This window comes from Zeus faber, assembly GCF_960531495.2.
Source record: "Zeus faber genome assembly, chromosome: 12".
NCBI classification, from domain to species: domain Eukaryota; kingdom Metazoa; phylum Chordata; class Actinopteri; order Zeiformes; family Zeidae; genus Zeus; species Zeus faber.
The window spans coordinates 5,036,495-5,180,673 of NC_137196.1; the positions used below are offsets into that span (position 1 = coordinate 5,036,495).

Below are 144,179 nucleotides of genomic sequence, written 5' to 3' on the forward strand. Positions count from 1 at the left end.
AAAAAATAAGTGCAGATAAAAACACAAATGATATCAGCATATTTACAAACTTGCATTAATGTGGTAATATACTGTATATCTGAGTTCGTTGTAATCGAGCTGTGCAAATGGAATTGTAAACATGGCAGTAGTGCAAAAAGAGAGTCATTAGGGGGAGGAGGGGCCAAAGGGAGAGATCAGGTATGGGAGAACATGGAGGGGACTGTGTGTGTGTGTTGTAGGGTTCAGGGGGGGCTCACCTTGGCGGGGTGGGGGGTGGTGGGTGCGGGGGGGTAGCTCATAGATGTGCTCCTACAGTAGTAAAAACGGCAGCGACAGCAGAATAAAGACCAAACTGTGCTGGGGAATCCCTGAGGGGAACTAGGAACTGGGTAGGTCCCCCGAGAACCAAATACCTTCAAAGTCTTTTTTTCTGATTGCATTCACACTTCCAGCAGCAACGCTAAAGTGACGTCAGCCAATGGGGTTTTAGCACAAGTTCTGTGTTCCGTGTTGTATTTCTCATTTCTCTATATTTTCTTTCTTTAACCACAACAGGTTGTGATACAACATCCAGAGTGTATGGGTTAATCTCATAGGGTTATTATACATTTCAAAGAAGGAAAGGTTGGACAAAGAACTGGGTGTTTCTAGCACAATAGATGATGATAAATGACGTTGTACACTGGAAAAACGGGGGCCCATTTGGCCCTTGCTAATGGATCCATTGTGGGGTTAAGTCTGTGAACAAGGCCATCCAGGTAACTGCTATCACGGTGGTTAGGGAGCCATAGCTTGGTTCTTCAATTTTTCCTGGTTTCAAGGATTTGATCAGAAGGGATGGGTTGGGTTGTCACAAGGCATAGGAAGAGAAAGAGACACATAACCATAATTGACATTCAATGTCTTATTTAACACATCGGTATAATCACTTTTTCGTATCATAATCTTGTCCATATCTCAGAGACATGGACCACCCTTCCCTCACATCCAAGGAGTTGGAAAGGGGCGTCCCTTTAGAACCTTGAATGGTAGTAGTTTTGTGGTGGCACTTGAAGTCATTGGGATTTCAGCTGGTGCAGCGGGTAGGACATCTACCCGTGTGCGTTATTTGCCCATTGTGGCCTTGTCATTTTATCTTTCAGAGTACGATTCATACTGTAGAGGTGTGTTCTGGCCCAGGGCCAGGGAATGAGAGAGAGAGGAGGCAGGTGGAGGCGAAACAGCGCCAGTCGGCGTGTATTTATTTATAGGGTTGAAACAAAATGCGGCTCGTGGGCCAAAAGGACAACCTAAAGGCTTGCAGGCAAATAAGGAAATCGTCCGCTAGATCGGCGCTTAGGTGCGCTCCCACTGTGACGTGTCCGGCGCCTTGGGTTGAGCGCTCGTCTTGCCCGGTCCGCACTATGTCCTGCAAGCATGCCGTTCCTCACTGCAGGGCAACAAATGGATTGGAGCCATGTCTGCAGCAATGGCTTAACCACACCCCCTTGGCCTGCCACATACTCGCACCATCGTACATAGGCTGGGGTGCTGTCCGCCCGACAGCTGAGTCCCCCCCCCCATTGTGACCCGGCCCGATCATCCTGGGTGATCCATGCATTGGTGTCAAAAATATGGTGGAGCCATTGTAGTGGGGCGTGGTCTTATCAGGGTGAAGGCCCTTCCCAGGAGTTAATAGCGGAGGGTGGAAACGGCCCACTTTTTCGCATGACATTCCTTCTCTACGGTGCTGTATCTCGTCTCCCACTCTGCAAGCTTGCGGCTGAGGTACAGTACTGGCCGGTCCACACCCTCGACCTCCTGGCACAGAACGGCCCCAAGCCCCCTGTCCCCTGTGCAGACAGAAAGGAAGAGCAAAGTTCGGGCTATGCAGTACAGGCTCCACACAGAGAGGTGCATTTAATTTGACAAGCCTGCTGGAACGGCTCTGACCACTGGACCGGATCTGGAGCACCCTTTCCAATTCGGTTGGTCAAGGGGCTGGACAGTGCCGCAAATTTCGGCACAAACCTCCTATAATACCCGGCCAGCCCCAAAAACTGCTTTACCTCCCTCTTAGTCTTGGGTCTCGGCATGTTCACAGTGGTCTCCACCTGGGATCGGAGCAGCCCCCCTAAGTGGTACCCCAGATACAGTACCTCCCTCCACCCAACCGCGCACTTCTTTGGGTTTGCGGTGAGCCCCGTGCCCCTCAGGGACGCTAGCGCCGTCCACATGCTGCAGGTGCCACTCCCACGTATCGCTGTGCATAATCACATCGTCTAAGTACGCAGGGGCAAAGGCCGCAGTCCATGAATCTCTGAAAGGTCCCGGGGGCACCAAACAACCCAAACAGAAGCATGCAAAACTGGTAAAGGCTGGAGCACTATGCGGCTGGACTATTTGCTCATAGTGTCCTCTATTAAATCCATGTCCAGCATGGCCTCTAATTCCGCATGCACTATTTTGTGTTTGCGTTCAGGTAGGCGATACAGCCAGAAGCACACCTTCATCATTGTAATGACAAACTTCCGGATCATGTTTTTTAATGTTTTGTTGAAGCGTTCGACCAGGCAGTCTATCTGCAGGTGGTAAACGCTGGTCCGAATTGAGTGGACGCCCAGTAACCCGTACACTTCGTGCAGTGTACGACACATAAACCAAGTGCCCTGGTTGGTCAGGATTTCCTTTGCAATCCCGACCCGGAGGAAATGACCTGAAACAGGGCCTGCGCCACCTTTTTGGCTGTAACACTGCCCAGCGACACTGCTTCGGGGTATCGGGTCGCGTAGTCCACCAGGACTAACACAAATCAGTAGCTTCGAGCTTTGTGGTCTAATGGCCCGATGAGATCCATAGCGATTCTCTCGAATGGTGTCTCGACTAAGGGGAGGGACCTCAACGGCACTCTGGGAATAGCCGGTAGATTGACCAGCTGACACTCAGGAAAGGCAGCACAGCGCCGCCGCACATGTGCTCAGATGCCCGGCCAATAGAAATGGGCTGCTCAATTGTTTTCTCGTGTCCTAAGAGACTGGCCATCGGATTATAATGAGCTGCCTGGAAGACTAAACCCTGACGGCTTTTAGGGTCTAACAATTGGGTAACCACCGCCCCCCCCCGCTTCTCTCATTTACACATCGAAAACTGGCCAATTTGTACCCAAAATCAGGGGGTGCGACAGGCAGGAACCAACTGCAGCCTTTACCCTATGCTATTTTCCCTTATAGCAAATTTCAAGCTGCACTATTGGATATGTGTGAATATCCCCATGCACACAACAAATATCCACCCAAGGATGCATCTACCAAAGCCCTGGGTCAAACCAGGTGTTGCTGAATCATCGTCTGTGAACAGCCTGAGTTCAGCAAAGCCTGATGTCTACCCCTTTGTAAGCTTACCAGCACATGGTAGGCCCCTTCTTGACAGGGGGATCTGGCGGTCTGGGCATACCTGACCAGGCGTCCGTCCAGCTTCCAGTGGTCGGACGAGGCCACGCCATCCTGGAAGAATCGGGGGGTGGAGTGGGGTAGGAGGTGACCTCCTGCCGGTGGTTGTCCCTCCTGTGGCGGGGGAATGAGTGGGAGGTGAGCCCCTCCTGGGGCCCCGTAAGGGAGGAGGATGGTGATGGCCACAAGGTCTGCGGCGCTGGTACTGGCCGGTCCAATGATGACTCCCACGCTGCGTCCAGGCGCGGGCCCCTCGGCGGTCCCCAACGGTCAGCATACCGCGACTCCCTCATGGGCCCCTCTCTGGGCCAGCGCCGTAGGCAGAGGTGTGTGTGCGTAGGCCTCGGAGTGGTCCTCGGCGAGGGCTATGGTGGCTTGGAGGCAGGCCAGCCGGTGGCAACGCATCCAGCTAGCGCCGTGGGCCGGGAGATCGTCCACAAATTGTTAGGTGGCCGCCACTGCCACGGCGATTTGGTGTTCTCCTCCAATCGTAGCCGCTGCTGGGCCGCGTCCAGGAGCTGCTGGGCATGCAGGAATGGCTGGCCCGCGGTGTCGTAGGGGAGTGACCGGAGGCGCAGGCGGTTGCCCTCAGGTGTTGTGTGAGACCCGTTCCATCACCGCCCTCTGGACGACAGCATAGCTCATCCCCTCTCCGGGGTTAGGGCATGTGCCGCCAGCTGGGCTTCTCCTGAGAGGAGGGGAATGAGCCGCCATGCCTAAACGCAGTCAGACCAGCCGGCCACCTCGGCCATCTGTTCAAAGTTGGTAATGAACGCCTCGGGAACGTCCTCCCCCGTCATCTTCTGTAGCGGGGGGATGGGGGGACACAGCAGTTGTTCCTCGCCCTGTCTGGTGTGCTCCCAGAGAAGGACCTGGATGGCCTGCTGGCTCTCCTGGTGTGCCTCCTGGTCCCTTCCTAAACATGGTAAAGGCCAGAGAGCAACACATTACAGTAATCTAGCTGGGATGTTACAAATGCATGGACTATGGTCTCTGCATCACTCATGGATAGAATGGGGCGTATCTTAGCAATGGAAGATGATAGAATGCAGTTCTGGTAATGTTCTGTTGTTATTAATGTTAATGTTATTAATGTTGTTGATATGCAGTTGAAAAGAGAGAGTGGGATCAAATATAACTCCTAATTTCTTTGCTGAGCTACTTTGGATATTAGTAAAGCTATCAAAGTTCATAGTGGTATCCTTAAACAGGTACCTGTGCCCAGCAGCAACAATAACCAGAATCTTAGTTTTCTAAGAGTTGAGAAGCAAGAAATTACAAGACATCCATGTGGTAGATGGGGTGGCTTGAGTAGCCACACCTGATGCTCGTTGGTTGGGCTAACGAGAATCAGGGTTAAAAACCCCGTCCATACACTCAGTCAAGATTGGAGCCCTCTGTCATGACATGTTCCATCTGCTCCTGGCTAATTCCATCAAGGCTCATCTCTACAATAAACTGGTCTTCACAACCCCCCGTCGTCTGTGTCTCTGTGCCGAAGGCCCCTGAACACGCCACTTGGGTGGCGTGTGGTGGCGAAACTGCCACAGTGGTTGAGAATGCAGGCATTTGGCCCAGGGAAGGGATACAGAAGGCCGTCTGAAGATGCCCACCAATGTGGCAGTCCCGCCACCATATGCATTGCGACTGTGTGTGCGACTGCAATGCAAATCTGCATCTGCATTGCATTCTTTATATATATATGTGCAGGTTGGGTTGGGCTTACATACATAACATATCTGGCGACTTGCAGCTGACATCCAGGTGCCCTGCACTGAGCCTGGTGCTGGATGGGCCGCCTGGCCAGTTTTGGTGGGGCGGGCCTCGGCCCTTGCACGGCGGGTGGTTCGGCCAGGCTGTCAGTCTGTCGGTGCGGGACATAGCTCCGGGCCTGAGGTCTGTGCCTGGTGTGCAGGGTCCCCATCGCGCGCTCCGGGACTGGGTTATGCACCTCGGGCCGGGCGTGAGTCTTGCTCCGTGGGCTTCCAGCTTCTCTGGGGCTGGTCTTCTGTGGCTGCAGGGCAGGGAGCTTGGGGCTTTCCTGCAACCGTGGGAGCATCAGGGGTGGCTTGGGGGCCTTTTCCTCTGCTTGGAGGCGCTAGAATATAACACCGAATACACAGCAATTGGGACAAGTCCCGTACACTCACCGGTGGACACGTCACATGCACACACACACACACCCACGCACACAAGAACACACGCACGCACCCACACACACACACACCACCAGCACCTGCTTCACCACCTTCAAATGTATATTTTTGTTACCCTTTTTATGTAAAACAAACAATTCAAGAGTAATCCACAGTGTTATCTGATCATCTTTCCATTAATGCTGTACATTTATGGTTGTGTTTGTGTCCCATTATTCCAGAATAAACCTCAATCAAATAAATAATCCTGACTCCTGTGAAGTGTTTGGAATAGCAGAGAGATCAAGTAGAAAAGGTCACATTGGTGCCGGGACCTTGATATCCTTCTGTTGGACTGTGGTTTCTTCAGTGTGATCTGAGGACTATTCTGCTGCTGCTGTTTCTTTGCATAGAGTCGGGTGGATGCGTTGCTCTAACTAGCGTTAGCGGTTAGATTGAAAATTTATAAGGATATTTTTTGACGCTTATTTGTCCTTTTTTTTGTATTTATATATGTTTTCTCATCTTTTACATTTACATTTAGTCATTTAGCAGACGCTTTTTTCCAAAGCGACTTACAAGGGAGAGTAACATTCAAGCTACTTTTTCATAGTATTGCGCACTTTTCTTTTGATTATTTAAGATGAGTCATGCTCAGAGGGGATTTATTACTCCTTTTTGGCAAGGGTAGAGGTGTATAAGGACCTCCAGTAATGTTGCGGTTTGGAAGTCCTGTTGAGGGGGGTAGTATTGTGATGCTCCTAGTGCTTGTTCCAAGTTCCTAGTATTGTGTCTCCTTGTTTCCTCTTCCCCTAACCTGCTTGTCTCCGCTCGTCGACCAAGTCTGTCCGTCCCTCTCCATCCAGCCCGGTTCCCCCGTCTCTCCACCCGGATCCTGGACGCCTCCTTCCCGTCATCATCATCCCTGCCCTGCCCTGCTCCATCTCTACCTGACCGGGTCCCCCCGACCATCTCCACCATCTGGTCTAATAAACATCCTTCGTCCGCCTACCGTCTCTCTGTGTCGTGCGTTTGGGTCCCTCCTAGCTCCAGTCGTAACAGAGAGATGTGTTGTGTTGGCAAAACACCTGAACCTGAGGCAAGCGCACCCCTTGAAAGCATTCTGATATCTGCACCAGTGGAATTGGTGTGTATCGAATTTTGGTCTACCAAATTGAGTGACAAGAGGACAGTCGATGTCTAAGTAGTAAAGGATAATTTTTCCAAAATGGCAGATGCCTTCCCCTGTCGGAGTCACTCTGCAAAACACATTGCCCACACGTTGTGGGATGACTTTCTGCAAAATATGCAGGAAAAGTCATCCCTAGACTGAATGGAAAGGAAAGAGACACGATTGGAAAGAGAATCCATTGAGACCAGGGTGCTAATTTTGAGAGCAGGCTCAATAAAGATTTTCTGGAGATGGTGTGGGTGCATAAGTCACACACCACCCCATACTACCCAATGGGTAATAGTGTTGTGGAACACTTCAACAGGACTCTTGGAAATATGGTGAGAGCCCTTCCCCTGACAGCAAAAGCCAGGTGGTCACAGATGCTGCTGATGTTATCCTTCTTTTATAACTGCACGGTACACAAGACCACTGGCTTTGCCCCGTTTTTCTTGAGGTCTTTGATGATTTGAGTTTGAATGATTTTAATGAGTTTGTCACTTGCTTGAGGCAGGACTTGTGTGAAACCACATGTATTTCTCTCTTGCCTCTTGCATATTGCCTCGAAGAGCAAGCACATCACGTCAGACTTTGCAGAGCCAAGGGCTCAACTGCAGAGTCAAGGGCCCTCCATTGTCTGTGGGTGATCGAGATTTGCTGGCAAAATCGCAGTGAAAATGGCAAGAGGAAGGTCTCAGACAGATGGGACTCAACCTTTTATGATGTGTCAGTGAGGTCCGATATCAATGTGTAGAGGATAAAAAAACGTTCAAACCTGTAGGGAGAATTTTGTGTATAGGAACCTTCTTCTCTCAGTTGACTTCCTTAACTTGGATGTGGATGAAACTCCAGGCTCCCCTGTGCGCTCAGATCTCAGTGATGTTATTCCTCAAAGGAATATTTGTGGCCTAGATGACCAAGAAGTTTTTTTTTCTTTCCCCTCTTGCTGAGTTTCTTGTGTTTCTTGTGAGCCGAGTCAGTATTTTATGATTGTGTCCTTTTGTTAGATTTGTGATATGTGATGAGAGCTATGTTGGATAAGATGTTCAGGAGGTGCAAATGGCATCTTCTTTTGGTCTGTAACAAGTCGTTATATTCTATATTTATAAAACTGAGCTTTGAGATGAGAGATGCTATTTGACAATATATTTTTTGTTTTGATATAAGAAGTCCATTGTAATGTAATGGGAGTTATCATTGAATATTGTCATTGTAAATAATTTCATTTATTGTTGATGGTAACTCACTACATAGAACATACATAGATAGATACATACATACATACATAGAATCTCTTGAACCTGAACCTGATCTTAAGGGGTGGGCTTTTATTTTGAAATATCTCCTCCACTTTGCCGCACAATTTTATATAGGGGTTTTATTTTGAAATAAGAAACCGGAACTAGTTTGATATGTTCCGTTTTGATTTCCGGATCCTACCTCTGCCTTTAAGGTCGGTCAGTCACTTGTTTTATTAATTATCCATATATATATATATAAACCTATGTATATATATATATTTTTTTTATAAATAATTGATTTCTTTCTTTTGACATAATGAAACCGCGAAGCATGCATTCCAATAAAAACAAACGCCGAAAGAAGTTATCGTTTTATTGTGACATTACGTGGAGCAGGGCACAACATTTAATTACCAATTTGAGTAATTAAATGGAGAATGGAGTTACCATAACAACAACACCCCCAACAGCACTACTACTACTACTACTACTACTACTACTACTACTAATACTACTACTACTAAAGATCGATCAGACAGCTGCAGTCAGAACACTGCTGCTTGAGTCCTCACTAAGACCAAGAAAGTGGATCAAATCACTCCAGTTCTCAGATCTTTACACTGACTTCCTGTCCGTCAAATAACTGATCTTAAAATACTACTGTTGGTTTATAAAACACTGGACGGTTTAGGGCCAGAATACATTTCTGATCTTCTGCTACGTTATGAACCGTCCAGACCGCTCAGGTCGTCTGGGACAGGTCTGCTTTCTGTCCCCAGCGTCATAACTAAACATGGAGAAGCAGCGTTCAGTTTTTATGCACCTCATATCTGGAACAAACTCCCAGAAAACTGCAGGTCTGCTGCAACTCTCACCTCTTTTAAATCAAGGCTGAAGCATTTTTTTTTTATTTTCCGCTGCTTTTTACGAAACTAAAACATATTCATTGCATATTTCTTGCACTGCTTTTCACTTTTACTTGATTTTATGCTTTCTATGCATTCTGTTTCTTAACTTTATAATCTTTTCTTCCTCTAACAATGTATTTCTTTTGCATTCTATGTTCTATTTTTTTATTTTATGCATTTTATGTCCTTTAATAATGTGTTTCCTGGCACTTTGTGTATTGCTTTTTATAGTATGTTTTATGTAAAGCACTTTGAATTGCCTTACTGTTGAAATGTGCGATACAAATAAACTTGCCTTGCCTAACTACTGCTACTACTTCTGCAACTACTACTGCTACATCTACTACACCTATAAATAATAAAGACAATGAAGAAAAGTAATTTATTTAATTTTATATATTATAATTAAAATATCACACCCAATTGACTGTGTGTATGTATGTATGTATATATATATATATATATATATATACATACACACACACACACACACAATTAGTATGAATAATTGATACAGCGGAATCAATTGCAATTCAGTTGACATCTCTTAATATATTATGTTTTGACGCATCAACCTTAAGTCTAGTCAACCATGATCATTAAATTAAATAAAATATATAAAGTCTGTTGATATGATGTGAGGCATCTCCAAGGCCAATTTTTGGATGCACCCTGTACCATTAGCAGGCACACTTCCAGTCAGTTTACATCAAACTTTTAAAGAGACAAAGCCCGTGCTGTTGATTGTAACCTTTTGTTGTTGAGGTTGTTGTTTTTGTTGTTGTTGTTGTTGTTCCCAGTGAGTCATCAACAGTGCAGCGATGAGAGTGTCCACCAGTAAACTACAGCAGCTGACCATCTTCACCACTGTGCTCACTGGAGGGGGAGTGGGAACCATGTACTACTTGATGCAGAGTGAGCGCAATGCGTATGTACTGTGTGTGCGTGTATGTGTGTACATACACATTGTGCTCAGAACAGCTGGGGTTAGACGGGCAGAATGAATAAGTGGATATTGATGAATATGTGTGGAAAGAATAGTTATTTTATTGTTAATTATCATTGTATTTGAGTTAAGTTATTATAGAAAGTTGTGAAAATATACTAAAATAATCAAATTTGTTCATTAAAACAACGATGACATTAGAATATTTTTGCTAAACTGAAATATAGAAAATGAATTTAATTTAAAAATCATTAATCATTACATCTTTTCTTTCCAATTTTAAAACTGAGCTTAAAAGTGAACCGTTTCCAAAAAATAAGAAACGGGGAAAAGTTTAGATTAAAATCCAAGTTTTCCAATATCTTAAATATCAAAGCTGAACTTTGGATCAAATATCATTTTCTCTTTTCAACTGATCCATAGATGACAATGGTCATGCTTTAAGTAAAAATATTAAAATAAAAAATGTGTGTTTATTTGATCAATTTCCAAATGTCGATAAACTATAAGGAGGTTTACATCATATAACCTCTGGATTTCTTTATTATGATGGGGCTAGGACATGATATACAGTATTATACTGTATATGCTATTTGGATGCTACTATCAGAACTGTACAAATAGCTTAAGCCTGACTTTTACATAGTGTTTTGTTGTACTTTTCATTGGTGAGGTTTCTGTCTTATCTCTGTCCTATTTCTATTGACAGTTATTTTCTGCATTGCATTAGATTAAGACTGCCCTGAAAGCAAATTTTTCACAAATGGTACAATTAAAAAAATGTAAACTGAAGTTTTACAACACTGTCTGCTGTAGTTAGTTTATTTTTAATTCTTAGATTACATTTTAGAATGTTTTTATTTTTTATTTTTTTATCGCGTCTTGTCTGTCTGCTTCTAATTAGAAAACTTCACCAACGCCGAGTACTACCAGTCGGCGCTGGCGCGTCTGCAAGCATGTCCTGTGGCCATGGACGGTCTTGGGTCCCCACCCTTGAAGGTCCACAGCATCCACCTAACTGATGGGGACAACCGCATCGACCACCACACTGCCCGGGTAGGATACAGCCCAAACAAAAAGCAAATCATCCAAAAAACTGAGGTTTGATTCAAAATTTGGCAGTAATTAAATTCATAAACTATCATTTTGCAGGATTTTGTGTTTTGTTTATTGGGTTTTTCAGAACATTTGAAAATTGACAGCAAATCATCCATAATAACTGAGGTTTGATTCAAAATTTGGCACTAATTAGATTCATAAAGTATAATTTTGCGGGACTTTGGGTTTTGTTTATTGGGTTTTTCAGAACATATGGAAATTGTAGGACAGTAGGTCATAAAAATACAAAGAAATGTATATTTATTTACACAGAGGTGACACATATGTAGATACTGTACATACATACTGTATATACAGTATACTTATATATATACACACCCACATGCACTCATATGCATACCTACACAAATCTATATACCTGAACATACATATGCATACATACATATACGCATGCATATTTACATTAACTGTACCGACACCGTCATTTGTACTTTATTTTGGAATATGTTGCCCTTTTCAATGAAATAAACTGTATGTATAAGAATATATAAGAATGAGTTTATTCCACCAAGAGCATTCAAACAAGGACTAGCATTTTAAAAAAGCAGTCCGAAAAAAAAAGAGATAATAAATGAGATAGATAAGAATAATGCAAATATACACTAAAAGCCCAAAAATATATAAAAGAATATACAAATGTGATTATATGCACAGAATAGGTTACAAATGACATAGAATACAGATCCTCAAGAAACATTTATTTATTATTTCCATTTTTCTAACAGCTTAAGAACCATCCTCATATAGCTCTTTGAAAATTGGAACTTCAATACCAAAAAATAAACAAATAAATAAATAATAATAAAACTGCTTATAAGTCTGAGTACCATGTCCTACAATACCTGTACTCATAATACTCTCCTAGATAAAATAATTCTGACAATCATCTTGGCCTATTACTACGACCGGGTGGACCTTTTTAATTTAATTTTTCTCAGTGACGTAATCCCCTTTAACCTTTGTGTCTTGCAGTTAAAGATTCCAGTAACTGGCTCCAAGACTGGGGGATACCTGTACACCACCTCGACTAAAGATCCTGCGACCAACCGGTAATTCTATTGGATTTTTTTTTTTTCTTTTTTCTTTTTTACCTTTTCTGTCAGCATGCTGGGCATACAACACAGAGTATGCCATTGCATTTAGGACAGAGTTAGTCTGCAAGTGGAGTTCAACTTCTAAACCTGCAATGCAACTCTTTATTCATACTCTAATCATCAAGAACAAACTTAGAAACGTTAGATGACGACATGTGTCGACAAAACAGAGTTAATTAAGTCCAGGAAAACTGGAGCAGCAATGCGTGCGCGCAATGTGTCAACCGGTGAGTGTACAGGACTTTCCCTCCATATTGGTTCTGGTGTATGAGGTCGGTATTATATCCTAGCGCCTCCAAGCAACGGAGAAGGCCCCCGAAACAGCCCCTGAGTCCTGAAGCCATATAGACACCCCGCGACCACCGGAAAGCACCCTACCCTGCAGCCACAGAAGACCAGCCCCCAGAGAAGCCGGGAGCCCATGGTGCAACGCCTGGCTCTGAGGAGCATAAACGAGCCTCAGAGAGTGCGGGGAGACCCTGCACCCCTGAGGCGCACACATACAACCAACCAACCCACACATGCAGGCACGAGACGCAGCAGCAGGCCAGAACCCAGGCTGCGGACGCCAGGCACGGACCGCAGGCCCGGGGCCAGCTCCCGCGCCGACAGGCTGACACCCAGCCTGAACTGGCCGCCCCGCAGGCAAGCCAGCGGGGCCCCCATGCCCACCAACGCCTCGAGCAAGGGCGAGATCCACCCCACTGCAACTGGCCAGACGTCCCATCCAGCCACAGAGCCCTGAGCGCGTAGCCCAGTGTGCTCAGCCCAGGACACCCGGAAGTCGGCGGCAGACGACCCCCCCACCCACAGCCTGGCCCCCCAGCGATGAGTGCCCGGCGCACGAGAGTACCAGAGAACAGGTACCCGGATAGCCAGGTGCGATGACGGGAGTCCACCCCACACTAAAGGAGACCGCATAAGGAGCCCTTACGGAGCACTCCCGGCCAGACTAAGGTTCCGACTTGGGTCACAGGACCAGACAGAATGTCTAACCAGCCCCAGCATGACGGATGATAGCTTCTTGGTGATGTTGGTCCAGAATGTTTGGATAGTTAGGCAGAGCCAGATGGCATGAAAGTAGTCATCTCTGGTATTAAGGGAACAATGACAATAAACGTCTTTATCCACAAAACCCATTTTGAACATTTTGTGTTGGTTGGTATGAGCTCTGTGCAAAATCTTGTATTGGATGAGTTGCATTTTGATATTGATCAAGTTCAAGAGATTATTGCAGGTCATAGAAAAGGTGTTGCTTTCACAGGTTGGTATTGGTGGAAACAGTAAAGTCTCTTTCTCATTCCACGGTAGGTAAAGGAAACTGTCATCTGTTTTTAATAAAAGTTTTTATATTTTTGAGAGAGTGATTTTTTAAATGACTAATATGAGTAAGATGTTCAATCATTGGAGGTGGTTGTAGGATGTTTGTTGATTTGATGTTAACTTTTGGAGACTGCTGCAGTTAAAGGAATTACAGGAAACTGTGACCACCGATATTATACCAATGGGTTAAGGTTGAGAAAGATATCAGCACATTTTTTCAAAAGTGATTGGAGATAGTGTGACCACTGAATTTGTTGAATTTCCACCAGGCTGACAGAGTTGTTGTGGTGAATGGGTCTTTGAAGCAATTATGTTTCTTTATAGATTCAGTGAGGAGTGGAAGATCAGATATTGATAAATCCTGACATTCTGTTTGTTCAATGTCTCGCCATCCATGGCCCAATTGTTGTTCTGGTGGTAACCATTGGATTATAAATTGAAGATGGTTTGCTAAATAGTGGTGTGGGGTTGGTGTGGTTTGAGCAGCCACACCTGACCTGAATCTAGGTGATTGGGTCAGGGTGGCTGCATACCTGTTGCTTGTTGGTTGGTCTAACGGGCAACAGGTTAAAACCCACATCCCCACACACACTCAGGCTAGGAGCCCTGTCATGACATATGTCCATCTGCTCCTGGCTAATTCCAACTGGCCAACTCTCTACAATAAACTGGTGTTTACGCCCTGTCTTCTGTGTCTCTGTGCTGGAGTTCCCTGAAACGCCATTTGGGTGGTGGGTGGTAGGCGAAACTGACACTAGAATCTGGAGTTTGGGGCTTCTAGGCCTTCACAGTCTTTGTTTTTCTGTAGTGTTGCTAGTTTAGTTCTCAGTTTCTTGTATTTCCAATATAGTTTATTGGTTATTGAGTCTATAGTATTAAACCAATGTACTGTTGGTTGGACTGGGGTAATTGAAAATATATAGTTCATTTTTGGTATTATATTCATTTTCACTGCTGCTATCCTACCAATTAGTGACATGGGTAGGTTGTTCCATCGAGTGAGGTCTTCTTCAATGGATTTGAGCAATGGAGTAAAGTTAAGGTTAAACCATTCTAACAGAATGAGATATCAATACCAAGGTATCTAATGTTGCCTGTTGTGATGGTTAAGGGAAGTTTCTGGGTTACAAGCACTCCAATCTTCCCCACTGAGTGGGAAGACCACGGTTTTAGTCCAGTTTATTTAATAGTCTGAGATGTCTGAAAATTTTGGTCTAACACTTCTGGTAGGGATGATATTCGGTTCCGTAAATCTAAAGATATCGTCTGCATACAAACTGATTTTGTGAACAGTTTTGTGTTTGTATGCCAATGTTATTACTGTTTTGACGGATGGTCACAGCGAGGGGTTCAATAAAGATGACGTGAAGGGTAGAGTGGACATCCTTGTCTTGTGCCGCGTTGTAGACTGAAATGCTGTGAAGTGTAACCATTGTTGATGACAAGCAGATGGAGAGTTGTACAGAATCCTGATCCATTGAATGAGTGACTCTCCAAAGCCAAATTTGTTGAGGGTGGAAAAGAGATATGTCCAATTAACTCTGTCAAATGCTTTTTCAGCATCTAAAGAAGCAATAGCAATATTTAAGTTTTTCCTTTGAGATGTGCTGATCATACTGAATGAACGGCACATATTGCTGGATGAGTGTCTGCCTTTGACAAAGCCTGTTTGGGTGAATTCTAAACGGAATTACTTCTTCAATTCTGTTGGTTAATGTTTTACTAATCTTTAAATCACAATTAATCTGGTTTATGGGTCTAACTGGAGGTGAGTGTTGGGTCCTTTTTGGCTTTGAGCAAAACCAAAATGAGAGCAGTATTCATGTGCGGAGGCATGGTGGAGGTTGAATTAATCTGTTACCATTCTGATGAATAATTGGGATCTTAGTGGCCAGAAGTGTTTTATAGAATTCCACTGGGTAGCCATCTCATCAGGTGATTTGTTGTTGGGCATAGAAAAGAGAGCTTTCCTTTGTTCTTCTAGAGTAAATGGTTGAGCTAGTGTGGTAGCCTGCGCTGTGATACTCGCTGATACTTTAGGGAGGTTGATATCAGAGGAATGAGTAAATGTTTGATATATTTGATTCATTATTTGAGTGATATAGCTTATTATAAAAGTATCTGAATATTTTATTGATGTCTTATCCTACCCTGTGGATCTTTGATGGCTGTAATAAGTGTTTTCTCGATGGTGTTTTTAATTTATTGGCAAGAAATCAACCTGATTTGTCATTGTATTCAAAATAATTCACTCTTGTTCATTGCATGAGGAATTGTCTTTTTATGGATAATATTTTCAAGTTCAGATGTAAGTGTCCGGATGTCATTTCGGATTTGCTCAGTGGGTGAGTGGGCTTGTTGGGAGTGCAAGTCTTTTACTTGTTGTTCTAGTTTATTTTAACGTTCTTGTCCTTTCTTCTTCTTGTGAGTGGAGAATGAAATAATACTACCCCTCAGAACCCCCTTTGCCGTTTCCAAGAGTAAAGATGGTGAGATTTCTGGAGAGTCCTACAATTCAATGAAGGAAGTCCATTCTCTGGAAAAGATTCTGTCAGAAGTGATGTATTAAACCGCCACCTGCCTGAAGGGTTCCGGTTGGTTTAATATACGAGGTTGAAACTAATCAGCGTATGATCAGAGATTACAATTGGGTGGGTTTTAAGATTAGTGATTTTGGACATTACGGGTTACTTGTCAAACAAAATTCAATTCTAGAGAAGCTTTTTTGGGGCGTTGAGTAGCATGTGTATTCTCTATTATGTGGATTATTTGATCGCCAACCATCGCCAAGAGTAAGATCACTCATATGTTGTTTTATAGTGTGACGAACGCCAGGGCTTGTGATTATCTCGGGTTTGTGAACGGTCTTGGATCGGAAACTTGGATAAGTACCGTGTTGACGTCCGACTCAGAATTCTAAGAGTTTTGAAAGTATATTGTGAAAGAAATTTTGGGTTGTCCTCATCGGGGCCCCAAATATTGGCTATGGTTAATTTGGCGTTTCGTAAAATTCATATATATATACATACACACACACACACCGCCCTTCTGTGTATGATATTGTTGTTTTATTCTGGTATGGGATACTTTATTGATCAGTATAGAAACACCTATTTTCTTCTTCATGATATATGATGCAGAAAACAACTGAGGAACCCATTTAGCTTTGAGGTGCTCGGATGCAATGATGTGAGTTTCTTGCAAGAGACAGAAGCTGGGGTCCATCCTGGTGAGGTGACTTAGGATTTTGCTACCTAGAGCTGGTATGTCTAAGCCTCTGACATTCCAACAAATTCTGAACAAACTTAATGCCATTGAGATTAGTTAGGGGGTCGATGGATAAGGATTTGTAGTTTTCCCATGCTGCAGCACTGTGCATCCAAGGCAATAGCTATACAACCGTGTCCATGTTTTCTCATAGATAAACCTGTGTTTTTCTCCTTTACATTCCTTTTTACTGTCCTAGTATTGCAGAATGTTTGTAGGGCTACATATCTACACAAACAAATGACAAATAGACAATGATAAACATCGAACATTGCAGAATCAGACATACTATCCATATCGTGAGAGACTCAATAGGGAGTGAGTGATTAGAGAAGTAGGGAGGGATTAGGAAGGTGAGATGATAAAAGTAAGCAATATTTACAATCCTGACATAGATAAAATGCCCATTTCTACATCTCACATATCAAAATTATGAAAATAACTAGGGTGTGGTGGAGGAGTCTCAGAATAACAGATCATCTATGTATAGTTTATCAACAACCAGCTACACCCGTTTATCATCTGCCGATTCTCCTTCAGGATGGGGTACAGCACCTTCTCTCGATCGTTGATCTCCTGGGGTAATTGGTCGTTCATACCCAACGTGGTGCCTTTTCAGTTCCTGTACTTTGCTTTTAACCAGCTCCTTGTGCTTGACTTGTTCAAACGTGGCAATGAAGGAGCAGGGACGGTTCCCCACACGGTGTCCCAGTCAGTGAACCCAGTGGCAGGTGATTTACTTCATGGTGTCCGTGGTGAGTTTCAGGGCTGTGTCCGAAGTCTTTCACCATGTTTTCTGGGGACTTGGTGTTGTTCTCTGGGATCCCAGAAAAGATGAGGTTGTCCCGCATACTTCTGGATTGTATATCCAGGATAGTCTCTTTCATTAATTTATTTTCATTCTTTACAACCTTGTTTCAATTTTTTAACCTGTGCTGTCAGCATGCTGGACATACAACACAGAGTACTTGTATGCCATTGCATCTAGGACAGAGTTAGTCTGCAAGTGGAGTTCTCAACCTGCAATGTAACTCTTTATTAATTCTTAAATCATCAAGAAATGCTGCAATATCTCTGTCCTGTGGATGACCTGGAAGATGACAAGAGCACAGTTTTTGGTTATGGAGAGCCACCACCAAACCCCCCTCTTTGGAGAACTATTTATCATGTTTGGGTCTATAAACAACTGATCACTACTGCAAGAGGGGGAGAATCACCATGGTGAGACAAATAAACATAGAAACAAACAACATTTACACAAAAACATGAACATTGGATGACAACATGTATTGAAAAACAGTTAATTATGTCCAGAAAAACTGGAACTACAACTGGTCACGTGGCCTCTTCCTGGCATAGTTTTGGCAGTAAATGAGGGAGGAGAGGAATGCAATCTTTACAATCTCTGTTGTGAGACACTTTATAGAGGTTTTTAGATCCGCGTTGTCCTTCTGCATCTCACCGACCATGCAGTGCAGGAAATCAAGCCTGGCTTTAATCTTGGTGATGTCTTGGAGAAGCGGACCAAGCATGTCCAGCTTCTTGTTAATCTCATCCAAGACACTAACCTCTACCACGCTGGGGATTAGATCGTCTTTATGGGTAGCTGAGTATGCCTGCTTCCTCTTTGCTGGGTTGTTACGGTCCTGGTCCTCTTCCATCACATACTGTTTATGATCATAATCAATATAGTCCACGAGGTCCTTCACTTTGGATTTGCATAGTGTGTGTAGTTATTTTTTTTTTTTGCAATTCACTTTATTTGTTTACGTTGGAGCAGATTGTCTTTTAAGTTTGTGCAGCTGGGTGCCGTCATGTTGGATCTGTACTCACTACCTTGTTCTCGCAACATCACAGCATGCCTGTGTTCCTCCCTAGATTCCATTTCAAGCAGAGTGGTAAGTTTCTCCCTAGTAAAGCACTTGAGTCTGTCCCCAGAAAAGTGTCATGTAAAAAAAAAAAAAAAAAGGGGGTGTGAGAATGGAGACGTGAATATGAAAAGGATTTTGCTAACCTGAGGGAACTGCTACCACCATGACCAACAAGTCATTGGGAAGTCAGTTTTGATTTTTTTTCCGTCAGCCCCATCGCAACAACTGAAATGACTTTGTTTTATTTATTGGAAAAAGGGCCTTTTCGCAGTCATTTCTTTCTTTTTCCAACAGATGGCGGCTGAAGCTGGCAGTGCTGCAACTCCGGGAAGGGCAAACTATTGATCTTTTAAACCAGCCAAAGGCAACACCCCACACGGAGGGTCTGGATACAGGAAGCTGACGCTGACAGCATGAGCGCACAAATGATTTTAGCTAGGCAATTCTGGATGAGCATTAACGCTCCTTATAATTCTTGATGTGGTTTGTTTGTTTTTTGAGGTCAGTCCTGTAAATTTGTAATTCCATGTACAAGTGCACTGTGAATTGTAAATAAAATGACTCATTCTATTTTGTGCAATATTTCTACTTTGTTTTTAAACTCCTGGAATCAATTGTTAAAAAAATTAAGTCGTAGATATTAGCATTGCTTACCATTTCATTATTGGTTGTGAGTCATGAATTGAATGTTTACTGCTTTTCAACAGCTAAGTCATATAGTGCTGTTTGTGGGTGGGGGGTTCTCTTTTTAAACTTTTTGCGAATATTAGTTTGATCTATCTCTGCACAAGTTGTCCATGTCCTGTGATTGGTTATTCTGACCCGTAGGGGGGGGGGGGGCTATATTCAATAATAACATACCAATCCACTCCTCATCGTTGACTAACAAAAGTCTGATTACTAGAAGGGGGGGATTTTTTTTAATTGAATCCAAACCTGGAACCACTATATCCTTAACTGAATTGTGATGTTGACAAGGGCCATATAATCGATTTCTCCCCACACCAGTCGGATAAGACAAAATATCCCATTTCTGTATAATTGGGCTTTCATTTGGAAATACAGTACGTCATATTGTATTACTCTTACACATTCTGCTAAATGAACCACGTTTTTTTAATTTTATATTGCAAACCTGCATTAAAAAAAAATCTAGGCATCACTGCTTTTGTTAATAAAAAAAAATAAATTCCCATCGTTCTGTAGTATTTGTATCATGTGTTGAGGTACAGGACTTGGGTGATACAAATAAAGCCACTGGAAGCATCCTCCGGGATGCGGCTCTGGCAGGATACGGTGAGTCTTGCCAAAATGATCCTGATTGGAGGACTCGTGGCGAGCACACGGGGATGCTGCGGCGTCCGGGGCGGGGCGGAGGGGGCGGGGCGGGGGCGGGGCGGGGGCGGGGCGGGGGCGGCGTCAAGCTGCCTACGAACCCTTCCAGCGGAACCTTATTTCCTACGCGGTCGCCTTCAAAATGAAAGCATAGGGGTTGTCGAGGTTTTGGACACCGGGACCTATAGCATTCGGGTGTGTCGTCCAGGAATGAAGACGTTGCCGTGGAGCGAATTACGGTTGACAATTATGGCTTGTCCTGTTATGTGTTTAATACAAATTCCGGTAGAAATTAGACTCTCCGTTGAGGAGCCAAGCCTTTTCTGCCAAATGTGACCCTTTGGTTGCATGACCTTTTTGTTATAATATTCGATATCTAATAAACTATTTTATAAATGTTGAAATTTTGACGTTTGTTTTTGACTCTTTGACCCTTTTCAACGTCGCTTTCTCTTTTTTTGAGAAGCATTTATGTTTATTATAAGATGAATGTTTATTATTATTATTCTTATTCTTAGTGGTAGTAGTTGTAATAGTGGTGGTGGTAGTGGTATTAGTAGTAGTACAGTCGTAGCATGTCGAAATTAGTAAGCAGTTTGTTGATAAGGAGCGTAGAGGCGCTTTATTTTGAAATAAGAAGCTGGAGAGGATGTTATAAGGGACTTTTATTAATTTCCGTACGTTTGACCCTGGATCGAAGACGCTGTTGGAGCATCGTTCCGTCTACTGCCAATAGCGTGTAGGCCGAACACCCCGAGCGATACTCCAACTACCCCATACTGAAATATAACTGCGGTATTTCCACGGGATTCCGTGCGTCACAACATGAAGGGAGACACCAAAACGTGTGGTGCGGAATTTGACAGCGGAGCATAATAATCCATCGGGTTGTGGATTCCGGACAAGGTAAGTACTGCAAATGTCAACACATCGGCGTATATACAGTTAAATCCCAGGGCCCGGAGTTCACAGATAATAAGGATTACGAAATTTTCTTTGGCAGAACAAACAAATGATCTTTTGTTGTTTTATATTGAGGATCATACATGTCCTGTCTGAACTGTAGCAAGCGGAGGGATGGAGATACATGAGAACATCTCCATCACTCCGATTATTGTGTATCCAAGCCTATAAATATAACAATAATAATAATAATAATAATAACAATAATAATAATCAGATGCAGTAGCATGTATGGATTCAAGATTTTTCATTTTTTTATTATTATTAAAATATTCCTATATTTGTGCATAGCTGACTCGCTCTCCTGTTCACACAGCCCGTATTGGGAATTTAAATGGCAGCTGACTGGGACTTTTGGTTTGGGTGACGTCATCCCCAAACGTTTAGTTTTACGTCAAATGATTGGAAAGTGACGTAAGCACTGTAATTACTGGAGGCAAAAGTGAGGGACTATAAGATGATAAGAGATAAGATGAGATTATACTTGATTATTACCGCTGGCGTTGATTATTGAGAAATAAGATTATTAAGAAAAAATACATAAATAAACATACTTACAAATAGGATTATGAATATTAAGTCCTTCAGAAATGTGAGGGTTATTAACATATTATAATAATACAATACCCTTGTATTGGGCTGTCACGAAACAATTCATATATATATAGATTATTAGCAAGACAATATCTGTACATAGAAACTACCATTTTCAAACCCTCCTTTCTTTAACTTAACATAGGTTATTTTTACGCTTTGATTGTTATTTCCTTTAAACCGGATACATTGTTCTCTCTATTTTTGTGTCCTTTTTAGTCTTTCTCTTCTTTCCTATTTGTGGAATACTTCAAATGAATGTCATCCAAAATAGCTGCACAGAGAAATTCATTGTGTTGAGGAGAAAATGGTTCTCAAATAAGAAATGTTGCCAGTATTTTATTTTCTTTCTTTATTGACGTCGCCAACATTCTTTTTGCCATATTAGTGTCTAAGTGTCTAAAACAAGAACGGTAAGGAGAGGAAATATACTTGGTTGATAATGTAAAGTGAACAGAGTGAACTGAAAAGAAAAGTGTGCATTAAGCTTAAACATAGATAGATAGATAGATAGATAGATAGAACGGAACTCTGTCGTTAAGTGAGAAGTTCCTGTATGATAATTCTACCAAACCACCAGCACTAAATTTATTCCAAGGTATATTTATTTATTAATTTATTACTAACTATCTACTCCTAAACAGAATCAAACCTATCATAACTGTATAAACATGTAAAAAGAGTGCGGTACAGTACAGGTGCGTACTGGCACATAGGGATTACAAAAAAGGTGAAAAGTGATTAATTTCAATATAGTGTTCAGGACTTGGTAAATTGCTGTCCACAAATTTCCTATGCTGTTTTAAGTTTTGATATAGAAAGAACAAACATTTGCAAAACAGGGAAGCACCAGGGTTTTCATACCAGTTGACTCTAAGTGAGAAATTAATTAGATAATTTTAAATGCTTTTTAAAGATAGTATATCAAAGTTTCCAAAGATAAGGCTTTACAGGGATTTAACGGTACAATCTGTTGTATTTTATTCGCTCATGGCTATGAAGACTCTGCCTCGCAGCAGAAACTACACTGATATTTGTCAACATTGGTGTAGTTCCCCATAACTCTCCTGTAGAGGCCCACTAGTCATCACTAATTGTCACAATTGTCCAACATATTTTATTGTGCGGGGTTTCCATCATGTTGTCCGCCCTGTGAATATATACAGTGACTGTTTAGGACTCAATCAGACGGGAGGTGAATAAGTGTGAGGTCCCCACTCTTCCAGTGTGGTGTGTAGTGAGAGGGAGGCATTTTGTCCATGATTTCTAGCAGACCGTTCCGTGTAATTCTAAATATATTACACGTTGAATAGATGATCATGACTCCCAAATTGTTACCATTGATGGGGTTTGACGAGTTCCGAGTGCAGTGTAGTTCATTTTAGGTCATTTCCTTGCAAGAGAGCATTTCAAACCTTGTAGTACTGCATGATGCGCATCACATCCAATGTGGGCTTATGACTTATAAAAGTTTTTTTGGCTGTTTGAGCGTATTTGATTGTATTAATATTAAATTATTTGACGCTTGAGTGAATTCGGCTGCACTTACCGACTCCCAACTCCTGAGTAATTTGAAAGATTTGTTCAATACGAATGAACTGTTTGCAAATCTTGCATGTCTTCTCACCATCTATTTTTGTTCATATTTTTTCCATGTCTTCCTCAACTTATTTGTCAATCGCACCAGTATGGTAGTTACTGGTGTACTTACCAGTGTGCTACATATACAAGTATCATCTATACTTCGAACCACTAAAGCGTGGAAGAAACGTTTAAGTTTTTTAGGAGCCCGTAAATGAATAATAACTGCCAGTGGTGAGCGGGTCAAGGCAGCATGATCTACAATAAAATAACTCATTCTGACTTTGACTCTGAAAACTTGACCCTCAGATGTAGGGCCGGCCCCTGAAAGTCAGCAAGTCGAATCATCAGTCGGTAACCCATCAGTCAACTGAGATTTGAGCGTCGAGAGTCGAGCAGTCTTTTTGTTTTCATTCGTTTTTTTGTCAGTCAGTGTGAGCTACAATAACAGGATAAAACAGATAGAAGCCTACAAAATGCACAGGAATAAAATTTCAATGGGGAATTATAAATAAGGGGAATGCTGGGAGGGTAGGACGCGGAGCATGCTGTGAGCTTGCGAGAAAATGGAGGTGAGTACAGATCCAACATGGTGGCGCCCAACTGCACGACCACTGTCAATCTGCTCCATTTCAGACAAATAACAAAGTGAATTGCAAATAATATATACAAAAAAGCACACTTGGCAAATTCAAAGTGGAGGACCTCGAGGGTTATATCGATTATTATAATAACGAGCATGTGATGGAAGAGGACCAGGTCCGTAAAAATCCAGCGAAAAGAAAGAAGGCAGACTCAGCTACTGATACAGATGATCTAATTGAACTAATTGTTAGCGCTGTAGAGGTTAGTGTCTTGGATGATATTTACAAGAAGCTGGACGGGCATGGTCTGTTCCGCCATCACTGAGATTAAAGCCAGCCTCGATTTCCTGCACTGCATGGTCGGCGAGATGCAAAAAGACAATGCGGATCTTAAAACCTCTGTGAAGCGTCTCGCAATGGAAATGGGGGTTGTAAAGAAAGAAAATAAAATAATGAAAGAGACTATCCTGGATATTCAATCCAGAAGTATGCGGGACAACCTCATCTTTTCCGGGATCCCAGAGAACAACACGGAATCCCCAGAAAACATGGTAAAAGACTTCCTCCACACCTCCCTGAAACTCACCACAGACACCATGAAGCAGTTCACCTTCCACCGGGTTCACCGACTGGGACACCGCGTGGGGAACTGTCCCCGCTCCTTCATTGCTAAGTTTGAGCACTTCAAGCACAAGGAGCTGGTTAAAAACAAAGGACGGGAGCTGAAAGGAAGCACGCTGGGTGTGATTGCTCAATTCCCCCGGGAGATCAGCGACCGACGAGAGATGCCGGTCTGTTATTCTGAGACTCCTCCACCACACCCTGGTGATTCTGATAATTCTGATATGTGAGATGTAGAAATGGGCATTTTATCCTTGTCAACATTGTAAATATTGCTCACTCATCATCTCACCCTCCTAATCACTCCCTCCCTACTTCTCTCATCACTCTTACTCTCGATCCACTCTCTCACTGTATGTTTGTCTGACTCTGCAATTTTCTATGTTTATCTTTGTTTATTTGTCATTTGTTTGTGTAGATATGTAGTCCTACAAACATTCTGCAATACTAGGACAGTAAAAAGGAATGTAAAGGAGAAAAACTCAGACTTATCCATGGGAAAACATGGGCACGGTAATATATGCCTTGGATGCACTGTGCTGCTGTATGGGAACACAACAAATCCATATCCATCACCCCCTAAATAACCTCAATGACACCCATTAAGTTTGTTAGTTGGAATGTCAGAGGTTTGGGCAGCTAAACGTAGCAAAATTCTAAGTCACCTCACCAGGATGGTCCCAAGCTTCTGTCTACTGCAAGAAACTCACCTCACTGTATCCAAGCACCTCAAACTCAAAGCTAAATGGGTTAATCAGGTGTTTTCTGCATCATACGACTCAAAAAAATAGGTTTTTACAATATCGACAATATAGGACGACCTAAATTTCTTCCGAGAATTCTCTGACTCAATTATTATTAATAATTATTATTCTGGGAGGGGACTTCAACACAGTACTTGATGCAAGTTTAGACTGTTCACAAACCGGAGATAATCCCAAGCCCTGGCTATCGTCTGACACTATAAAACAATATTCTGTATAAGTGATCTGGCTCTTGGCGATTGTTGGCGATCAAATAATCCACATAATTGAGAATACACATATAACGTACCGCACCACAAAAGCTTCTCTAGAATTGCCTTTTTTTTGACAAGTAACTTGTCAAATGTAATATCAAAAATCACTAATCCTGAAATCCACACAATAGTAATCTCTGATCATTGGTTGATTAATTTCAACCTCGTAAATTAAACAAACCCGAACCTTCCTGGCAGGTGGCAGTTTAACACCTTATTTCTGACAGAAAGAATTTAACCATTTGATTTCCAGAGAATGGACTTCTTTCATTGAACTGAATGACTCTCCAGAATTATCACCATCCTTACTCTGGGAAATGGCAAAGGGGGCTCTGAGAGGTAGTAGTATTTTTTCTCTACTCACAAGAAGAAGAAAAGACAAGAACGCCAAAATAAACTAGAACAACAAGTAAAACACTTGCACTCCCAACAAGCCTACTCACCCACTGAGCAAATTGGAAATGAATTACATCTGAACTTATAATAATAAGTTAATATCATCCATCAAAAGACACAATTCCTCATGCAACGAATAAGAGTGAATTATTTTGAATTCAATGACAAATCAGGTAAATTTCCTGACAATCAATAGAAACGCGATAGAGAAAAAACACTTATCACAGCCATCAAAGATCCACAGAGTAGGATAACATACTTTTATAGACTTTTATAATAATAAGAGCAGGCTACCACATTAGCTCAGCCACTTACTCTAGAAGAAGTCAAGAAAGCTCTCTTCTCTATGCACAACAATAAATCACCTGAATCAGATAGCTATCCAGTTGAATTCTATAAACACTTCTGGCGACTTACAGTATGTCCCCAGTATAAATCAGAATAGTAACAGAGATTAAGTCATCCTCCACCATACCTCCGCACATCAATACTGCTCCCATTTTGGTTTTGGTCAAACCCAATAAGGACCCAACCCTCACCTCCAGTTATAGACCCATAGGTTTAATTAATTGCGATTTATTATTATTATTATTATTATCATCATCATCATCATCATCATCATCATCATCATCATCATCATCATTATTATTATTATTATTATTATTATTATTAATAATAATAATAATAATAATAATAATAAAGATTATAAGTAAAACACTAACCAATAGAATTGAAAAAGTAATTCCATTTATTATTTATGCAGACCAAACAGGCTTTGTCAAGGGTGTTTATTCAGTCTGATCAGCATATCTCAAAGGAGCAACTTAAATACTGCCATTGCATCTTTAGATGCCGAAAAAGCATTTGACAGTTAATTGAGCATATCTATTTTCCACCCTCAACAAATTTGGCTTTGGAGAGTCACTCATTCAATGGATCAGAATTCTGAGCTCACCATCTGCTTTTTTCACCACCAATGGTTACACTTCACAGCGTTTAACTCTATAACATGGCACAGACAAGGATGTCCGCTCTCCCCTTTACTATTCACCATCTTTATTGAACCCCTCGCTGGGGCCATCCGTCAAAACAGTAATATAATTGGCATACAAACAGGAAACTGTTTACAAAATCAGTTTGTATGCACATGATAGTTTGTTATATTTACAGAACCCAATATTGTCCCTACCGGAAGTATTCAATCCTATATCAAAATTTTCAATTCAATAAACTGGACTAAAACTGCGGTTTTACCACTTGGTGGGGTTGACTGGAATGCTGTAACCCAGAAACGTCCCTTAACCATCACAACAGGCAACATTAGATACCTTGGTATTGATATCTCCACTAATCTGTCAGATTTTTGACCCTTAACTTTACTCCATTGTTCAAATCCATTGAAAAAGACCTCACTCGATGGATCAACCTACCCATGTCCCAAATTGGTAGGATAGAAGCAGTGAAAGTGAATATACTACCAAAAATAGACTACATATTTCCAATGATCCCAGTCCAACGAACAGTACATTGGTTTAATACTCTAGACTCAATAATCAATATATTCTATTGGAAATACAAGAAACTGAGACTTTAACGAGCAAAACTACAGAAAAACTAAGTCTGTGGAGGCCTAGCAGCCCCAAACTTCAGATACTACTATTTTGCGAACCATCTTTAATTCATAACTAAATGGTTACAACCAGAGCAACAATTGGGCCATGGATTGTGAGACATTGAACAAACAGAATGTCAGGATTTATCAATATCTGATCTCCCATTCCTTACTGAATCAATAAAGAAACATAATTGGTTTAAAATCCCATTCATCGCAATGACTCTGTCAGCCTGGTGGAGATTCAACAAACTCAGTGGTCACAATCAATTGCCAAACAATTTCACTCCAATCTGGCACAACCTGGATTTTCTGGTTAAAAACAGACCAATAATCTTTAGGTCTTGGAAAAGACAAGGAATTATTCATCTGGAGCACATTTTTGAAAACAACTGACTTATATCCTTCCCAACCTTAACCCAAAGGTATAATATTGGTGGTCACAGTTTCCTGAAATTCCTTCAGCTACAGCAGTCTGTAAAAGTAAAAGTAAAATGAAGGAACAACATCCTACAACCACCTCAGATGATTCATATAGGTAATTTAAAAAATTATTTAAAACAGATGACACTATGTCTTTAACTATCATGGAATGGGAGAGAGACAACACAACACCTTTTCTATGACCCGATATAAGATTTTGCACAGAGCTTATATCACCTAACACAAAATGTTCAAAATGGGGTTTGTGGATAAAGACGTTTGTTTTCATTGTTCCCTTAATACCAGAGATGACTACTTTCATGCCTTCTGGTTCTGCCCACCTATCAAAACATTCTGGACGAATATCACCAAGAAGCTATTAACCCTTCTGGGTCAAAGCATTCCAGTCAGTCTGTATGTCTACTCTGTGACCTCTCCTCAGTTGACCCACCACTCAAACACCACCAACCCATTTTGATTGCCTTAACAATTACCAATAAAACAATATTACTTAGGTGGAAAAACAGAGATTATCTTACCACATCCCAATGGTTACATTTATTAATAGAATACATCTCAAAAGCTATTGGCAATATCCAAAAACAAGGTTGATAATTTAATGAAATATGGGGTACTTTTATCACTGACATAGTTCCATCCGTTAACACTTGAGTCTTCCTAAGTCCGGGCAATGTCGTGGTGTTTTGGGGAATGTGGGGGTCCCTCGGGCTGTGGGGATGACCGTGCCGCTTAGTGGCCCCCCTATCACCCAACGGGGGATGTTAGGGGGGCCGGGTGGTGGCACCCGCTCTGGCCGGTCTCCGAGGGTGGGCGGGGCGCAGGCACCCCCCTCCAGGGGCAAAAACCCACAGGGGTGTTAGGGCGGCCGGGTGGTTGCATCTCCTCTTATCCCTGGGTTGAGCTGGCTAGCGTCCGTGTGTTGGTTTGAGGCATGGTTGTGAGTTTGGGGCTCGGGTCGTGGGCGGGAGGTGCCAGATGCGGGTTTTGGGGTCTTGGCCCTGTAGTCGGGCGGGTCAGCACTGCTGGGGTCACCCACCCCAGAAGGGATGGTGGGGCTTGTGTGTCCCCGTCCTTCTGCGGGGGGTTGGCCCGTCGTGCCGGGGCTGGTTAGACATTCCGTCTGGTACTGTGACCTCGGCAGGGCCTGATCCTGGTCAGGTGTGCTCCGCGCAGGCTCCCCATGTTGTCTGCTTTGGTTGGGGGCAGACTCCTGTCGTTGCACCGGGCTGCCTGGGTACCTGTCCTCTGTCGCTCTCGGTGAGAGGCGCGCTGGTTACTGGGGGACGGGGCTGTGTATGGGGGGGCCGTTTGCCACCCTCTGTTCTGTGGTCTGCATGCGTGACGGCTGGGGGCTGGTTATGGGCCTGAAGGGGTGCGGAGGTGCCCGGTATAGCGGAGGCGCATGGCGGGCCGCTCTGCACCTGTGACTGGTCATGTGGGTTGGGTGCCTCCGGGTACAGGGAGTGGGCGTGCTGGGGCACGGTCGGGTCCGGAGGGGTTCTGTGTCGCCACTGCCCCGCCTGCTGTACCCCTGAGTTGATCTGGTTGTGCTTCGCCTATCTCTCCCGGTGCCAAAACTCATACTCAGTACAAACACCAATCAATAGACGTGGGGTTTGCCGGACAGGTGGGATGCGAGCTATGTGGATCGGGATGTGGCAGGCAGCTGCTGGGATGTGCCCATCATGCTCCTGCCCCGACGGGCTTCTCGTCCGTCCTTAATACCACTCATATTAGCTTAGAACACATACAATCACACATAAATCTTACTACGAACAACACTCCACCAGACCTGGGTCTGCAGGGCAGGAGGGGGCTGGGGAGAGTACCACCAGGCGCCTTCCGGGGTCCCTTGGGAGCCGCTTGCTGTCGTGGGTTGAGGTGCGGGGGCGGCTGTCGGCCTTTGCTCCTGTTGTGCGGCTTCTCTGTAGCGGGTGCCCCTGGTGCTGTAGGTGGTGGAGGGCCCACATATCTGGTGGCCTGCAGGCGTCAGCAAGGGAGCCTGACATCCAGATGCCCTGTGATGAGCACACTCAGCTATGTAGATGGGCGCTCGGGGTTCACGGCTGGATGGGGCATCTGGCTGGTTGTGGTGGGGCAGGCATCGCCCTTGACTGGGGCACTGTTGGGCGTGTTTGTTTTCTGCGTAATCGGGCGCAATCTGTGTCGCCGTGCCATTGTCACTTGGAGCAGGGTCTCCTTGTGCGGGTGAGGGAGGCAGAGGGATTGCGTATATCTCCTGCGATGGAGAGAGAGAGAGAGAGAGAGAGAGAGAGACAGAGAGAGAGAAAGAGGAGAGATCTGTCTGTCTCTTCTGAAAATGTGAGCACTTTCATGACGATGTGACCCAAATTAACTGGGAAAACACCATCTAATACTAAATATGTGACCCACCGCATACTTCAGGGTCATTTGGCGTCTTTCGACTTTTTTTTTTCGCATCATTTGAAAGTGGAGAATCAGAGCGTCCAAACAAGGTGTCACTTGTGCAAATCAACCAAATTTCTTTTAAGCTATGACTTGTTAATAGCAAGGGTGTGGCAAACTGTGTTTCTAAGATAATCACCTTCAAAGTTTCTCCTACACTTGGTTCATTCAGCCAGCTCCCAGAATGCAAATGGGGTTGGCAGACAAACATGGACCACATGGCTCCTTAACATCCATCTGATTGGTCCAATCACTGCTTTGTTCTTCTGTTTTGAGGGAATGTTGAACAGTGTCATCAACACACAACTATTTTTGTCTATTATTTAACAGTAAGAATATACATGTTTTATAAAAGTGGAATTATTTTGGAGATTAAAAGTACGGACAAAATAACAAAATGTAGAGTCTATCAATAATATGAGTCTCGGAAAATCTGAAATCTGAAAATCTGCCAATCACCAACCTCAATGACTTCATCACGCCATAAACCTCTTCCGTTGCAACAACAACGGGCGTATCGTCGGTCTCCTCCAAAATATTCCATTTCATCATCACATTCACGTTGAAATCCGCTGTTTGAAATGTTATGGACCATATCAGATTCAGCAGCGTGTCTTTCTCAGCGCCGTCGGAGAACTGACTCTCATCACAGAAAATGAAGTCCAGTACACGCTGCTTACACTGACTTGGATCTATCGCACTGGTCAGATTGAGGTCCACGATATGATTTAGATGTTCCTCCACCCGCTTCTCCTAATCCATAACAACACAGGGAAATCGTCCTCGTCTTGTTTACGGAAGTGACGCCAGTGACGTCAGGATTTCTTCTTTTATGGTAGACGTTGGTACATGCCCCCTCCACAACGATGTCTCCGTGTGTGTGTAAAAGTAGTACAATTTAAAGGTTGAACTCTTATCAAAACAGTTTCACATTGTGACTTCACATCACATGGAATATGGAAGAATGATCTTCACCTGGACTGACGCAATTCAGTGTCTCGGTATTAGTGAACTACGTTTCTCCATGTAATCTAACAGGAATATTTAACTCCACGGTTTAACATTTTTCTACTATTTATAAATCAAACCTGGTTTTGAAAATACATTGAGAGATAAAAAAAACCACAAAGGAACACAAATCTGTAAAAATCGTATTTTCTTTCAAGAAAGGTTTTTTCAATTTATTTGGCTGCTCCTGGCGATTTTAGAAATGCGCCAGACAGCGGGTTTTGCTGCAGTGGGTCACAAATGCTTCTGAGATGAATATCTTTATCTTATTGCAAGTTAGAAAAGGGTTGTATGGCCTAAATAAACAGAAAATAAATTTTCTTCATTCCAATAATGTTAACAGTACCGGTAACAGTAGCATCGGGGCTTATCGATACTACGGTTTTTAATAATTTACCTGCGGGGCCTGTTTAATACTGGGTCTCGGTATCCAAGCCCCTTTCCTCTGGGATGCAATTAAAAAAAGACGCCACAACATGCCACAACAGTGTATTTTTATTTTACATCTCCTTATGGAACAATATTAGTGCGTAATGGGACAATTTCTCTTTGACTCCCTTAACCACCCGCCTATTGCGATTGTTTTGAATAAAAATTGCAATTTGATTATTTTCCCAAATCGTTCAGCCCTAATTGTAAATTATAATGTGTTTTGATTATAAATAAGTTCATGAATGAATAATTAGCTGAAGTAACAGGAAATGTGTATGAATAGTAAATTGTAATTCTACTGCCGTAATTGCAAACAGGAAAAAAAAATGTAATGGCAGGGATTACGTTCTATAAAAAATATAAATCAGCTTTGTAATTAACTAATTTGTGTTATATTTTTTAAATATGCTGAAGTAATTAAGGGGGTTGTTGTGGGCATTAATGGAATTTTTTGCTTAGAGACAAGGGCAGGACGGCCATCTTTCTTGCTTTTTTAATCACATATTGTACTAAAGTAGGACAGCGTGTAGTATCCAGTACACCCTTTCGGATCAAGGACCGGGTCTTTCCTACTTAGATATATTTTTGGCTGAGGGAGTTGCTGACCTCTCTCTTTTGCTTTTGACATGCATCACGTGCAGGCTAGCGGCCACCGCAGCAATGGCCTCACCCTCACGGACCTCCCAGAACCGGCGGCGTGGAAAAAAGGACCCCGTTCGCCACAGCTTCAACCCAGAACAGCTGCACCAGGTGGACCTCTGCAACATCCTGCCACAGGTGAGAGGGTGGGGGTGCATTTTAATTTACTGTGGATTATTTTGTCAGCATATAGCGGGATTTTATGTACATCTTGCACATGTGGCATGCATACAGTATCTATGTGTATGTGTGAGACCACACCCTGTACTCCTCCCACGATCCTTGTGCGTGAACGAGATTAACATTATCATAATCACAACAAAATCGCAATCTTAAAACATAGCCTGATTCAAAATAAAGAGAACTATTCAAGTGTGTAACGATTCACTGACACAAATCGGAAGCCTGTTTAATGTTTAAAATGTGACTTCATCGATACCCGGACCCCTAGATCGATGTAAATGTACCATGAACCGTTCGATGGCCCCATTCTAAAGTCACATTTGGTTGACTGAAGCTTTGCTGCTAATTCTACTCTAGTATTGTCTGACTAACCGGATGTAGGTTGTTGGTATAAAGCCTGCCATTGGATGACTATTTCCGTCTGCATCTCCTCTCCTTCTGCTATCTGCGTGTTATCGTATTAATAGTCCCCTTCGCAACGTTGAACAACAACTCTAGCCCAGGCATCGAAGTGTGGAGACTAGATCACCAGTGATCAAGTGATTTTTGTATTTTTTACTCGTAAAAGTCGTATCACAGTCGACATACGTCTTTTTTGTTTTACTTTATGTGGCGTTCCTTTGGCGGGGACTTTGCCATTTTAATGTCAGGGCTTGCCTTCCCACGTGCCAAAGTTCCACCAAAATAAGTTCCCACCCGACACGATTTTGCAAGGGCACCGTCACTGTATCCCGGGCTTAGCGCCATCCGAGACGATTGTGATAAAAAAAAATACAAAAATACCAACAATAATACCAACAATGTGTGGCACGGTGGCGCAGTGCATTGCACTGCTGCCTCACAGCAAGAAGGTCCTGGGTTTGATTCCCGCCTGGGGCGCTGTTGGCACTGTGCTCCGGCGGGTTATCTCCCAAATAGGAGCCTTTCTGTGTGGAGTTTGCATGTTCTCCCCGTGCTCACATGGGGTTTCCTCTGTCAGTAAGGACCCCACCAAAAACATGCACCCATCATCGTCTGACCAGCGATGGACACTTATCACCTGGTCCCCGGGCGCGTCCACGTATGCTGCCCACTGCTCCTGGCTGTGCCCCCGGAGGAAGGACAAGCCAGGATGGGTCAAAAGCAGAGGATCCATTTCACCGGCCACCATCAAAAGCATATGCGTGTGTGTGTGTGCAAGCATGTGTTGTAGTGGTGTGTTGCGTGACGAATAAAGATCTGTTTCAATATACAGTAGGCGCTTTTTTCCCCTATACCAGAATGACAGTGATATGAGCCAGACCTTTCTCCAGTCCCGGAGACCTTTGTGGAGATATGTCTCTGGCTTTGCGAGACAATCTTAAGAATAAACCTAAGCTGCTTTCACACATGCACTGCAACCCTCAAATTATCCGGACATTACCTGGAGAAGCTGTATGTGTGAACGCAAATGTCCAAATCATTTGGACCAGACATTAACCAGACTTGACCCAGTGAGCACCCTTGTCAAAGTCCGGGTATGACCAATTGAGCGGTTTGTGTGAACAGAGCAGGTAATTGTCCGGAGTATTTACAGCGAGTGAGTGGGCGTGTCGCATGTTGATGACGTTTCTGTTTCTTTTACCTTTGTGTGGATCTTCGTGCACGGAGCGTAGCTACTTCGTACTCCTTTCTGCTTTCCTTTATCTTCCTTCCACTCTTTTGTTTATAATGTGTCCAAATAAATAGGCAATAGGTATCAAAGGCAAAAAAGTTACGTCGGTTGGCTGTGCTAAAACTCTGCAGTGTTAGAAATAAACTAAGGAAACTAAATAAATCTAAATCTTTCTCTAGATCTCTATTCAGCCTGAACCCTCCAGGCTACCGTTTTGGCCGTAACCTACACTGTTGAACCGACAACCAAACAACCGAACACTTCCCTCAGCGTTCTCTCTCTCTCTGACTCCGTCTCACCACACACCCCCCGCAACAGATTGTGCACGCACATTCCCTCTCGCGAGACTTGTGAACCGCCCACAGTATAACACATTATAACTGACAATTAACAATACTGCATCCAGGGTCATTACAATATTATATTATAAACCAATCAACCTCAACATTAAAAACACCAGTAATAACCATTAATACTGTATAGCCCTCGGCCCGCCAAAACAGCTCTGACCCGTCGAGGCATGGACTACACAAGACCTCTTAAGGTGTCCTGTGATATCTGGCACCAAAATCTTAGCAGCAGATCCTTTAAGTTTTGTAAGTTTCAAGTTTCATGGATCCGGCTTGTTGTTCCAGCACATCCCACAGATGCACGATCAGATCGCACCCTAACCCTGGCAATCCTCATGATGTAGAAAAAAATGTGATTCATCAGATCAGGCCATCTTCTTTCATTGCTCCAAGGTCCAGTCCTGACGCTCACATGCCCATTGTAGGTGCTTTCGGCGGTGGACAGGGGTCAGCAGGGGCACTTTGACTGGTCTGTGGCTACGCAGCCCCATACGCAGCAAGCTGTGAAGCACTGTGTGTTCTGACACCTTTCTATTATAGCAACATTAACTTTTTCAGCAATTTGTGCTACAGTAGCTCTTCTGTGGGATCGGACCAGATGGGCTAGAGTTCGCTCCCCACGCGCATTAATGTGCCCATGGGTGCCCATGACCATGACCATGACGATGGGCGCCCATGACCTTGTCGTGGGAACACCCCACAAGACCTTCCGTTTTAGAGATGCTCTGACCCAGTCGTCTAGCCATCACAATTTGGCCCTTGTCAAAGTCGCTCAGATCCTTTTGCTTGCCCATTTTTCTTAATTCAAACACATCAATTTCAAGACATGACTGTTCACTTGCTGCCTAATACTGTATATCCCACCCCTTGACAGATGCCATTGGAACAAGATGAGCAATGTTATTCACTTCACCTTTCAGTGGTTTTAATGTTGTGGCTCATAGATGTATATTACTATATCAGAATCAAAATATATTAGATATTATTATATCTAAATGCTAGGGACAGCGTGTCAGAGACATTTACCAATTAGTCATTGTTTTTTGTGATTTTTTTAAGTTTCTGATGTAGACCTATCAGCCTTTAAAACACACTGGGTATATATTGTATATGTTATATGGCTTAATTCACCACAAAATGTATCTTAAAGGAGCAATAGCCAACTTCTTTGCCTTTACTTATTATTATGAAGTCAATGTTGATTGCACAGTTTAATGGGTTTAGAATAATGACACCATCAGCATTTAGATTGGTTCCCTATAAGCCTCAATTTCATTATGCAATACGGATGGCCACCGGGTACAATGAAGGACCAATTTATGGTACAAAGGAAGTGTGTCACCCATTGCGGGTGGAGATAAAAACTGATAGTGTCCCCGAGCACGGCTAAGCACGTTTTTGTTTTTTTTTGTCACAATATATACATCTACAATGAAAACACAATAAAAAAACACACTAATGTTAGGGGTTTTGTTTGGAGAAACAGGGAACGGGAATGGGGACACAGTGGTTCAGGCAGTGGAGTGGGGATCGCAGTATTACCTGCCAGGCAGGGGCGTAGTGCCTGTTGTGTGTGTGTTTTTCTCCCATCACCAGCGGAGGCGAGACGTAACAGTGGAGGTCGGCGGCGCAGCAAACTGTATTATTATTTTTGAAAGGTTCAAATTCCAGGAAAATAAAAATCTGAGAGGGCGGTAGGAAAAATGGGGAAAAACCCTAAGAAAAATGGGAGGGTTGATGGCTACAAATTTCTAACAGAGAACTTGGCACAGAGGAAAACGTAAAGCGATCCGGTGTCGAGGGGGGAAAAGTTGTCTATTGCCCCTTTAATGTAAGATTATTCTCACGATAGGCCTTTTTGCCGCACTTAATCACTGTCCTTACAATTCCCTACACTGTCCTTTCAGCACCACAGTTGCCCGTAGCAGAGATGGATGTTCAAAATTTGTTCTTTACTATGTTTTAGGCTAAGCCTATAGCCACACCAACGTTTATTTAACAATTTTGTAACATTCAAAGCAATCACCTGTTATTGAAATAACTAAATTAGTGGTTTTAACGTGATGTCTGAAAATGAAACCATTTTGCCGAATCATTTTGCGTTCATTTGCGAATGTAGGGTAATATAAATACATTTATTAATAATGATGAATTACATATTCAGCTACAAAAACTTAAGAGAACTGTGTGGTTTTACCCGCACGTGATGGCAGTCTGACATAGGGAGATGATGCCAAAGCGACGTCTGAAATTAACCTTATTCACGGCGGCTCATATGTGCAAAATGCGTGAATTATGGTACGGGACAGGAGGAAGGTTACATCATGAGCACAAAAAAAATCTCTACGATAGGCCCGCCTCGGAATTCTTAAAGATAATTCGAAGAAACTCCTGCAGCGCACACTGCCACGTGCACCTGCATACTCTCCTAACGTTCCCATTTGGAAAACAGTACCGTTAGTTTTTGTTTTATTTTGAACATTTTTAATAGGCTATAAAGAGTAAAGTTCGAAAAATGTAGGAAAAAAAAGAACGATTTTTTACTTTTTTTAGATTTAAATGAATAGGCCTTTCTCAATCTGCGTTCTTATCTGTACTTGTGTTCTTGTGGACTTGTGAAACGTCACCAGTCGCAGCCCAAGTACTGTTCCAATTCAATGTCCACATCAAGCCAAGTCCAGTCCAAATGCCCAGATGTGGACTTGCTCCACCCATTTTATCGAGGATGCATCGGTGGTGACTTGTGTGGACTTGGGACAGCCAAGTATCCCAGAATGCATTTCGCACCAAGCAGTGATAATGGTAATGGTCCCCGGGAGTCTGTACTCCCAAGTCGAACTTTCCAAGTCTGAACTACCAAGTCCGCAAGTCCGGACTTTGCGTACTTGGTATTGAGAAACGGCTAATGTCTACATTAAACAAATGTTAAGAACTGTATCAGATTGCATCCTATTGCATTGCATCGAAACGCATCGCACCGAATCATTCTGTATTAAAAGGTATCGTCCCTGAATCGTATCATAGCCCATGTATCTAGATATGTATCGGATTGTCTTATAAAGGAGAGATGTACACCCCTAGAACTAGTGATTATTTTTCGTCAAGAAAAATTCTGTGGTGCCTGTTACACCTGCCCTGAAAGACCCAGCCCAGAGCCAACATCATCGGCGGAGGTAACCATTCCAACCATCTTCCCTGTATCTGGTCCAAAGATGCCTAATCCTGACCTGAAACCTTTTGGGTGCACCTACTGTAAATTAAATTGTTAGGTGCACCAGTGCAACCAATGTAAAAAGTTAGTCTGGAGCCCTACCTACCTGCTTTGCTGCCTGCTTTATCCACCTGTTAGGCTCTATTCTTCTATTTTATGGGGGGGATTCAAGCTCATCGCTCTGAGCAGTAGAGCCCAGATGCCCAAACTCAAAGATGCTAAATAAATTACGATTATTTTAAATTAAATCCAAGAGTCCAGAAATCCAGAATCCAGAAATGTTGTTGCGCACCTATTAGTGTAAGTATGGTAACATCTTTATTACTCATTCTATTTACTGTGGATGGATGGATTTATGGTGGATGGAAAATTATTAATAAATATTTTCTCAATCGGTGTGCTGATAATAAAACTAGTTTCTTCCATGCCCAGAGTGCAACATGATACATAGGAATTTGTCCAGGTGTTTGACTTTTCATTCAAAATAAATAAATAAATAAATGAATATAATTTCAAATAAATAAATATATATATATATATATATATATATATATATATATATATATATATATATATATAAATAGGTTTGCTTACATTTTTAATGAGGCTTCACCCACCCCCAAAATCAAAATGTAGTCAAAATGAAAGTGTATGATGGGTGGATCGTTCCAGGACTTGACTGCCACCCCGCGCTCCACCAGCGACACTGACCTGGTGACGTCCCACTGCCGCTCAACACTGGCCTCAAGCACCTCCCACTACACCATTGGCCAATCACAGGAAATTGTGGTCAGCTGGGACATCAAGGAGGAAGTGAATGCCGGGGACTGGATCGGCATGTACCTGATTGGTGAGATTTTTTGAATAAAAAAAAAAATGTAACCCCTGAAATAGTGAATAAAGAGTTGGACTTTTCCCCCAACCCATCAAATAGAGGTTACATTTACAAAATAATGGAAAGGAAATCAATTATTTTTTATTCCTTAAAGAACAAACATAAAGCTTGCTTAGCATATTTAGCAGTTTGCTGATGCCTACAGATGTAGCTGTAGCTGTCACTGTTCTCCCATAATCTGCCACTTGCATTCGTACCCCCTGTTTTGCATATTCAACTCCAATTGGGACGTTTCTCATGGAACGTGCGCACAGGCTGTTTTGGCTTGCCGGCCAGAACTCACAGATGTTGTTCACAAACCTTTCAACTGGCCATTATAGATGAGAAATGAATTGATATTCAGCTTCTGCAAGGCCTATTTCTTCTTCAATTCTTCTTCTCCAGTTGTTCTTCAATTCTTCTTTCAGAGAATTAAGAGATCGTAACAATCCGCCTTTTTTATTCTAGAGTTCATGCCAGGCGGACGTCTGAATGGTTCATTCAGGTCGCCGCTTCGTCTCATTTGCATAAAATGGAGTACACTCAACTTTTTTTGCCACTACGCTCACCCTCCCGCTGTCACATGATGACGCTAACGCTGGTGTCGCTTGACAACACTAGCTGCCATAGAGGATAAATGACTTCCTGTTGCTTTTGTCTCTTTTGTCGCCACATGTGTGAACAAGGGGTAAGCCTGCTTCACACTTAATTCAAGAAACATGAAGAACGGAGAGGCGGATTCCACACGCAGAAAGCTGTGATGTGCTGCAGTGCGGAATGTCCTCGCCTGATTGAGGCTCCGAGATGCGTTTTTGACTCGTGCCACAAGTTTTGATCCGACAATACAACCGGACGTGACGCCAGTCACCAACAATAATTTAATAATTTATAATAATTTCAAAATAATGACATTATTATGTTAACATTGGATGTCACCATATTCACCATCAATAAAATCAAACACTATATAAAGGTATTTTTAAACTCTCATTCATGAAACATGGTAAATGTCCAGCTGAGCTAACTGCCCACTATTGTTCTGAAAAAAAATTGCTCTGCCATTTTCCCTGACATATTTTTGGAAAAAACCCAGACACAGTTCATCCTGGGACTACTACGGGAGGATCCGACTGGCGTATACGATGAGGGACTGGGTGTGAATCAGGCTTCATTGTGTGCGTCAACATCTTTTGTCCCAATTGGCCAATAAAATGCATTCAAAACAACATAGTATATTTGGCTAAATTCTGCCCATTCGGAAAACCAGAGGTTTGCGTCCCCTATCGCGAAAACTTAAAGAGCTAATGCATATCCCTTTGCATCTCTCTCGGTCAGATGAAGTGTTGTCTGAAAACTTTCTGGATTACAAGAACCGTGGCGTGAATGGATCTCACAAGGGTCAGATCATCTGGAAGATTGAAGACAACTCCTACTTTGTAGAGTGTAAGTCGTTTTGACCTATGTCAAAATTTCTAAATCAGAATTTTAAACCAATGTTAGAACCGTAGTGAATGATAGAGTGCAAATTAGTCTTGGTTCCGTCAGTAAGATTGAGGTAAATTGACAAAATTTAAAGATAATGTAACTTCTTTTCTTTCCCCAGCTGAGACTAAGGTGTGTTTTAAGTACTTCCATGGATTTAGCGGTGCACTGAGAGCCACTACGTCCACCGTCACAGTCAAGAACCCTACAGCACCGGTAAGTGTGTGTGTGTGTGTGTGTGTGCGTGCGTGCGTGCGTGCGTGCGTGCGTGCGTGCGTGCGTGCGTGCGTGCTAAGCATATCATTCAATTTATCCTCACATTAATTTTTTTTTATGAAGCTAAATACGAATAGATTGTGTTGAAAGCTTTTGTGATAGTTAAATCCTTCCAACTAGAGCCAGAAAGAACACCACGGTGTTTGGCCAGGTTTTTGTTTCCATAACACCAGCCATGGTAGGTTCAGAAAATAGTGCTGAAATAACACGTGGACTCCGGAGTCAGATCAGAGTCAGTAGGAATGTAATGGTATACCCTTTTAAGGTATACCGCGGTATCAAGCAACCATGGTTCTGAACCGTAAGCCTTCCCTGTAATACCCTGCCCACGGTATAAATTAGTGTTGCAAAATTGCAGATGTAAACTTTTATTCACCTAAACTTATGTTGCCGCCACGCATTAGAAGATGGCCAAATGTGTAATAATCCCTCCAATGTGTAATTTTGCCAAGCGCCGCGTTCCTCCAGAGATGCTTAGGCCAATATTTTATACGTTGCTTACTTGCGTATTTCCACGCGCATGGAAGCAAGTGTAAACAAAGATGGCTAAATGCGGCGGTTGGCAAACTTACTCATTGGATGGATTATTACAACATTCGGCTGTCTGCTACCACGCAGGGGCAACATAAGGTGAGGTGAATTAAAGTTTACATCTTCAGTTTTGCAAATATTTCGGATTTTGATATACAGTGGGGCAAAAAAGTATTTAGTCAGCCACCAATTGTGCAAGTTCTCCCACTTAAAAAGATGAGAGAGGCCTGTAATTTTCATCATAGGTTCACTTTGACTATAAGAGACAGAATGGGGGAAAAGAATCCAGGAAATCACATTGTAGGATTTTTAATGAATTAATTGGTAAATTCCTCGGTAAAATAAGTATTTGGTCACCTACAAACAAGCAAGATTTCTGGCTTTCACAGACCTGTAACTTTTTCTTTAAGAGGCTCCTCTGTCCTCCACTCGTTACCTGTATTAATGGCACCTGTTTGAACTCGTTATCAGTATAAAAGACACCTGTCCACAACCTCAAACAGTCACACTCCAAACTCCACTATGGCCAAGACCAAAGAGCTGTCAAAGGACACCAGAAACAAAACTGTAGACCTGCACCAGGCTGGGAAGACTGAATCTGCAATAGGTAAGCAGCTTGTTGTGAAGAAATCAACTGTGGGAGCAATTATTAGAAAATGGAAGACATACAAGTCCACTGATAATCTCCCTCAATCTGGGGCTCCACGCAAGATCTCACCCCCTGGGGTCAAAATGATCACAAGAACGGTGAGCAAACATCCCAGAACCACACGGGGGGACCTAGTGAATGACCTGCAGAGAGCTGGGACCAAAGTAACAAAGGCTTCCATCAGTAACACACTACGCCGCCAGGAACTCAAATCCTGCAGTGCCAGACGTGTCCCCCTGCTTAAGCCAGTACATGTCCAGGCCCGTCTGAAGTTTGCTAGAGAGCATTTGGATGATCCAGAAGAGGATTGGGAGAATGTCATATGGTCAGATGAAACCAAAATATAACTTTTTGGTAAAAACTGAACTTGTCGTGTTTGGAGGAGAAAGAAAGCTGAGTTGCATCCAAAGAACACCATACCCACTGTGAAGCATGGGGGTGGAAACATCATGCTTTGGGGCTGTTTTTCTGCAAAGGGACCAGGACGACTGATCCGTGTAAAGGAAAGAATGAATGGAGCCATGTATCGTGAGATTTTGAGTGAAAACCTCCTTCCATCAGCAAGGGCATTGAAGATGAAACGTGGCTGGGTCTTTCAGCATGACAATGATCCCAAACACACCGCTCAGGCAACGAAGGAGTGGCTTCGTAAGAAGCATTTCAAGGTCCTGGAGTGGCCTAGCCAGTCTCCAGATCTCAACCCCATAGAAAATCTTTGGAGGGAGTTGAAAGTCCGTGTTGCCCAGCGACAGCCCCAAAACATCACTGCTCTAGAGGAGATCTGCATGGAGGAATGGGCCAAAATACCAGCAACAGTGTGTGAAAACCTTGTGAAGACTTACAGAAAATGTTTGACCTCTGTCATTGCAAACAAAGGGTATATAACAAAGTATTGAGTTGAACTTTTGTTATTGACCAAATACTTATTTTCCACATAATTTGCAAATAAATTCTTTAAAAATCAGACAGTGTGATTTTCTGGATTTTTTTTTTTTCTCATTTTGTCTCTCATAGTTGAGGTATACCTATGATGAAAATAACAGGCCTCTCTCATCTTTTTAAGTGGGAGAACTTGCACAATTGGTGGCTGACTAAATACTTTTTTACCCCACTGTATGTGACCCACCGCACCAAAACCCGCTATCTCGCGCATTTCTAAAATCGCCAGAAGCAGCCAAATAAGTTGATAAAACTTTTCTTGAGGGAAAATTCGATTTTTCCAGTTCCTTTGTGTTTTCTTTATCCCTCAACGTATTTTCAAAACCAAATTTGATTTATGAATAGTAGAAACATGTCAAGCCGCGGGGTTAAATATTCCCGTTAGATTACATGGGGAGAAACATTTCACTTACCGAGATGCTGAACAACGCCGATCGATTGTTTCCTATAAAGGAACCTTCCAGGTGAAGATCATTTCTCCATATTCCATGTGATGTGAAGTCACAATGTAAAACCGTTTTGATAGAGTTCAACCTTTTAATCGTACTACTTTTACACACACACAGAGACATCATTGTAGAGGGGGCGTGTACCAACAAGTACCATTGAAGAAGAAATACTGACGTCACTTCCGTAAACAACATGAGGCTCCTTCAGTTTCACTTGTCTGTGAAAACTTTCATCTCAGTGTTGTTATGGATTAGGAGAAGCGTGTGGCGGATTATATAAATCATATCGCAGACCTTAATCTGACCAGTGCGATAGATACAACACAGTGTTAGCAGCGTGTACTGAACTTTTCTCCGACAGCATTGCAGAGAACGACAGCGATGCTGAATCTGATATGATCACAGACTTGGAGAACATTTCAAACATCGGGGGAAACTTTGGAGGTGATTATCTCAGAAGCACAGTTTGTCACACCCTTGTCGTAAACAAGTCATAGCTTTAAAAATATTTGCTTGATTTGCACAAGTGACATTGTTTTGAAGCTCTAATTCTTCACTTTCAAATGATGCGAAAAAAGGCAAAAGCCACCAAATGTACCTAAAGTACGCGGTGGGTCACATATTTGCCGCTTATTAAGCCCCTCCGCGTCAGAGGCTTTACCATGTGTTTTTCTTTGAGATTAGATTTAGATAGATTGGTCACTGCACAGAGTACAAGTACTGAGGTAACAAAATGTGACCCACCGCAGACTTAAGGGTACATTTTGTGGCTTTTAACTTTTTTTTTCGCATTAGCGAAAGAGCTTCAAAACAAGGTGTCACAAATCAATCAAATATTTTTAAAGCTATGACTTGTTAATGACATGGGTGTGGCAAACTGTGCTTATGAAATAATCCCCCCTCAACGTTTTCCCTCACACTTGGCTTCATTCAGCAAAGCTCCCAGAATGCAAATGGTATGGAGGAGCAACAAAGCCGCATGGCTACTTGTCACATGGCAACTTGACACCCTGCTGAATGGGGACTTGAGACCCTGCTGAATGGTTCAATCGCTGCATTGTTCTTGTGTTTTGAGGGAATGTTGAACAGCATCATCGACACACAACATTTTTTGTTTTTAAAAAGGATTTTATTTAACAGTAAGAATATACAGCTTTTATAAAAGTGGTTCTTGAAAAAATTCTGTTTCATCATCACATTAAGGTTGAAATTCGTAGTTTAAAATGTTCTCCAAGTCTGGGATAATGCTGGTATCGGATTCAGCATCGCTGTCGGGGAACGGACTATCATCGTGGAAAATGAAGTTCAGTACGCGCTGCTTACACTAACTTGGATCTATCGCACTGGTCAGATTAAGGTCCGCGATATGATTAAGATCTTCCTCCACCCGCTTCTCTTAATACATAACAACACGGAGATAAATGTTTTCACAGACAAGTGAAACTGAAGGATCCTTGTGTTGTTTACAGAAGGGACGTCACTACTTCTTCGTTGGTAACCCCGTACACAATAATGTCTCTGTGTGTGTGTGTGTGCCTAAAAGTAGTACAATTTAAAGGTTGAACTCTATCAAAACCGTTTCACATTGTGACATGGAATATGGAGGAATGATCTTCACCTGGACGGTCGCTTTAAAGGGAAGTGAACTGTGGTTCCCAATGTAATCTAACAGGAATATTTAACACCACGGATTAACATTCTTCTTCTATTTATAAATCAAACTCGGTTACGTTGAGAGATTAAAAAAACCCCACAAAGGAACACTAATCTGGAAAAATCTTATTTTCCTTCTAGAAAGGTTTTTTCAACATATTTGGCTGCTCCTGGCGATTTTTTACAAATGCGCAAGATAGCGGGTTTTGCTGCGGTGGGTCACATATTTCAAAATCCGCAATGCATTTCTTTGCATTTTACCCATCCTAGTAACTGACATATCTAGGAGCAGTTGGCTGCCATATAGCGATGCCCGCGGAGCAGTTAGGGGGTTTAGTGTCTTGCTCAAGGACACATATGCACGCTACTAGGAAGAGCCGGGCATCGAACCAGCAATCTTCTGATTACTAGATTTTACTAGTGTTTTCCTTTTTACTAGTTTTTTTATATAAACTATTTATTAATTGAACATACAGAAAACAAAGGGGGAAACATTAATCCCGTGAAATAGATACCATAGCGTAGTGTGAAATTTCATACCAGTACATCCCAAACCGTCAATTTGTTTTCCACAAGTCAAAGGTGAAGTATTGTAGTATGCAAACACTGGGGACTACACTGGCAGGTGCATCCCACAATGCATTGTAGGGCTGTATCCGACTCAGAATTTTGTCAGTCTAATCAGATTTAACTGTTCAATGTGAATATTCGACTTTTCTGGGGGGGGCATTGAGGGACAAGGCATGCCTAGGGTTGGGTACTGACACCTGGGGCTAAATTATTAAAGACCATAGTATCTATAAGCTCCGATGCTAGTGGTACTCTTAACAGTAAATTATGGTATTCGAGAAATGACGAAAATTGATTTTCTATTATTTAGACTATATAACCTACTTCTAACTTCCAATAAGATTAAAATGTTTGTTTCATACAAGTTAGGAAATACACAAAAATAAATAGATCTAAGATAAAAACACAGGAATGCAAGCACGGCGCAACGCTGTCTGGAGGAGAGAAAAAACTCCACTCCAATTCTCTGAGTTAGGATTGCATTTTGCCTCAAATTCGTATTTCCAAACAGCACTCCTACTGTTTTCTTTCAATATCGGTGACGGAGACTCTGCACTTGCCATCTTTCTTGAGCTAACACCATAACAAACCAGAGCGCATGAGACAAGTGAAGACAGCGAGTGAGTGAGAGGAGGCAGGGCTATGTGGACGCTGCAGCGGTGTGTGTGTGACTCGCTGTGGGAGAGAAGAGAGAGTGAGGAAGCGCAGCTGCTACCGGTATATCGATAGTGCGGAAAATGTTATGCCGTTTCAAATATTCTGAATTGATGTGTAAAGAAATATCTGCACTAGTCTGCAGACATTTTTTCTTAATCGGCCTTGTAAGTGCAGGCATCGGTCGATGCGGATTATGTCAAAATTAGCAAATATCGGCCCGATTAATCGGCCGACCGATCAATCGGTCAACCATTAGTCCAGATGCGGAGGATTCACTCATAGAAAAATATATTTATAATTTCCCTTATTTATAATTCTTCATTGCAATGTTATCCATGTATCTGTACTCACAACTGATGATTCCACACGTGAACTTTGAGGGGGCAGCCCTACTGCATTGTATTATTTATTTTGAGAATTGCTTCATTGGACCCACAGATATCTACTTGATATAACAATTTTAAATTATTGACTAGTGGCTATTTGTCTGCCTGACTGGTTGGTTGATTGGCTTTTTGCTTGCTTGCTTGCTTGCAGGGTTGGTTGCTTGATTGCTTGCTTTCATGGTTGGTTGCTTGCTTGCTTGCTTCCATGGTTGATTGAGGAATACAACATGCATTTTGTATTTTTTATATCATAAGCTATATTTTGATTTTATGTTATCAATTAATCAACGATTGTTTGTTGAGGTTAAGTATCGATTAAGGAAATTCCTTTAAATCTGCATCCCTTCACATACCCCAGTCATTTTGTGTCAAAATGACTGGACTTGCCTTGAAATGGGATTCCACTATCCATGCATTTGGGAACTGCAGAAATTCTGTGTAATAGGCTTACTCCCTCTGCTATTTCCAGGAAAACAGGCTGATTGGTAGAGTTGGACCAGTCATCCAATTTTTGCTGCCAATCGATTGTCACCCAATAATCAAACCGATTGGCATCATCGTCTCGTCTTGGTTGGGGAGGGGAGAGCATAAGTACAATATGCAATGCGATGCAAGGGTGCAGGACACCAACACACCAACTTGGGACTCCTAAATCGCCGCCTTCTACTCAATCCTGTCCAGCATCAGTGTCCGGAGCTCCGCAGTGTTGCTGGCCCCGCCGCAGTGTCCGGCAGACGCGTACGGGTGCCCGCAACTGTGTTGCTCCTGGGGACTCCCGCCCCTGGAAGTTTTTGTGTTCCGGGTGTAGCAATCCATAGTGTCGATTCGAGGCTAGGTACAGGCAAGGGTTGCCACTCATCTCGCTCAGCCTGTGACCCAAGGCAGGGGGGCTAAGGGGGTACTCTCACTTGCCCAAGGTGGACCCCCAGACTAGTGGAGGGAAGGAGTTGTCTTATTTCTCTGTTCTAGTTCAGCTCCTGCCAAACTAGCCAATATCATTAACACTTATTTCTTTAAACAGAACAAAGTTTAAACATTTTCAAATGTTTTGGAATCAATCAAAAAAAAGTTTATTTTTACAGTGCTAAACAAAGTAGGCAATGGCTTGGGTAGAATTACGATTAAATCGTCAAGTGGCGATCAACTCCATCGATCGCAATTGACATTGATGAAAAACTTTTTTTTATTTTTATTTTTTATCATGAGCACCCACGATGGTATGCATGAGGATACTTTGACTTAGACTTTGTCGCAGTTCTGTGCCAAGAAGACGAGCATGTTCACCTTCTCTGGTTTGAGGCACGGGCGGGCGATATGACTACGTTTCTACTGCTGGACATGTAGAAGCCTGTTTGGATTCATTATTATTATACATATTACTATTATTATTAGTGGCCTAGTTGTTGTTTTAATTGCCATTAGGCTATTATTACACTATTATTATTACGCTGTTATTATTTGGACATACAATGAAGGTGATCTAAACAACGCATGTCCTGTGGATGGATGGATGGATGGACGGACAGACGGGCGGGGGGGCGATATTCGATACTAATGAACATATCGCATATGGTGGCAAATATAGGGTAAGGGTTGGTTGGCAAATACAGCACAGTCATAGCAGCATATAGGAGCAGCAAACAGCCTCTGGCTTGTTTGATGGATGGAATTCCTCTTCCAGGTGTTGAAGCAGTCGTCTACTGAAGAGGCGCCTCAGTCCCTGGCCGCCAGAAGACTCATCAGCTTCTGCCTGTCAGGCAAGTACACAAACACAACACAACCCGTATTCGTTTACCTGAATGTGCCCGGATACATACATACTGTTACCCACACACACAGTTCTGCCACATTGCCACATTAAAACGTATCTAGTGTGGAATAATGTTTTCCATCTTTCCGAGGTTCACACAGGGTCTTAAGTGCGTATAGTATTTAAGATTTAAGATTGAAAATTCTGTACATACCACAGTCAAAAAAGACCTTTCAATAGATAATTCCATTTTGTCCAGTTGATTGATTTTGCTATCTCTAGCTCATTTTGTTAAGTAATAAAAACAAAAATATAAAAAGTTGGCATTATGCAATAAAACAAAGATTTAACTGAAAAATATGAAGAAAATTAGCAATATACAGTACAATAAACCTAAAACTAACTGGAAAAAAAGAAGAAAATTGCAGTATACAATAAACCTAAAACTCACTGAAAAATAGAAAAAAATGGCAATATTCAATAAACCTAAAACCAAGTGAAAAATAGAAAAAAATTGCCAATATACAGTAAACATAAAACTAAGTGAAAAATGATAAAAATTTGGCAACATACGATAAATGTAAAAAATAAACAATACACCTTTGTATGAAGAATTAACACTCAAGTTTGCCTTTGTGTGGAGCCTTATTAACAGATAATTTGTGCTGGTCCTTACAATTGAATGTCCCTAGAAAAAATGTATACAAGAAAAAGTTATACAACATTTATTCACCGTCTCCTCCCCAGACTTCCATGCGGCTGGCTTGAAGAAGGGGATGTTCTTCAACCCAGACCCCTACTTGAAGATCTCTATCCAGCCAGGGAAACACAGCATCTTCCCGTCACTTCCCCACCACGGTCAGGAGAAACGCTCGGCCATCGTCTACAACACTGTCAACCCTCAGTGGAGCAGAGAGGTGAACATACACACACACACACACACACACACACACACACACACACACACACACAAACACACACACGTATGCAAATATTACAAATCTTTGGTCATTTGGTCCTATTATGGAGCTGAAACGCCCTTACATCTAATGAAATCCATTTGGCTCTGCCAATAAAATGAAAATACTTAAAGATGACCTCAAGCTGAATTGTGTTTTTGAGATATTTAATTTAATTTAGTTTTTCTATGACTTCCCGCTGCAGCACCTTTTTCCACAGTGGCCACTCTACACGTTTGACAAATAATAGAGTTAAGCTTCAAAAGGATCTAAATTTCAAGCTCTTGTAAAAATTGTACTTGGTAAAAAAGTGAAGCATGAATATCTTTCTATGGAATTTCAATGTAAAAGTATAGGTTTTCTCTGTGACGTTTTAACGACTTTATCGCGATGGAACGGCTGGCTTACATTCTCACTTTTTCCCCTCTTTGCCTCTCTATGTGTTCTATCACTCTTCCATTGTCTGTCTCTCCAGCGCTTCAACTTTGTCTCGCTGCCAACGGATGTGCTGCAAATCGAAGTGAAGGATAAATTTGCCAAAAGCAGACCAATTATCAAGCGCTTCCTGGGCAAGCTGTCCATGCCGGTCCAGAGGCTCCTGGAGAAACATGCAATTGGGTAAGAGACCGCAGTGGATCCTTGTTAATCCCCACCTACCATCTTGACTTGAAATACGCTTCAAAAGTTAACTTGATCGAAACTCGAAATTTTGGTTTGCTCTTCAGTGACCGGGTGGTGAGCTACTCCCTGGGTCGCCGGCTGCCTGCGGAGCATGTCACTGGTCAGCTGCAGTTCCGCTTTGAGATCACGTCCTCAATACACCCAGGTTTGTACGTGCAGAGTTTGCATGTAGGATAGTTGTCTTAAAGGCGTGTTTGGGCCTTGGGGATAATCTGGAAGATTCTTCTAAAACAGTGGTGTTCAACTGGGAAGGTACTGCATGGAGTCCGCCAATTTTGATTTTGTGTCAAAATTATTTCTGTGGAAAATATAAAAATGTATTTTAGACAAAACAATTATATTGCGTAAACTCCAACCATTAACGCTAGAACAGCAGCATTTTTTAAAATTTCAGTTATCAGCTTAAAGTGATCCGATTTGCAGCTTCTGACATTATGGTGTGTTGAAAAACCTCTTATTTTTGAGTAACGCTCAAAAACCTCTTTGATTTTCAGTACCATAATGTGTCTCTGACAGGCATAACTGATACATGGCTGAACTTCAATAAAAACACTTGGTAAATGGTTTGTAATTGTATTGATATTGAACAGCATGTAAAACCCTATTTCATATTCTTGGAAACTTTATTTTATTCACGAAAACAGAAAAGGTGGATTTTACTGTTTTTTCTACACATAGGTTATTTAAGACAGGTCTAGATAAACGACTCCTGTACTTACAGTAGTCAAGCCGGGACTACGTCAGGAAGTCAGATGAAAAGCATTTCAAACCCTTTTGTGAAACCTTTATTCTATTTGTGAAAACAAGAAAAAGGTGGATTTCACTGTATTTTTTCCACACAGACTAACGGAACTCTACTAATGGAACTAAACTAACAGAAATTATTCTACATCTAAAATAAAAACACAGGAACCCTAAGCATCATAACTGAGAAGATAAATTGATTAATAAGGCATTATAAATATGTTATTATAGGCCATGTAAATGTGTTATTAAATGAACACATTTCATAAATTGTATTTCTTTTTTTTTTTTTTGAGGGTCCCTGCTCTGTTTCTTTATCTATCATGGGTCCTTGGGCTGAAAAAGGTTGAAGACCCTCGTTCTAAAACAGTCCACAAATCGCTGCATTTGTAAAATAAGGAAAGACGTCTTCTTTCATAGTGAAGGTTATCGAAAGGCTGCTGTTTATGAAAAGTTATGTTCTCTATGAAGATTCTCTGTATTCTATGAAGAATCATTTGTCAATTTATCTTTATCTTAATTTATCCTGAGAAAAAAAACATATATACAGAAAAAAGTACACATCTCAACTCAAGATTTCAAAGTACAGCAATTATTAGTCCAACTTCGAATGTACAGTGAAATTTTAACTTAACGAGGAAGCCACAATTACTGTAAACGTTCACTACGTTTACAATGTCTACATTACACCGGACACAGTCCGACACAGCCTTGGGCCATGGCTAATGCTGTACTTGCTCAATGAATGATTAACTAACTTGGTTACTGTGGAGAGTGTCAGATTACTCTATTATAAATCTCCTGCGCCATCGGACAGGAGGATAATTTTCAGAAGCTTATACAGCAAAGTCATTTCTCAGCGCTGACATGCTGCCATATAAATCAGAGGCAGGTCTACACGCAGGTATGCCCAACACACACACACGTAGTTCAACACACGCAGGTGCCATTCTATGCCTCTCCCTATGTTTTGCTTCTCGCTCGCAGCTGCCTGTACAACTCTCGGTAGTTCAATTTGGGCGTAAGGACTTACATCGTGTATGGCAGCTAATATCTGCAGGTGTGAAATAATATAATAATAAATCATATGGCTCTCAGGACATATGACAGAAATCTGACGCCTTAGTAGATTTTCGTATATGTGACACACCACAGCAAAATCTGCCATCTCTTACATTTCTAAAATCGCCATGAGCAGCCAAATAAGTTGAAAAATACCTTTCTTCAAGGAAAAGGAGATTTTTCCAGATTCGTGTTCCATTGTGTTTCTCTCAATGTATTTTCAAAACTGAGTTTGGTTTATAAATAGTAGAAAGATGTTAAACCGTGGAGTTAAATATTCCCATTAGATTACATGGGGAAACGCAGTTCACTTACCGATACGCGGAACAGCGCTGAATAACACCGATCGATCGTTTCCTTTAAAGCGAGCGTCCAGGTGAAGATCATTCATCCATATTCCATGTGATATGAAGTCACAATGTGAAACCGTTTTGATAGAATTCAACCTTTATATCGTACTACTTTTACACACACGGAGCCACTGTTGTGAAACGAAGAAGAAGAAATACCCTTTGCATCACGCACCTACGTCACCTCCGTTAACAGACAGTTAAAGCGCAGCACGGGGGTGCTTCGGTCTCACTTGTCTGTGAAAACTTTCTTCTCTGTATCGTTATGGATTAGAAGAAGCGGGTGGAGGAAGCTCTGAATCATATTTCGGACCTTAATCTGACCAGTGCGATAGATCCAAGTCAGTGTTAGCAGCGCGTACTGGACTTCATTTTCCGCAATGAGAGTCAGTTCTGACGGCGACGCGGAGAATGACAGCAACGCTGAATCTGATATTACTCCAGACTTGGAGAACATTTCAAACAGCGGATTACAAACTTAATGTGACAATGAAACTGAATATTTTCAAGAACCACTGGTTGAGACCGACAATACGTCCGTTGTAACAATGGAAGAAGTTGATGACGTGATGAGGTCTGTTGAGGTTGGTGACAGATTTTCAGATTTTAGATTTTCTGAGACTCATAATATTGATAGACTCTGCATTTTTGTTGTGTTGTCCATACTTTTAAACTCCAAAATAATTCCACTTTTATAAAACATGTATATTCTTACTGTTAAATAAAAGCTTTTTTTTTTAAACAAAATTAGTTGTAATGTTTAGCTTTTCGTGATTGGCCCATTCAACAGTATGTTAAGTAGCCATGAGGCTTTGTTTGTCCGCCAACCGCATTTGCATTCTGGGAGCTGGCTGAATGAACCTGGTGTGGGTCAAATTTTGAAGGTGATTATCTCAGAAACACAGTTTGCCACGCCCTTGTCATTAACAAGTCATAGCTCAAGCAAAATTTTTGCTTGATTTGACAAGTGACACCTTGTTTGGAAGCTCTGATTCTTCACTTTCAAATTATGCGAAAAAGAAAAAAAACTCGAAAGCTCCCAAATGACCCTAAGTACCCAGTGGGTCACATATGTTTGTGATTCCCCACGCAACTGATACGGATAACTTGCCCTCAAATTGATGGACCCCCAATTTTCATTCCTACAGTTCCCATACGGATTGTTTAATGATGGGTTGTGTTGGCGTCAGCATCAGGCAGCAGCATTATTTGTGCTACTACTAACCGATACTCCCAATTTTGGGATGCCCACTTATTGAAAGTCAATATTTTCACCACAACCAATTCTTCCCTCTTGCTCTCGCTTAGATGATGAAGACACATCCCTCAGTTCGGAGTGTTCACCAGCCCCCTGCACAGCCAGCCAGGCGTCTGGCCGGTCTTCGCAGCCCACAGGCTCGCCCAGTGGGGGCAATCACAGCCCTCAGTCCCGGGACTGTGGAGAGGGGACTTCCTCCATCCAAAGTCGAAGGCTCTCTCAAAACAGCGGGCTGGGGATTCCCGAACTCACCGGCAACGGCGAAGCCGAGTCGGTGTGTTCCAGTGAATTGGGGGCCAATGGGGTCAATGAAGGGCCAGAGGAGAGCAACCAGGAGAATTGGGAGACCAAGCTCGGGCTCGGGAAACTGAACGGCCTCACGGCCCCTGAGTTCTTACCCACGGTGCAGGAGTCAAGCGAGGAGAGAAGCCAGCTCACGCCGTCCACCCCGCAGCTCTTTGGCCAGGACGTGATGGCGAGAGCACTGGAGCAAAGGGAAGAAGGGATGGCGGGAGGGAAGGAGGAAGAGGGGGAAGACACAGTGCCCGCCACAGCCAGAGCCAACGGACTTCGGGAGAGGGAGGAGGAGGAGGAGGAGATGATGAGGAGGAGGACATCACGTCGGGACGTCAAAGAGGAGGAGACCAGGAGGGAACGGTCCGATGCAGAGGAGAGTGCGGAGCGGTCGAGGGCGGATGAGGCGAGGGAAGAGGAGGAGGAGGAGGAAGAGATGGACGGGGAGGGTTGCTCGGTGACAATCAGGACGACGCCCAGGAGAAAGAACAGGCCGTGCTCCCTGCCGGTGTCCAAACTGGAGACTGTAATCGCATCGGCCTGCGGAGAGCCCGAGACGCCAAGGTAAAAAGGGGTCCGATGGGAGAAAACAAAATCTCTAAAAGTAGATCTTTCAAAATTAATAATAATAATGTAATGAGCTGTAATAAGCTAGTTAGCATAGTAATCATTTATATTTATAATTTATACCCTATATGGCCATAACAATAATTTCTCTTGTGCATAGTATCACCTTTTGTATATTTTGTATATTGTATGTCTATCTTTGTATATCTGACTATTTCTGTTTTGAGTCTTTTGAATTAGTTGTATACATTAGAATTTTTTTTTTCACTTCACTTTTTACTTTTTATTTATTTTTATAATTTTTTATATATATATATTTTTTTATTCTCCATTTCTTTGGACTGTCGAGCCATTTTATTTTTGAACACTTAAGGTCCATAATGAAATGCACCAAACCTCACCATATGAAATTCCTCATATATGTAAATGTGCCTGCCTGAAAAAAACTGATTCTGAAAAAATGGTAAACTAAAAGGAGGCGTATTGTATCAGAAAAGTACCAATTGCTCTTAAAAGATGATCTAAGTTAACATGACTGAGTGAACATGACTACCGCCTCTGTTTATACAGAGTGCTAAATTGTGTACCCGATTCTATATGTAAAAGATAGAAAAGCGACAACAATGTATCAGTATAACATTATATCCACAAATTGGAACGTTCCATTTCTGACCCCCATCTTTAAACGCAGGTCACACTACATCCGCATCCACCAGTTGCTGCACAGTCTGCCCTTTGGCCAGTCGGGAGCCCCGGAGGATGGGGAGGCCGAGTCGGGAGAGTCGCTAGGGCCAGGCCTGAATGGAGAGCCGGGTTCGGTCACTACTAATGGCCACCTGGGTGAGACGATGTACTGTATCTGACCATCACTGGTGTTGTACTTTGGCTATTCGGGGTTGGTTTGGATAAACATTCAAGGATTACGAAGACTGAAAGTGTGACTTCACTTCTTCCCCGCAGCTAATCCGGCTCTAAACGTTAGCCGCATAGCGGCTATTTTGACCCAGAAAATGTTCCCTTGTGTGTTTCAGTTTACTAAGTAAAAGAAAAAAACCTGGTGTTCAGTACGTGCCCATTGATCATCATCTTGAAATGCTTTTAAGTTTTGATACTTTGTTTATTTGATGTTGTTATATGTGCAATTGACCTCTTAATGTACCTCTTACTTGTCTAACAGAGGATGTCCCAGAGAGGGGGCTGAGCCAGGATGGGGGGTCAGATTCAGATGAGAGGCCGGTCGAGCCCCTCACCCCGGGGCCCAGACGCACCTTGCCTCGCTCCCTGTCTGTGGATCGCCTGTCTGACCTGGCCATGTTACTAGACGACCAGGAGAGGCAGTCAGAGGTAGAACCCGAGAAATCTTTTGTTAACGTTCCAGAGCTACCGAAATGCGCAATTTTGTACAGTACAGCCTCGTTCTGTCCAAACTCTGTGAGTAACGGTCATTCGGGAGATGCGGTTCGGTCGTTTGGTCAACCAAACCACGAATATATATACACAAAAAGTGGGTTATTTAACCTCTACCAAAAACAATATCCTATGTTATTTAATCACAGTATGATTCACAAATATAAAATCAATACATTGAACTTTGTATTCATGGAGTTCAGAATAGACATCCAGTGTACCAGTATCGACAATCTTTTGGGAATTGTAGCTGTCGTTACCTAGTAACTGACCAACGTAGCAGAGGTTTGAATTAACAAGGTTCTGCTGTAGCCTAAAGCAGGTTACAGCAGAGGTTGAAGGTTGAAAGGTTTTCAACCTTTTTCAGCCAAAGGACCCCATGGAGGATGGACTAACAGAGTAGAGACCCCCTAGATATTTTCTATAAAATGTTTTGTCGGCCATAATCACATATTTATAATTCCTTATTAACCATTTATATACTCAGTTATGATGTTTACAGTTCCTGTGTGGTTTTATTTTAAATTTAGATTTATTTCCGTTAGTTCTGTTTCGTTGATAGACAGAAAAAATACAGTGAAATACACCTTTTTCTTGATTTCACAAATATAATAAAGGTTTCATGAATATGAAATAGGGTTTGAAATGCTTTTAAGGCTTTTTATTATAATCTAGTCCAGGTTTGACTACTATAAGTACTACGGGTGGGCCGATCACCTGATAGTCGTAATTGGATTCATATCCGTAAAATGTACCCTAATAGTCGTGAACAGATGGTCGGAATCGGAGTTACCAAAAAAAAAACACATTTAAAGGGTCTACTCGCTTTTTTGTGAATAAGAAAATGGGAGAGAATGTGTACAATAATGGGAAGTCACGTGTATATGTCTAAAGTTAGGCTACTAGCAGCTTGTGAACGCAATGGTACACTAGCAGGCTAGCCATGCAAGCTAATGCTAGCAATTAGATTCAAGATTCAAGATTTTTATTCGCCACTTACATATACATACTTTCATACATATATGCAGTGAAATGTAATAATGGAAAAAAATACTAAAATGTGTAAGAGTCAACCGGAGCGCAGGCGACTGCTAGGGGCGGCGCCACTATCGCCTAGCTAGTAGCATCAGTGCTGCTGTTTATATCCCGCCATCTGAAGCAGCACTTAACTATAAGATACTTGAGGGGAACAGAGCAGTGACTCTCGATGATAGTAGTGTCCGTGCACCAAGCTTTGTTTACATAAATGCACAGTCCCCCAACCCTGCTCTTACCGAAGTCATCAGCTGTTCTTTCCACCTGGACATAGCACCCCATTAGCTGGATGGTGCTATCAGGAACGCCGCTGTTGAGCCATGTTTTCATGAAAATCATGATGTTGCAGTCCATAATCCATGTGTTAGTGGTGATCCACAGCGGCAGCTCATCCATATATTTTTTCGCCAAAGACCAAACATTGGTGAGAAAAATGCTGGGTAGATAGCTGGTGAGGAGTTAGCTTTAGCCCAGTACTTAGCCCTCCTCTCCTCCCCCGCCTTTGTTCACGGTCTTGCCGCCGCCTGTGAGCACTTCCCATCGGCGTAGCCGGGTTGGTAGTCTCGGGTGTCTTGGCCATCTCTGGAATGAACTCGAGATAGCCGAAAAAGTTGTCAATATTGCAAGATCCTATGTCCTAAAATTCCCATTGGCTGTACGATGTGTACGCAAGACTGTTCTGAGTGAACACACTTGAAACAAATAGTGAGATAACTATTATTTTACACAATCTGGAGAGATGCTGAGCCTCACCTTGTACACACACCGCCGTCTTCCATGAATCTTAGGGGAGGGACTATGGGAGGGAGGGACCGTATGTGCAGCTCTCCTATCACGCGACCACGTGATGTATTTGTCATTGACAGAGAGTAGATCAACTCAATGAGACCAAACTATAAGAAAATGTGATTCTCCGATCCGAATATAAAGTCAAAATGATTGAACATCAATCGTAATCGGACAAAACATAAAATATCCGTAACGGATCGTCATGTCATCCGATCAATCAGCCCATCCCTAATGAGAACAGTCGTTTTTTTTATCTAGACCTGATCTTAAATGGCCTGTGTTTAAAAAAATCACCAGTGAAATCCAACTTTTCTCTGTTTTCACGAATCTGAAATAGGGTTTTACATGCTGTTTAATATCAGTACAATAATACAAACCATTTACCATGTGTTTTTTATTGAAGTTCAGCCATGTACCAGTTACATCTTCCAGAGACACAGTACGTTACTGAAAATTCCGAGGTTTTTCAACATTAACCAAAAGTTGAAGGTTTTTGAACGCACCATAACATCAGAAGCTGCAAATCAGCTCACTTTCAGTCCATCAAACACTGTCAAATCTCATTTGCTGAAAGCAGCTCCTGTGCAGGTGTGTGGCAATAAATATATCCTGAAATACAATTATGTTGGACTAAAATGTTAGCACCAGAACAGCCCGTCACAACGAACAATGTACGGCCAACAGGCTTCCCAGCACCTCTCATTGGTTAGGCACTGGCCGCCTTCCTTCCTCAGGTGCAGGCAAGAGGGCGCAAGGCGAGCGTGACGGATTATGATGGCGACGAGGAGGACTGTGAGCCCTGCTGCAGCAACTCCTGTTTCACGCAGAGAGGAGGATCCACTCTGGCCGCTGTGCACAGGTCTGGAACCACACACACACAAACGCACACACACCCGTGTATCCAACATATACAGTGCTGACCATTAGGTTTGCCGCGGTTACCGGTGTTACCGTTGTTACAGTGTTTGGGCAAACACCGATCCACGTCCATCAAAAAAAAAAATTGTGCTATTGCGTGTTATCAATTCTCAGTTGGACGCAACAAAAAAGAAAGTGTCTGCTTCTTACACTCACAGCACAGTCTGCGGAATCACATTTCACTTATCACGGAGAAGAGGAGAGAAAGAAGGCTCTAGAAGATCTTTGATGGGGTCTAGATCGGGACCTGTCTCCCTCTCCTGCGTAATTTGTGGCCACGATCTCCGTCCGTTGCTCATCTCCGTCCCTCTCATTACTGCATTGAGAACAGTGTCTTTTTTATTTTAGATGTATTTTATTTTACTCAGGGTCACCCCCCCCCACACACACACATACACACACCTTGTCAAATGTCCGGTCATGAGTTTGTTAACCGGTAGTAAAAATTCTTCACCTTGGCATTCTACTGACCATATGTAATTGGACCAGTGAAACATTTTCTGTTGTTTTGGCCCCGTATTCTTAATCTTTTGATTAACAATCAAAACATTAACATGAGCTTAAAGTTCAGATTGCCAGCTTTGATTTAAGAGGCTATTTACATTCAACAAAAAAAAGTTGTTTGTATCGAAGGTGGTTACTGCGACTTCGAAGGGTTGAAATTGCGCAAGAAAACAAAATTTTATTTTGCCTGAAATGAGGATATTACCCTATTTAGACAACCGAAAGTTCCACATGGTCCGAGGTCTGCTATGAAAACCCTAACCCTAACCCTAACGTTTGTACATTTTGTTTATTTTTAATTAGCCTTTTTTACCCATGAAGACCTTAACACATACATTTTCCTGTATTTTTGCCCTTTCTGCCTGAAAAAAATTCTAACTATCTTCTCCATTCACCCAACATTGTAAATTAATTAAAATAAAATATAAAAAACCTGATAGTTGCTCTTAAATAAGTAAACTAGTAAAGCCTGTAAACTACGCTCTGTTTGTACTTTGTGTTGTGCAGGTCAGGTGGTGGCCTCTTCTCGTCGCAGGACATTGAGGAGGACGTGGAAGTCAACGGGGCCAAGGCCCGCTCGCCCGGTGACCGCTCACCACAGTGGGCCAGCAGAGGTTAGCTCAGGCGAGATGGCAAAAGATCATCCATTATTTTGCCCCAATAGTACCTCAAATCCACTTTGCAACAGAAGATAACTCAATCCACAAAGGCATAGCAGATAGATTGCATTTTAAGTACCCCTTGGGGCGCCTGTACACAGACCATTTACTGTGAAAGTAGTACAGTGCTGTAGAGAGCAAAAGGTCCAAACAAAAAATTATTATTATTATTATTTTTGACAAAGAACATATGAATGAATATGATTCATTAATATCCATATGTATGAATATGTTACTTAACATTTTGACGTAGATATGTTGAAAGAATATTAATATCACCAGTTTTAATAGCATGGGGGGAAAATAAATCCAAAGTTCCTCAAAATAGCTCGCCAACATTTAGTTTCAAGTTTGATTCCAACTCGGAATCGACTTAATCAGGGCAAAATAGACTCATGCTCCCTCTAGAGCAGGGGTCGACAACCTTTACTATCAAAAGGGCCATTTTTTGGCAAAAACAAAAATCTGTCTGGAGCCACAAAACAACTTGTAGCCTTATAATGAAGGTAACACAGCCTATTTAGACTGAATTAGCTAATCAACATAACTATAAATGAGCATTCCTTAATATGTTTTTGTTTTTTTATGCAGTCAAGTGCAAAATAAGGCAGGACACTGAAGAGACGTCTCAGGTGATTTGGCTGGAAGCTCCCGCTGGCAGGAGCAGTGACTTAGGTTTTGTCTGAACATTGGGGGGGACACATTAAGCGGCGGGGGCTGGGCGTCCTCCTTCATAACATTTTGAGTGTGAACCACTTGATTTCCAGCATTGTGTTGAATTTTTACACAGCAATATGTGCCTTTGCTGCATACATTTCTGTTGGAAAGGTTTTTATTTATGTTCTTACAATTCTTAAAAGTACATTTGCTCTGCTTTTCTGCAGCAGTTCCAAAATTGCTTTCTATCATCCTCAGCCCGATACTTTTCATGCAGTGTGTATGTTCTGGAAATGTTATTCAGTATTACCTTTTTTGTTTGCTCATTTCTCGCCGCAGATCAAGCATAGCGGTAAGCCAGCAACGTTGGCGGTGAAAGTAAACAAATCGGTCCACGCACTTTAAAAAATTTTATTTTCCTCCGAGACCTTTCTTTTTGGGGATTTGGAATGCATAGCTACTGTAATGCCAGTGTAATAGTTCCAAATATGAGGAGAGTGCGTTCCCGGAGAGCGCGTGCTGCTGCTACCCAGTATCCACTCCAGCTGTCTGCTCTCCCATTGGCTGGAATATCTGCATGTGCGCGAGTAAGGGGCCGAATACTCGATTTTGATTGGTTGCTCAACACGTGAGGACCCGTCTCGTCTGGTTCCTGTGGCGTGCTTACGAAGCAGCTGCGTTCCATCAAAGCTGGAACTCGGAAAACTTAAACCTACTGATGCACATTTTAGTTAACTAAAATGTTAAAACGGTGTATAGGTTACACATTTTTACAATTGAAGAATGTAAGAATCACTTTAGGCCTACAACAATGATAAATGTAAATTAAAATGTTGAAAAATTTCCGTTATTCATTTCCATATAATTTTTTGTCAAAGCCACAGGGAGCCGGGGGGGGGGGGGCTAAAGAGCCCCATGGGAGCCGCAGGTTGCTGATGCATGCTCTAGAGGTTGAAAAACGATCTACTGCTTTCTGCTACAGTAGCTCTGCCATCGACTTAATTTACCTGAAAATGTCTCACCTGGACACCCTTGATTAGAATAATTCACGGAACTGCTAATGGAAAGGTTTCCCTGCAGTGGGAGCTGCCTGAATAATTATAGCGCTACCCGTTTGGAATTGCTGTTTTACAACAAGGAGAATTGTAGCGATCGAGAAAACATTAAAAACGAGCAATAGGGATGAAATTTCATACAGATGGAAAAAGACCAAATTTGGCATTTGTGTGAGTATCTCAAGTCATTTCAAAAAGTGTCCATTTCTTTCCACATTAAAAACTTTGCGGTGGTTTTGCAGGTGACTGTCCCGGCCTATCCAATCAGCCTTCCATTGGACAAATACCTGCTCTGAGACCGGATCATTACCCAACTATCGATGAGCCGCTCCCCCCCAGTAAGAATCGCACGCAGGCAGACTTCTCAACAACCACTGTCGGAACCAACATTTTAATAATGTCCATGAGTGCGTTCATTAGTTCCTGCCCTCAGTCGGTGCATGTGTGTGTTTGCCCGTCCTCCCGACAGACTGGGAAGCCCGTGTGGACAGCCATGGCCGTGTGTTCTATGTGGACCACGTCAACAGGACCACCACCTGGCAGAGGCCGACCGTCGCCGCCACCCCCAACAACATGAGGCGCTCCGGCTCTGCCCACCAGATGGCGCAGCTCAACAGGAGGTTTGGATGGCTCGTCATTCCGATAGACCTCCTACACAGCGGACTCTTCTAGATACTTTGATAATATCATTTATTTTATTTTATGGTCTTACTTAATGATAGGAAAATATAATCAAATATATCTTTCCATATGAGGTCTGAAATAATTGTAGCTATTGTACTTTACATAAATGTAAGCAGATTTGCTCATATATACAGTATATACAGAACTGTATATCGATACCCTCCTATGATTTCTGATTATGATATGAATTTCTCCACATTGCTTAGCCCTACTAATATTCAAGTAAAAAGTCACGTTTTTTTTTCCTTTATCAGTCTCCATACTCCATTAAAAAAATGCTTTAATTTATTAAACTGATATATTTTTTTCTGTCTGCTCAATTTAAATGTTATGACTTAATTTGTTGATTTTAAATTGAGAAAACCAAAAAATCAAGGTTTGACAAATTGAAGCATTTTTCATGTTGATGGAGTTACTCACTTTTCTCAAAAGCATATAATAGGATGACGCGGTCAGAAATCTATTTCGGAGAGTATTTGAAATAAGAAATGCCGAGCTAGAAATGCCATACTGTTGAGTCTTTCCTCATTTAAGTTCTGCGGTCTAGTTCAAAAGTTTGTTTGCAGCATTCACAGGTTTCCCTCGGACTCTAACTCCACTGGCACGGCAATCGAGATCACCGATTGGATGATTTTTGATACAATGATCTGTGTGTGTGTGTGTGTGTGTGTGTGTGTGTGTGTGTGTGTGTCTGGGTGTGTGTGTGTGTGTGTGTGTGCGTGCGTGCGAGTGTGTGCATGTGTTGTGGTGTTTGAGGAAGACCCCCCTCGTCAGCTCCGGACGGCCTCATCCTCGCTGCGCGTGGCTGGGGGGGAGAGTGGAGGAAGCCCTGGGCGACCCCAACACTGCTCAGACTTCCCGTTTGTTTTCCCTCAGGTACCAGAGCATTCAGCGCACCATGGCAACTGAACGAGGAGGTGGAGAAGGAGAGGAGGAGGAGGATGGGGAGGGTGGAGAGGAGAATGGAGAGAGTGACTGGAGGAGGGATGGAGAGGCCATGAGCAACTGCAGCAGCGGTGACACAGACTCGCCAACAAACAACGATGCCAATAACGGTGGTGAGATAACATTTAAATTAAAAAAACTTCCCTCATAGCATCACAATATCAAATTTATTTGCAAGAACTGCATGCTCCCAGAACATTATTATTTTTTAAGATTTACCAAATGAAGATACACCATATTTAGTATCCCAGCATTGTTTTCGGTGGTTTTAAACCAAAAATAACAATTATGTTGCTTGCACATGCAAGACCAAATGTGCAAGTCTACAAACATTTGTGAGCAACACGGAAGTTAAATATATATTTTTTTATGTGTTTTTCATTTTGTTTTTGTCATATTATGAAATTTTTAATGTTGAAGAACCCACTCAATGTAACAAACAACAGTTTTAGGATCACTTAATACGTATAGTTTGTCACCAAAGTAAGCTTGATTTAGTCGCGTCTGCAGCGCATTGTGTCGATGTGGTGATCGATTTTCGTCTTTGGTTTCACTGGCTGTTGTTCCAGAGTTTTGTTTGAAACACCTCCCATAAACAAAATGCAACACAGCATCATTGTCAGCAGATAACAGACACTGTTCTTTTGGGAACTTGGTCTATCGATTTCTATTCATCTATTCTTCTCTATTTCATTGATCTATTCTGATCTATGATGAGCGAAAGTTTCTCAGAACAACATACACAATTCACAGTTCTATCCTCTGCTGCAACACTTTTATACTCGGGTGACCTATTTTCCATGACTAAAACAAGTCGTTCGACAAGCTAAAAGATAGATCTTTGATAATAAAATCTATGACAAAATTTCGTGAGAGTTTTTTCAATCTCTCAACTTATTTTCAAAACTGAGTTTTGGAGTCACTCACGCATTATTGAACTCGGAACAACGGCACAAACCGGGGAGTGTCATATTTTCACGTGTTATTTTTTGTACTCTACACACACAGTTGAATAAAATTTTGTATAGGTTTGTTCTTATCTTATTTTATACTGTTCTATTCATATCATATATAATGGTTGAAGTTGTTTTTTGTGTACATTTAGCAATTTAAACATGTCAGCCCTGCAAGTTTGTTTCCTGACAGATAATGACAGGTTGTCTGGTAGGGGTGGAGTTAAACAGCTATTGTTCCCACCCATTACCTGTCTGTGATGTGTGAAAAACTCACCATCTTTCAGGGGGATTTTCTCTGCTAGAGGAGTTTAGGTGTACCAACATTTAAATAAGCATGTCTTCTTCAAATATTTTCATATTGCAATGTATGATACAGCATTTGAAATCTTACAACCTGCACTTTCATAATCTGTAACAGCAAAAAATGACCATAGCCTACTTAGGAACCAAAACACACTCAACTCTGTCACATTTGAATAAAACATCTAAATTGAGTCCTTTCCTTTGTTTTGGGTATACTGGTGTGATAAACATCATCATCCTATGTTGTTCAGGAGCAACTGTGGATGGTGTGTTAATAAATCCTAAATTCTAATCCATTATAAAAGAGAATTGCGTAGCAATGATCAGTTGCGTAATTCAATGCACTTAAAGCCGTTGCGTTGCAATGCAATAGGTCCCCAACTCATACTACTGACACATACAGTATACACATACACACATATTACGTTAAAGTGTCTACGGAGATGTAAAAACCTGCCATACTCAAAAAGACAACTTATAATTGAGCACTTTTTCTATTTCCATGCCAATCTCAAGCTACACGTTATGGTCATGGTTTTGTCATTACATTGCATATAATTAGGATCATGAATTTCAACTCCATAGCAATATAAATTGAATAAATTCACACCTAATTCTGCAATTTTCGCAGAAAATTTCCATCTTTTATTGTTAATTATCTATCATGCTGTCGAAGCGAGAATCATCACATGGGAAAATGATTGTTCACTTCAACTGGCGCGACAAACATTCTGACATCTAGTGGTGGTGTCATACATCTAATTTTGTAATAGATACTTGTAGAAATTAATCCCCAGCATGCATTTTCTTTGTTGGAGGATCCAGAGCTAATAGAATAAAACAATAAACAATAACAATAAAAAAGGTTAAAAACAAAAAAAAATAACTAGAGCAAAGTAACAATAAGGGAAAACATTTAATATTAAGTTTAAGTTTTTTTTAAGTAGTTCAGTTCCTCCAGGAAGACAAAATTAATTCAGAGAATTTTTCGATTTTCGTGTGTGTGTGTGTGTGTGTGTGTGTGTGTGTGTGTGTGTGTGTGTGTGTGTGTGTGTGTGTGTGTGTGCCTAGAACCCCCCGGGGACAGCTCCTCCTCTCCCTCCTCTTCCTCCACCTCCGTCAACAGTCAGAAGGTGACTGCTCTCCTCCAAAGCCCTGCCGTGAAATTTGTCACACACCCCGAGTTCTTCACTGTGCTGCATGCAAACTACGTGAGTTCCATGCACACACACAGACACACACACACTCTTGTACCAACTGTTGAATCAAAGCAAAGTTAGAATAAATACACCTGGTTAGTGAGGACCAAAGGACCCGTGTCTCTAGTGCACTTCCAAACTAAAAAAGAGTCCATTCAGCCCTCACAAGTATAGGAAAACATAACACCATACACACACACACATTTTTTCATACTTGTATTTTAACATTAAGTCATGTTTTTGAAAGCTGCTTTTTTTATTATTTGATTTTTATTTTCAGGCTTTCAGCAGGCTTTTCATTTTATTTGTAGTAGCTGGAGGGAGCAGAACTCACCAGAGTAATGCCATTATACACTTATGCTGTCTATTTTGGCTATTTTTTCCTGCCCGTGTACTATCTAGTGCACCGTCACTCTGTCTGAAATCAAATACTAGCATTGGTATTTAGTTCACCAATTTAGTATGGGAGCATTTTTAGCAGGTCCAAAACCACAGTAGCATCAAATGGTATGCGAAAAGCACCAGGATGACACACTGCATCCCGTGATATATCGTATTAAAAAAGGTGGTTGATGCTATCCTAAGTTGCGACTTATCTGATCCCCCAGTGTCGCTCACTGATAGGTAGTTGGTGATTTTGCGATAATGACCGGCTGGCTGCACATAATCCATAATAATATAAGGCTTGCTACTAAATAGAATAATACAATGACATCAAATATTGATATGAAATGATTTTATAATGAGTGTGCCTTTGTTTAAGAGCTTCTGCTAAGGAAAATAGCGTAGCCGACTATTCTAAATAGTTAGCTACGGATATGTCTGATTTCTTTTTCGAGCGAATTTCACTTAAAATAGAAATCAGACATAACCGCATTCATATCTTCAAGCGTTGGTATAGTTTCTATGCAGCATCACAAGGTCTCGCCACTTGCTAGTGTTAGCATTAGCATGCAGGCAGAGCGATACGACGGACATGAATCCAGGCTGGGGTGGTTGCCTGTATCGACAGTCATCATCAACAGACTTGGCCGTTATTCAGAAATAACTGAACCATAATGGCTGCTCTTGACCAATCAGAATTGAGTATTCCACAGACAATTTCAGATGAAAAGTGAAGGCCTACATGGACGGTGAACTGCTTGTTTCTAGAGAATGTTTAGTTGTGACTGTGACATACAGTTGGTTTGATACTGTGACAAATGTACTTATTATATGTCGCTTTGGACCAAAAGCATCTGCTAAATGAAATAATGTAATATAATGTATTGTGCAAATTTTGGACACTGTGTTGGCAAGTGTATCCCACAATGCATTGTGATAAAGCTGCTTTGCTAGGACAACAATTTCAAATTGCGAGAAGTCATTCATAGATATTTTGAAAGAATTACACAGAGTAATCTAATCCCTTGAATTGTATCTAATCCCACCCACCCATAGGGTGCGTATCGGATGTTCACCAACAGTACGTGTCTGAAGCACATGATTCTCAAGGTCAGGAGAGACGCCAGGAACTTTGAGCGCTACCAACACAACCGTGACCTGGTGACGTTCCTCAACCGGTTCTCTGACCCGCAGCTGGAGCTGCCCGGAGGCTGGGAGATTAAGACGGATCCCTCCGGGAAGGTGGGTGTTAAATGTGTAGCGTTACAACCACATTAACAATTAAAATTGCACTTGTAAAAAAGGGTATATATTTATGTGATGTTATATGATTTATTAAACTATTAATTTATCATAAGGTCTTTTATTTATGAGGCACCACTCCCAGCAGGGAGAACAGTTAAATTAACCACATTAACTGTAATTGATCAATTGGAGTTCTTGGTCCGATACATTACTACTGTTTTAAATTCCTAAGAAATACGAACATACAAACTTCTTTCTGGTAAATGGGATTTATTTAATTGTCCTTAATAATTGAATAAATTAAACAACAGTAAAACTTGAAAAATGAAAATACTAGTAAAACATATGAAAAATTAAAATAATAGTAACATATTTTTTAAAGAAAATAAATGATAAAGAAAATAATTATATGAATACAAGATTTAAAAATGGTGACTCTCTTTAACCCAGAGACAACAAGGCACACACTACGGGCAGTTAAAAAATGGGAATAAATTTAATTTGACATCAACCCTCATCAAGAAGCAGAATTGGAAACCTTTCGTCTTACGGATCGTCGAGTTGTCGTGGAGCGTTTCAGCGCTCCACGACAAGTTTCATCTCGTCCACCAGTGGCTTTCATCCACGTCGTGTTGGCGTCAGTGATCGGCGGTTTGGACGGTGCCAGGGAAAAGGTCCAAAGTTCACAGGCGGACTGGAACAGTTGGGAAGGCCCCGGTGCGGCGTTCTCCGCGGGCCATGATTCCCAGGAGTCAGTGTGGGTGAACTGATTCGACTCTCCGATGACCTCCGGGTTGAATGGTCATGGCTTCGGTGCGCTTCTCTTGTTGTGGTTGAGCGCCAAATCAAATTAATCTAGCTACACCACCTTTAATCAGTTAGGCTTCAATCTTTTGTGGATTGGTTAAAAACGAAGGAAAATAATGTAATGTTAAAAAAATTCAAGGTTTAGTGATACAAAATAAAAGAAAGAAAATAAGTAAACAATTATTCAGCTGGGTGGCTGTAGCATGCTTGTTTAGTAAAATGTGAATTGCGCACAAATTTTATCGAAAATAAGGACCAAAAGACGTTGAAAAATTCAAAATAACATAAAAGGAAAAGTTCTTAAACTCGAGTGAGGACCCGCCTGAAGACATAGTGGTCGATGGCTTCTTTTAAAACACTCACCAGGTGAGAGTCAAAATGGCAGGTGAGGTAGAGTTTTCGTGCACCTCCTTTCTAACTGGCTGCTTATTCTTGCGAACTAGTGAATGTAATTTATTTATAAGCAAAATCACATAGCTTCAAACAACACTATGTTCAAACCAATTAATGATTTTAAAACAAACTCTTGTGATAATGTTTGACACATAACCATAAAATACAATGAAAATTAATTATGAAATGTCAGTCATCTTTCAAAACCATTCTATCAGCAACATAACATTCCTCACTAATTAACTATTAGGACAGTTTCTAATTACTAACGATTAAAACATATTTTAACACTCCTAATAAAGGGCATTGCAGTACTGGTGGTTATTGCGGTTTATATCCGCTGGCCACTAGATGGCAGCCTGGCTGTACAAGAGTTTATACCTTTAATTGGTGTTATTGTAATTTTATCGTTTTGCAGTGTACAGCGAAGAGGGTTAGATCATTTTTCAAAGAAACATCTGTAAAAATAATGTTAGTCCACTTAAGAAAAGATAAATTGTGGATTAAGATCATTTAGCTGAGTCTCTCATTTTATTGCCTGGTCTAGAAGACAAGGGTTCTCCAAGGGGGCTCAAACAAAAGAGTGCGGTTTACGTGTGACGAGAGAGAAGGAAAGAGAGGGGGGAGTCTGTTGATTTAGTCTCGGGCGAGGCGACACACTCCTTTGGTCCCCTCGTCCAGTCCCAATTCGCACCTCCATTGTTTGGGGATGCAGACAAGAGTCAGCAGATCCAGGGTCTCAGCGGGGGTTCTCTATCCTGTGATTTCTGGAGAATGGATTCCAGAGAGGACAGCCCTGGCTATGTCTGCTACAAATGTATTAATATCATAACAACCTCAATCACTTAATTTATCATCCAGGCATATTTGGATATCCTTTTCATGACTTTTGTTCCAAGGTCTTTGTTTTTTCCTCAGGTTTCCTCAATTTAGTCTGTGATGCTGAACCTCAAAATTATCTGTATCTGCCCACTGGTAAGGGTTTAGGGAGGGAGGAAGGAGTCTTTCCGGCCGTGGGTTGCCGATATGGCGAGAGTTTTTATAACAAATCTTTAACAAAAAGGCTCACTGGCCAAAAGGATAAATAAACACACAATATATAAACAATAATGGGTTGGGCGCAGAAGGAATGACGTTCTGATCTGGCTCCTGGTCGGCTAACGAGCCTGTGACCCGATCCCTCTCTGCAAGACAGACAAACATTAAGAAAGCTGCCTGCCACGGATTGGATCAATCAGTGCCGCGTGGGCGCTGATTTGGCCGACTGCAGCCGCAGCTTAACCATGCCTCTTGGTTCGCCACATACTCCCACCGCCCGACACTAGGTGGGTTGGTGATCCAGGCAGGTTCTTCATGCAGTGGAGCCACTGCAGTGGGCCATGGTCAGAGCAGAGGGTGAAAGCACGCCCCAGGAGGTAATAGTAGAGGGAACTAACAGCCCACTTGATCGCCAGACACTCCTTCTCCACTGTGCTGTACCTCGACTCCCACTCTGAAAGTTTGCGGCTGAGGTACAGCACTGGCCGCTTCCCACAGAGAGCTGACTTTACCTTCGCAAACGCCTGCTGGCACTTCTCTGACCACTGGACCGGATGTGGAGCATCCTTTCAAGTTAAGTCAGACAAGGGGTTGATTTGCTCCAAAAAGTTGGGTACAAACCTCCTTTATATATAGCCAGCCAGCCCCAAGAACTGCTTCACCTCCTTCTTGGTCTTGGGTCTCAGCGTGTTCACGACCGCAGCAGTTTCATCATGCTGGGGTCAGAGTAGGCCTTCACCCAAGTGGTACCCCAGATACTGTACCGCCCTCCGTCCCACGGCACACATCATTGGGTTGGCGGTGAGCCTCGCCCGCTTCAGGGACTTAGCATTGTGGCCAGATGCTGCATATGCCCCTCCCAGGTGTCGCTGTGAATGATTACCTAGGTAGGCCACGGCATATGCTACATGAGGACGCAGGATGCTGCCCATGAGTCTCTAATGGTGGCTGGGGCACCAAACAACCCGAATGGAAGTGTGCGTAAGTGGTACAACCCGAACAAAGTAGGGAATGCTGACTTTTCCTTGGACTCCTGAGACAAGATAATCTGCCAGTAGCTCTCAATTTAATGCAGTGTCGTGAAAAAACGAGGCATACCTAACCGGTCGAGAAGTTCAGTGACCTGGGGCATTGGGTAGGTGAGGAAATTTGACACTGCGTTCACCATTCGGTAATCTACACAGAACTCGACCGACCCATCGAGCTTACTCACCAGTCACTCGTGGACTCCTCTACTCCACTCGTGGACTCCCCCTCCCTGCCCACCCATGTCCAGCATGGCCTCTAATTCCACTGCACGATCTTGCGTTTATGTTTGAGCAGGCGATACGGCCGAGAGCGCACCGGATGACTTGACACAGTGCCTGCACCACACTTTTGGCCGTAATACTGCGCAATGGCACCGCCTCTGGATACCAGGTTGCATAATCCACAAGGACTAACACAAAATGATACCCACGGGCACTGCGGTCGGTCTTACAGCCTGATGAGGACCATACTGAGTCTTTCGAACGTGACCTGGACTAGGGGGAGGGGCCTCAACGGCACTCTTTGCGTAGCCGAATGGTTGACTTACTGGCACTCAGGACACGCGGCGCTCCATTTACACACATCTGCCCAAATGCCCGGCCAATGCCCTGTGTCTCCCGGTTTTTTAGACAGGGATGATTTTATTTAAAAAAGCTTTGGGTACATTTTGATTTTTGATTAAATTTTTTGTCCTGGGTACAGAACTTCTTTGTGGACCACAATAGCCGAGCCACGACCTTCATCGACCCCAGGATTCCCTTACAGAATGGCCGGCTGCCAAATCATCTCACACACAGACGCCATCTTCAGAGGCTCCGCAGTTACAGTGCTGGGGAGGTACGTCCGGTCATTGCTAAGGCAACCTGTAAAGCTGCAAAGATGTGGGACACCTGCTGTGGTATCGTCTCGTTTTGTATTCATTCCAGAGATATGAGGTTGGTCAACTACACAATGTGAAAATCTCCACCAGGATCTTACAGATTTTTATTTTGCTGTTATTGTGACTGAGAATTAATGGTTATGCATTGGCATTTCTCACCATTTGAATTTTTTTGAAAGATCACATACATAGATGTTTGTAAAGCTGCTTTCACACACATACTTTCAACCTCAAATTAATAAATTGTGAAACTAAAATGTCCAAATCATTTGACCCTGACATTACCGGACTTTACCCAGCCAGCACCCTAATACGAAGTCCAGGTAATTGAGCGGTATGTGTGAACAGAGCAGGTGATTGTCCGGATCATTCACAACGAGCAAGTGGTTGTGTTGCGTGTTGATGAAGTCTCTACCATGCACCAGTTATTTATCCTTGTGCGGATCTTTGTGCACGGAGCGTAGCTGTTGTGTACTCCTTTATTATTCCTTTCCACTCTCTTGTTTATATTGCTGATACATATCAACGCAAATAAAAGCCCAACTACCAAGTCTGTAGCCTCGTCCTCCATCTTGGGTGTGCTATAAAACTCTGCAACATCATTGCGTCACGTCCTGCCTCCTGTACCCTCTACCCAGGCTCCGCCCCTCATCTTAACCAGCTGGATATTTCCAGGAAGTGTAAATGCGTCTGACATGGACAATCTCTGTTTTTTTTGCTACATGTGTGAAAGTGTAAACCAATGTCCGGATAATCAGGTCCGGACATTGTCCTGTCTGCATGTGTGAAAGTAGCTTAAGAGATAGTTTCCAGAGGCATTCAATGAGATGGGTGACTTTTTTCAGAATTTCGAATTACAAAGAATGTATTTTATATGTTAATGTTAAACTTCCCAGAAAACCACCCCCACCTTATTTTTATCATCCATTACACATGTATTACTTGTGAGGGGAGGCATTGTGACAGGGTGGAACATTTCATCCTAAATTGAACACCACACAAAAAAGTGTACTTGGGGTTAAATTCATTAGCTAATAATTAGTGTTAAATAATGGTAAATACCATGTTTTTTAAAATAAATATCACAAAGTATTTATTAAAAACACTTTTTTCCTCAATCTATCATTGACGGGGTGGATAGGTTATGCTTGACAGTAGGGATGTTAATAATCAACCATTTAACTGTTAACCCACAATAAGAATTTTGACTGATTTATACCCTCAGTTAAAAAGTAAAAAAATATATTATTTCATTTTTAATTTTTAAGTAAGTAAAAAAATATTTGTTGCGTGGTAAAATTAATTTCTTCAAGACAACTCATGGGGGCAACACGTGCAACCACACATGCTTTTTATTTCAGGCACGTAAGAGGACAGCTTACACAGCCTCTCCCCAACCCGGAAGTGCCGGCTGCGGTTAGCTAAGCTGTTTATGAACAAAACAATGTAACAAGATGCAAATGCTATATTTATAAACTGTTTAAAACCAATTAACGATAGTGACTGGATATATATTAGTTAAAGTAATGCGATTGTTTTTCCGCATGATGTACAAATCGAGTACTCGAGTACGCGTGCCCATCCCTACCATTGTCAACCAGTCTAAATATTGGCATTATCACCATATGATCATATCAAATCAAATATGATCAAAAAATCATATTTATCATATCATTATTATAAATGATTTTTGAACATTTTAATATTGTCTGATAATGGCTAATGATCAGTTAAAAAGGATTGGCTGTCAGAAAAAAAATTCTAGCATAGCAATTAGCATCCCTTCTTGACAGACCCCATCAATCATTATAAAACATTACATTTTTAATAATAAATAATATTTTAATACGCCAGCTTTTGAATTGAGCTTCTCTGAAGGCTGAAATTATGTCACTTCCTTATCACGTCACTTAAAGTGTAAAACAGTTCATTAGTTAAAAATAAACATTATTATTCACTTCAAATAACATTTTCGTATATATTATGTTCATACTTTAAATTAACAGTTTTTTGCTTGGCAAAAAATTACTCTCCAGTCAGTGCAGATAGTGTTAGCTACAGTAGTAGCCAGGCAGGAAGTTTTGGTAATGTCCCTAGGATAATGTCATTTGCAAGGATAAACAGTGACTATGGAGTGGATAATTTTACGCAAAAACATGCAGTGCTACATGTGCAAGCATTATTTCTCGAACATTTGATGCAGAAATAGACATTGAACTGCGGGGATGCCAAGAGATTCCCACCTCGAGTATAATCTATTAATTTTACCTCCCATCTCAGGCCTCTGAAGTGTCCCGCAGTAGAGGCTTGATGTGCCGGCAGGGTAAGAGTCTAGTGGCCGCCGTACGCACTCAGCACCAGCAAGACAACATACCTCAAGGTAAGGGCTCTAGTTTGGAATAAGCATTTTGTTCAGCAATATATTGTGAGGGTGCGTACTGGCACCAGACCAGGGAATGAGGAAGAGGAGGCAGGCGGAGGCGAAACAACGCCGGTTGGCGTGTTTATTAAGTGTTCTTTTTAAAATCAAACTGTGACTCGTGGGCCAAAAGAAAAACTCAGGGTTCGCAGGCCAATATATACATAGTCCATGTGGAATAATAGTTTCCATGGATTGTCCTGAAGTTTGCCTTTCGGGCAGTTTGCCCAGGGCGGAACTCGCCCTGGGCATCTCGTTTCCTCGCACGCCGATCCTTACTGCGGGGACAAACAAACAATTATTCCTTACTGTTTTGGTATCAGGCGAATCAGCGGAGTCCCTCCGTTGGGATGGGAGCTTGCAATGCCACGCCCCCTTGGTCCACCACATACCCTCACTGTCGCACTTAGGCCGGATGTATCCGGCCGACAGCTGACTACCCCGGATATGGAGCACCTTTTCGAGTTAAGTCGGTCAAGGGGCTGGACAGTGCCGCAAATTCCTGCACAAACCTCCCTTAGTATCCGGCCAGCCCCAAAAACCGCGGCGGTCTTATCTACCTGCGGTCGAAGCAGGGCCCACCCCTGCCAAGTTGTACCCCAAATACCGTACCTCCCTCCGCCCAACTGTGTACTTCTTTGGGTCCCACACTTCCCGAACGGAAGCACTCGGAACTGGTAAAGGCCTTGCAGAGTGGAGAAGGCCGATATCCTTGGACTACTGGGACTAGGGCATCTGCCAGTAGCCCTTGGTTAAATCTGGTAGGGCCAGGCAGTGGAGAGAACACGTTGGCAAAGCGCTGCTGCAGCGCCTCGCTGCCGCGCCTCGCTGCCGCGCCTCACTGCCGCGCTCTGGTCGGGAGAGAGATTGTCACTTAAAAGGGCCGCGGTGCGATCTGCCGGCTTTGGAACCTCCGGCCCCAACTCGTCCCTCTCAATCGTTGCTGTGGCCAGTGCTACGGGCACGCCTTCCCTCCATTGTTTTAGGAGGTTTAGGTGGTAAATTTGGGCAGACCCTCTCCTGTCTGTCCGTTCGACCTCATAATAGACCTCCCCCACGCGTCGTGTGACCACGAAGGGCCCTTGCCACTTTGCCAGTAATTTCAACACCTTGTCTCCTGGTGAGAATTGTCTTAACTGAGTCCTCCTGTCGTACAGACAGCGCTGACGTTCCTGGGCTTGGAGCAAGTTCTCACATAATTGGGGGACCACTTTTCCTTAATCAGATCGAGCACCCCCCAGGTCTCCTGCCGAACAGTAGCTCAAAGGGGGAAAACCTTGTGGAGGACTGGGGAACCTCCCGCATCACAAACAACAGGGGGTTCAGCCATGTGTCCCAATTTCTGCTGTCATCGTGGACGAACCCCCGGATCATGTTTTTCAACGTATTGTTGAAGCCCTCAACCAGGCCATCCATCTTCGGGTGGTAAACGCTAGTCCGAATTGAGCGGACGCCCAGTAACCCATACAGCTCGCACAGTGTGCGTGACATAAACTAAGTGCCCTGGTCGATCAGGATTTCCTTCGGAATCCCGACCCGGGAGATGACCTGAAACAGAGCCTGCGACACATTTTTGGCCGTAATTCTGCGCAATGGCACTGCTTCTGGGTATCGGGTCGCGTAGTCAACTAGGACTAACACAAATTGATAGCCCCAAGCACTACGGTCTAATAGCCCAATGAGATCCATAGCGATTCTCTCGAATGGAGTCTCGACTAAGGGGAGGGGCCTCAACTGCGCTCTGGGAATAGCTGGTGGATTCACCCGCTGACACTCGGGACTGGCAGCACAGCGTTGCCGAACCAGCCCAGCCAATAGAAACAGGCCATTATCCGCTCGAGTGTTTTCTAGTGTCCTAGGTGACCGGCCATCGGGTTATAATGAGCCGCCTGGAAGACTAAATCCCAACGGCTTTTAGGGACTAACAATTGGGTAACCTCTTCTTCTGACTGAGCGTCACGGTTCACTCGATATAATCTATCCCTAATTATCGCAAAATACGGGTGAGTCAGCGCAGCCTCCGGACGCACTAACCCACCATCGATTTTATCTACCCGCTCAAAGCGAATCGTTAATTTGATTGTTCCAGATGAAAGTCCTCCATGGGATGGACTGGGGGTTCCGTGAGGCCTATGGTAGCTTGGAGGGAGGCTGGTCGATGGTATCTTACCCAGCTAGCGGTGAGGGCCGGTAGATTGTCCACAAACTGTTCGGTGGCCACTGACTCAACAATCTGGTCCGGGGAGCGCTCCTCTGGTCTGAGTCACGACTGGGCCAGGAGCTGCTGGGCATGTAGGAACGGCCAGCCCGCAGTATCGTAGGGAAGTGACCAGAGGCGCAGGCGGTGACCCTCAGGTGTCCTCCCAATCCGTTCCATCACTGCCCTCCGAACGAGAGCCTAGCTGCTCCGGCGGTAGGGCCAGCTGGGCTTCTCCTGAGAGAAGTGGAACGAGCCGCCACGCCTGTTCGCGGTTCTTCCCTCCGGCCCTCTCAGCCATCTGCCCGAAGGTAGCGAGGAATGCCTCGGGATCATCCTCCTCCATCATCTTCTGTAGCGGGGGGACGGGAGGGGCCCAGCGGTCGTTCCTCGCCGGGTCTGGTGCGCTCCCGGAGGAGGATCTGGATGGCCTGCTGGTTTTCCCTGAGCACCCCCTGGTCCCGCTCGTGGGCCCTCGCCATCTCCTGGAACTGCAGGGCTTATGGCTCCTGCATTGTGCCGAGGGCTGCGACCATCTGTTTCAGGGGGGAGGGCGTCGAGGATTCTGCCTTGTGCTGCTCCAAGTTTATTCAGGTGCCACTTGTGAGGGAACGAGGAGGGGAATGAGGAAGAGGTGGCAGGCGTCAGTTGCCGTGTTTATTAAGTGTTCTTTTTAAAATCAAACGGTGGCTCGTGGGCCAAAAGAAAAACTAAACTGAACTCTATATATATATATATATATGAAATTCTCTAATTTATATAATCCTCCACTGACTTATTTGCTGACAAAAAGTGCAAATCTCCTGACAGCGAAAAAATAAAACCCTATTCCTTATAAGGGTTGTCAAACAATGGTTCGGGGAATTTTTTCAGAAGTAATCTGCGATCTGCTCTGCAGCGGAGAAACCGAAGGAAAATTAGCTGCGGCCACCTGAAATACCTTCATGGACCCTGGTGCAGACCATGGTGTGGGAACCCCCTGCCCTAAAAATTGACTTTGAACTATTTCCAACGCAGTGTTGTGTGATAACAATAATAATAATAAAAAAATAATAATAATGTCCTTATTTGCCTCCATTTTCCTTTGTCTCATTCCTCTGTCTGTCTGTTTTTCTTCCAGCCTACAACGATAAGATTGTGGCTTTCCTGCGGCAGCCGGGGATCCTGGATATCCTGACGGAGCGCCAGCCCAACCTGTCCAGGAATCACTCCCTAAGGTAGCATGCCAAAGACTTAGCCCATTATGAAAATATATTTTAGGCTACATGGCTATATCTTCCATGAGTCCTTCAATTTTAGTTTAAAAAAATAAGTATTTTCCCCTTCAGCCCAGATAAGTTTTATGTTCACTTCAGGCCATACAAAAAAAAATGTAGAGACCCCTGTGCTATCAGACCTGAAGAAGACATACTGTACACCTTCCTGTGTGTGTGTGTGTGTGTGTGTGTGTGTGTGTGTGTGTGTGTAAACAGGGAGAAGATCCACTATATCAGGACAGAGGGAACTCAGCGACTAGAGCGTCTGTCCTGTGATGCTGATCTAGTTATGCTGCTAAGGTGACTACACTAAAGCTCAATTCACAGGACAAACTAGTCACTTTTTAAAAATCACAAGTACTTATATTTTAGTTACTAGTTTCTATTCCAACAGTTACTAGTAACAAGTTTAGTTTTACTAGTCAAGATGTATTAGATACAATTACTTATTTATTCGATTCAAGTTACTATTCTTATTGTTACTAGTAGGTTTTGCAATGTTACCAGTACCAATTTGGACAATTTTGTCATTGAACCCTATGGGGCTCTGTGTTTGAGATAACAAATATTTGCCTCCCATTAGTATCTATTCCGATTTTACTAGTCACTATTATTTGAGTGCTATTACTACTATTGAGTGTTGCTAGTGATAGTTACTTGTAACATTGTTTCTAGTAACAATTGGAGTAGTTATTAATATCTAATAAATAAGCACTAGTACCTCAAACATTTGACAAGTAAAACTAAAATAGTTACTAGTAACTGTGACAAGTGAATAGTTCATCCTATGGATCAAATGTTAAAACGGCTTGCCATACTCTGGGTGGCTAGCACTGTAACTGTGTATTCCTTAAAGAAAAATATCTTAACCTTCTCCCCCTCGTTCTTTTTGTCAGCTTATTTGAGGAGGACATCATGTCTTATGTCCCTGCATCCTTTCATCATGGCTTCTCCTTCTCACCACACTGCTCCCCCGGAGTGTCGCCACGCAACTCACCTGGTAAAGGTGCGTTGCGTCTTGAGAATTCAACGTCTCAAAATGCCTGAATGAATAGGTGTCCCAATAAAACCTCCCTAAGGCTTTTGACCTCTGAGAAACGTACCACTCTGCTGCAGCTTCTCACTGTACCTGAATGTAGTCCAACCGGGCAAACGTTTAAGCCTCAAACAATACATTACATTTCCTTTAAGGAGGTGAGGTTCCAGTTGAGAAGACACAGAACTGTGTTTTGGCCAAAATAGCTCATTTTGAGATGTACAAAAGTCAATAAAATGATTGCAAAGGGATTGCTAACCCTAACCCCCATCCTATTATGCGATCTTGCCATTTATTTTTTGCAGGTACCCAAAGAGCCCGAGCACCAGCCCCCTATAGGCGGGACTTTGAGGCTAAGTTAAGAAATTTCTACAGAAAACTGGAAGCCAAGGGTTACGGACAGGGACCCGGAAAGATTAAGTAAGATCACACACACACACACACATACACACACACACACACACACACACACACACACACACACACACACACACACACGCACACACACACTCAGTGTTTCAAGGCTGTTAAACTCCAAGGTATCGTGCTATCATTATTCCGTTGGATTTTCAGGTTGATGGTTCGCAGAGACAACCTCCTGGAGGGCACGTTCAACCAAGTCATGGCCTACTCACGGAAAGAGCTGCAGAGGAACAAGCTTTACATAACCTTCATTGGAGAGGAGGGGTGAGCGCGGCCTTCACATAAACTAATGTTCTGCAGTTGGTACCACCATTGAAATAACACCGTAAAACAGGCTTAATTACTAACTGTTAACACTAAGTGTGATGGGTGAGCGGGAATGCGCTCAGGTTGAGATTGAATGACATTAACAAATTCCCGCCACGTAGAAGATAGCAGAGATTTAGCAATGTAAAGATAGCTAAACGAAAACAAGTCAAATTTTTGATTGCCACTCTTTTCATTTAAGGATAATATTTAATATATCTGCAGGCAGCAATACACAGGGTTCAGTTTAGTTGTGTTAGGTACGTATTACAGTTTTCCTAGTTTCCATAATGTAGCTGGAGCCATCAAACTACACTAATTCAGCCCGATGTTCACACGATTCTGTTGTGGTTAGCGTTAGGCCCAAATACGAGGGTCGGGAGTAACAAACGGCCATCTTTACCCCATGTAGTGTGACGGTGACCACCCCGACCAAAAAAATATTAAATATAAATATTAAGGGTAAATATTAAGCTAATTTTCAGATTTGGGGTCATCAATTGAGACCATGAAGGATTGCCATCATTCCTCAGCTCGTTAAATACAGCGATTGAGGTTAACACCTTAAATTTCTCTAGATCAGGCGCTATGATCTTATTTAATTACCATGGTTTTTATTATGATATTGGCACGGATATCATTTTAGTCATTACGGCATAGAAATTACTTTCATTAGATCATGCACTACGATCTTATTTCATTACCATGTTTTTTCTGGTGATGTATCATAGACGTTTATTGTATGTATTCCTCTGTATGCGGTTTCAATTGGTTGGTGGCGGGGTCTGCCTTTGCACGCACAACCAAATAGCAATCGAAGAAGGCATCCTTTTATACCCGGACTTTGGGGTGAAAAACACGTTTTTTAATGGAATTCTGGGACTTGAAGTGTATTGTTATGGATTACAATATCTGAGTGGAATTCCTCAGATCTTGTTAATCTATATGGTCGCACTACTCCCCTTCAGGTTGGACTACAGTGGGCCCTCCAGAGAGTTCTTCTTCCTCTTGTCCCAGGAGCTGTTTAACCCCTACTATGGCCTGTTTGAGTACTCAGCCAACGACACCTACACCGTTCAGATCAGCCCCATGTCAGCCTTCGTGGAGAACCATCTGGAATGGTGAGTCGAATATGCCAAGAGGGAGTTCCAGGGGAGAGAGAGAAATCCAGGTATGGACTGGCAAAAGCTTTTGTCAAAAGCGTCTTTTGGAATTGAATGTCTACCCGGCGGCCCCCAAAGATGAATCGGGGCTGCCTAGAAACATTGAGAAGATGTCAATCCTGAGGTGCCATCTCTTTAAAGTTTGCATATGATTCAAATTGTTTAACCAAAAAAGAGAGTTAATTCAAATGATATGGGCTGCAGTTACCACATATCAAAAAAAATATTCTTCCAAAAAATGGATAATATTTAGTTTCAAAAAACTTAAATATGGCTCCTACACTACAGTATTATGAGGAGTCCAGCAGAACAATTGTTATTGTTCGGCGGCCCCTTATTGTTATTGTTCGGGAAAATATTCTCGGAATTTTGAAGCATAAAACTATCTGAAAAAGCAACTTTGGCATAACACACAAACACTGTCTACATCTTGTTGAACCGCGTTGTCACAAAGACCTTGTGGTTTAAGTTTCATCCAAATAAATCCACATAGGGAGCAGATATTAACGAAAAACCAACCAAATTTTGACCGATATTACACCGATGAGCCGATACTAAATCTCTGTCTGAACACACATACTTCAGCCTAATCTACAAACACAGTTGTTGCTTGAAAAGTTATTGTGGGAGTCTCTGGTAGGGGTTTAGGGAGGGGAATGAGTCTTTCTTACTATGGTTTGCCAATATAGCGAGAGTTTTTATTATAAGGAAGAACAAAATGGCTTGCTGGCCACAAGTATAAATAATAGATAATAATAATGATTTTGGGCGCAGGAGGAATGACATTCCAGTCTTGCTCCTGGTCGGCTGACAAGCTTCTGCGCTGATCCCCTCTGCAAGACAGACAAACATTAAGAAATCTCCCTGCCTTGAGTCGGACCAATCAGCACCGCGGGGTTGCTGATCAGGCCGATTCCGGGCAGCTTGTCGGCCGCAGAGAAGGGAACCGTGCTGTTGTCTGCCGCCAGTGCTTGACCACGCCCGTCGGTCCGCCACAGCTATGTCACAAGGATCTCGTGGTTTAAATTTCATCCAAATCAATCCACATACGGAGCAGATATTAGTGAAAAACCGACAACTTTGACCCAAAATAATGAATTGATCTTGGTTAACTGACACATCACACGTCTCGTTCTAAAATTAACAAGATGAGATTTACAGTAAGTGGCGTTTATTATTTACTATAAATGTAGAGATTCCGATTGAGAATGTCCATTTGGACTGTGTCCAGTGTGCAGCGTGGACTCTGTAGTGTTTTGACATTACCAAACTAAGGATTTACGTTTATATTGTTTCTTACCTGGTATTTGTCAGTAGATCTGTTCGATTGATAATTTAAATCTGGTGTCCAAATTACTTTGCCGGGTTAATGAAAAAAATAAATAAAAAAACAAATCCTTAAAAATTTGTCAGTGTCGATTGTCATGAACGAGGTGGATAGGACTCAGACATGTTGGGTGATGTGGGATGGAATAAAGGGCAGGTGGGTCATTCGGGGTCCAGGCTGGCAGGCTGAAGGCACAGAGCTCAGAGTGTGGACAGGCCAGTGGTGAGGCATAGGCAGGCAGGCACGTGGGAGGTTTTCTAGAGACGAGGGGCGGGCAGGGTCAGGTAAGGCAAGGCGCAACAAATACATAAGAATCCAACAGAGAGCAGTCTCGCGAATACCACATAAGGCGATGATACAATCACACAAGGTCTGGATGAGGAGCCGAGATTCTTATGGAGAGTGGAGATAAGTGGGACAAGGAGCAGCTGGGCCAACCGGGCCTAGTATCAGGAGCCACGCCCGCGCTGCTCCGTCAGTCATTGACATGGACATACTAGATACAAGAGGGAAAGGGAGGAGAGACACATAAGGAGACTAGGGGACAGAAAGGCACGGCTGGGGCTGTGACACCGATGCATTCAAGATCCAGCAAGGCGTAGGAAAATTAAAAGCGGTGCAATAGCAGTTACGCACAGAAATACCTCAATCTTTTTTGTATTTCATGGAAATGTAACTTACTTAAAATGAAATCCAAGGAAAAAACTCAACAAATAAATTACGTGTACGACACAGCACCAAAGGCCACTCTCACTGAGAGTGCAGCCCTGTTTCTAGATACAACATGGTGAGTTCTAACAATGAGAAGTTCTGGTTTACAGGAAAACATGGACGGTTGTTTTAAAGACAGGAAGGTTGCGCTGTGTAGACTGCTTAGTGGTTGCTCTGTGAGCAACCGGGAGACGACAGACCGGAGGAGCCTATGCTGCGTTCAAGTTAACTTGGAAAATCGTGCTGCGTTTCAGAGAACCCGGTAATCTGTAAAACGTGTATTGCTGCCTGAAGCTTTATTTATTATTATTATCATTAACAGGTGGTTTTGTTGTGGAGAATGCTGGATGCATTGACACTTTCGGTACAGTCTCAAAGCCACTGCTAGCTTAATCGTGTATGGACGTTGGATGTTGACCACTCACCATTCAAGAGAAAAAATACTTTTGTACTTTGCCTCCAACTTTCCCATCAAAGTGAATCAGTGAATCTAATCATACCTTTATTGTTTTGCATCCCTCAATTCATTTCTCACAGGTTCCGGTTCAGTGGTCGAGTTCTTGGTCTGGCACTGATCCACCAGTACCTGTTGGATGCCTTCTTCACGCGGCCATTTTACAAAGCTCTGCTCAGACTGTAAGTACAGACAGATGTTCATCCCGTAAATAAGTTGAAAGAGTAGGTAATAATAACTTCCAACCGCGTCAGTCATGACATTACCTCAAATGAGCAGAATGATCACAAAATGTATTACATGGTGTATGTATTTTGCACAACTGCTTAACTAGGAGATTCATGATGAATAATAATGTGCATCTTCATTGGAACAGAGCAACGGACCTCAGCGACTTGGAGTATCTCGACGAGGAGTTCCACCAGTCGCTGCAGTGGATGAAGGAGAACGACATCACCGAGGTCCTGGAGCTCACCTTCACCGTCAACGAGGAGGTCTTTGGTCAGGTCTGTAGACTTTCACTTTGCTCTTTCCTCTCTAATGTCGCTAGCATTATATAGCCATAAAAAAAGTGGTTATTTCTGGTGTTTGCACCATCATCGTCGTTTCTTCACGATATGATGAAGGTTTTTTTCTTTTCAAATAACTTGCAGTAGAACCCCCATTTTAGCCAAATCCCGCAGGAATGGCGGTTGCTAAGGACACCCAAACGTGAACTAGGAGAAGTGAAACTTCCGTAACTAACCACTGTACTCCGTTTCTGATCACTCATTTATAACTGTTCATAGCACAACCTCATTGAATGCTTTACTGTTGGTACAGGTTCCCACTGTGTGCTTAAATGCAATGGGCCAAATGTTAAATAAATTAAAGAAAACTTGTAAAATCTCCAGAACTTCGTTAACAGTCACAAGTGTCTTTGTGTAGTCATGTTTTAAAATTACTTTTTGCAATGCGATTCGTTCAAATGTAACATGGCTGCAGTACATTTGATTGCCTGTAGGAAGAAGTGCAAGGTCCTGTTTCTGTTATGATGGTCTCTTATGTTAGCGTGGATATGAAGAAAAGAGCTCATTTGTGGACACTTTTTCTCTGACAATATTGTTCGTCCTGTTCGAAAAGGATATTTAACTTTCATTTTAAACGCTTTTTATAACTATAAACAGTCATAAATAACGGGAACCAACATTAAAATCAGGCCTGGGTTAAAAAATGGTGAACCTAACCTTTATCACAGTAACTTGCCGTGACTATGTCACATACCTACTGTACATACCTGGTTTTGGGCATCTGAGCTTTTTTCCGAGCACCAGTACACAAGCATTGTATCAGACATGGTATCCCAAATTACGATTTGATAACATCTGAGCGGCTGTCTGTGAAACTTCCAGGTGACAGAAAGAGAGCTGAAATCAGGGGGCTCCAACATCAACGTGACAGAGAAGAACAAGAAAGAGTACATAGATCGCATGGTGCGTTGGCGGGTAGAACGAGGGGTGGTTCAGCAAACGGAGGCGCTTGTCAGGGGATTCTACGAGGTACCTGTGTTATATATAGATCGAAATGTTGTTTAATATCCTAAAATAGTATATAGTATATAGTAGTATTTCCTGATCGTTCTTCTGTCTATCGCTAGGTGGTGGACTCCAGGCTGGTGTCTGTGTTTGACGCCAGAGAGTTAGAACTGGTCATAGCCGGCACGGCCGAGATAGATCTGAACGATTGGAGGAATAACACAGAATACAGAGGAGGTATCTATCTATCAGTCTGTCTGTCTGTCTATCTCTCTATCTCTCTCTCTATCTCTCTATCTCTCTATCTCTCTATCTATCTATCTATCTATCTTATCTTATCTTATCTTATCTTATCTCCCTCCCTCCCTCCCTCCCTCCAGGCTACCATGACGGCCACATAGTGATCAGGTGGTTCTGGGCTGTGGTTGAGCGCTTCAACAATGAGCAGCGTCTGCGTCTCCTCCAGTTTGTCACAGGGACGTCCAGTGTCCCCTACGAGGGCTTTATCGCCCTGCGTGGCTCCAACGGACTCCGCCGCTTCTGCATCGAGAAGTGGGGCAAGATCACCTCGCTGCCCAGGTCACTTGGAATTAATACAGGAAGGAATATTTGTGTGTGTGTGTGTGTGTGTGTGTGTGTGGGTGTGTGTGTGTGTGTGTGTGTGGTAGGGATCTCTCTATGTGTGTTAAGATACACACAAGATCTACAAAGTCCATACTATCACCTATCATCTTTCAGTGGATTTATGTGATTTTACTTTGCTCTCGCCTATGATCAGCAAAAGGCACATAGCGGAGAGAGGAGAAGTCTGGGCTCTCCAAAGGGCTTTGGGCTTTCCAACCACATTGTCGAAGCTTGGTTGCAGATTATAAAAACAACTTTTTTTTTTTTTATTAAAAATCCCTATTTTTTTTTTATGTCCCCAAAATTGGAGTTTCTATTTCAAATCAGTCAACAAGCCACTGTATGGGTCAGCCTCGCCGAGAGGGGGAGCTGTCTCGGAACCTGTATAGCAAATCAGCCGCACTACCGGTGGACATACCGTCACCAACTATAAATATGGCTGCGTGTCTGTGTGTACATTCTCTTGTTGCTTCCTGAGAATCGGTTTCTATTCTACTGAGACAAGGACTATCGTAACTATGCTAAACTAAAACGCACACGTTACCCCAGCTCATTGTGGAGAAGCAGGTTGCTGTAAAGTGCGGCCTACCTGCTTGGCCTGATGGCTGCAACTGCCCGGATTGTGGCGTTGGGGTTGTGTCACATGTGGCCATTGCAGCAGTGACTCACAGAACCAGACATTGGAACTCCTTGCAGAATTATTCAATTCAAATCAGCAACACAATTTATATTTGAACTGCAATGTCCATCATGAGCTTCATTGCCGCACTACATCCCCCTCCTGACTTAACCTGCTATGCTGTTGACCCATACAGTGGCGTGTTGACCTTCATAGAACTGAGTTTAACCTATGTAACACTTTGATCCTTTTATAGAGCTCTTACCCCAACTTTGAGGTGCTTGAAGTGCTTGAATTTTGTCATCAGAGATTTAAGTCCTGGCATTCCTTGAAAATAGCCCCATTTTGTGCTGAAGTGCTTGAAAAGTCCTTGAAAAATGGTATCATTCAAAACCTCAGATATTTCCCCTGGTTTTGTTATTTATATTGTAACATATTAAAAATTCCAGAGTCGCTTTTATGACAAGAATGATACCAGGGAATGGTTAATTTAATCCAGCATGGTTGGAAATAGAAACTTATAATAGTGGATCACAATGAGATTAATAATCAACATGTATATAATAGATATACTAATATAAATAATAGACACTGAGATTAAGATTATATTATATTTAAATTAATAAAGATCACGTTGAAAATTGATCATATTATTTGTTTCGTGTGAAGTCCTTGATAATGGAATTTTGTAATGCCAGAATTAACTCTACTTCTAAGTAATAAGTAAAACATATGGTAAAACAGTCAATTTCAACATAGTTTTTAAGAAAATTAAGCACTTATATTGAGGATCGGGGAGTTTTTTGTTCATGGATTGGAGTTCTTTTTTATTTGGAGAAGCAAACCGATAATCCGATGTGAAATATAACTCCGTCCCTGCATCTCTTTTTACAGGGCTCACACATGTTTTAACCGACTGGACCTCCCCCCTTACCCATCATGCAACATGCTGTATGACAAACTACTCATCGCTGTGGAGGAGACGAGCACATTTGGACTCGAGTAACACACAAACACACACTCACTCACATAAATGCACTCTCAGGGACTTGCCTAGGGATCTGATCTGTCGTTAAAATCTGGAAGGTTTCCGACAGAGTGTAAGCCACATCTACCGACAGTGCAAAGGAGCCATCTTTCAAAACGAACAAACCAAAACCACACTGATCCCGGCCCCTGCCCCCCCCCTCACCCCTGGAGGAAGTGCGCTTCAAATACAGATCTAGCACTGTGACACCCGCGCATTACTGTACCCAAGCCACACCGGGGCTGATCTCAACCCGCACACATAGCCACCTTGTGACTTTTGTGTTTTTGTTCAAAGTGACAAGCACGGGACTTTTAATGTTCACGGCAACATGCGGAAACAACAACGGCAGGTCTTGGCGTAGCCGCAAGAGCGTAAGAATCAAGATTGTCAAGTGGTTAAGAGGACGGTAAGAGAGTGTAAGAGATTTCAGTTCGGGAAATCAAAGCCAAAGATCTGGAAACATGTTTTTAACACAATTCAACTTTGAAACATCAATTTCACTTTTGACATAATTTAACGTGATAAATAGAGACTTAAAAAAAAAGTTGTATTTTATGATGTTATGATCACCATTGTTTTTTTTAGGTTTCAAAAACAAACAAAGGTTTTTAAAGGATATGGCCGGCTCAATTTGATTAGTTATGTTGTTTTTAACACAGCCTACAAAAAGATCAAAACCCCGCAATGCAGTTCTCCTCATCTTAATAATCCATCTAGCATCCAGCGTCAGTTAGGATCTAGCGTTACCTAGATGGATCATATTATTGCACATGTTTGTTGTTGTTTGAAATGCATTGGAGGTTTTGTTTTCTCTCCAAAGGCTAAGTTGACAATGAGAAATAACTAAAATTAATCCTTTAATGGCCGTATTTAAAAAATGTTCTGAATGTTGACTTGAAAAGAACCATCTGCAGACAGTCGGGTGAAGTTGGATTGGGACTGGCTGTTTTGACAGATTTTCTTTGTTTATTTTTTTTATTTTTTGTGTGTTTTTATTGTCATGAGAACATGAACAACAATAACAAAACAGCAAAGAAGCAGATATTGCTGCTATGGAATTCTGATATATATTGTGAAAATTTTAAATAAAATAAAAATACGGTTGGGTTGAAAAAAAGTTGATTCTCTGATGTGATTCAAATATTTTGTTTCAACTTCTGAATTTATATTAAAATTGTAAAAATGTAATTTTAAAATTAATTGAATTAATCGAAATAGAAATTATGAAATGTATTTAAGTTATGAAATTATTCAGATGTTTAGTTCTGAAATATTTCTCGAATGCCAGACGGTAAAACTGAAAAGTTGGTGAGAATTCTCATTATTAATTATTATATTATAGTAATGTAAATATATTTATTATAGAATCATATCATGAGTCGTCTCATCGATATCGGAGTGAATCAAAATTGAATCAAATCGTGAGATTCTGCGCAATACCCGGCCATAAAAAATTGCATAAAAATAGTCATGAAATTATTGTTAAAAACATATGACTATTTTTATACAATTTTTATCTATTTGATTGTTTGTTTGTTTTCGTTTTTTTTTTGTTTTGTTTCGTTTTGTTTTGTTTGAACCAAGTAACCAGCCACTGGCTTTGTTCATTGGGAGTGGACCGTGTGCATCCAAGGACTATGGATTGTCGAACATTTCTATCTATTGCTGCTTGAACAAGGAAATAGCCATCCGATCGATACCTTATTGTATAATAGATATTTGGGTTTTTTTGCCAGCTATGTAAATTTAACTCTCCATGAACAGATGCAGAAAGGGAAGTTGGCCTGGGCTTCAACATTGGTGCAAAAAGCATTGTAGATTGTTGCAAGATTGGAGAAACTATACAGAAATGTCCAAATCAATTACATAATACACTGCTTGTACAGCCTCAGATCTCAGGGCTTGAAATATTTTCCACAAACGGACGAACAGCCCGATGGGTTTATCATCGCTGCACTCACACACAGACACACACACACACACACACACATACACACACACACACACACACACACACACACACACACACACACACCGCAAACTTCCCACTATATTTATTGATTTTCATGTATTTATTTGTTTATTTATTTTTTACAGAGGCTATACACATCACCACAAGTGAACATTCCCTCAAATACCATTATCAACTCAACTCAACTGCAGCACACACTGACACCAACTAAACTAATTCAGAAACTTTTTGTTTACGTCTCATTCTAAATACGGGATTTTACTTTAAAAATCTGCACTGTTTTATTGTGACTGTACTGACGCCTTAACTCAGTGAAATGCTTTACACTCCTTTGCTTTGCAAACTTACTGAAATTTGGGCTTTGTCTGTTCCAAAAGTTACTTACTTCTAGGTTGTGATTAAAGGGTGTTAGGGTGTCATCCCAAGGGTTGGTGCTGTACAGCCACTTATGGGTGACGTACATTTGGATTTCACTAAATCCACTTTCAGGGTTCCGGCCACATTGAATAATTGCAGTATGAGCTTGTTAACAGTCTCTTCTTACTCGGGAGAGGCAACATGTCCAAGTTCTTTCACTTTTCTGTCTAAGTGGCCGCTCGCATTTGCCTGCTGAGTCAGTAGGCAAGAAGATATGGTTAAAAAGATCAAATATGTACAAAATGGGGTCAAATCTCAAACCATTGGGGTTTTAGGTAATTATCAATATTTTTTCATTTTATGTAAAGGCTCAACACCTAATTTGGCTGCAGGTGGCCTTTAGCAATGTTAATCTCATCCCAAAAAAATTAACTGGTGTAAGAATAGTTGATTTATTTTTAAATATATCTCAGTTTCTGGCAAGACAATGGAACTCGATGCGATAGCCAATATCAAATGCTCCAAAAATGCTGCAAAATATTTGCTTTCTTTCAAAGCCTTTCAAGGAGTAATTTCATGGGAACTTTTGGCTCATCGGCCACTGTGAGCTGCAGCATTACCATTCATTTGGTTGGGTTAAAATTTTAAACCTTTTTTTCGAACATGTCACAAGTAACAGAGAAAATGAGAACACATCAAGCATGTAAGCATTTTTTTTTTTTTTAACAAACAATGATTAAAAACTATGCAGTTTTCTAGCATTAATTTCTTATTTTTTTTTTTGTTTTTTGTTTTTTTTTTAATCAAAAATCTTTTTCTATGTCAGGAGGCTCCGCCCCTTAGCGGAACTTCTGAAATTCATCACGTGCGCTCGCTTCAGCTAATCAGGATGAAGCAGCATAGCTTACATACAGTAAATCCCGGAAGTGCCCCACTTAGTCCTCTTTTGTAATTCAGCAGCCACTGATGTGGAGCACTCACCTTCTAATTGAAATCCTAGTTCAAGTTCAAGATCACCCTAACCCTAACCCCGCCCTAACCCTAACCCCTAACCCCTAACCCTAACCTCCTTGAGTAGACTCTATGTGGCCGTTTGAAAATGGCTCTTCTACCGGCTATAGCCACCTGTATATGCACAGGGCTGATGGTAGCGGGCGATGCCCACGACAGAGGCGGAGCACGCCACAGCTAACCTTGTGGAGTCACCGTTGTGCGTTGCCTGCCGTTCAGTGTCGGCCACCGAGCGAGTTGGAGCGGATTCTTCACAGACTTCGTGCCGATAGGCAAGGCAACCATGGAGACAATGGCGGCGTGATTGACCCACACCACTGACAGAGAGGACGACGAACCCCTCATCTCCCAGCCTCCTTCTGCACTCTCTTCGGGCCCAGAGGCAAGGCGCTCGGCGAGAACCAGGCCTCCTTTACGTCGGCACACTCCTACAGTGGGGAACCACCGGTCCCCTCCCTCCGGGCAGACTTCTTCACCCCTCTGTCCCCTGTGGCAGGACACCTGGAGATTCCAATGTCCCCAGCACCATTGGCCACGGATGAGGACATGATGGTAGGTGGGGTGTACGTGCATCAGGAGTAGATTGGGAACCAATGGCCCCTCTATGCTCTCCCTTGACCACTAATACCAGGGATCCTGGGTGTCCCCCTGCGAGGCCCGCGCCCTGGTGTCCTACAACCTCTTCACCATGAACGTTGTGGGATACGATGTGCAGAGGACCGAGATCCCACATCTCGAGGAGTCGCTGGTGCACTACTTTGTCCTGATCTCAGTGGGATCTTGGTCATTCAAAAGACCGATGTTGCCATCAGTGAAGGACAAGTTCATTGCCCTGCTGGCTGATAAGATATATGTGTTATCGACTCAGGCAGAGGTGGCGATGTCCAATGTGGTGATGCTGATGGGCTTGCTCTCCCGCTTACCCACCAGCAGGGAGTCGCTGACACCCTCACCCTCCACCTAACCCAGGCGCAGGCCGCATGCGAGGGTCGTTCCGCAGTGTTGGGGACCACGGTCCACGGTGGCCGCCGGACCACCTACCTCACACCTGGGTCCTGCATCAGCGAGGTGGTCACGGAAGCGGTGCGCCGCAAAGTCCCGCGAAGCACCGACCCTGCTACCGGCACCGAGGTCTCCTCCGCCCCTGCCTGCCCATGTGCTGGAGCACCATGCACCTGGTTGATCCCCTCGTGAAGCATTTACTAATGGGCATGTCGCGCATGTCCTGTGACGCGTGCCTTCGCTCCTCAGTGGGATCTGGAACTGGTTTTGGACGGGCTCTGTAGGGTCTTCGTACTTGTGTCTCAGATTCGTTGAAGCTGCTGTCTTTGTTGGGGATCTGTGCGCTCTGTCCGTGCAACGTGCCGGCTGAGCCATTAATGGTGGTCGCAGCAGTGCGGAGTTACATTCTAACCCGATGTTTACACCTCAGGTATTTACAAGCTCGTGCTGATTGAGGGTGGTTATCCTCAATGCTTTTCTCCCTCTTTCTCACCAGGATGTGCAGAAGGAGTGTCATCACTGTTTGTATCCCATGTGCGGTTTGGCGTGCTACATGGACCCTACAGCTTCAATTCGATTGTCGCAACAGCTGTTTGTGTGCTATGGAGCTGCCTCGTTTGGCCGGCGCAGCGCCTTTCTCACTGTAATTGCATTGTTTTTTTTTATGTTGTGTGAAGTGTTTTTGTTGGAGGGTGAGGGCTCTCTTTTCTTTGTGAGGATCAGTGTGTTAATTGACAGGTACCTGTTCCAGTGCTGATTAGTTGACATCCAGTGATGTGGCCTCTGCGGATTGGCTGGTCCAGAGTCCGGGCCTCTATTTAACTTCCAGTTTTTCCGAGGTGACAGCAGGGGATCAATGTTGACAGCGGATCCTTGTTTTTCCTCCACCTGAAAACTTTGCGAAATTTTGTGAGACTTGTGTGTTCAGCACGGTGAGCTTAATAACCTTGGCTTGTGTTAGTAGTTACTAGTTAGTTTTGGCTTCATCGATCAAACAAACATGGAGTAAAGTAAATTATTTCGGATTTTTTTATAGTCCCATTGACATTGACACAGAAGTTATTTTCAATTTCACTTGTCAGGAATTTCCGAAAGGACCTCAAACAGAAAAATAACTTCACAGCAAGGTAATTTTAGTTCACCTTATTCAAATTAGCTACACTTTCTATGCTGTTTCAAAAATTTGATTGATTAGATTGTACGTTCAGTCCAGTTTCAGGGTAGTTTTATGAGTTTATGAGAGCATGTTTTAATTTAGAAAAAGATGCAAAAGTACAAATAAACCCTTCAACCCTAAGTCAACTGTCGCATGTCCCCAGGGCAGGTTACAAAGCCCTCTTGGATTCTACTCTGTGCTGTTGGACATGAATCAGTTACTATGTTGATCACAGAATGGACTTTGATTTTGGTCCAGTGTGATGAAGCAACAGACATCAGACATCAGTGAATCATCAGTAGAAAAACTGACTGTAATAAATGACTGACGTGAATGTTTTTCTACTAAGATGGCAGTTTGCTGTCTCCATCAAAATGCATCATTTCAAAAGGCTTTTTATTTAATTTTTTTTTTACTGTATGACTGTCCAAACCCTAAGAGGGAACCCACAACGCAGAGGAATGTACACTGTCACCTTCAAAAGGTTGTGCTTGTTATCACACATAGGTATATTTGTGACACAGCGATAGTTGATCTATGAAAATGTGTCTCGTGATGCTCTGTAATGGAAGTAAGCAGCACCTCCTCGTATAGACCGCCTTCAAAGGAATTTATCATACTCTTTTGAGCTTATAAAGCTTAAAATTTGCTCGGAGTGTGATTGGATGTGTTTAATTTTATCAAGAGCTTCCACACCTCATCAAGTGCCATATGATGGAAATGATTCTTTGCAGGTATTTTCGTTCACACCAAAATGCAACTGAATATGTTACATACAGTACATGCATCTTTATTTATTCATGTATTTATTCATTTATTTTTTTGCATATTTGTTTATTCATAATTTTTTTGGTGTATTTATTTGATTTATTGTTGATTAAAGCTGAATCGGCTTCGGTTTTAAGTGTCAAGATCAAAAATGTGGATTCCAAACATGGCAACCTAAAAATAAAATGGCATCGGTATTATTGACAAATAAAGACATTAATTATAAGGCACAAATTTCTCCTTTGGTATTGATGTACACGCATACCTTCAGGGGACCTTTTATGAAAAACTCACTTTTCAGTGCTTGTGCACATACTTTTGGGTCTCTGATGGGCCTACTAACACACAAACTGTGAAATAAGACAGTCACCCAGTCAGTTTTTGTGAGCTGTCTATTTCATAAAACGTGGTGAAACAACCTGTTCAGATTTCAAATGGGGCTTCAGGAGAATTGGAACTGCCCCCCATCTGAGTAACTCCCCCCACGGCTGGAGAATAACAAGCACCGGCGAGAACTGTTCTGTTTAAGGGCCAGCACCAAGAGAGTGACGGAGAAAGTGGTCCCAGTAAGCAGAGTGCTTGTTTCGTTCCATAAAGGAAATGGAGTAAAATCAAATAACCTACATCTAAAATAAAACTGCCGTTTGGTGTGCCGAAAGCGTGTGCTCATAGATGGTATGTCGTGGGCACCGTCGAAACTGTCAGAGAGGGAAACAGGGATGCAAATTGTGTCCCGATCGCTCCCTCTCCACGCCCCCCTCGGGATGGCGCCCTAGGCGGCCGCCTATGTCGCCTATCGGAAGCACCGGCCCTGGCTCTGTTGGCTTACGGGTCAGCACAAATCTTTTAAAATAAAGAAGAATTAATACCAACTGAGAGAAACAGCAGATGATGAAAATGGAATTGTAAAAAAAATAATTATTTTGTGTTTCTTTCTAAAAAAAAAAAAAAAAAAGTATGCAGAAGGATGACTGCAGGTTGCAGTGCACAATCTGAACATCAGGGATTTGAATTGTAATTATATATTTAAATACACCACATTGAATGAGCTCTGCTTTCAGAGACTCCATTTTTTAAATTAGATTAAATTCAGCCTTTTGAAAGATTTGTGAAAGATGTAGTTACTTGACTATTTCAATTGGAATTTTGTATATGTACATGGTTATTCAGAATTTTATTTTTTTACGGTATGGTGACAATGCAATAAAATTATAACTAAATAATAATCCGTCTGCAATATAGCCAGAGCAAATAATTTCTCCAGAATGATGTATTGCATAACATTTTAAATTAGATATTTTAATACAGTGAGGTCATAACTTGAGCACTCAAAGTACTGTTTAGTGTTTAGTACATTGTTCAGCGCACTCAAAATATTGCTTTGTGGCTCCAAAATGTCATCTTGTTCCCTCATTTTAGCATAATTAATGAACTTATTCACACTCTCACCAGGAGTATGCACATATATCTACAGTATATGTACTGTATATGCACCGATCAGCCACAACATTAAAACCGCTGACAGATGAAGTGAATTACATTGCTCATCTCGTTCCGATGGCATCCTTCAAGGGGTGGGATATATTAGGAAGCAAGTGAACAGTCAGTTCTTCAAGTTGGTGTGTTGGAGGCAGGTCAACTACCGACAGGGTCATGGGCGCTCAAGGCTTATTGATGCCAGTCCAGTCCGTCTGGTCTGATCCCACAGAAGAGCTACTGTAGCACAAATCGCTGAAAAAGTTAATGCTGCTGTGATAGAAAGGTGTTAGAACACACAGTGCATCCCAACTTGCTGCGTATGGGGCTGCGTAGCCGCAGACCGGTCAGAGTGCCCCTGCTGACCCCAGTCCATGAGCAATGGAAGAAGGTGGCCTGGTCTTTGATCATATGGATGGCTGGGGTTAGGGTTAGATCAGATCGAGCATCTGTGGGATGTGCTGGAACAACAAACCCGATCCATGGATCCCCACCTCACAACTTGCAGGACTTAAAGGATCCACTCCTGACGACTCGGTGCCAGGTACCACAGGACACCTTCAGAGGTCTTGTGGAGCCCGTGCCTCAATGGGTCGGAGCTGTTTTGGCAGAATGAGGAGGAGCTACACAATATTAGTGGTTATTATTGGTGGTTTTAATGTTGTGGTTGATCGATGTATATACACATCGAACAATGAAAATGACAAAAAATGTAGTAACTTTTGACACATTACACACATACAGTGCTGCCCCTGCTTGTAAAGTAGACTTTTGAGACTTTGGAGAAGGGGATGTACTAGACAGTGGCTGCAAAACGAGCAGAGAGCGCTTCTAAAGTAAAAAAATTCTAAACTTTTGATTGGATGGGACTCGAGGGGGGGGCCAGTGATTGTATCGGGGTGGCCGTAGCGCACATTTAGGTCAATGTTAAAGCTCAGTGTAGACTAATCTCCACTTACAAATAAGAACCAACGATTTTCCAATCGACAATAGCATTAATGATATATGTATATAATAATCAGTTTTATCATTTGCACTGACGCATTCATTTTTTTAATCAATCTTCCAAGAACCTGCTGTTACAATATTTGTGACCATTTTTCTGGAGGATTTCTTGAGAACCAGAAACCAGGGCGGTTTGCAAAAACTGCATGTATATCAATAAACGTGCAAGTTTTTACAAACCTTTTTGTTTACTCTGCTGTCGCTGAACTGGAATGGACTTGTTCTATTATCTGCACTTATCATAAATAGAGTTGAAATACAAGAAAATTATGAGAATTGTAGAAGACTTCATCTGGGCTAGGCTGGGATGGATGAGTACGGAGAGAAATACTTAAAAAAATAACGACTCTTAAAGCTTGATAGTGGACCTGTTGTGCTCCGTTTTACATAAATTCATATAGGTCTAAGTTCTCCAAGTTTTTTGCTGAAAATACCACTCAGATTATGCATTAGAGCCATTCTAACATGCCTCTAAATCCGTTGTGTTTCTGATGCTCTGAATGGGAGGAGTAAGCCACCTGAGACCATGTTCTGTGAGCCATTGGAGTTTGAGCATGGCTTTCGTTCTGTTTACTCCATAACTTTCACTGATTTCACCTCAGTCCACCAAAATCTGTTTCTGAACAAATTTGAATAGATCTACAAGGCCTTATTCAAAATGTATTTCCGACTTTGGTTGCCGTGCTCCAAGCTTGTGGGAGACATGGACACCGCACCACCATTTTTTTCGTTGTAAAATAAAATGAATGGATACATCTACAATAATAAAATTTTTATTGGTTGTGTTTGGAGAAACGCACAGCAGATGGGATGGAGCAGATGACCATATAAAGAAATCCGTGACGAGCTGACGTCAGCTCGTACAGGGAGTAGGAAAAACGTTTGAAAACCGAGTTGGAACCCTGAGCGTTTGTTCACAGCAGTTACTTGGTCATTAGTTTCTCATTATTTGACACTGGCAGTTTTGCCACCACAACTCGTGTCTTCAGGGCCCTCCGGCACAGACGACGGGGGGTTGTTAGCGCCAGTTTATTGCAGAGAGAAGGCTAGGTGAAGTAGCCAGGAGCAGATGGAACATGTCATGACACAGGGCTCCCATATCATAAGTGCGTGTGTGGCTGGGGTTTTTAAACCTGCCGCTCGTCAGCCCAACCAAAGAGCATCAGGTGTTGCTGCTCACACCATCCCATCCACCACATACACTTTGGCCATGTCTAATATGAACATCCAACATTGTAACATATACGTATATGACAGAAAATAAGGAAACACATAATCGGTCCTCTTTAAGTAAATTGAATAACAGCGAGGTATCTTGTCCATGTGCACCCCACAGGGCCTACCAGAGTATAATACAAATACAAAGGGTTCGTGGTTTCAGAGTCATAACTGAACACGGAGGTGTGTGAGAGAGAAAGAGAGGGGCTGCACAGAGAGAGGGGAGGGAGGGGAAATCTACATCTGGTTTTGTGGAGAAAAAGGGAGCATGGTAACAGCTGGAACTCTTATCTCTTAAGAGGAATGTGATGTGGCCTGTGTGAGCAAAATGAAATGAACCAGCACATGTTGTAGGTAGTGTAGGTATATACTGGTTATTGTTAGTAAGAGTAAATCAAAGGCATTTGAAGATCTTCAGATCTTCTTCAGAATTAGTCATAGTAGTCCTAAATTGCTTCTCGTCTTTAAAATGATCAGCAGCTCAATGTAAGGTTTGAATTGCTGCAAAGAAACACAAAGAAACAAGATACATGAACCTCTACAGTATCTGTGCATTGGTTTAATTATCATCCAACAGTATTTAAGAGTAACTTTTACCAAGAAGATGGTGTTTTTCTTGGCTGAGATTAGCTTTTTGTTCAGGTAAGAAAGAAAATTGAAAAAGAGCACAATAATAATAAATAGAGCTGCAGGCAGAAATACACAGGGTCCAGCGTATTCGTTTCAGGTAAGTGTGGCCGTTTTGCCCTCCGGCACAGAAACACAGAAGACGAGGTTGTAAACACCAGTATATTGTAGAGAGTGGGCCAGTTGGAATTAGCCAGGAGCAGATAGAACATGTCATGACAGGGCTCCTCTCCTGAGTGTGTGTGGGGATGGGGGTTTTAACCTGTTGCTCGTTAGACCAACCAACGAGCAACAGGTATGCAGCCACCCTGACCCAATCACCTAGATCCAGGTCAGGTGTGGCTGCTCAAACCACACCACCCCCACACCACTATAAGTATAACAGTTTTCTTGATCATTTTGTGCAACACATCATTATATACTTAACGTATAAAAATCAAAGATTGTGGAGTTACGTTGTGTAGCGACATACATCGAATATTGTTTTCGAATTTTGTAACTGACCTTCGGACTAACCTGGACATGTACACATAATGGAGTTACATACATGACATGTTATGAATCTAAGGTGTATGGCATGAGGTAAGACAGTTCCAGTTTAACGAGACGTCAAACATTGATTTTTATTTATGATTTTGACATAGATATATGAGAAAGGTCAATTATAAATAATTGTTCCAAATTGCTGAGAATTGCTTTTAGTTTTGATAATGTTTGTAATTGAAAAATGTATTAATAATTCGCAAATTAGCACAACAAATGACAAAACAAGTCAGGTAATTGTTTCATTAAACAGTTGTCAAAAACAGCTGAAAAATATAAGTAAACAAATATCACAGTATTTATAAAGATCACATGACAAATAATCAATAAATATTATTAAAATGGCAATCTTAAGAAAATAAAATAAATGAGAAAGTCTAAAATTGTCAAAGTAAACAGGGTTTATAAACATTGTGTTATATGTCGTTTTCTTACTAAATAAACATTTTTAGAAAGTTAATTTTTATAACGACAGCTTGGTATTTTTCATGTATGTGGTACATAAACCAAGCCATCATAAGATCATCATTTTCTTTAATGTTGTTTCACTATCATAAATCACATTTTCCTGTGATTTCCTTCATTTCCATTTATTCAAAATGCTAACGCTCTAAAAAAAAGCAGTTACCATCAGACACATTGGATTTTGTTTATTACATTTTTTTTATTTGAATGTGAAATGTTACATTTTAAACAACGTTTCTTTTGTTGATATATTGGTAGGAATTGAAAGTTTGCATTGTCAGATTAATTTACTATAATTACACCATTTGAAATGAAATTAATTTCAGCTGTTTTGGTTGCTGCTGTTGTCTGCTGCTGGTATTGTCACTGCTGATGTTGTCGTTGGTGCTGTTGTTGGTGCCGCTAACCTGATACCTAAACTTAACCCTTGCTTACCTTATACCTCAACTTAACCCTCACTTACCTTATACCTCAACTTAACCCTCACTTACCTTATACCTCAACTTAACCCTCACTTACCTTATACCTCAACTTAACCCTCACTTACCTTATACCTCAACTTAACGTAACCTTATACCTCAACTTAACCCTTGCTTACCTTATACCTCAACTTAACCCTCACTTACCTTATACCTCAACTTAACGTAACCTTATACCTCAACTTAACCCTCACTTACCTTATACCTCAACTTAACCCTCACTTACCTTATACCTCAACTTAACCCTCACTTACCTTATACCTCAACTTAACCCTCACTTACCTTATACCTCAACTTAACGTAACCTTATACCTCAACTTAACCCTCACTTACCTTATACCTCAACTTAACCCTCACTTACCTTATACCTCAACTTAACCCTCACTTACCTTATACCTCAACTTAACGTAACCTTATACCTCAACTTAACCCTCACTTACCTTATACCTCAACTTAACGTAACCTTATACCTCAACTTAACCCTCACTTACCTTATACCTCAACTTAACCCTCACTTACCTTATACCTCAACTTAACCCTCACTTACCTTATACCTCAACTTAACCCTCACTTACCTTATACCTCAACTTAACGTAACCTTATACCTCAACTTAACCCTCACTTACCTTATACCTCAACTTAACCCTCACTAACCTTATACCTCAACTTAAAGTAACCTTATACCTCAACTTAACCCTCACTTACCTTATACCTCAACTTAACGTAACCTTATACCTCAACTTAACGTAACCTTATACCTTGACTTAACCCTCACTTACCTTATACCTCAACTTAACGTAACCTTATACCTCAACTTAACCCTCACTTACCTTATACCTCAACTTAACCCTCACTTACCTTATACCTCAACTTAACGTAACCTTATACCTCAACTTAACCCTCACTTACCTTATACCTCAACTTAACCCTCACTTACCTTATACCTCAACTTAACCCTCACTTACCTTATACCTCAACTTAACGTAACCTTATACCTCAACTTAACCCTCACTTACCTTATACCTCAACTTAACGTAACCTTATACCTCAACTTAACCCTCACTTACCTTATACCTCAACTTAACCCTCACTAACCTTATACCTCAACTTAAAGTAACCTTATACCTCAACTTAACCCTCACTTACCTTATACCTCAACTTAACGTAACCTTATACCTCAACTTAACGTAACCTTATACCTTGACTTAACCCTCACTTACCTTATACCTCAACTTAACGTAACCTTATACCTCAACTTAACCCTCACTTACCTTATACCTCAACTTAACCCTCACTTACCTTATACCTCAACTTAACCCTCACTTACCTTATACCTCAACTTAACGTAACCTTATACCTCAACTTAACCCTCACTTACCTTATACCTCAACTTAACCCTCACTTACCTTATACCTCAACTTAACGTAACCTTATACCTCAACTTAACCCTCACTTACCTTATACCTCAACTTAACGTAACCTTATACCTCAACTTAACCCTCACTTACCTTATACCTCAACTTAACCCTCACTTACCTTATACCTGAACTTTACGTAACCTTATACCTCAACTTAACCCTCACTTACCTTATACCTCAACTTAACGTAACCTTATACCTCAACTTAACCCTCACTTACCTTATACCTCAACTTAACCCTCACTTACCTTATACCTCAACTTAACCCTCACTTACCTTATACCTCAACTTAACCCTCACTTACCTTATACCTCAACTTAACGTAACCTTATACCTCAACTTAACCCTCACTTACCTTATACCTCAACTTAACCCTCACTAACCTTATACCTCAACTTAAAGTAACCTTATACCTCAACTTAACCCTCACTTACCTTATACCTCAACTTAACCCTCACTAACCTTATACCTCAACTTAAAGTAACCTTATACCTCAACTTAACCCTCACTTACCTTATACCTCAACTTAACGTAACCTTATACCTCAACTTAACGTAACCTTATACCTTGACTTAACCCTCACTTACCTTATACCTCAACTTAACGTAACCTTATACCTCAACTTAGCCCTCACTTACCTTATACCTCAACTTAACCCTCACTTACCTTATACCTCAACTTAACCCTCACTTACCTTATACCTCAACTTAACGTAACCTTATACCTCAACTTAACCCTCACTTACCTTATACCTGAACGTAACGTAACCTTATACCTCAACTTAACCCTCACTTACCTTATACCTCAACTTAACCCTCACTTACCTTATACCTCAACTTAACGTAACCTTATACCTCAACTTAACCCTCACTTACCTTATACCTCAACTTAACGTAACCTTATACCTCAACTTAACGTAACCTTATACCTCAACTTCACCCTCACTTACCTTATACCTCAACCTAACCCTCACTTACCTTATACCTCAACTTAACCCTCACTTACCTTATACCTCAACTTAACCCTCACTTACCTTATACCTCAACTTAACCCTCACTTACCTTATACCTCAACTTAACGTAACCTTATACCTCAACTTAACCCTCACTTACCTTATACCTCAACTTAACCCTCACTTACCTTATACCTCAACTTAACGTAACCTTATACCTCAACTTAACCCTCACTTACCTTATACCTCAACTTAACCCTCACTTACCTTATACCTCAACTTAACGAAACCTTATACCTCAACTTAACCCTCACTTACCTTATACCTCAACTTAACCCTCACTTACCTTATACCTCAACTTAACGTAACCTTATACCTCAACTTAACCCTCACTTACCTTATACCTCAACTTAACCCTCACTTACCTTATACCTGAACTTAACGTAACCTTATACCTCAACTTAACCCTCACTTACCTTATACCTCAACTTAACCCTCACTTACCGTATACCTCAACTTAACGTAACCTTATACCTCAACTTAACCCTCACTTACCTTATACCTCAACTTAACCCTCACTTACCTTATACCTCAACTTAACGTAACCTTATACCTCAACTTAACCCTCACTTACCTTATACCTCAACTTAACCCTCACTTACCTTATACCTCAACTTAACGTAACCTTATACCTCAACTTAACCCTCACTTACCTTATACCTCAACTTAACCCTCACTTACCTTATACCTGAACTTAACCCTCACTTACCTTATATCTCAACTTAACCCTCACTTACCTTATACCTCAACTTAACCCTCACTTACCTTATACCTCAACTTAACGTAACCTTATACCTCAACTTAACCCTCACTTACCTTATACCTGAACTTAACCCTCACTTACCTTATACCTCAACTTAACCCTCACTTACCTTATACCTGAACTTAACGTAACCTTATACCTCAACTTAACCCTCACTTACCTTATACCTCAACTTAACCCTCACTTACCTTATACCTCAACTTAACGTAACCTTATACCTCAACTTAACCCTCACTGACCTTATACCTCAACTTAACCCTCACTTACCTTATACCTCAACTTAACGTAATCTTATACCTCAACTTAACCCTCACTTACCTTATATCTCAACTTAACCCTCACTTACCTTATACCTCAACTTAACCCTCACTTACCTTATACCTCAACTTAACGTAACCTTATACCTCAACTTAACCCTCACTTACCTTATACCTCAACTTAAAGTAACCTTATACCTCAACTTAACCCTCACTTACCTTATACCTCAACTTAACGTAACCTTATACCTCAACTTAACCCTCACTTACCTTATACCTCAACTTAACGTAACCTTATACCTCAACTTAACGTAACCTTATACCTTGACTTAACCCTCACTTACCTTATACCTCAACTTAACGTAACCTTATACCTCAACTTAACCCTCACTTACCTTATACCTCAACTTAACGTAACCTTATACCTCAACTTAACCCTCACTTACCTTATACCTCAACTTAACGTAACCTTATACCTCAACTTAACGTAACCTTATACCTCAACTTAACCCTCACTTACCTTATACCTCAACTTAACGTAACCTTATACCTCAACTTAACCCTCACTTACCTTATACCTCAACTTAACGTAACCTTATACCTCAACTTAACCCTCACTTACCTTATACCTCAACTTAACGTAACCTTATACCTCAACTTAACCCTCACTTACCTTATACCTCAACTTAACCCTCACTTACCTTATACCTCAACTTAACGTAACCTTATACCTCAACTTAACCCTCACTTACCTTATACCTCAACTTAACCCTCACTTACCTTATACCTCAACTTAACCCTCACTTACCTTATACCTCAACTTAACCCTCACTTACCTTATATCTCAACTTAACCCTCACTTACCTTATACCTCAACTTAACCCTCACTTACCTTATACCTCAACTTAACCCTCACTTACCTTATACCTCAACTTAACCCTCACTTACCCTATACCTCAACTTAACCCTCACTTACCTTATACCTCAACTTAACGTAACCTTATACCTCGACTTAACCATCTCTAACCTGAGTGACCTTTCCAGTTCCGGTGAGAGCTACCACCTCCGGTTCCGGTGAAGTCTTTGCGTGTACGTTGCTGCTGCTGTTGTTGCTGTTGGTGTCGATGTTGCTGCTGCCGTTGTTGCTGTTTCTGTGGCTGTTGGTGTTGTTTTCTGTTGCTGTTGTTGCCGCTGTGGTTGGAGTCGCTTTTATTGTTGTTTTCGTTGTCTTTGTTGTTGCTTTTGTTGTTGCTGTTGTTTCAGGGGCATTGTTTTGTAATGACCGGCTGACAACTATGTTCTCTCTTTCTTTTTTGTATTTCTTTGTAAAGCGCATTGTGTTGCCCTGGTATGAAATGCGCTCTGTTAATAAAGTGTGGCTTGACCTGACTTGACTTGACTTGACTTGTCTCCGTAATATTTGAAATATTCATAGATTTTTGTTCTATTTTTTCAGTAATTTGTAGTGAGTATGAATTTGTAATTCAATTATTTTTTTTTTTGTTGTGGGTCTTCATGACACACATTGTATTTATTTTCAGTTTTTTCCGTGTATATAGGATTTTATTTTGTCTTAATTTTCGAAAATATTGACAAACCTGTTCGCTCCGGTGTATTTTTGATGGAGTTCATGTCTTTCGTAGACTTTCTTGCAACTGGGTGTTCTGCGATTTTCACTTATTTGGTGTTGTCGTTGTGTGTCAATAATATTTGTCTGTAGTCCGGTTATTTCAAATATTGGTTGAGGTTGGCAGAATAAATTATTACTATTTCAGAAATGATGACAGACAGATTTAGTTAGTTAGTAAGTTAGTGTGAGGGTTAGTATTAGTAAGCTACAGAACTAGTCAGTGCGTCATATTTATTCAGGCCTATTATGATCCTTGTGTGTGAATCATCAATTGCATACCACGACCACTTTTTGATAATTGCACATGTATTACCAGAGAGAGTTAATAAATATGTATCATCATTATTTAACAGTGACTTCTTAAGTGCTCTATCAATTGGCATAGTGATATTATACAACAAAGAGTCATAGTGATCTACACCAATACAGCCAGTTAATGGATTTGCATATGTTACTTGGAATGTTGTATTCAACATAATTTCTCTTGTTGGCAATTCTGTTATAAGCTCTTCCTGGAATGTTATTATTTATTCTACCAGACTTTTTCATCTTCTGATAAAGATTATTCCCTTTAATCAAAACATAATCTAGGTCATTTTGTGACCATGTGCAAACATTCGGAATTTTGTTTTTCAGAATAGCTGATAAACGCAAAGCTGCACATTGTTTATTTCTGGAGTCTCCAAATTGTAAATCATCCTGGGGAAATGAGTCTCTTTATACCAGACTTACATTGAAAGTTTTTCCATTAACGTTTTTTTCATCAGATTTTTCTTCAGTACTTATTTATTTATTTTTTTTATATTGTGACTGACCTTGATGACTGGATTTTTGGGCAGTGGCTTCTTTATTGCCTTTGATTTTCGGCTATTTTTTTAGCATCTGTAAGGATCACAAAAATAACTTTATACCACAATAATAATACAATAATAATAAATACATTTTATTAAAACAATATATAAATATCATATATTTGTAATTACTTATTTGTAAAAATTATTTATTGTATTTTTTATGTTAGTAATGTACAATTGTAAAATTTACTTTAATAGATTATTTGTCTATATTGTAATGCAGATAACATTCATGTAACTTTAACATTAATTTGCAATTAGAATTATTATGGAATAATTACTCAAGATCATAAACACTTTCTGCCTTTTCATTACAGTTTAAGTGTAGTTATAGAACAATGTTTATACGTGACGTTTATTGCCAAAAAAAAGGCTTACATTTTTTTGTTTGAAACTATATGTTGTCATTGTTATAAAGTTATAACAATGACAACATATAGTTTCAAATAAAAAAATGAAAGCCTTTTTATACCTTGCTGTATTGATATACACCCAGAGTTTCTGTGATGGCTATTGTGTGTCGTATACATCAATCATGACGTATTTACATTGATTTACTATCGTAAATCAGTGTAATTTACGTACTTTTTTGGAAAGTTTCAGAGTTCTGTTTTTTAGTTGGATTACATTTTCAGTAAGTTTCGTTTCCATGAAAAAGGACAAACATTTTGATATTTCTGTGGTTAATTACCATTGCACGGCTTCTAATTTTCTGATGCCATGTTGGATTTGAAAGGCATTACTGAGTCGCACATTTCTGTGTTTTCGAGGAACGCGCTGATGACATTTCAAGGACTATTTTTAATAATTTTTTTCATTAATCCAGCAAAGTAATGTAATGTGGACCATGGATTTAAAATATCAAACGAACAGATCTACTGACATCGACAAGGTACGAAGCGATATAAATATACATGGAAATCAATAGACTGGTAACTTCCAAAGACTACAGAGTGACCGATTCCACGCCGCCCAATGGACATAGACTAACTGGACATTCTCAATTGGAATCTTTTCATTTATAGTAAATAATATGCGTCTTACTGTCAATCTCATCTCCTAATTTCGAACGAGACGTGTGACGTCTTAGTTAACCATGACCAACTCGGGTCAAGGTTGTTCAGTTTTTTACTATGTACAGTATGTAGATCGATTTGGATGAGATTTAAACCATGAGATCCTTGTGACATAGCGGTTTAAAGGACATCTGCGGGCTAGACCCCTAATGATAATAATAAATTAGATATATATATAGAATTATTATTATTATTATTATTATTATTACTATTATTATTATTATTATTATTATTATTATTATTATTAATAAACTAACCTAACCATATATTTACTGTATTAACCAAACCTAACCCTATTGTTATCTAGAGAATTACAGTATCTATCTACTGTGTATATATACACACACTGATAAGCAACAACATTAAAACCACCTGCCTAATATTGTTTAGGTCCCCCTTGTGCCGCCAAAACAGCTCTGACCAGCTCTGTGGTATCTGGCACAAAGGCATGAGCAGCAGATCCTTTAAGTCCTGTAAATTGCGAGGTGTTATTATTGTGCTTCTTCTTCCAGCACATCCCAAAGATGCTCGATCGGATTGAGATCTGGGGGATTTGGAGGCAAAGTCAAGACCTTGAACTCTTTCTCATGTTCCTCAAACAATTCAGGAACATTATTTGCAGTGTGGCAGGGTGCATTATCCTGCTGGAAGAGGCTACTGCCATCAGGGAATACTGTTGCCATAAAGGGGTGTACTTGGTCTGCAACAATGTTTAGGTAGGTGGTACGTCTCAAAGGAACATCCACATGAATGCCAGGACTCAAGGTTTCCCAGCAGATCATTGCTCAGAGCATCACACTGCCTCCGCTGGCTTGCCTTCTTCCCATAGTCCATCCTGGTGCCATCTCTTTCCCAGGTAAATCATGCACACGCACCTGGCCATCCACATGATGTACAAGAAAATGTGATTCATCAGACCAGGCCACCTTCTTCCATTGCTCCATGGTCAAGTTCTGATGCTCAGGTGACCATTGTAGGTGCTTTCGGTGGTGGACAAGGGTCAGCAAGGGCACTCTGACTGGTCTACGGCTACCCAGCCCCATACGCAGCAAGCTGCAATGCACTGTGTGTTCTGACACCTTTCATCATAACCAGCATTAACTTTTTCAGCAATTTGTGCTACAGTAGCTCTTCTGTGGGATCAGACGGGCTACCCTATGCGCCCCACCTGCATCAATAACCTTGGGTGCCCATGTTGCCAGTTCAGTTTTCCTTCCTTAGACTGCTTTTGGAAGGTACTAACCACTGCATACTGGGAACCCTCCACAAGACCTGCCGTTTTGGAGATGCTCTGACCCAGCTGTCTAACCATCACAATTTGGCCCTTGTCAAAGTTGCTCAGATCCTCACGCTTGCCCATTTTTCCTGCTTCCAACACATCAACTGAGAACTGACTGTATACTTACTGCCTAATATATCCCAGCCCTCGACAGGTGCCATTGTAATGAGATGATCAATGTTATTCACTTCACGTCAGTGGTTTTGATGTTGTGACTGATCGGTGCATATATATACAGTATATAATGGGAATAAATAGGCTAAATAGCAAGACATCCTTCTTTAATACAGCAACAACTGATAAACATCAGCAAACAACCCACTTCCAGGTAACAGATTAAAACATTTCCTATTTTCAAGTCTTGACAAGAACCACGAAATGATTTGTGTGTCTGTGACTTATATAGCACAAACCTCAGCATGATTCAAATAACTTCAGGAAGTTAGGAAAGTACCCGTTTCTGCATCGATGCTCATTGTTGAAAGTGCTGTCAAAGTATGGTTGCAGCCGTTGTTCCACCAATGATGTAAGCCAGGAGGTAATGCAGGAGGTGCCATTTGAGCAACATAGGTTTTTTTCATAGCTGAAATGAAACATTTAATCCAGTCAAACACATTTGGTAAATTTGCAAATTTGTATAACATAATTGTACATATACACGCACAGTGTGATATGTACATAGACATACAGCATACTTAGACACCAGCATAATAATTGCACTGATAAGACATATCTACTTTTATAAATCCTTTTATTATTGCATTCTAAAAAAATAAAATAAAAAATCTGGAAATGAATGGTATAATAATCAATGGAAATGCTTTCAATACTGTATTATACTAGCACGTTAGAATAATCTGGTTAGAAAAACATAACTATCAGAAATGAAGCTAGGAAGTGTTTTTTATATTTGCAAACTAAAAATGCCTGGTCAAATGCACTTAAAAATTTTTTTTTTTTCATGTCCATGCACAAAGAGATAACATACACACATACACCTGCATACATAGACACCTATTTAACTTTTATACTTTTCTAAAGTCCAGCGGTAAAAAAATTTCAAACCAAAATATGAAAATGAATAAAATTATACCAACAAATGGATATACTTACAAAATCCTGACAGTAAAAGTGCTGTGATACGCATAGAAAGCACCGATCAAACGGAAGACGATATTGGACCCCGTGGCCACTAGGGGGCCCCACCACATCTGTGTATGAAGCGCTGAATTCAAGATCCAAATTCAGGAGCGACCAAAGATCTTTCTTTGTAATGTGAAGGTAAATGGATTATATTGTGTATTGTGATGACAGAATATACGAGAAGTGTTAACAAATGTTCGGAAGGGCCCCAAAAGTTAGCAATTGAATACACTACCTGCTTGTGTAAATATAGACCTTCCATCCACCCATCCATTGCAGAGCACACTCACAAAAACATGGGGAGAACATAGAAACCCTGTGCAGACAGGACCTAGATTCTAACCCTGCCCCTTTGTCTAAACCTTCGCAGCACCACTATCCTCCCAGTTGAAGCCCGAAATTTCTTTTTTCAACAAATACGTTTCTGTCTTTGTTTAATAGTCACATGTGGTATGCGGCGTCCGATGCGACGTTGTCTTGCTGCTCTGGCTGCTCAGGCTTATGTGGCGTTTGAGACAGGGGACCCTCTTGGCCAGAAGCCTTTTGAAGTGGCTCTGGAACTTCTTCCCCAAGAACGTGTAGAAGACAGGGCTAATGCAGCAGTAGAGGTATGCCACGTTCCGAGTTACGTACAGCGCATAGTCCAGCGTGTCGGTGTCGGCACACAACGTGGTCTTCTCGCCGATGGAGATCTGCAAGGCCCGCAGGAGGATGACAACGTTGAAGGGCGTCCAGCAGGCAAAGAAGGTGAAGACGATCACAAAGATGAGCTTGATGGCGCGGCATTTCTCCTTCATGCGGGTTGACATGATGCGGATGGTGATGCTGACGTAGCAGTACATCACCATGAAGAGGGGCAGCAGGAAGAAGACAAGGAATTGCTGGTAATAGCTGACGAGGCGCCAGTGTTTCATGGTTTCCTCCGGGAAGCCCGTCTCCTCACACATCCGGCCATACCCGGTTTGTTCCCACACGTTTCGGAGAACCAGCTCCTTGAGGCTGGCCACGATGCTGACGCACCAAACCACCATGGACGCAGAGATGGCGTAGGACCTCTTCCTGATTTTGGCCGCCTCCACAGCATGAACCACGGCGAGGTACCGGTCAAACGTCATCAGCGAGAGAAAGAGGATGGAGCTGTAAAAGCCAATGAAGTAAGCGCTGCTGACTATCTTGCAAAGTGCCACGCCGAAAATCCACTCGTTTGAATGGTACGTGGCCCAAAAGGGTAAACTGGACGCAAATAGTATGTTGGAGAGGACCAAGTTGAGGAGGAAGATGTTTGTAACCGTGTTGAGCTTTTCGAACTTGTAGATGATAAAGAGAACAAGTCCGTTGCCCAGGTAACTTAGAATGAAGTTTATGTAGTAGAACAGCGGCATGAAATTTGCAGCGAACTGGTTGACGACATTCTTGGGGCAGTGCTGCACGGTATCACTGACCACGTAGGACGGGTCGGTGGTGTCGTATGTGTAATTCTTCATCAGGATGAAAAGTCTGTAGTTTTCATCATCGTCCATGGCTGAAATTGGACCTGCAGGGGACAGGGAAAATGTCTTGAGCATACGTGTACATCCACCTATCTGGAGCCTATCCCCAATAAGCCTCAGCGAGATCTCGTCTTGTCTCTCAGAACCTGATGGACGACCCTTTTTCTGTTGAAATTGTTCAACTAATTTCAATGGGGTAAATAATGTCCGAAGATATATTTAAGTGTCATTGACCTTGAAAACTCTGAAGGGTCTTAAATCCACCCTTGATAACTGGAAACGTCAAAGAAAGTTTTAGCTAACCAGTGTCAATCAAAATCATTTTTATGATCACCTCATTGCTGTTATACTGCAACGCTCAATAATTTAATTTTTACTGCTATTTTTATTTGTTGTTCTTATTTTTATTTTCTAGTTGTACTACTCTGCCCAGCACATTCTCTGGAGTTAAAAAACATGTCACTACATGCTGTACAGAACAATATGTATGTATGACTCTTTTGAATCTTTGAATCTGTATGAAAACGGTTGTGCGAGTTCTCCTTTGAACACTAACTAAACAAACTCTTCATTCCAATACACGAAAGCAATACATACAGTATATATATAAGGACTTATCACTTGTGCAGTATTGTTGTGATATTGTTGTAATTTGTAATTGTCATATGTTACATTGATTGTTATTTAATGGTTATTATTGTGTTAATTGTATATATAATTGACAAAATAATACAATAAAATAAATTCATAATAATAAAAAAGTTTTATGAAATTGTGCTGACATCCCTGCATCCCTTTTGACTTGCCTCTTTATGAATCATTGGTCGTGGTAAACGGTTACACACTTTAGATTTTTTTAAATTATTAATTTTTTCTCATTACTATTATTACTGTTTCCTGTATGTGAAGTGTTCCCCTTCTCAGTCAACTCTTGTCGCTGCTACTAATGCAAAAATAATAATTTGAATACATCCATAGAGAGGGTGTTTTTATTCACATACTGTATGTTGCTTTCAAGCAACGCACCCTTTATCGGTGATGATCAGTGACTAACTTATCAATGAATGATTGTCTGTGATTTAACCACATCTTGAAAGCTTTGGCTGAAAACGGGGTACACTTTTCTTGACACGCCCGATGGGAGTTAAATCATTTGCTGAAACCTCTGTTTAGCAAAAAGCTGTGTTAATATCAAATATATTGTATATTGGGTTATATATTATAATTCTTACTTGTGATTTTAATTACAACCTTTTTTTGCTTCATGGCAATCACTGTATGATGCTTCAACATGAATCACAGTCTCCATTCATTTTCCCTTCATGAAGATTAGAATAGTGGTATAATAAAGGTTTGTATTCAATTATTTAAACGGCACAGACTTCTCTCTTCTTAGAAAAAGAAACAGGAACTCACCGCTGCGGATCTGTAGAGGAGGTTTGGACGAGCGTCTTAAGAGCGACAATTCAGATCTGCTCTGCTGGGCTGGTTTCTTTTTTGGTGATAAAGGGGAGAGCGTTGAACGTATTTACAGCAACCAGTCGAATGGAGGGGTGGGGTGGGCGGGGGTGTTAAAAAAAAAAAAAATCATGACACATTGACTCAAGATTATTTTGGTGTGAAGTTCCTGATGATCACCCAAACAAAACAAAAAAGGCATTGTTTAAAGTAATCTGGAGATCAAACGGTAAAAGCCTGGGAGGATTTCCAGGCACCTTGTTTGAGAACCGAGATTTCCTGTGTGCCTACCTACAGGTGCAGCCTGGAATGGTGGCAGGTCATTGACAGGCTAGTGACAGGTTTGTGCTTATCTGAATAGAATGAATGGATATATCTGGCTTTCAGCCTGCTGTCCCATTCTGAGTGGCTGGTACTACCTACCTACCTACCTGCCTACCTACCTACCTACCTACCTACCTACGCTCCTATCCACCTACCTACCTACCATACCTACCTACCTACCTACGCTCCTATCCACCTACCTACCTACCTACCTACCTACCTACGCTCCTATCCACCTACCTACCTACCTACCTACCTACCTACCTACGCTCCTATCCACCTACCTACCTACCTACCTACCTACCTACCTACCTACCTACGCTCCTATCCACCTACCTACCTACCTTCCTACCTACCTACCTACGCTCCTATCCACCTACCTACCTACCTACCTACCTACGCTCCTATCCACCTACCTACCTACCTACGCTCCTATCCACCTACCTACCTACCTACCTACCTACCTACCTACCTACGCTCCTATCCACCTACCTACCTACCTACCTACCTACCTACCTACCTACGCTCCTATCCACCTACCTACCTACCTACGCTCCTATCCACCTACCTACCTACCTACGCTCCTATCCACCTACCTACCTACCTACCTACCTACCTACCTACCTACGCTCCTATCCACCTACCTACCTACCTACCTACCTACGCTCCTATCCACCTACCTACCTACCTACCTACCTACCTACCTACGCTCCTATCCACCTACCTACCTACCTACCTACCTACCTACCTACGCTCCTATCCACCTACCTACCTACCTACGCTCCTATCCACCTACCTACCTACCTACGCTCCTATCCACCTACCTACCTACCTACCTACCTACGCTCCTATCCACCTACCTACGCTCCTATCCACCTACCTACCTACCTACCTACCTACCTACGCTCCTATCCACCTACCTACCTACCTACCTACCTACGCTCCTATCCACCTACCTACCTACCTACCTACCTACCTACGCTCCTATCCACCTACCTACCTACGCTCCTACCTACCTACCTACCTACCTACCTACCTACGCTCCTATCCACCTACCTACCTACCTACCTACGCTCCTATCCACCTACCTACCTACCTACGCTCCTATCCACCTACCTACCTACCTACCTACCTACGCTCCTATCCACCTACCTACCTACCTACCTACCTACCTACGCTCCTATCCACCTACCTACCTACCTACCTACCTACCCGTTTACCTATTACCTAACTCCCCACCTGCCTACCAACCCACTTTTCTACCTTCCCATTGCCTGCCTGCCTGCCTACCCACTTAACTGACTGCCTGCTGTAGTGAGTGCAGTGTCTGTGCTTCATGTGGAATGTGTTTTCCTTTGCTCTCCACTCGTTGCTTTGCTCTCAGCTTTGTTTCTATTTTCACTATTTTCAGCACCTTTTTACCACCTGCAACAATTAAAGAAGATATTTTAACAACTGGACACTTATTTTACAACTGTTTATAAAGGATTCTACCAGCACTAGCTACAATGTGGTGTGTGCAAATGGCTCCCCTCACTTCAGTAAGCTAAGCTAAGCAAATTAGCTGCAAGATGCCCCCCTTCTCCACAGACGACTTCCACAAACTTCCAGGGAAGATTGCAGTGCTGAAAACTAAAATTCACAGGTTTGAAGTTAACGTGAAAGTGGTGTGTGGGTCTGTCGGCCGCGGGACCTGGCTTCCGTCCTGCGGTCCGTTCCTGGCGCCAGCGCCCCGGGTTCTGTGCTTGCGGGTGTGTCTTTTGGGGTGAGTTATATGCGTGCACCTCAGGGTGCAGGGTCACTTTGTGCTCTCTGGGACTGGTTTGTGCATCTCGTGGTCATGCCTGGATGTCGCTCTGCAGGCTCCCAGCTTCTCTGTGGCTTGGGGGCGTCTTCTGTCTTAAGGTTGTGGGGTGTCTATAGGGCTGAGGGACTCATGGCTCTTTGGCTGCAAGATCTTTATCGCTGCTTGGGGCGCTACGATATAATTCCGACCTCATACACCAGAACTAATGGGGACAAGTCCCATGCATTCACCGGTGGACACATTACACGCACGCACGCACGCACATAGCACGCACACACCACACACACACACACACACCACACACACACACTACCAGCGTCTGGCTTGAACACTCCCTGAACACCCTCCTGATTACATCCTTCTCCCTTTCTCTCCTTTACTGTTATAGCTATGACAGGAAGAGGCCATGTGTTGTAATTGCTGTTCCAATTTTCGTTGACTAAATTAATCATGTTTTGTGAAATGCATGCAAATACACAACATCTGCTGATGTTTCTATGGTCGTTTCTCAATACCAAGTACGCGAAGTCCGGACTTGCGGACTTGGTAGTTCAGACTTGGCAAGTTCGACTTGGGAGTACAGACTCCCGGGGACCATTACCATTACCACCGCTTGGTGCGAAATGCATTCTGGGTTACTTGGCTGTCCCAACTCCACACAAGTCACCACTGATGCATCCTCGATAAAATGGGTGGAGCAAGTCCACATCCGGGCATTTGGACTGGACTTGGCTTGATCCGTACTTTGAACTGGAACAGTACTTGTGCTGGGACTGGTGACGTTTCACAAGTCCACAACAACGCACATTGAGAAAGGCCTTATGTTTATGTATTGTCAAGTACATATTGTTGTTTGTCTCACCCATGTTGATTCTCCTCCACTTGGACAAGCAATGATTAGTTGTTAATAGATCAAAACATGGTAAATTGGGGATTGGTGGTGCTCTTGTCATTCTACAGGTCGTCCACGGTCAGAGTTTTTGCAAGCAGTTCTTGATGATTAATAAAGAGTGGCATGGACAACTGGAGAACAGATTTTCTCCACTGTTGCAGGACCCTGGTTTTCCGTTTAATGACCTCGATGACCTCTCATCGTCACACAGTAAGCTAAAAACTGGGGGGCCAATTCCCAAGGAATAGATTGCGGGGGCTAATAGCACCATAAAATGCTTAGAAGGGGAGCGTCTTGCTGCTAATCTTATCTTCACAAAATATATTGCTCTAATGATATTACAACACAAACATGCCCATAAAGTTTTGCTGCTTAGTGCAATTTGTCCTTGCAATTATCCATGTGGAAAAGTATAAATGAGTGAGAAGGAGAAAAATGGGTATCAGTGGTTCTGTGGATGCAGCACGGGACGCACAGGGCTTTTTTTCTTTCGTTCAATTCGAAAACGTAGGAAAATAAATAAATCGAAAATAAAAATACACTGTTTTTATCTATTTTGTTTGTAAAACGGGGAACGGGAAAGCTCAAATGCATAATGGAGGGCATTTGCATTTGAGGCATTGGGGTGCAATGCCCCCCCATGGTGCATCTTGTGCCCCCCCACCCGTATGCACCGTACTCAAATGCGTAATGCAGAGAGCGGAGAGCAGCCAGCTCCATCACTCCATCACTCCATCAATCTGTGGCCCTCCCCCCGCATTGGAATTTTGAATTTTTTCTCGAAAAACAGGGCTATCTTTTTTTTTTGCGTGGACTTAAAACTCTTCTTTTTTTTTCACTCCAGTAAATTAAAAAAACAGGGTTTGAGCAGAGCTGTCTATTATCATCAATCTTGAGGCCACTTTTTTTGATATCTTCTGCGTTCAATAGGAATTACAGAACCGTTTTTGACAATGTTTGTAATGCCTTCTCTGTAAGTTTCAACAAGTTGATTTTGGAGTGTTTTAAAAAACCACGACGGAATGTACCCGTTCCGCCACCTACAGTACAGATGCTGTGACGGTAATTATAATTATAAATACTGTATAGCTGCAGGCAGCAATACAGGGGGTCCAGTTTAATCGTGTTGGGTGCATTTTACAGTTTCCTGGGTTCTCTGAAACGCAGCACCAATTTACAAGTTTACTTGAACGAAGCACTGGATGCCCCCCGGTCTTTCGTGTCCTGGTTCGTCTCGTGCAACCACAATGCTGTCTACACAGAGCAACCCTCCTGTCTTTAAAATAACCATCCATGTTTGCCTATAAACCAGAACTCCTCATTGATATAACTCACCATGTTTTTATTTGTGGAAATAGAGCTGCACTCTCAGTGACGGGTGGCTGTTTGGTGCTGTGTCGGGCACGTCATTTATTTGTTAAGTTATTTTCCTTGGATTACATTTCCAGTAAGTTACGTTTCCATGAAACACGAAAAACATTGCAGTATTTCTGTGCGTAAATACCATTGCACTGCTTTTATTTTTCCGACTCCTAGCTGGATCTTGAATCCATCACTGAGTCACACATTCCAGTGTTTTCGAGGAAGGCTCACGACATTTAAAGGATTTGTTTTTATAATTGTATTATTTTTTTTTTTTTTCCAATCTAGCCACTGGGGGTGCACAAGCCGGTGTATCATCAGTGCCGGTCCAAACCCCGGCGTAAAAACCATGCCAAATCAAACATGTGGACAATCTGATTTCCATACTGGATCGCTCGAGGCCCGGGTTAACAACGACTGCCACTGGTGCCGTTAGCCAACAGGGCGCCAGTGGAAATTGTGCTACTGTCGGCCGAAGAAGAAGAAGAGGGGGAAGGCGTGTCCGGTGACAGCAGGAGAAGAAGAAGGGTAGGACAGTGGAGTTGAGGGTAGGAATTTTGAACGTTGGCACTATGAAGGGTAAAGAGAGAGAGCTGGCTGACATGATGGAGAGAAGGAAGGTAGATGTACTATGTGTACAAGAGACCAGGTGGAAGGGGAGTAAGGCCAGGAGTATCGGAGCCGAGTACAACCGTTTTACCATGGAGTGGATGGCAGGAGAAAGGGGGTAGGGATAGTCTTGAAGGAAGAATTTGTCAAGAGTGTTTTGGAGGTGACGAAAGTGTCGGACAGAGTGATGAGCATGAAGCTGGAAATTGATGGGGTGATAATGAATGTGGTCAGTGCATATGCTCCCCAAGTACGGTGTGAGATGGAAGAGAAAGAGGAATTCTTTAGTGAGTGTGGTTGAGAGTGGTGGAGAGCGTCCCCAAGGGAGAGAGTGTGGTCGTTGGAAAAGATCTCAACAGGCATGTTGGCAAAGGGATCAGAGACATAGGTGACGAGAAGGTGATGGGTAGGTATGGTGTCAAGGAGAGGAATGTGGAAGGACAGATGGTGGTGAATTTCACCAAAAGGATTGAATTGGCTGTTGTGAATACGTATTTCAAGAATAAGGAGGAACACAGGGTGACATACAAGAGTGGAGGAAGGTGCACACAGGTGGACTACATCTTATGCAGGAGGTGCAATCTGAAAGAGATTAGTGACTGCAAAGTGGTGGTAGGGGAGTGTGTTGCTAGGCAGAATTGGATGGTGGTCTGTGGGATGACTGTGGAGGCCAAGAAGAGGAAGAGAGTGAAAGAAGATAAAATGGTGGAAGTTGAAAAAGAAGGAGTGTTGCATGCAATTTAGGGAAGGTGGGAATGAACAGTTAACAGATGACTGGGAAACAACTGCAGAAGTGGTGAGGGAGACGGCCAAGAAGGTACTCGGTGTGTCATGCGGGAAGAGGAAGGAAGACAAGAACTCTTGAGGGTGGAATGAGGAGGTACAGGAGAGCATAGAGCAGAAGAGGTTGGCGAAGAAGAAATGGGATAGTCAAAGAGATGAAGAAAGTAGACAGGTGTACAAGCTGATGCAGCGCAAGGCAAAGAGAGATGTGGCAAAGGAAAAGGCATACGACAAGTTGTATGAGAGGTTGGACAGTAAGGAAGGAGAAAAGGACTTGTACCGATTGGCAAGACAAAGGGATCAAGCTGGGAAGGATGTACAGCAGGTTAGGGTGATGAAGGATAATGATGGAAATGTGCTGACTAGTGAGGAGAGTGTGTTGAGAAGGTGGAAGGAGTACTTTTAGGAGTTGATGAATGAAGAAAATGAGAGGGAGAGAAGAGTGGATGATGTGGGGATAGTGGATCAAGAAGTGCAGCAAATTAGCAAAGATGAGGTGAGAACAGCATTAACGAAGATGAAGAGTGGGAAGGCAGTTGACCCAGATGACATATCTGGGGAAGCATGGAAATGTTAAGGTGAGATGGCAGTGGCGTTCCCAATGAGACTGTTTAACACCATCCTGGAAAGGGGGAGGATGCCAGAGGAGTGGAGAAGAAGTGAACTTGTACCCATCTTCAAGAATAAAGGAGACATACAGAGCTGTAGTAACTAAAAGGGAATAAAGTTGATCAGCCACAGCATGAAGCTATGGGTAAGGGTAGTGGAGGCTAGGTTAAGAGGAGAGGTGGGGATCAGCGAGCAGCAGTATGGTTTCATGCCAGAAAAGAGTACTACAGATGCAATGTTTGTTTTAAGAATGCTGATGGAAAAATACAGGGAAGGTCAGAGGGAGTTGCACTGTGTCTTTGTGGATTTTGAGAAAGCATATGATAGGGTGCCGAGAGAGGAAGTGTGGTATTGCATGAGGAAGTCAGGGGTGGCAGAGAAGTACGTAAGAGTGGTACAGGATATGTTTAATGACAGTCAGACAGTAGTAAGGTGTGCAGTAGGCGTGAGGAAGGCATTCAAAGTGGAGGTACGATTGCATCAAGGATCAGCTCTGAGCCTTTCTTGTTTGCAATGGTGATGGACAGGTTAACAGATGAAATCAGGCAGGAGAGTCCGTGGACTATGATGTTCATGGATGACATTGTGATCCGTAGCGAGAGTAGGGAGCAGGTTGAGGAGAGCCTGGAGAAGTGGAGGCATGCATTAGAGAGAAGAGGAATGAAAGTCAGCAGGAGTAAGACAGAATACATGTGCCTGAATGGGAGGGAGGGCGGCGAAAAGCTGAGAATGGAAGAAGTGAAGGTGGAGAAGGCGGATGCGTTCAAGTACTTGGGGTCGACCATCCAAGGAAGTGGAGAGTGGGGGAGGGAGGTGAAGAAGAGAGTACAGGCAGGGTGGAGTGGGTGGAGAAGAGTGTCAAGAGTGATCTGTGACAGAAGGGTTCCAGCAAGAGTGAAGAGGAAGGTCTGTAGGACGGTAGTGAGACCAGCTATGTTGTATGATTTAGAGGCGGTGGCACTGACAACAAGGCAGGTGGTTGAGCTGGAGGTGGCAGAGTTGAGGACGTTGAGATTTTCATTTGGAGTGACAAGGATGGACATGATTATGAGAATGAGTACATTAGAGGGACAGCTCAGGTTGGACAGTTTATTGAAAATTGAGAGAGGCGAGATTGAGATGGTTTGGACGCGTGTGTAAGAGAGATGAACGTTACATTGGGAGAAGGATGCTGAGGATGGAGCTGCCAGGCAAGAGGAAAAGAGGAAGGCCAAAGAGAAGGTTTATGGATGTGGTGAGGGAGGACATGCAGGCGGTTGGTGTAAGGGAGGAAAATGCGCAGAACAGAAGGTATTGGAGGCAGATGAACCACTGTGACGACCCCTAACGGGAGCGGCCGCAAAAATACGTTTTTATTCTTTTTAATAAGTAATGTGGACCACAGATTTAAAATATCAATCAAACAGATCTACTGACATCGAACAGGTAAGAAGTGATATAAATATACATGTAAATCAATAGTTTGGGAACTTCTAATGACTACAAAGTGACCGAGTCCATGGACACGGTCCAGCTGGACATTCTCAATCAGAATCTGTACAATTATAGTAAATAATATGATGAAGTCATAAAGCCTTTTACTGTAAATCCCATCTTGTTCATTTTGGAACGACATGTGTGACGTGTCAGTTAACCAAACCCACAAAATCCTTGTGACATTTTTGTGACAGGTTTAATTGACACCTCAACCGCGTTCGTAGCTCATGCTGAAGTACGTCTTCCAGATAGTTTTAGCCAGGTTGGACATTGGCATCAGATGCACTGGCTCGTCTGTGTTAAAGTCATTCTAAATCTGTTCTCTTGTTCACTGATATCTGCTCCATATGTGAATCGATTTTGATGATTTTTTTATTTGTCACATGACACACCACACTATAACACATGCATATATATACACACACACATGCTTTTTGGGTGGTGGCCAGTGAAATGTGGCCTCTGCATTTCTACCATCCTGGTTTGTCCTTCCTCCGGGGGGGCAGCCAGGAGCAGTGGGCAGCATTTGTCAATGGTACCAAGTGTCCATCGCTGGTTGGATGATGGTGATGTGTGCATGTTTTAGGTGGGGGTCCTTACTGACGTTAGGTGGAGGAAACCCCATGTGAGCACAGGGAGAACACGCAAACTCCACACAGAAAGGCTCCTATTTGGGAGATAACCCGCCGGAGCACGGAGCCAACAGCGCCCCAGGCGGGAATCGAACCCAGGACATTCTTGCTGTGAGGCAGCAGTGTAATGCACTACTACTGTGGCACTACAGTGCCACAATGACAGTGTGTCACACAAGTGTTGTGTTCAAACAATACATAAACGGTATTCGTGTGTTATGCCGAAGTTGGTGTTCCAGATAGTTTTAGGCTTCAAAATTCAGAGAATGTTTTCCAGAACAATACCAATAGCGACTGCTGAACAATGACAATAGGGTTCCAGCACTGAGTTTGTAAAGGTTTATCAATATTTCCTGCTACAAATGTAGATCGGTTTGAATCAAACTTGGACGACTTATGAAGTTACGTATGAAATGTTCTGGTTCCAACGAGACCTCAACCATTTCTATAAGTTCTGTGATTGTCGTGTTTGGGATACTTTTAGGCTGAAAAATGCCAGGGAGAATAATCCCCCCCAAAAAAGATGAGCAATGGATGTAGACAGCAATACACAGGGGGCATTTTAGTCATGTTAGGTGCAAATTACATTTGAAAGATTTTTCCTTAAGCAAGCATAAAAGGAGGGATAAGACTAGACGGATTTACCCTGATTCTCACCATGATAGTCGTTTTAATCTTGTTTAATGTGACATAATCTTTGATTTTTGCGACAAAAGGTCAGTTGTTTGTAACTTACTTATGTATAGAAGCCCTAATTCTGTTTACAATTTGTAAAATAGAGTGCATTTGGAAATTGGGACAAGAAATTACAAGACATGTCAGTCTTGTCATTTCAAATACATCGCAGTATTTATAAAGATCACACGGCAATTTTAGTAATGAATGTGTTATTAAAATGGCAATCTTATGAAATGATTAAAAAAACTTGACAACTTGTATTAAGCTGCGGCAGGACAGGAACAGCTTGGACGTGGAAGGGAGAAAGGTGACAGCATACACAAATTCTCAGAACATAGGAGGAGCCACGAGAGGTACTATTGTAACTGAGTTAGAAAAGCTGACAATCTGGCGATGAGTGGAGGGAAGGCTGGGGAATAAATAGGCTGGCTTGACGAGTGAGGAACCTCAGGTGTTTGGGACGGTGCAGAAGGAAGGAGTGGCTGAGGGAAAGGGGTTAGAAAGGGGTTAGCGCCGAGCGACCTGTCCATGATAAAAGACAAATGGCTCCTAGCAGGGCTTGGAGGCTGTGGATGTGATAAAAAGACACTATTTGATTAACTATTTTCTCTAACTTGGAAATGTCAGTCACCATAATGTTGGTGTACCTGACACGGAAGTAGCCACCTGTAATAAATTGTCATTGGATGACAGAAATGTTTGCCATTAAGTTGTCATTTGTAATTTGTTGTATTAAAAATAGTTTGTCTCCTTGGCAATTATGTTATTGCAATATAATCTCTTTCTGCAACATTATCATGTATTCTACCAAACTTTTTCATTTCCTGGTAAATATTATTTCCTTTAATCAAAACATCATTTTGGTCATTTTGTGTCCATGTGCAAAGATTCTGGATTTTGTGTTTAAGAGCTGCTGTTAAACTGATAGTAGCACACTGCTTGTTCCTGGAGTCTCCAAAATGTGAATCATCCTGATGAAATGAGCCTTTTAACACTGCCACTTTTGGCGAATTAACACTTATATTGAAAGTTTTCTCATTAACATTAACTTAATTCATCGATTTAATTTCAATATCTGTTTTTTTTCTTGTCCCCCCATTTCTTTAATTATTATTATTATTATTTTTCTTCTAGTGTTTTCCTTTAGAATATTGTCACTGATCTCGATGACTGGATTTTTGGACGATTGCTTCTTTATTGTGCTAGACCAGGCCTGGCCAACCCGCGGCTCGCGAGCCTCATGCGGCTCTTTGGCTGGTTTCATGCGGCTCTTAAGGGGCTTTCACATGACAAGCGTCAAAAACTCAGAAAAAAAAAAGCGCAGCCATTCATTCCCTATTATGATTATAAAATCGCTATGATGTATCACTCGTTTTCCACCGCGGATCACTTCCTCATTTACTCAAAGCGGACAGCAGCAGGAGTCATGTCCCATTAACGCCTGTTTTATTAGTCCTAATGCCGCGTTTACACCAAAAGCGCCGGGGCGGCGCGCCTCCATACAAAGTCAACGTATAGACGCGTTCCAGTCGCCTGGAACGCGTCTAACGCGGCATTAGGACTAATAAAACACCAAATAAGATTCGAAAAGCTTTGGAAGTTTATTTTCAACACTACTGACATGGTTAGTAGTCAACATATAAGATGGATCGGCCGGCGAATTGCGTTGCGTATCGGACATCTCCGATGGAGAACTGTGAAGGCTGGAGGGTGTGTGTGTGTGTGTGTGTGTGTGTGTGTGTGTGTGTGTGTGTGTCGCGACTCGCGAGCTGCAGGAGGAGGACCGACTGAAAGCTGCTTTAAGGGAAGGGACCATTGAGTTCTGGAAAAGTATGCCAATGGAAAAATGCCCCAATGTCAAACGCTGCGCTTAAGATACTGTCAATGTTTGGGTCAACATACGTCTGCGAGTCTGTGTTTTCTACCCAAAAACATGTGAAACCAAAGCATCGATCTGCTCTGACTGACACCCATGTGAAAGAATTGCTTCGAGTGGCAACAACGGAATTCAAGCCACATTTGAAGAGGATTGTTCAAGACAAGGAATGCCAGAAGTCCCACTAAGCAACATGCTTAGTAAGAGAAAAACGCTATTGTTAATTATTATATTTTTGTTTGTGGACTTGGTTGAACTGAGAGGTATACCGCGGAAACGCAGTACTTTCATTTAGGAGTCCTGGCTTAATGGTAGCGGCTTTGAACTCGAGATCCGATAGCGGGTTCGATCCTCGTAACCACACATTTTCAAAAATGTGGCCAGGGCTCCGGAACACCTAGTCCCAGGTATATGTGGATGGCCAAAGCATCGGATCTTGTATGGTAGGCAAGAGCCAAAGCTGATTCTTAAAGGTTAGGGTTTAAGGGACACTATTGAATAAATTGACCCAACATGAAAAAAATACATCCTTGTCATTAAACCCGAAGTCCAATTCCTCCCTCTATGAATAAATAAACAACAGTACTTTTTGAACTGAGAGTTTGTGTGTGCGAGACAGTGCACACAATGTTATATTTTTGTTTGTGGACTTGGTTGAACTGAGAGTTTGTGTGTGTGAGACAGTGCACACAATGTTAATTGTTGAAAGTAACTGGCCTGTGGTCTTAGTACTCCATCCATCCATCCATCTTCAACCGATTATCCTTAGTCAGGTCGCGGGGACTAGGAGTCAATTTCTGTCATTATCATGTTGGTGTGTGACATTTACAATAAATCTGGCTGAGCAGAGGTCTGTGTGTGTGTGTGTGTGTGTGTGTGTGTGTGTGAGGAAGGGATGGGGTGATGTTCATGTGTGGCCATGTGTATGATGTGGCTCTTTGCAGTAACACAGTAAAAAAAGTGGCTCTTAGTCTCTGACTGGTTGGCCACCCTGGTGCTAGACTTTTGGCTATTTTTTGGCATCTGGAACAATAACAATACAAACGTTGTAATTACTTTACATAACAATAATAATAAATACATGTTATTTCATAAACTTAATAAATAAATGTTATTTTTAATTAGTACTTCATTGTTTTTTTTCTTTTAAGAATATACAGTTGGAAAATTCTGTTTAATAATTCACTTGTCTATATTGTAATGCAGACAACATTTATGGAACTTTAACATTAATTTGGCATTATTATTATTATGGAAGAACTTAACACCTTCTGTATTTTCATTTAAGTCTGCTACATTTAGCCGTAGGAAACTGTATATACATGAAGTTTCTTTAAAACAACAGTCTATTTTTGACTTTAAACCAAACATTGTGCTTGTTAGAACTCACCTTTGTTGTGTGTGGAAGTACAAGCACAACTCACCTTTGTTGTGTGTGGAAGTACATGTACTCTACGTGTACCTCCACACACAACAAGGTGAGTTGTAACAAGCACAAGGTTTGTCTCAGTGACGGCAGGTGATGTTTGGTCTCGTGCGCATTAATTATGACATTAACGCAGGTTTACGAAGGTAGTCAAACTTAAGTCATTTTAGTGGTGACTTCATTCCTTGGATTACATTTTCAAAAAGTTACGTTCCCATAAAATACAAAAATCTTTGTGGTATTTCTGTGAGTAATTACCCTATCACGGCTTCTATTTTTCCGAGGATCCTGGATGTTGAACGCATCCCTCACTCTGTTTTTTCATCAATCTGGCAAAGTAATGGAGACCAAACAGATAAAATATCAGTCAAACAGATTCACAGACATTTACCAGGTAAGAAGGTGCATAAACTCATACACACACACGATTGATTGATTTGGATTAAACTTAAACCATGAGATGTTTGCGACGTATCGGTTCAAAGGACATGTAAACCATGTTTATAGCTTCTGTCATTGTTGTGTCCTTGATTCTTTTAGCCCTGTTGCACATGGTTTAGCGTGTCGTTGATGCATGACTGCTGGGGTGATTTGGGTTAAATTGGGTCGGTTTTTCACTAATTTCTGCGCCATATGTGGATTGATTTGGATGAAAGTTGAACCACGAGATGTTTGTGACATTTCGGTTCCTATGGGTTGTCAACCATGTTCTGAACCACTGTTGTTGTTCTGTTTCAGATAGTTTTAGCCCGAAAAATTCAGAGAAAGTTTCTCGAACTATTTCAATAGGGGGCTGCTGGCTGGACTCTAATAATCATGTCAATATAATATATATAATATCCAGATCACTGGAAAGTCTGGGCGTGACACCCCTTATACAGTAAATGTGCTTTAGTTGCACCAGCCCTCTGAAGCTGATTGTTCAGTTACCTCGAGCTCTCTGCAAACAGAAATAATTTCACGTTAACTGCATGTGGCAATTTTGCCGGTGTTTGTGGAATAGACATTTTTTGCAACAAAGCTCATTGCATAGAAAGAGGCCAATTTTCACCAAATGTATGCATAATACCTCATCTAAATACACGCAAATAGCACTTGAGCACCGAGACACGATTTGAGTGTCAGCGCAGTTACTGTAGGGGTGCAGTTCACTGTTTGCAGGTGCTTTTTGAATTAGACGCTCGCCTTTGGATTTAATTGCGCCGGTTACGTGGCCATAAAAGCCGCGCAATTATCATGTGAATTTACCCCTGAGAGCAACTCAGCAAGCAAAAGGCTACACAGAAAGCCCAACGACTGGGCCCCAAACTCTGATTGTGGGTGACAATCAGTTTGCTGTAAAAGATGTACAGTAAGAAGCATGTGCAGCAGGAACACCAAAATACTCTCCTTTCCCAAAAATATGATCTCCAACACGACATAAAGAATCCTGCATATTGTGGCTGCACATCCAGCTGTGAAAACCATTATAGCAAACATAGGGACCAATGATGTTGTGAAACAACAGTCTGAAGTACTCAAACGAGCATTTATTGATTAATAAAGTTGTTGCTGACTGTTGAACACAGTCAGCTCTTTGAATGCTGAGGTGTTTATCAGTGGCCCTATACCGCCTGTCAGAAGAGGAGTTGAAAGATTCAGCTGATTGTTGACCTGAACACATGGCTTTCAACTGCATGTATCACCCATTTAGCGCAATTTATTGGCAATTTCAACTTTTTCTGGGAGCGCAGACATCTTTTTTTTTTTAATCTCTAACCTACTTTACTTTCTGCGTCACCCATCTGTGCGCTTTCCCAAGAACAAGAGACAAAGGGATCAAAACAAGAAGAAGACATAACACAACGTGGAAACCTTGAAAGAATGCCACCTGGGCCCCCGCCTGAAGAGAGCTTTAAGCATGAGGGTTATCACAGCCAAGAGGAAGAGAAGACGCACCCCACTCACTAACAAACGCCTGTGAGCATTCACCTTCTTCACCGCCCCCAAACCTCATCCAAGTCACCTTCCTCTCCAGTCACTGTGCCCCATCTTTGACCATTGACCATTTTTTTTTGTTGGTGTCTCTCTCTCTCTCTCTCTCTCTCTCTCTCTGAGTTCTGTTTTATGTTAAGTGGAAGTTACTTTTCATTTGAGATGGAACTTTACCTCCAGCAGCATACCTCCATTTTGTCAACTGTACAGTGACGACAGAATGTTTAATTCTTTAAAAAGATGGACCATAAACCATCCTTTATTATCATTTTAAAACTGAAAGATGTGTAACAAAATCTCTCTTATCTTTGTAGGTCATGTTATATACCATTTTACAGTTTAGAATTTTCCATTAAGAGGTTGAAAGTGGAGCACAAGGGATAATAGTGCCAGTTTGGTTGAAGAAGTTATTTTAATACACTTTATTATATATTTATAATACTTTTCATTGGAAGAAATGGTGGTATTTTTTGTTTGAGTATCTATAAAGAGGTATAGAATATATATTATACAACATAAGCGTAATTGTCTGTGTATGCAAACATGTGTGCTCACACTTCATTTGGTACTCAAATGGTTAAGGAGTAGAAGGCAGGGCTAGAGAATTCTAACCATGAACCCTCTTGGAGTAGTGATCAGTTGTTTATGGACCCAAACATGATAAATCGTTCTCCAAAGAGGGGGGTTGGTGGTGGTTCTCTATAACCAAAAACTGTGCTCTTGTCATTCTACAGGGAATCCACAGGACAGAGTTATTGCAGTAGTTGTTGATGATTTAAGAATGAATAAAGTTGCAGAGTTGCATTGCAGGTTGAAAAGTTGAACTCCACTTGCAGACTAACCCTGTCCTGGATGCAATGGCATACAAATACTCTGTGTCCATTGAATGTGCCACAACTTTCTCCAATTAAACAAAGACAAAACTCAAGTAATTGTTTTTGGTGCCAAAAAAGAACGACTAATAGTCAGCGCTCAGCTTCAATCGCTAATGTTAAAAACCACAAACCAAGCCAGAAATGTTGGTGTAGTCATGGACTCAAAGTCACTCTGCTGCAACTCTCAGTTCTTTCAAATCAAGGCTGAAGACTTTTCTGTCTGCCACAGCCTTTTGCTAGACCAAATCTACAGCTTTTGATTCATATCTTTCACTGCAATTCTATTTTTTAACTTCATGCATTCTTTGTATTCTATTCTATCTTGTTTTTATCAATTGAGTTTTAATTTGAACTCTATAAAAATATCCTTTCATAATGTGTTTTTTTTGGAAATTGTCTTAATGCTTTTGATGTTTTATGTAAAGCAATTAGAATTGCCTTGTTGTTGAAATGTAATATATAAATAAAGTTGCCTTGCCTACCTACCTCCTTCCCATTTACCTAACTTCCAAATACCCACTTGCCTGCCTACAAATCCACTTTTCCATGTGACCACCTTTTTCCGTCTTCCACCTTTCCATGTGACTGCCTATTTGCCGACCTACCTAATGAATTACCTACCTACTCACTTGCCTACCTATGTAACTGCCTACTTACCTGCCAACCCATTTACCTATCTACCCACTTACCTACGCACATAATTAGTTCCCTGTCTACCTACATATCTAAGTGTAAAATGTAAATTGCCTGCCTACAAACCCAATTGCCTACTTACCCATGTAACCTCATCACCTACCTAACAAACAGGCAGGCAAGCGGGTTCACTTGGCCTGCCTGTCCACCTACTGTAACTTCCAACCTGCCTAACTACTTACCTACCTACCCATTTACCTACCTGCCTACCTACACACTTCCCTACCTCCCAGCTACCCAGTTACCTGTCTACCTACCTACTTATCAATGTATAAAATGTCACTGGCCTGTCTACCTACCTACTTACCCACTTGCCTGCCTGCCTACCTCTGTAAAAGCCTACTTACCTACTACGTTACCTATGTAATAGGTTACCTATATGCATTTACCTGACAAGCCACATACCTATCTACCCACCCACCTACCTGAACTATAGACTTGCCTGTCAACCTATCCACATGTCTGTCTACCAAGGTTAATAGATATTTAAGCACCATGTGCACAACGTTTGTTAAAGGCAGGGACAATCCCTGGTACATTAGCATTTATAATGTAAATATAGCAGTGTGAAACAAAACTGATATTAGCATACCAATCTAACTGGAAAGCCAGGGCAACCCAAATATTTGGCATATAGATCTGTTTGTAGTACAGGTACTCATCACCTAACAACCAAACTGTTTAACAACCGTTCGGACTTACGACCAGCGCTCTGAGCAGTCAGTATTGTAAGCTGCGTACAATACCGCTGCGTCTCAGCGTCTAGCATCTCATCACACATCACTGATCTCCGTCAGTCTCATTCCTGCAGTCTGTCAATATTGACTACACTAGCGTTCGCAATGGCCACGCCCCCTTACCGTGAAATAACACGGGTCCTCGCTTATCGCTTAATGACCTGGTCCTAGGAACTGAACTCAGTCGTTAAGTGAGGAGGACCTGGATAATCAGTAATAGATTGTCAAAAATCCCTTCAAGAATGTAAATACTTGAAACAAATAAAATAATGACACAATCTCAATGTTGATAAGAACGTGTTCAAAGTCTTCAAAGTTCAATTTGGCTTGTCAACATCAATAAGTCAAATGATAATAATAGTTCATTTATTTTAGATCATGATCACAACTTTATTTAGAAATTAATGAAAACTGTTACACATCAGCAGTCCTTCGTGTTGTCATATGACAGCAATACGTGATTTTTATTGTGTATATATAAAAAGATAAAAAGAATGAACTGGCCAGGCAAATAAATACGTGTAATACATGAAAGAGACTAAATCTGCACTTTGTAGAAGTAAGTGAAAATGAGTAAATTGATATGAAAACATGGAAATATGAATAGAAAATTGTAAACAGTCTTCCTCTATGGGACAAAGATAATTATCACATGACAGTATTTTGTTATCAAAAAAAATAAACATCTAATCATCCACAATTAAATAAATATCTACTAATCCTATCTATAATAATACACTTTTCACTAAGAACATCCTGTATAGAGTCGTTGCTCCACACCAAGTGCTACAATTTACTGTAAAGAGATTTGTATTCAGGAAAAAAGTAGAGATTGAAATATTGTTCTTCATCTTAACCTCAAAAGTCTAAAAACATACTTATTTCACTGAAGATAATTTAAGACATGTTTTGTCCAACTCATCTCAATAATCTTATTCGGAACAATTCTGAACGGGAATAACCTTATTCAGCACAATTCTGGACCAGTCAAATAAACATAAATAAAAAACAGACCTATTGTTCATTTTCAAGATTTAATTTTTAGCAGTATCGGATTAAGCCAATAGTTGGAAATCTTGGCTAAACAATGCCTTAATAAGCTGCATGTGTTAAATGGCAATTCTGATTAAATTCAATAGTTTACAAAGTAATTCAAAGTGAAATGGCTTTATTACAAATTACTTACACCCAGTGTGACACATGAGGCAGGAATAGATACAGCAACAACTACAGTGGTGGAATATACAAGGTAGTTATGATAAAACATCATGGCGACACCCTTGCCTTTGGCTCACCTTTTTAGGGAAATTTAGTTTAGTACTTAACCTTGATTTAAAGGAAATGTTGGCTTTATTTCAACCCAGGAACCATTTATTAAAATGTTATTTCCCATCCCATTCATATCTGTTCACAGCGCAACCTCACTGAACGCTTTACTGTTGAGAAACTCTCATTATGTTTGAGCCTTTTTCAGCTTTAAGATGTTTTGGTTAGAATCTAGAATCACATTTTGTTGAAGAGTAACTTTTTCTGCAGTAGGAAGCAGTGCGACCTTCTGTTTCAATCTCTTACATGAGCGCAAATGTAGCCGAGACAGCTAAGGAAGTGCACCGACCAACAACCTTACAACCATGTTTGTGGTATTACATATAAAGACTGTCAGACATTACTGTGAGCTTCATATTTTTGTAAAGTATATTTAATATGTTTTTGTTAACATTTGCCCCATTCAACTGCATACATGCACAGTGAGAAGCAGCAGCAGAGTGCTGAGTTTCTCAATAGTAAAGCTTTCAGCGAGGGTTGCACCGTAACAGACATGTTTACGGCTCTCTCAGACATAATATCGTTTTTATTTGACAATTGTTTCTTAGTTAAATAAAAATTATCTAGATTTGGAGTGCTTGTGGTACATGTTTACCTTTTGCTTTAATTAATTGAACATACCGGTAACATAAATGAAGTTTTGACATTGACAAAGACGTTATTACCCATATAATTTGTGGGTACCATTGCCCGACCCCAACTCCCCATATATATTTTCTTAAATTTTCAAACAAACATTTCAAATAACATCTCTCTTTCAGTGTGCGCCGTTTCAGCATTAACGGAGTGTTGCTTCAGAAAAAAACAAGAGATCAGCAGTTCTATTTTGAAGAACCGGCGACATCTGGCACTGGGCCAAACAATCACAGATGGCCACAGACTGACAGCTTTCTCGTCTGCTGAGTGTCTCAGTTCTACATTCTAAAGTATGCCGTTGGAATTAATCCAAATTCATTGCCCTGCAGCATAAAAGCAAACGCCCCTAAATCTCCAAATTTCCTTTCAAAATTAAAATCACGTTATGATTAGGCAATAAGCGGGTCTGACACCCCCCCCCCCCCCCCGTTCCCTCCTGCAATGACTATTTTTTGTTTTGCTGAAACAGGAAGAATGTTTCACAATCGCGATGGGTTTAAGACAGGCCAAAGTGGAATGAGCTCTGTTCTTTTGCTCTGTTCAGTTTCCAGTTGTTACATACATATAGTACATAGATGTGCCAATTTCATACGAAGTTTTCACGGATTAAACTTTTTTTTTTTTTTTTTTTTTTTACACACTCCAAAATCAATTCCAAAATCAAGAGGCACAACATTCATATAAAAAAATCTGCCTTAAATGTTAGGGTGTAGAATTTGGATCGATGAAAATTTTTCCATTAGTCTAAAAAAGGCTCTTCCAGGGAAGACGAAAGTTGTTTGGACCCCTTAGAATATGGACGTGCTTCAAGGAGATCCGACCTCGTTGTAGAGATCAGTAGTACGGCCCTTTGCTGTAGTGTTCTTCCCGTAGCCTGCCGTAGGCCTGGTAGCAGGAGGCTGGATCACACACCCCACTGGCCCCAGGAGGGCCCCTCTTCCCCGGGCTGCCGTGATGGCCCGGCTTGCCTGGTTCTCCTGGAGATCCTTGGAATCCATCAGCGTCTCTGCCCCTGGGACCCTGGAGACCTGGGGTCCGAAACAAAGTTCCCAGAGTCATACAAATACACCTGTACACAAAATGACTATTGCCAAATTGTGCATGCATGTTTGGGGGTGTGGGGTGGGGGGTTAAGATAAAACAAAACTTGAAATTGAATTTAAAAAATTGAATTCATGTAATCCAAAACAAGCTGAATTACTATTAAAATGGACAGAAACAAAATGAATTTAAAACACATGCTGCTAAACATGGGTCTTCTTACCTGCTGGTCCTGTGGGGCCTGGTAAGCCAATGCTTCCTTCTCCTTTAGCACCCTTCATTCCTTGTCCGCCAGTATCCCCTGTGTGAGAAAAAAAAAAAGCCTTACAGCCCGTTCTCAAGTCTAACTGCAGTTGTGTTTTATGATGCGTAGCTTGCTGTACTAGTTCTCAACAACTCGACGGTGCCACACGCTTCCATTCCCTTATGGCCGTCCATTTTAAGCAGTCATTCCCTGTTAAGCAGTTAAGGAGTTAAGCAGGCGCTACCTGCTTAACTGCCTGCTTTGCTGTGCTTCCTCCACCTCCGCTGCATCCATCTGTTGGGCTCTACTCTTCTATCCAATGGGAGGATTTGAGCTCATCACTCCTTGTATATTTCCAGCTCACTAAGTATGCCAATGTTTGCTGATCACTCAGTAAAGACCACACTCCAAACTCAACTATGCCTAATAAATAAAGATAATTTTAAAGTAAATCTGTAAGTTGTCTGTCAGAACAATTACAAATGTGTATTTTCTGAAGACATACCTTTTCATGTCAGGATAGATAACTATCAAAGGATCTTAATGGCTGCCAAGTGCTGAGCAGCTCCACTTTTTTCTTACTGTAGCGCAGAGTTATTGTTCTAAAGGAAGGCTAACAGGGATCAGATGGTGGCTGTAATGAACCTCTCATTACCTTTGGGCCCCTGAAGGCCACTCTGGCCTGGTATTCCTGGGTATCCCCGCAGCCCTTCCGGGCCAGGGTGCCCCGGGGGTCCGCTCTGGCCTTCAAGGCCGGGGGGACCCGGTTTGCCTGGGGAACCTGCTTGACCCTCGCAATGGCAACCTCTGGATGGAGATACCAGCTGCAGGAGTTGGGGGAATTGAGCTGAAGGACATACGTGTGTGTGTGTGTGTGTGTGTGTGTGTGTGTGTGTGTGTGTGTGTGTGTGTGTGTGTGTGTGTGTGTGTGTGTGTGTGTGTGTGTGCGTGTGCGTGTGCGTGTGCGTGTTAAGGGTTTTGGGAGATTGTGGGGGTTAATTGGTAGTGGGAGGGGGAAAAAAATCCAAAACAAAGATTGGAAGGTTAGGATAAGTGCAGATCGGATGAGACACTGTTGTAACAGAAAAGCCATTGTAAAGGAAAAATCACAATAGCAGTAAGAATGACAGTGACAGAGAATTGAGCTGGATCGAGCAGCTTCTCCAAACGTAGTGCACTTTCAGGTCCACTTGTGGTTGTTCTGCATGATCAGGTTCAGTGCCAAAGCTATTGATTTTTTTTTTTTTTTTCACAAAGCTCTTACAAAGCCCTGTAGCTCTCAGACTCTGTTTAACCTCAAAGCATTAATTCAAGTGAATTACTTCCGAAATTCAAGTTAATGACAAACTACGACTAAAAACGCCAGTGTGCCTGGCTACAGTTACCGAGTTGCAAATGACTCGTTTGCCCGGGTGACTCCCAACTCCCAACCCTTGCTCTCCAACCCCAGGGACCACAACAGCTTGCAGAGGTGGCAGTGGGAGTGTAGGCCCTGTCAGGTGGCACTGTGTGTCATTGTTGACGGAAACTGCTTTGTACAGTGGCATAACAAGAAGGCCTGAACTGTTATAGCACTTTATAGGGTGAGCTTTTCTGAGGAAAACACGCCCATGGCAATGCCTGAAATAATGGTTATATTTGTGGGGAAGTGTGGGAAAGGATGGGGAAGACTTATGTATACAAGACCTATGGGTACATGATTGTGTTGTCAAAAACCTTATTAATTTATGTTTGCTGTGGAGTTTGAATAAAAAAACGAAAAAGGAAATCATATTGGGCAATTTCAAACTCTTGTCATTCTGCAGCGGTTGTCTCTCTCTTACACAGTGTCACACACACACGCACACACACGCACGCACACACGCACACGCTGGTGGTTTGGCCTCAAGCCAGACCGTGTAATGGTCTGGCTTGACCATTGGTCTGGCCAAACACCCACATCCTGTTGTTTCACAAGCAAAGATATCATTGTGAAGGAACAAGAAGGTTCTGTGTTCAATTGTGTAAATAACCTTGTGCGCATTGAGTAGCTTCATTTGTTGAGTTGAGTTTCCTAGATGGAGTGGCGGAGGAGGAAGAGGATGGGAGGCATAATAATACAATGGCTGGGCTAGGTGTTGATTTATAGATACCAGTGCTGATAGTTATAGCTTAAGTTTTGAACTGGCTCCTGAACACTGAAACCATTAATATGTGTTTTATATTGAAAATACTGACTTTAAGGTTATAATCCTGCTTTTTCTCATTCTTCTCTGACGGCAACGACGGATCATCGGCAAAAATAATATTAAGACACGTTCCTTGTTTTCTACTGTCAACAGGCTCACAAACCCTCCTGTGTCAGTAGCCTCTGAACTTTCCTCCCACAGATGAAAACAGCTGTCATCAAGCCACTCTTAAAAAATAACAATCTAGACAACTCACAAATGAAGAATTATCATTTCAAACATCCAATATTGAAATAAAATAATTGAAAAAGCTGTTTTTCAACAGCTGAACTATTTCTTGGCACTCCCCAACTGTTTTGATGTCTTCCAGTTAGGATTTTTACCACACCACAGCACTTAGACTGCTCTTGTTAAGGTTTTCAATGACATCCATCTAAATTACTAGAATTTACTAGATTACTAGAATATTGGGTGGGACTTTCTGGCACAGTACTAAAGTTATTTGAATCCTACTTAAAGGACAGGGACTACTTGGTGTCTATAGGTAATTACATATCTGCACGAACAAAAGTGACATGCGGAATTCCACAAGACTCCATTCTGGGGCCCCTTCTGTTTAACATCCACATGCTCCCACTGGTGCAGATTAAGGAAAACAACAAAATATGTGACCATAATTACACAGACGACACACAAATTGACATAAGCATATCACCAGGGGACAATGGTCCAATATAATCACTGAGCAAGTGCAAATCAATGATTGAATGTTTGTGAATGTGCCACAATTTTCTCCAATTAAACAAAGACAAAACTCAAGTAATGGTTTTTGGCGCCAAAAAAGAATGACTAAAAGTCAGTGCTCAGCTTCAGTAGTTTTAAAAAGCACAAACCAAGCTTGAAATGTTGGTGTAGTCATGGACTCTGACCTAAATTTCCACATCCACATTAAAACAATTACGAGTCAGCCTACTATCACCTTAAGCATATATCAAGGATTAAAGGACTTATGTCTCAGCAGAATTTGGAAAATCTTGTCCATTTACCTATCTGTAGTAGACTCAACTACTGTAACAGTGTTTACAGGTCTCCTTAAAAGACTGATCAGACAGCGGCAGTTGAGTCAGAACACTGCTGCTTGAGTCCTCACGAAGACCAAGTAAGTGGATCATATCACTCCAGTTCTCAGATCTTTACACTGACTTCCTGTCCGTCAAATAACTGATTTTAAAATACTACTGTTGGTTTATAAAACACTGGACGGTTTAGGGCCATAATACATTTCTTCTTTTTTCTTAACATTTCTGATCTTCTATACATTATGAACCAGCGTCATAACTAAACATGGAGAAGCAGCGTTCAGTTTTTATGCACCTCATATCTGGAACAAACTCCCAGAAAACTGCAGGTCTGCTGCAACTCTCACCTCTTTTAAATCAAGGCTGAAGGCTTTTCTGTTTGCTGCTGCCTTTCACTAAACCTAATTTGCTTTTGAGTCATTTCTTGCCCTGCACTGTAACTTTTATGACTTCATTTTATGCATTCTATGTATTCTATTTCTTATCTTTATGCATTCTATGTTCTTTTATAATGTGTTCTTTCCTTTTATAATGTGTTTCTTTTGCACTTTGTCTGAATGCTTCTGATGTTTTATGTAAAGCACTTTGAATAGCCTTATTGTTGAAATGTGAATACTAGTGGCTTTGTGTGCACTGTATTAATGTATGTAATGTAATGTAATGTATGGTATCTAACTCTGGTATTGAATACGAAAGAATGCTTCAAGATCCAATACAACCAATGCAATTTGTTCGATTGCCGAATACTATTATTACTTGCTATACTGTTACACACATGGCAATAAACTTGAACTTGATTTGATCTTGATGAATTTCAACACAGGCTGATGTCTACTGAACAATGTCTTCACTGAACTCTACAACTGTCGGATTTCTAGGTAGAGTCATCATCTGTCAACTGGAGGGTTGGTGGTTTGATCCTTGGCTCCTCCTGGCTAACTTGCCGACATGTCCTTAAGCAAGCAATGGCCTTAGTGGCTTGAAAAGTGGCTTGAAAGCCCTATGGTAAACACCGTTCATTTACAATTTACCATCCTCTGCAACCACATGTCAAAGATTCCTTTTTCAATCTTCTATGCAGCAGGAAATTCTACAAAATAGGGAACTGAAATTTTAACTTCCCCATTCCCTCCAGACACACCCTACAGCTGGTAATAAGAACAATGAGACAGGGTGGTTTTGATGAAAACATACTGAACATACCTCATTGTATTATTAAAATCCTTATTATTGTTGTTGTTTGAAACAGAACAACTGCAGAACTTACAAACACGTTCACGTCTCGTTTGAACCAGTATGTCACAAACATCCCCTGGTTCAGCTTTCATCCAAATTGATCCACATACGGAGCAGAAATTAGTGAAAAACCAAACAAATTTGACCCAAATCACAGATGTGGTCTAAGTCAACGAACGCCAAAGTATCTACTAAAGGGCTAAAACTATCTGGAACACAACAATGACAGAAGTTACAAACACGGTTGAGGTGTCATTTCAACCTGTATGTCACAAACATGTCCTGGTTTTAATTTAATCCCAATCCATCCATTATACGGAGCAGAAATGAGTGAAAAACCAACAGAATTTGATGACAAGTATCCAGGTGGTTGTGCTTCACCGACACGCCAACATTTGAAAACAGAAGGAAGAAGATGAGATTTACAGTAAGACGCTTTATGACGTCATCATACTGTGTACTATAAATGTGCAGGGTTTGGTTCAGAATGTACATTGGCACCGTGTCCAGTGTGCGTCATCACTCTGTAGTGGTTATAGATTACAAACAAGATGTGTATGTGTATTTATGTACCTTCTTACCTGGTAGATGTCTGTGGATCTATTCTATTTATATTTTATCTCTTTGGTCCACATTACTTGGCCAGATTCATGGAAATATACGTAAAAACATTCGTCCACAAAAACTCGTTGAGTGTGCGAGTAAGATCAAGCAAGGCATCAGAAAAACAGAAGCCGTGATATGGTTATTACTCACAGAAATACCACTACGTTTTTCGTATTTCATGGAAACGTAACTTATTGACAATTTTATCCAAGGAAAGAAGTCACTATTAATATGATGGAAATTCAACTACCTTTGTTAACCTCTGTAAATACATCACTTCAAACATGTGACATGAACAGCCAATTGTATAGAGCAGAGGAACAACCATGTGACACAAACAGCCAATCGTACAGCAGTAGCGCCAGTGCTTCCTTTGCTCTCTGGCCGGGCAGCATGCCGCAGGGATGAGGTGCCCTGGAGCTGACCCGGCGGCTCTTCCAAAAAAGCCAATTTGAACTCGAATTCTCACTCCTCCCAACCCTAGCCTGGCGTGGCCCCGCAAAAGTAGAGCAATTAGGTTAGATAGGAGAGAGTCCCTCAGTACGCTTCATACGTCCCCGCATTTAATCAAAGAGCACAGATTCGGGAACTTCGGAACCTCCAAAACTGTAATGCATGACTGCATATTGCTGCCTGCAGCTATATTTATTATAACTTTTCTACTTGGCCTTTTTCTGGCAAAAAGTGTCTGGTGCGCATCAACCACCGAAACCCTAGGGCATGGTTGAGGTCTTGTTGGAACTGGGCCGTTTCAGACATCTTGTTGTCATAGTTTGATCCACATCGATCTACATTTGGAGCAGGAATTTGTGAAAAACCGCTGCAAATTTACCATAAGTCACAGAATGTACAGTACACATAACAGCTTCTTCCCCCAGGCTGTCACTGCGATGAACACTTAAACCAGGCACACCGTGTCAGAGACAATCCCTGTGCAAAAACCGGTAACACTGAACACTCACTGTACATACAAATTCTAAATTATATATTTGGGAGGCCAAACAGTTTTTAACATATTGTCGTTGTCAATATAAACAAAATCACAGTGTATATACTGTACATTGTATACAGTATATGCATAAAATGTCATATCCACCTACCTCATGTATATAAAGTAGCCTGTAAGTTATTCCACATTTATTCCGGCATCTTTGCACTCTGCACCATCACACTATTGCCTTCCTGCGACAATTTCATTTTGCTGTTCTTTTTGTGTATGTGTGTATATAAATTGTGTGTATAGTAATTCAATGTTAATGTTTTAGCTCGTTGTCTTTGTTTTTGCTGTATGTCTAATCCATGTCTGTCCATTGAGAAAAAGGAAAAAATGTGTATGTGTACGTGTACATACTTGGCGAATACTGTAAAGCTGATTCTGACATTGTGATATTCATACCATAAATATTATTATTGTTGGGAACCTGTCGAGACCAAGACCAAGGGGACTTACTTTGGATCACATTGGCACAAATCTTTATCAGCTGCTCCTCTGATGGCGGCTTCCCCTATAAAACAAAAAACAAACAAACAGATACAAGGACCACAATAGTGACCACATTGAGACGTATGGCAGGCACGTGTAGTGTTCTATCTGAAAAAAACACGGCTAAAAGATATGATTAATTTGACTTGTAAGTGGAGCGGTCCACATTTTCAGTCAGATTCATGTAGATCATTTTGTTGTTGTATTTTATGTTGTATATTATATTGATTTGGTGCTGCGTCTTAATTTGTTAATCAAACTAAATGATCATAGTGCTAACAAAATGTGCAGAAAAGTCAGTAAAATCATCTTCAAAGAAATGAGGTGTCTGCAATGACACATTGTACATTTGTGAGGGGCAATTTCATATTTACAGAATGAAACTGAACCATGGAACCAGAGAGTACAACCAGGACATTTTTTCACTTGGTCTTATGAGTAAAAATAAATCACCTTGATCGTGCTGCTTGGACAATTTGAATATTGTCATGTGATAGTATCAAATCCGGGAGCTTTATTCCAATTCCTGCGTCTACTCACTGTTTTTCCAGGGTAACCTGGCACGCCTGGCTGACCTGGCAACCCATCCTCTCCAGGGATACCCCGGGGCCCTGGGGTGCCGACGTGGCCGCCTATGCCCGTTTTTCCATCAGCACCTCTGACTCCAGGCTCACCCAGATCACCCCTCTGAAAAAAATATATATATTTAGATGAATATACAAATAAATACAGCATCAACTACAATACAAATCACCTTTTTTGTATAACTACAATACAAGATATACTATAGAGATATACAATTAAATAAATACAGCAAAATCTGACAGGATATCATTTTCCAGATTGAAATTAGATGTGATGCTGCAATCAGCAAACTGCATACAGTAAAAAGAACCAATCATACGGAGGGAATTGGTTGTCCAACCCCAAACCGTGCAACCCTAACCCATAACATACCCTTCTACCACACCTAACCCTAGCCCCTAACACTAACCCTACTAAGAATGTGCCAAGACAGCCCTTAACCTACAGTAATATCTAGACATTTGTTCTAATACCTAAATTTAACCATTTACAACCTAATACCAAACTTTAACTATTTCTAAACTAATCGTGAAACAGAACCATCATAAAACCTAAAGCTATTTGTTTATTATTAGCTTTTTATTTCTAAACGAATACTCCGAACATGACCACAACGACGTTACAACGTCACATAAACATTACAAGACCTAACAATAACCATTTCTAACCTCACACCTAACTGAGTTATTATGGGTCCAGCCCAGAAGGGGTGGGACTTTATCTGTCATGTGACAGATATAGTCGCGATTGGACTTTAACTAAAGGAATATAAAATACAAACTCCTAACCATACGAAGTAACAAAGTGACATGTATTATTGTATTACTATTAAACTTTATTATGTTTGAAATTGAAGTTAAAGTATTACCAGAAGGATTGGATTAAACAAAGCGCAGCGTAATAAACATAAATATATACATTTCTGAGGACAACTGACAGGCACCGGAGTAAGTTCTACAAAATAAAAACCCAATAACACCACTGTCAGAATTTATAGACATTCCAGACATATTGATGTGTACAAACTTCCTGAATTATAATTACTGGTAACAATAACCATAAGCAATTACATAATTCAAGGAACATGTATTTAATATGATGTGTTTTGAAATATTTTCATTCTTTTTGTGTTTTTGGTTTTGCCCACGACACACAATTTATTACATTATATATCGTCGACAACTGAAGTCAGTGAAATCACTTACCTTAGTTTATTTATTTAAAGGTTTCTAAAAGACATAATTATTGTGAAGGCAATTTTCTGTTGATTTACAAAGTGTCATAAAACAATTCTGTTCCCCAAAATGGATTAATAATAATAATAAATAATCATGATTATCATTTTAGCCATTCCATGCAGCCCTACTTCAGAATAATAACCACCGTTAGTTACAGGGTAGGAAACCCACCCACAGCTGCAAGCAGCGCCTGATCATAGAATTACACTGTTACCAGACCGGAACCAATGAACTTCTGCAGTGACAAAACACACCGGAACAGAGAACCAAAGCACTGTGTATTGCTGCCTGCAGCTATATTTATATGTATGTATTGTATATGTAAAAAGAGGTGTAGCTAATAGTGTCAGACACGTGATTCCATGCACCTTTTGGGCTGGCCACTCTTAAATCCAAGGGGGATGTAATGGAGATGTAATTTAGATCTCCATACATGGAAAACGCATTTCTGTTGAATTTCTTCCACACACTCACCTCTCCTTTGCTGCCTTTTGGCCCAACTGCACCCTGGAAAGGAAGCAAATTCACCCAAGAAATGAAATTAGTCTCCAATTGACCGTGGCTTTTGTTTCAGATACTATTTATAAAACTCAGGGATCGTATACCAGAACATATAAAGTACTAGACCAGAATAATATGGAAATACTTGACGTTATCTTTTCAAATCGCTGCGTAAGGTGAATTTAAATGTTTAAGGGGTTGGTCGCCTTTGTTTGAAATAATTCAGTGTAACACCTAGGAGCAACAACAAGAAAAACTATTACGAACAGGCATCCCAGGAGTGCCGGGCTCGCCATCGTTTCCCCTTTGACCCTGAAAACAAAGAAAGATGTTGTTTCTTAAAAACGTGTGTTGTAAAAGTGACCTACATTAGAATAACCAAGAGAAATTACTTTTGAGACGAGGACACACTGCCTTAACTTAGCTGTGATAATCATACTGCAAACATAACTCAAGTTTTGAGTGTGGAGCATTTTTCAATATAGATCTCTCAACTATAGTGACAAAGATGCGAGTGGGCGTGGCAGCTTGGCTAATCATGTCATAATTTTTTTTCCAAGTACCACTTTAACAATAGCTTTAACTTTTGGTGCTAAAATCATCTTCAATATTCATATTCATATTTAAATTCAATATTCTACCTACCCATGATAGGTTGTAACATTTTTGTCCAACTTGAGAATGATGCACAAAACGCAGCATTTTATGCAGTGAATGTGATACAGGTATCACATTCACAGGGTTTCTTCTGGCATTGCAAAATACTTTTTTAGGCACTATTTTTTAATTTCTTAAGGATGTTGCACAGAATCGAATATAATCAATTTTCAATGTTATCTTTATTAATCAAAATATGATATCATCTTAGTGTCATTGTCTATTATTTATATTAGTATACATATTAAACAGTATATATAATTATTATAATGTCATTGTCATGTACTATTATAAGTGTCTATTTCAAATCATGTTAGATTAAGTTACATTTTGTCATCATCATCTGTCGTAAAAGTGATTCTGAAAAATTTTCATCACGTTATGATGTGAATAACGAAACCAGGAGGAATATCCCAGAAATTGTTTACCAGGGACTTTTCAAGCACTTCCGCATAAAAGGAGCTTTTTTCAAGGTATTCCAGTACTTCAATTTCTGAGGAAGAAATTCAAGCACTTCAAGCCCCTCAAGGACCGGGCGAGAACCCTGCATCCAGTAAAGGTCTGTAATGCCTGTAGTGTAAGCATTTGGCAAAAACTATTTTCCATAGTATCAACCATGTTGCAGCAAATTAAGTGCAATATTTCCATTATCTGCGTAGACAAGCACCTGTTATTTATTGTTCACAACTACAATTCTTAACTTATACTTTGATTTAAGTTAATTTCTAACTTCTGCACTTGTACATGTGTTGTGTTTTGATTGTGATGATTATTATTCCGCATTTTCTGCTGTTTGACGTCAAAACGTCCTCTGACGGGAATATTACTCATCTGCGGCATTTGAGTCACATTGCGAAATCCTGGATTTATTTTCTTTTCAAACAGTGAGGTTTCTTACATCGCTTCCCTTCTGACCAGGTAGGCCGTCATCTGCCTGGAAACAACAACAACAACATTATCTTTTAACTCGGTTCATAAGGTCCACAGTCCACAGAGATGAATGGATTGGATGATTGAAATTTAATGGACAACATTCCTTAATCACAGTAACAAATCTGAATTTCCGGTTCTTTGGGATTACAAATGTGTTATTCATTCTAAAGTTTTACCTTGTCACCTTTGAATCCCGGTAGTCCTCTGTTGCCCGGCACCCCCATAGACCCCTGCTGTCCCAGATCACCCTGGATGAAGAGTCAGTCTGTGTGTGTTTATCATGTTTATCGATAACATTGATTGATTTTGCCACGTAAGATATACAGTATACTTCAGTAACAGACAGAGCTTATAAGCCTAACCATAAATAACAAAGGATATTCTGGAATACCAGCCAAATGCCAATGTTAACTAAACTATAGTGATAGAAACACCGAGATGTGCTGCAGAGGAGATTGTGTTTTATAATATCTGATTTGATGAGGATTTAGTGGTTCGATTTTTGGCTCCTGTTTGTTTGCGAACAAAATACATCAAAAAGTTAAAGGGGACCTATCATGCTCCTTTTTAGACATGTTAAAATAGGTCTCAGAGGTCCCCATTAAATGAATTGAATTTTTTTGCTGAAAATACCGCTCAGATTATGCATTCGAGCCATTGTGACATGCCTCTAAACCCGGACTGTTCCAAAACAGGCTGTTTCAATGTGTTTAGCTTTAATTTTGAATGAGCAGCGAGCCCCAAGTTCTGAGCCAATAGGGTTTGAGCACAAATTCCGGTTTCTGTGAGCCAATGGGATTTGAGCTTTACTCAAGGCTCGAGGTTTTATTTACTCTGTAAACATTCACTGATTTCATCTTATCAGTCCACCAAAATCTGTTTCTGAACAAATATGAGGCGAGAACAAAGCAATCCAGTTGCTGAATCTTCACTCATATTATATTTACAAGGCCTAATTTAAAAGTTTGTGCTGACTTTCGTATGCACCGGGGCTCTCGCATGCAGGGATTTTTTGTTTCATGGAAACGTCTGAAAATAAAATTAAGAAAAATAAATTAATCTACAATAAAAATACACTATTTTTATTGGTTGTGTTTGGAGAAACGCACAGCGGATCGGATGGAGCAGATGACTCCCTGTACGAGCTGACGTCAGCTCGTACAGGGAGTAGGAAAAACTTTGGAAACCTGAGCATTTTGTTCATAGCCATTACTTTGTCATTAGTTTACCTCATTATTTGACACTTTGGCCACGTCTATGAACATGAATATGAACATCCAACATTGTAACAGTACACTGTAAATATGATAGAAAATAATGAAAAGCATAATAGGTGCCCTTTAAGTATGGATTTTTTTAATCTAAATGTATTCTTTGGCTTGCCCGTGTTATGAGAAAGAAGTAGTGACTATTTATGTTTTATTATCGCAGGGCATTTTATGATGTGCATTCTGTGAAATGATACCTCAAACAATTAAAGCCTTTGTGTCTTTTCTTTAGTAAGGTATGTCTACAGCCAGACTGTGCCAAATAGCAGGAAATTTACCTTCAATCCGGGAAGGCCAGGCTGGCCATCTGATCCTTGAGCTCCTGGACTGCCCTGGACACACAAATTCCCGTTAATACACACTTAATAAGATATTCAAGAGATATCGAAGTTTTGTAGAACATTTGACTGTATGTGTTTCTTACCTCGTTACCATATAGTGTGGAGAATAACGTAGTTAGCAGGAGTAATGTAGGATTAAGACTGATACTTACATTTCTACTGCACAATTATGAATGAACACATGCAGTTGCAAATTCTTTGTAAAATGTAATTTTTGTTCTGTTTGCTTTTCCTATACTTTAATACTTAACTGACATGACAATTTCTTGCAGTGTTCATCGTCAAATACACATCCTTATGATTCATACTGAATGCGTATGAATCATAAGAGTATAGGCATTTTTCAGCTTAGCTCAGCAATTCTGTCAACACATTTTTTTTTTCAAGCAAAGATTTGACACGCTAAGTCCACCCTTGACCGCAATAGCAACTATGAACTGTGGAATAAGCATTTCCAGTCATGAGTGAGCGCTCGATTCAGTTTCCCCTTAACCTAATTTTCTCTCGGTGATTTGCTTATATTTCGAATATTTCAAATATAATCAAATATTTGAAGGGCTTTAATTTGAAAACAAGAGCTTTGGTCATTATCAGATTAAATATAACAACATTTTTCATAGGGATGGCCAGATGGGGTCACTTAAACTGATCTTGGGATGGCACACCAAAACCTTATTCACATGTCGGGGATTACGCTGTTTTGCAGTGTCTTTTTTGTGTCATTAAATTAACAATTGAAAATAAATGTTTGAGCAGAAAACAGGCCTCACGAGGGGAAATTTCTGGACTGCGTGCACAATTGCGGCTTCACGAGCATGGGGGAGACAACTGCTCCTGAAGCAGCTTTGGAGACTGTGGAGCCGTGGGGACGGAATAGACAGTAGCTGAAAAACGAGCGGCGAGCGCTTCAGAAAAAAATAAATTCTAAACTTTTGATTGGGTGGGATTTGCGAGGGGGGGGCCAGTGGGGGGGCAAGGATTGTATCAGGGTGTAATTGACCCACCCTGGCCCCCCCTTGGTTGGGGGTGCCTCTGAGGGGGCGTGGACCGCAGTTCGGAAACACCTGTTATAGACGACTCTCCATTCGGATTTAGGAGTCTTATCTCTTCGGCACAAACTTACTGCCGGGTATGTTAACTTACCAATATGGCCCGACTGAGCAGACCTCTTGAGTTCGCTTTTGTGTCCTTTGTGCTAAAAAGGCAGCTTAATCTAAACTGCAAATGCCGATTTTTTTTTAAATCTACCTTTGACCCTTCTCTTCCCTCCACTCCCGGGGGGCCAACTGGACCTGGTGGACCCTGCGCACAAACAGCCAAAATAATTACACAAAATAACAGCTAACAAACATTTTGTTGTCATTCAGTGATTCAGCTACAGCTAATAATAATAAATAATATAATTTCCACTAAGGATATTGCAAACAAGGTAATTGTGATTAACAAAACCTGAAACTACATGAAATGGGGAAAAAAAAGAGTCATAATTTCGATAAAATTGTAACTAAATTCAAACAAGTTTCTAAAAAGAAGAAATAATATAAAATAAAAAGAAGGAATCAACTAAAAGAGGAAATGCTCTCATGAAACTCAATGAACAAAAATGAAACTTAGCTAAAAAAATAAAAATAAACTCAGAATGGTACAGAAAGTAAAACTTATTAGGAAAAACTGTAACTGGTCGTAAATACAGAACACTAAATACAACTAAAAGCTAAAGCACACATTTATATAATAAATGCTGATCTTGTAAGATGCAATTTGAAAGAGAAGAGTAAACTATCTTTATTTCATGAAAAAAGAGTTTCCAGAACTGATTTAATCACTGTCATTTATAATTTTAAATGCAAAAATCCATAAGAATGTCGTATCTGGAACTATGAACTATGATTGTTGGATGCATAATAGTTGGGTCAGTGTTCGGACACGTAAATGCCGCACATGCAGACGGACGCGCAGTTCTAAAAGCATCCAGCAGGTGGCAGAAAACTCAATCCAATACTTCTACACTC

At 41.7% G+C, this 144,179-nt stretch overlaps 4 protein-coding genes across 4 annotated transcripts; 2 read left to right on the forward strand and 2 right to left on the reverse strand.

Annotated features, from left to right (window-relative positions):
* The first annotated feature begins 8,135 nt into the window (after positions 1–8,135).
* On the forward strand, positions 8,136–19,055 carry coa1 (cytochrome C oxidase assembly factor 1). The gene is made up of 5 exons (XM_080010321.1): positions 8,136–8,169; positions 9,666–9,780; positions 10,716–10,867; positions 11,903–11,979; positions 18,780–19,055. Exons 2-5 carry the CDS (start codon positions 9,687–9,689, stop codon positions 18,886–18,888), a joined length of 432 nt encoding a protein of 143 aa, XP_079866447.1. The 5' UTR covers positions 8,136–8,169; positions 9,666–9,686; the 3' UTR covers positions 18,889–19,055.
* Positions 19,056–32,160: 13,105 nt separating this feature from the next.
* On the forward strand, positions 32,161–85,589 carry hecw1b (HECT, C2 and WW domain containing E3 ubiquitin protein ligase 1b; the record flags this gene model as incomplete). The annotated part of the gene is made up of 32 exons (XM_080011224.1): positions 32,161–32,277; positions 38,189–38,366; positions 39,726–39,833; positions 39,994–40,088; positions 47,664–47,739; positions 48,480–48,649; positions 49,167–49,309; positions 49,417–49,517; positions 52,837–53,644; positions 54,339–54,487; positions 54,825–54,991; positions 57,613–57,737; positions 58,808–58,914; positions 60,914–61,009; positions 61,141–61,291; positions 62,232–62,305; positions 64,631–64,770; positions 66,199–66,384; positions 70,357–70,491; positions 72,815–72,914; positions 76,271–76,367; positions 76,623–76,706; positions 77,303–77,406; positions 77,748–77,862; positions 78,016–78,129; positions 79,140–79,292; positions 81,910–82,008; positions 82,203–82,332; positions 83,218–83,364; positions 83,463–83,577; positions 83,721–83,919; positions 85,478–85,589. The coding sequence occupies 32 exons, from the start codon at positions 32,161–32,163 to the stop codon at positions 85,587–85,589; spliced, it is 4,695 nt and encodes a 1,564-aa protein (XP_079867350.1).
* Positions 85,590–106,715: 21,126 nt separating this feature from the next.
* ccr12a (chemokine (C-C motif) receptor 12a) lies at positions 106,716–110,099 on the reverse strand. The gene is made up of 2 exons (XM_080011413.1): positions 110,031–110,099; positions 106,716–108,658 (listed from the first exon to the last, which is right to left on the reverse strand). Exon 2 carries the CDS (start codon positions 108,642–108,644, stop codon positions 107,559–107,561), a length of 1,086 nt encoding a protein of 361 aa, XP_079867539.1. The 5' UTR covers positions 108,645–108,658; positions 110,031–110,099; the 3' UTR covers positions 106,716–107,558.
* Positions 110,100–129,287: 19,188 nt separating this feature from the next.
* LOC307238292 (uncharacterized protein) lies at positions 129,288–140,782 on the reverse strand (the record flags this gene model as incomplete). Its single annotated transcript, XM_080011225.1, has 7 exons — positions 129,288–129,815; positions 130,052–130,129; positions 130,728–130,919; positions 136,612–136,666; positions 137,185–137,331; positions 138,942–138,974; positions 140,735–140,782. 7 exons carry the CDS (start codon positions 140,780–140,782, stop codon positions 129,622–129,624), a joined length of 747 nt encoding a protein of 248 aa, XP_079867351.1. The 3' UTR covers positions 129,288–129,621.
* Between the last annotated feature and the right edge of the window lie 3,397 nt (positions 140,783–144,179).

What these genes read in the sequence shown, in the direction of transcription:
- coa1 (XM_080010321.1), top strand. Translation starts at nt 9,687, where the DNA reads ATGAGAGTGTCCACCAGTAAACTACAGCAGCTGACCATCTTCACCACT. An exon ending in TCGACCACCACACTGCCCGG is followed by an intron (nt 10,868 to 11,902) that starts GTAGGATACAGC and finishes TGTGTCTTGCAG; the next exon opens with TTAAAGATTCCAGTAACTGG. An exon ending in AAAGATCCTGCGACCAACCG is followed by an intron (nt 11,980 to 18,779) that starts GTAATTCTATTG and finishes TTTTTCCAACAG; the next exon opens with ATGGCGGCTGAAGCTGGCAG.
- ccr12a (XM_080011413.1), bottom strand. Translation starts at nt 108,644, where the DNA reads ATGGACGATGATGAAAACTACAGACTTTTCATCCTGATGAAGAATTAC.